This window comes from Pithys albifrons, chromosome 3 (assembly GCF_047495875.1).
Source record: "Pithys albifrons albifrons isolate INPA30051 chromosome 3, PitAlb_v1, whole genome shotgun sequence".
NCBI lineage: Eukaryota > Metazoa > Chordata > Aves > Passeriformes > Thamnophilidae > Pithys > Pithys albifrons.
This window is the reverse complement of record NC_092460.1, coordinates 22170242-22311460: the sequence shown is the minus strand read 5'-3', so window position 1 is coordinate 22311460 and position 141219 is coordinate 22170242. Positions and strand designations below refer to the sequence as shown.

Genomic DNA, 141219 nt, shown 5'->3' with positions numbered 1-141219 from the left:
TAGCTTACTCTTTTTCATAAGTGACCCAGCCAAATTTAGTAGAAAAAATCTTGGCTAGTTACCATTTTGCCCTATTCATATGTCTACTGCTGCCTGATTTATAGTTTCTAGTCCATGGTACAGCAAACTCAGTGAGAGGCCAAATCCAGCTAAAAAAAAACAGAGCATGCTTAGTGATAAAGGCTGAGCAAACAAGCCCCAGAATTTTGGGGGGTCTTTTGGAAATCAGGCCTTGCTCCTTCTCAAACAGTGTCACTGTGGGCTCTCCCCCTGGGTTTGAAAACAGATGGAGTTCATTGCAGGAGTAACAGACCCCAGAATTTCCAGGATGATGGGTATGGCTCTGCTGGGATGCCAGGGAAGGGCAGATCCAGGGAACAGCCCTTCATTGTCCCCATCTGCAAACAGGGGTTAGTGCCAGTCAGCACAAAGCAGGCACAGTGAAGAACCTGCTCTTGTTCAACAGCCCAGCTCTCAGTCCCACATTTAGGCATCAATTGCATAGGGAAAGTCAGAATATACACTCACTGAACAGCAGCAGACTGTCCATGTCAAACCACACATGGCCAGAAGAAGCTGCTTCCTAAGACCTTGCTCAGTGTAGGTTGGAAAATCATAGAATCATTGAATGGATTGGGTTGGAAAAGACCTCCGAGATCATCAAGTCCAACCCTTGGTCCAACTCCAGTCCCTTTACCAGATCATGGCACTCAGTGCCACGGCCAATCTCAGTTTAAAACCTCCAGGGATGGGGAATCCACTCCCTCTCTGGGCAGCCCATTCCAATGCCTGAGCACTCTCTTTAGAAAGAAGTTTTTTCTGATCTCCAATTTCCCCTGGCAGAGCTTGAGCCGGTGCCCCCTTGTCCTATTGCTGAGTGTCTGGGAGAAGAGACCAACCCCCACCTGGCCAGAACTTCCCTTCAGGCAGTTCTAGAGAGTGCTGAGGTCACCTCTGAGCCTCCTCTTCTCCAGGCTAAACACCCCCAGCTCCCTCAGCCTCTCCCCACAGCACTTGTGCTCCAGTCCCTTCTCCAGCCTCGTTGCTCTTCTCTGGCCCCACTCCAGCCCCTCAATCTCTTTCCTGAGCTGAGGGGCCCAGAACTGAACACAACACTCAAGGTGTGGCCTCACCAGCACAGAGTCCAGGGGAAGGGTCACTGCCCTGGGCCTGCTGGCAGTTGAAACATCTCCCCAGAGCCCCATTCCCTGGACCTAATTAAAAGTCTGCCCTTGGAATAAAGACAGGCCTGGAAGTTGTGCCATGGGGCAGGATCTTGCTAAGCCCTTCACCAAACAGCAGCGATACACCCTGCAATAACTCTGATCCTGTGTGGCCTTCCTGAGAACTGGAGCAAACTCTGGTCTGAAGGGACAGTGGGAGCTGATGTGCATGGCACTGAGTCTGTGCTACAAGAGCTTAAATTGCCATCATTCTGGTAAGTGTTTTTAAAGCAGTACCACCTCACACGAGCTGCTCTCTGTCATCACTGGTACAGGCACCTGCAACTGCTTCAGGCACTGGGACATGATGTGGTTCAAAAGTCATCTGACACAGAGCTGCACGAGTATATCCTTTCCTTCTGCTGCTAATGATGTGTTTGGCTTTTAACTGGAGATCTGGGAATGATCTGGCATTTCTGCTAGAAAATCAAATTTATGCAGCAGTTGTTTGGGTTTTTTTCACTGGACTAGACCCTTCATAGTCTGTCACTTCTCCAGCCAGCAGGAATTGTGGCCCTCACGTCTGAGACTAAGGTCCTTTCTATTCCCAGTGGGATGGAGGACCTGAAAACAAGCAGTATTTGTGTTAAATATCCCAGTTCTGGGCAGGGTCAGTGCAGTTTGGTGGGCCTTTGCTCATGGGGTGCTGTCCTTAATCCTGGTGGGACATAAACCCACAGCTGCCTTTTGTAATGACCCTCCAGATACATGTTTAGTGCACTCATGCCCTGTTTTGAGGAATTTACAGTCCAAAAGGCAGGCAGAGCACATGAAATCCTCCCTTTAGCTGTTATTCCCAGCCCAGTCACTGCAGGGATGGAAATGCACTCCCAGAGCCTCTCTCAGTCACTGAAGCAACACAGCACAAGACAGAGCAGCAAACAATCCTGCAATGAAAGATTGTGCTGATTACTTGGACTTACAACAATCAAGATCATTTCAAAGAACCATAAATAATGGTTTGGAGGGAGAAGGACACTCTGCTGATAAAACTCATTGCACTTTGCAGACTATATCGATTTTTTTCCCCTTTAGTTGTTTGAAGTATCTACAGGAACCAAACCCAAGGAATATCTACATTGACTACAAAGCCCTGCTACTGTCTTTTTTCTAGTCGCTCTCAGCTGAAACAGTCTCTTGACAAACACCAGTCAGTTCAATAGTTTTAGCTCAAATAACAAACCAAAAGCATGAGGCTTTGTTGTGGGACAGCTCTGCAGAACATCACTGCTGTCTCTGCTCTGACCCCAGAGGGACTCCTCCACATCTCCAAAGCCTTCCACACTCTGATGGGAACTTCAAAAAGTAGAATATGCCATGTCTGAAATGCTTCCATGAAATTCTGGTGTGTAGTGAAACAGCAGCATTTCCAGCCCAGTCTGGATAAAAGGGATTTTGGGTTTGATGCTTTTGGACTGTGAGGATTTGGAACTTTTATTTCACATATCTCTTGAAACATAATGTACCTAATTACTAAAGCCTGACAGTAAAGCAAAGGAACATACTCTGCTTTCATTTTTTACCATTTTCTGTATTAGAAACGAGCCCAGAATATATTATCCCTGAATTCTCAAATACAAATAACATACTACACAGGCCAAGTCCATCTGCTTCCTGATGTTTGGCTTTATGAAATGTAAAAGGTGGCAGTAAAAGTAAGGTCAAATTTCCTCTGAAGCACTTAGAAATTTAAGGGTTTCTACTCCAAAATTCTCATCCCAAATGCTGTGTCCCCATTTTCTAATGGGCCACCTTCCCCTACCTAAAATTCCATGGGCTAAGGAGCTTCCCAGTGTGGCCAGAAATCAACTGGAACGTTTTCCTGGTGTGACTATATTGCTTTTAAGGTGGAGAGTGTACAAATTCCCCTTTTCTTTTCAGTGCCTGTTGTAAAAGCTCCAACAACTCCATAACATTTGGAACTTCATGGGCATTGGAAGATGCATCACAAAGGATCAGTGCAAAATTTCTAGAAGGTTTTAATTAACAAACATTTCTACATGTCAAAGTTTTGTCAAATTTTATCCTGACCTGTCTTGCTTCTAAAGCTTAAATCTCAGCATTTGAAACTGAATTGCAGAGCAGCAAAAAGTCAGGGGAATATATTAATTGTTACATTTGGGGCAAGAGGAATGGATCTGGTAGCTTTAGAAAGTTTGGGATCTCATCCAAGACTTCAGGCAGATGGGAAGTTTTCCAAAAGAATTGCCCAGGGCAATAAAGTACAAATAGAAAATACTTTATTGTAGAAGTTTCAATATTAGTCACCTACTGTCAACTAAAATGAAAAGCTAGATATATTTTATAAATACCTGAGGTTTTTAACTCTGCTGGAGCCTTGTGATGTTAGATTTAATCATTGTTTTTACATTAAGATAATGCAACTGGTATCACCTCCTGCTTCAAACACCCACATTTATTATAAGTCTTCCTCCTAGTGCTGTGTTACAGAAAACTTTTGAGAACTGCTTCCTGTTTTTCATGCAGATTTCCCTCTTTTCCTGTGGAAATCCCTTGAGGAAACTCACTGAAAACAAGAGGAAGTATCTGTTTCTAAATACCTGAGGGCTGTCCAAAGGAGTCTCTTTGCCCATTGTGGGGCTCCCATGATGGGCTGTGTCCCACAGAGGGACCAGGAGCCCCAGAGCAGGTTCATCCCACTGTGAGGCTCCTGGGATGGGCTGTATCCCACAGAGGGGCTGCTGGGATGGACTATGTCCCACAGAGGGACTCCTGGGATGGGCTGTGCCCCACTGTGGGGCTCCTGGGATGGGCTGTGTCCCACTGTGGGTCTGCTGGGATGGGCTGTGTCCCACTGTGGGGCTCCTGCGATGGGCTGCACCCCACTGTGGGGCTCCTGGGATGGGCTGTGCCCCACTGTGGGGCTGCTGGGATGGGCTGTGCCCCACTGTGGGGCTCCTGCGATGGGCTGCACCCCACTGTGGGGCTCCTGGGATGGGCTGTGCCCCACTGTGGGGCTGCTGGGATGGGCTGTGCCCCACTGTGGGGCTGCTGGGATGGGCTGTGTCCCACTGTGGGGCTCCTGGGATGGGCTGCACCCCACTGTGGGGCTGCTGGGATGGGCTGTGCCCCACTGTGGGGCTCCTGGGATGGGCTGTGTCTCACTGAGGGGCTCCTGGGATGGGCTGCACCTCACTGTGGGGCTCCTGTGATGGGCTGTGTCCCACAGAGGGGCTCCCGGGATGGGCTGCGCCCCACAGAGGGACCAGGAGCCCCAGAGCAGGTTCATCCCACTGTGGGGCTCCTGGGATGGACTGCACCCCACTGTGGGACTGCTGGGATGGGCTGTGTCCCACTGAGGGGCTCCTGGGATGGGCTGTATCCCACAGAGGGGCTGCTGGGATGGACTATGTCCCACAGAGGGACTCCTGGGATGGGCTGTGCCCCACTGTGGGGCTCCTGGGATGGGCTGTGTCCCACTGTGGGTCTGCTGGGATGGGCTGTGTCCCACTGTGGGGCTCCTGCGATGGGCTGCACCCCACTGTGGCGTTCCTGGGATGGGCTGCACCCCACTGTGGGGCTGCTGGGATGGGCTGTGCCCCACTGTGGGGCTGCTGGGATGGGCTGTGTCTCACTGAGGGGCTCCTGGGATGGGCTGCACCCCACTGTGGGGCTCCTGGGATGGGCTGTGTCCCACAGAGGGGCTCCCGGGATGGGCTGCACCCCACAGAGGGACCAGGAGCCCCAGAGCAGGTTCATCCCACTGTGGGGCTCCTGGGATGGACTGCACCCCACTGTGGGGCTGCTGGGATGGGCTGTGTCCCACAGAGGGGCTCCTGGGATGGGCTGTGTCCCACCGTGGGACTGCTGGAATGTGCTGTGCCCCACTGTGGGGCTCCCGGGATGGACTGCGCCCCACTGTGGGGCTCCCGGGATGGACTGCGCCCCACTGTGGGGCTCCTGGGATGGGCTGTGTCCCACTGTGGGGCTCCTGGGATGGGCTGCGCCCCACTGTGGGGCTCCTGGGATGGGCTGTGTCCCACTGTGGGGCTCCGGGGATGGGCTGTGTCCCACTGTGGGGCTGCTGGGATGTGCTGTGTCCCACTGAGGGGCTGCTGGAATGGGCTGTGTCCCACTCTGGAGCTCCTGGGATGGGCTGTGTCCCACAGAGGGACCAGGAACCCCCAGAGCTGCTGCATCCCACTCCCACAACCAGGTGTGGGGAAGGAGCCCAACAAAGAGGGCAAAACTGCAGCTAAAAAAAACCCAAACAAACCAGAATGTGCAAAAAATCACAAAAGCCAAGAGTGAAAGCCTTTTGTTAGAATAATTTAGAGTGATGTTGATTGGGAAAATGTGAATCCTGGTTACCCAGTGATTCTGTGAGGGATTTTCCTGGTAACAATATCCATCTCTGTCCTTCTCCTCATTTATTAGCTCTCCTGCTTGAGAGGAACCACTGCAGCCTGTGATGGCCTCATGGCACAGGGAGTAAAACAGAGCACTGACCATGTGGGATTAAAGATCTTAGCTGCAAAGTGTTCTTTCTTACTAACCTAATGTTAGGATTTTCTGTTATGCAGCAGCTGCAACAATCACCCTCAGATCTGGGTGTTGCATCACTTAATTACCTTTAAGGTCACTCTGATTTGCTTTAGACATGGAAGTTTCTAGACTGTGGAGGTAGAAAATGCAAAGCAAAGGTAGAAAGCTCACTGAACACATTTCAGCATAATGAAGTGCCCAGTTCTGGTTTCTGAGAGCCTGCCAGGCTCCTTGGAATCTGGATATTCCCCCCTCAAATACTGCAGTTCTGCTGCATGGCTGAGCCCTACAAAGTGAAACTGAGCCCCAGGGATGTTCAGGGATGGAAGGTGGCTTGGTTTCAATTTTTCATACCCTTGTTAAATAATCTATGTGCAATTTCCAGGGCAGTAACTCCTTGCTCAGTCAGGAGTTTTGCTTGTTCAGTTAAAACATAGCTGAAAAAAAGCAGGGGGGAGTGTGGGCAGAGGGAGGAACAAGAGTTATTTAAAGTTATTAATAACATCTACCTGCTCCTTTGTCCTGCAAAAAGGAGTCCTATTATATCATAGTTCTTTCCAAGGACTCCTGTCAGGATCTCACTGTACCTCATGCTAATTATCACCTCACCTTTGGGTGGCTCTGAAAAGTCTCTGTAAAGCCATTTTAGAGCATTATCCCAGCTGAAACCCATCCATGCTGGATAAATTACAACACCACCAGGTCTTACTCTTCTAACAGAGACCATTATTGGCCTTGTTTTCACCCCTAACAGTTCTGCGCCAAACCTGCCCCCAGTGCTGCCACAACAGAAGTTTATGGTGTGACATCACTGATGTCCCACACCCACAGTCCTGCCTGTGAGCACAAAGTCACATGTTACAAACAGACATGCACGGAGAGGTGTCAAAACTGGCCTTAACTGTGCAACAACATTTCAAGAAATGAGAAACCATCAGCAAACCATTAACACAGGCTATGCTGTCCAGCTAATGTGACCACAATTGCACTCTTAGTCTCTGTCTTTGCTGGCCTGCTGTGTGCCCAAATTGCTCTTCTAATATATGACTATCCCCACAGTCTAGTTGTTAACCAATGTAGCTCATAGTGCCTTGAAATACAGTATTTGGTCTATTGGAAATCATCCATAACCCTGGAGGGTTTACATACATTCCTACAGCAACCTGTATTTATGGCACCTATTTTTTTCCTCCACTGAATGTCTGTATGAATTTATTTTGACCTTCTGCCTGTGTTCGGTGATGTTACATGTGGCCACCCTGCAGATTTCAGGGGATTTCAAGTGACAGAAGAGAGAGGAGTATAAAGATTGGCTGAGCCCCCTGTGAATCATGATTTTATGCTATTAAATCATCATGGAAAGGAATACATATAATCATACTATGGGAACTGAAAAATGGCCTATAAAGCAAAAGCTTGAAGAAAGCTGTAAATTACTGGATCAAGTCAACTATCTGAAAATGGCAATACAGGAATCTTTACTTAGGAGAATGTTTAAGGAGGTGTAACTATTTTGCAACCAATACAGAGAAAAACTAAACTGTAATTAAATTGGTTTTATGTCAGTGAGAGATTACATTTACCTAAAATTATGCACCTGCCTAAGTAGGAGGAACGATACTCTATAAAGTTTAAACTTAGATGAAGTTTAAGTCAACTTGGTAATAAATGCAGGACAAGCCTGCAATGGGACAAGAAAATAAAGAAATCAATAAAATAATAAAAATAAATAAGAGAAGTAGAGTCTTGTCACCCATAGAGACGGGAGATGAGATAAACATAGTGTTAGAAATGTGCTCTTGCATGCAGGGAGTAGCTATGTGTGGTTCCACTTCTGTAACTGGCTTTTTGACCTCCTAATAGTGTTTCCGATTTAACCGTATCACAAAAAAATGACAAAATAGAAGTTGCTATATTTGCTGTCAAAATATCCTAATAAATGCAGGATCACTAGGTGATATTTCTGGTCTCTATGGAGTAGCAAATAATTTATAAATACTTGCAAAGGAAAAGAATTCATTTGGGGTTACTCTAAAGGCAGAGTTCTTTTTCACCAAATAGAACAATCAAGGCTTCAAGGAGGCAAAGGACAGGCTGCATTCAGGAGACTCAGAAGTATTTCAGAGAGGCCTCAGAGCAGCAGGCACAGAGTTGAGATGGGAAGGGCCCTGCAGAGTTCCAGTGCTGACAGCCAAACAGCTCTCTGGAGCTCTGAGGATGTTTTTCCAAACAGCAAACACAACACTCTGAGGTAATTGTTGCTCTTGTTTCCTGGCACAGGATCTGGGGGCCCTGGAGGCTGTGGCTGCCCCAGGTTCACAGCCTGGCTCTGAGCTCCTACCAAGCTTCCCCTGCCCTGGGCTCAGCCTGGAGCACAGCCCAGCTCCCCTGGGAAGCCAACACCTGGGAAAAGGCACACAGCTGTCCTGAGAGGGCTTTGGAAACACCCAACTGGACTGCAAAACTGCTGGTTGCAGGCCCTCCCCTCCTACATTAATGCCAGATTTTCCCAATTGCTCAGTCAGAAACAACCTGCAGCCAGCTTAAGGCTCACTGCTGCTGGATCTTCCTTATCTGCCACTCCAAATCCATGAGGCTCTAAAGCTAGGAAGGTCTGGAATAAATCCTGAAGGAATTTACATGCCAGTCAAAAGGTCCTTTTGGAGTTTGCACCACTGGTACCTGTGGTTTTGCATACATCAAACAGCTGAGAAACAGCTTTGTCATATGCTTTCAGCTTCCAGAGTTGGATTCCATAGGATCTATCCCCTGACTCTGTGAGGAATAACAGTTTTATTTATCTGGGAGACATTCAAAGCCTCCCTGGACATTTGATCTTCACTGACACACACTCCAGCACTCAGGAGATAACAGGGAGATCCCTAGGGATTGAACATCCCACATCTACCTGAAGGAGCACAGGGGGGTGTTGGTTGTTACACAAGCAGTGGCAGAAGGAAATGATCTACAGGACCACAGCTCTGCTGCTCTTCTTTTTCTGCCTTGTGTGCCTTATGTCAAGTGTCCTGGTCAGAGCTATCAGTGGTTTAGAATGTCCTTTGGTTACAGGCTTTTGAGCATCTTTCTGTAAAGTACAAGTCAGGACACCAGGAGAGAGAGAAGTCTAAAGATCCAAGCTTAAAAAGCAGGAAGGACAAACAGCCTTAGACTATATATAGACAATTCTTGCATGGCGCTGTGTCTTTCTTTTCATGTGCCTCTGTTGCTGTTCCTTATGGGCTGGGCTAAAAGGAGATCCCAAAGCGTCCAGAGGGAGGTTTCCCAAATGGGACTGTCCACCTGACTAGAAGCAAAGGGGGCTGGAAATCACAGAACAGCAGGTTGGAAGGAACCCCAAGGATGACCTGGTCCAACCTTTCTTGGCAAAAGCAGAGTCTTGAGCGACAATTTCTTCTCCCACAAACTTGACCCTCACTCAGCCCCACAATTCCTGAGAGCCTGGAGGAGCAGGTGGCTGGCACAGGCTGCCTGAAGTGGACTTGGAAGGTCCTGCCTGCACAGAACCTTCAACAAACTCCAGGCAAAAGGACTGATGTCCTGCCCAGGGGTGGGGTTGGAGGATGCTGCCCTGAGGAAAGGCCCCCAGGAGATGTAAAGTGTCTGGCACAGCCCCCAGTGCCAACAGACTGGATCCAGGCTGGATCAGCCCTCCCAGGGCAAACAGCTGAAGTGGCTGTCATGGCACAGTATGGAGGCCAGCAGCAGAGGACTCTGGGACTCTCCTGCACATGGACAGGTGCTCCAAACACACATGATGATGAAAAACACTTTGAAATAAATAACTACTAAGAAGCTTTTATCTTTTTAGCAGCAAAGGTATTTATTGACGACACTGGAGGCAAAGCCAGTTCAAACTGGGAAAAAACGTGCCTGACTTGTTTGTGTAAAATGAGCCAGTTATAGTCTTAAGTTCATAGTTAACACCTTCTAATTTCCATATTAATGACTGGGTGAAATCTTGGGCAGAGCTTTCCTTTTGGCTTGAAATTTGGGTGGTGCTCTCCTGACTTCATCCCTCAGGTTGTCTTGAAGCCTCTTCATCACTGTTGGACTTTTGCCTTTCCTTTGTTCAATGCCATGACCTGTCAAACTTGTAAAATCTTGGTTTTAACTCTCCAGAATCTTGGATCTTTGCCATTTCATCCTCTTGAAGTGTCCAGCTTACCTTAATGTGTGGCTTCCAATCCATGGCACACTGGGCTCTGTAACTGCTGGACAGGCTGTACTGGAACAAAGTGACTCCAGCACTTCATGCTGCTCATGAGTTCAGCAGCCTTGCTGTGCAAGTGATATTTTGCAAAGCAGAATTAGAAATTTCATAAAACTGGGGGTTTCTTGGTCTTTTTTCTCTTTCAACACACATGGCCTGTTAGGGAGGTCCAGCTTCCCACAGGGGGTATCTGCTCTCTGGGCTGAGGGGCTTGAACCCCATTGGTGTGACAGGTATGTGTGGTTATTTAACCAGCAGTTAGTCAGGGGGTGGTACAGTATTGAATAAAGCCCTTCTGGTCCCTCATCTGTCCTTCAATATTGTCTTAACACACAGGCTGTGCTGCTCAGTGTTACTGGGGGGTCCTAAATCCACACAGAGTCTTGTGGGCTTCTAGAATAACTGACACTAGCACAAATTTCAGTTATATTCAATTAAAGTTACAGCTCCAATGTGAAAGGAAGGGAATCTCAGGAGCAGAGCTGTGGAACAGGTTAGAAGGAGCAATGAATCCACAAGTTCCAGTTCCAGGACTAGGAGGAGAATCGAGTCCAGGTTTTTAATTCAGACTTCAAAGCAATCTTGTGCACAATTTAGCAAATGGCTTTTGTGCTAATAATTCAGACTAGAACAGGTGATCCTTGGGTTTTTCCAGCTTTATTTAGGTCTGTGTTGTGTGCATCCAAACTTCCAGTGCCAATAACTGAATTTCTGACTAGCAGGGTGTGGCAAGAGTTCTCTGTTCCAGTGGAACAACAGCTGGGAAACATTTCCTTTGTTTTGTCAGAGAAGAATTCATTAAGGGACAGGAATATCTGAATGATATAATTCCAGAGTGATGCATGTTTCTCCTGGATAGTGCAGTGACTATTAACCACCAAACACCCCACTCAGCAAAGTGTGCTTCATCACAGATACACTCAAGCACTACTGCCATCAGTACAATCCCTTGCTAGGTGCAGGGTTTACAAAAGCACTATAATTACTTCATGTGTGTAGCCTAATTATCAAATATTTCTTCCATGGAGCAGCCCAAATGACTAATAGCTTATTAAGGGTGGTAAACTAAAGTTTCAAGGCTAAAAAAGGTTAAGGTAAACATGAAACAGTGAAACTCAGAGAGCCTGAGCTCCTTTTCAGAGCTGAAAGGTAGGTATTCTGTAAGTCACAGAAGGAAACCTGCCCATGCAGCTTTAATTCAGCTTCCCGAGTCATTTATTTCTAACAAATTTATGTATGCATGAGAGTGTGTCCATGCATAAGAGCTATTTATCACTTAGGTGGGCCTTGCTTAATGCACTGATATTTATCTTAACCGTGAGTGTGGCCTCAACTGATACATTGAAAAGGAATTACTAAATTTTTAGAGCACTCTTCATCCCAGTATAATACACCAGAGTAGAAAGTACATTCAAAACCAGACTGGGATTTACAAATAACTGTATTGCAGTGAATGTGCCTGAGGGGTTAAGGCAACATCCAGAAATCTTGGCATAAAAAAAACAAATACACTTAAAGCACAAGAATTTGCATCAGTTAGCATCATCTCATCTGTGTTCCCAACCAAAGAGGAACTGCAGTGGGGAAGGGAGCAGGAACTCACTCCTGCGTGGTTTGCCCAAGTGTTTACTCGCAGGATGTGCTGGTTTAAAGGTAAACTGGCAGGATAAACAAACCCAACAGAAGAGAGATTATAAATCAGAGTTACAATTTAATAACAATATTACAAGAAATGCAATGGCACAAAGGAAAATTGGGTTTAACCCCCAAAGCCCAGCAGTGTAACCCAGCCCCCTGGGGCACAAACACAGTGGGGTCTGGTGGCCCCTGTGCTCAGCCCCACGTGGTTCCCCGGAGTCCAAAGGAAAAGGAAGGGTAAAACCTGTTGGTGCAGATGATGGCACAGTCTGGTGGAGAGTGGTGGGCTCCTCCTGTCCAGGTTCTGCTTCTCCTCTGGATCCAATGAGTGGTCCCAGAGGTCCCCAAACCCCCAGATGCTCTCCCCTCAGGTGCAGGTGGGAGCCCCCAGTGCCTCCCCCAGGGCAGGGAGTTCCACACTGGGGGATCTGACTCTGGGATAAAGTCAGGGGGGATTTTGGAATCGTTGCTGGCCCATGAGCAGAGCTGAGCCCTCAGGTGGGTGTGGAGGTGCCAAGGACTCCCTGCAGGGCAGTTCTCCCAGCTTCTCTGCCAGGCTTCTTTCCCAGCCAGCTCCCAGCCTGAGGGTTCAGGTGTGCCCTGGGTAGCAGCTGCCAATGGTCCATTGGTACCAGTTGCTGGGCAATGGCCCAGAGGGTTTAGAATGCCCAGCTTTGGTCACACCCACACAGGGATAAACTGGTCCCACCTGCTGAACTGAGACACAGGAGAATAACAGCAACACCTTCAGAGCTTGGAGAGCATCTCAGGTTTTATCAAGGAGTGTGTTTGGCCCTCAAAGCACTTTTTTCTGAATATTTCATCTTCTGTCCTTTTAATCCTTTGTTGAGATCTGCTGTTGCTGCAATGCCCAGTCCCACTCCAACTGCTGTAATTACTGTACCTGTTTGGGGGTAACTCAATCCCCTGTTTCCATCAGCAGGAAAAGTTCATGGAATTCTCTGCCCTGTTCACTCCTGTCCCAGCCCTGCATTCCTGTCATCCCCCTAAGGATGCAGCTCTTGGGGCTGTGCTTTGACTCACTTCTCTCCACAACTAAGAGAGGAATGAGATTTTAAACACAGACTAAGGAACATTAAGGACCTTTAGAAATCCATTTACTTTTGTTATTTTTGCTTACCTGAAAACTAAAAGATCATCCTAAGGAACATTTGGATTGTGAGACATTCAATCCATATGGCAAGAAAAGCAATATGCATCTAAATCTTTAAGAATCAAAGGATTCTCAAAGATTCTCCTCAGGAACACCAGTGGAGCAGCCAGGAAATGCATTTTTCTAATCTGATCTCTGATTTTAAGCAGCAGAGTAACAAGAAGGCAGTTGACAAATTAAAAATAAAGACCTGTGCTAGGAGTGACTAATTTCTGAAAAACAATTTCCTCCAAACAGTCTGAGCTTCCAGCAGTTGCTTTTTGGAGCGGGACAGTGGGCACAATGAAAGGCACATGTCCAATCTGTGATTTAATGGTATCTGCACAAAGGTTTGTGCTGTCTCAAAAATGCTTGAAATCATCAGAGGAAGGACAGCAAGGCACAAATATGTGACAGCACAATTCCAGAGTTTGCCTGCCTAAATCCATGTGCAAAAGATGGAAAGATGCTGCAAGAAAACATGTGGCCCTCAGTGAACTGACTTTCTTTAAGAGGATGATGATTTTGCATGAAAATGAAAATCATCAGCCAATGACAGGAAACCTCCAAGAACTGTAACCATCCTATAACCAGAGTTGTAGTTATAACTATGCTTTATAACTACCCATGTAAACCCAGGATATTTACTCATCTTGACTATTGACACTAAAACATCATACACATAAAAATGCTATTCAAAACATGAGATTAAGCATCTGAATTGATCACAGAACATTCATTCATATGATTTCTGTTGGAGAGGAGTTCACAGCCCACAGCACCAACCAACCCCACAGACACTTATCTCCAGTGTGAAAACATACTGGATCTCAACAGTAAATGAAAAGTCATAAATAAATAAAAAATATGCACACCTTCTCAACTCTGTAATTCCCTGGAGGGGATAAGCCAGAATGGAACCATTCTGAGTTCCCTGGACACTGACAGTTTGAGTAGAATAGTATAAAAATGAAAATCACACCTAATTTTGGTTAAAAAACACAAGTCAGACACTTGGAATATAAAGTGTAGCTTAGTTTGTCTGACTGTACTCAGGGCAGTGTTAATACTCCCACAGCTGTTTGATCTGCTGCAAATAAAAGAGACAAGTTAAAGGTCTATGGATGCAAAGTTAATAATTCCTCAGAGTTGTTTTGAGTAGTCAGGAATTATTTCAGTTCAAGCTTTGCTTGGCACCAGGAGCAGGTGGGGTTTGCTGCAGTTGGAGTTTCCACAACAATACAGGAGAGCCAATTAAAAGCCAATTAGTCATGGGCATTACTTTAAGGTCCAGCACTCTGCAGACTCTCCCTGTTCAGAGCTCCTTGGCTGCCCATTGTGCTGGGCACAAAGGCTGGGGCAGGAGGGGGCTGTTTGCCCATCTCCATGGAAGCCTCAGCACTCAAACCCTGCCCGGGCACCCCCAGCCCTGCTCCCCCTCTGATCTTTGCCCTAACCAAATGTGCTGCTTATTCACTCTGCTCGTCGTTTATGAAGAGCCATTGGATGCTGTATGAATACTAATGAGGAAAGAATTAAACCTGTGTTGGAGTGAGGATTCCTCCCTTTAGCATTTCCCATGACAGCCAAAGCTTGGACTCTCTTGTTGTGCTCTTCTTTGAATCCAAAAACCTCTGCCACTTGGAAATTAAGAGTGCAGATTTGGAGCTAAAGAAAATAAAGTGCTCCCAGATAGCAAAAAAGTGACCTATATGATTACATCACATGATGAGAAATCAGGAAATTAGAAAATCACAGTGTTTCATTGCTCTGCTCCCAATGAGCATCACCACGCTCCCCCCAAGCCTCCATCACCTCCCCTGAGAATGAGGGTGAAATCCTGTGTACTCCAACAAAAGCAGCCCTAAGAAATTCAGCCTTCTGTTCTGTGTGGTTGCATCTGCTTTAAAGACCAAAACCCAGAGGAAATCCATGCAGAAATCCGAAATATCCTGCAAAGTGGATGTAGGGTCCTATGTCATGGCCAAACTAGAAGAAGGAAAGAGCCCCTTCCCATAGACACCAAAGATCCATTAATAGCCTTGATGCTCTTCTTGTTCTGTGTGATATTTCTGTAAAGAGTCTTCTTCAATCTAATTTTTAGTTTCTAGCTACAGTTTAAAGGACCGCCAAGTTTGGCCTCTGCACCTACATGAGCAGCATTAGCAGCCCCTTTGCCCCTCCCAACTTCTGTACCCCCAAAACCATCCCCAGCTCTGCCTCCTCATCTCTGGCACCAAACTGGGCAGATTAATGCTTTAAATTGAGTTTGGATGATGCAAATGAAACCCACCTGTGTTTATAGATTCCTCTTTGGAGCTCCCCTCCCATGCCCTGTGTCACCAGGCTGGTGGTGTTGTCATTCCCTACCCCCTTCCCTGGGCACTGCTGGGGATAAAGCAGCATCACATTGTCCTGGGCTCCTGGCAAGACACACCAAACCAACATATTCCCAGTTTTATTGTTTGCAGTGGGCCCTTGATCTGATCTAGCTGATCAAATATAAAATCTCTTGGGTTTTATAAGTTTCCATATCTACTCATGCTGCTCTTGCTGCTTTAACCTTCTTTTTTATCTGGCTCTGAAATTCCAGCTTGCCTGAACACATGTTCCTTCACACACAGTTAAAATCTGCCCCTTTTCCAAACACCTTGATGTCATTTCTATGCATGGAGCAAGGAAAGGAAGCTGGATCTTCATCAGCCTTTTTAGTCAGGTGTAAGGGACACTTTGTTGTATTTCTTCTGCTGAGGAAAATAAAGCACAACAGGATTCGATGCAAATGGTAGAGCCTGTGCCAGAAAACCAGGATTTAAACTCTGGAACACCTGGCTCTGAAAACCCTGGCTGAAAACTTCCATTTCTTTGTAACTTCCCAGATGAGCATCTCCAGAGAAGACAGACAGGGCTGTCTTTAATCCAACCAAACACACCATCTGTGTGGCTGCCTTAGTTTCTCCACATTAAGGGAGAGCTGATGAGTCCTCTACTATAGAGTAGTAAGAGCTTGAACTTTGTGTTTCATCAACTGATTATGGCTTCCCTTACAAGAACTACAGAGAAGTCCAAGTTAATATGTAGGGCTGTCTTGAATCTCAAGTAGAGGGAGTTTGCTATTCTAAGTCCTGAATTATATGGCAAGGGGTTTCTTTGGTCCCAAACTTGTTAATGTTCCTCAGACTGCACATGAATTGACACCAGGCTGCCAGATGGCAGCAGTTAATACACCAGCACATCTCCTGTTAAACGTCCCAGCCTTTACCCACACCTTCTAGAAAAGATTTTTGTGATACTTGATTATTCTCAGTGCTTTATAGGTTAAAATCTTAACCAACTCCACAACTCCAAAGATTATTCACTGCAATGTCATCTCTGTATTATGTGAAAGAACTCAGACTCTCTGAAAGCCAAACAGATCTAAATTATGCTGCAGCTCAAAACTGAGAGAACAATCTGCTCAAATACCAGCTTCAGTGCTCAAGAAATTAAGAAGGATTCTTGCTGAGTACCAGACCCACAAATACTTTTGTCTCCACAATGAGGAAAATTGGCACATTTCAGTGCAATAAAATGCAATATTCTTGTGAAAGGAATATCCCCCAGGAGCTGTCCAGAGCTCTGATGCTTCCCAGAGCCCCCAGTGTGAATGCCCAACCTTAACAGTGCATTTTATTTGTGCACTACTCCATAATTACTTTTTCCAGAACTGATGGAGCTGGAATGACTGTCCAGGCTCCATTCTGGGGATTGCTGTTTCCCTTGACTTTACAGAAAATCCAGTGGTTGCTAAGCTAAATAATGCCGTAAATTGCCAATGAAATAAGTCAGTTTTTTAATGCAGTCAGTTCTACTCAAGGGGGTAAAATAAGTGCTGGTTTCTAAGCCTGGCTTAGCTCAGCTCCTGTCCCTACTTGTCATGATGCCTGAACTCCACAGACACCGTTCTCAATTGAGCCTCTTAGGGGCTTTTCAGGGGCTTCAACCCCTATCGATAAATAAATCACTTGACTGCATCTAATTTTGTGTGGGTTTCTGGTAGTTTATTTCTTGGTCCTCTTCATCAAGAGTTACAGTAGTGGTGGAGAGAAGGGAAGAGGAGCAGAGAAGGAAAAAGGGGGAAAAGGGGAAAGGTGCAACTATGTTTGCATTAACAATATTTAAACTAAACTTGTGCAAGAATATTCAAGTTTCAGGAGGGACCATATTCACAGCTATTTTTTCACACAGTTACACACAATCTTAAAACCTGTACACACCATGCAAACTATCCAACATCACACAGCTATAGCTAATTATTAAGTAATAAATATCTAAACAGTCTTAATGCAACTTATTTTAACTTTATAAAAGAGCTCTTTTGATGTTACTCCATGGGGCTTCTGCTGACTTCATTTCTTGCTTCTGCACCAGCTCAAGGTCTCCAGACAAACTCCATTCTTATCTTAGCAGCATCTGCAAACTTGTCTTTGATTTGCTAGTGAAAATGTGTGAATCCTCTAACACCTACTGACTTGTGCTGTTAAATTCATGGTCTTATTTACTTCATGTACTTCCACAAGCAACAAAGGAACCTACCCTGGTGTGGCTGCTTAGGAGCAGCTGTGCTGCACTGAACAAAAGCTCTGCAATCCTGAGCTCGAACTCAGCACCAGTTGCTCTGTCCCTGCAGCTCCCTCCTTCTGCTGCAGTGAATCCACAAATTACAATGCTTAAAGGAAGGATTTAGAAGCCTTGTACAGAAAGGTCATGTTGTACAACTTGTTGCAGGAGTTCAAAGCTGCTTAGTGTTTGAGCTCTCACTTGCTGACTGTTTAATGTGTTAAGCAAAAGGAATATTCAATGTTTGCCAGGTGAAAACTAATCTTAGGAAGAATTTGGAGAAACCTAATTCACTGTAGAATTCATGAATTTGTTTGTTTTCTTCTGCAAGCAGATTCTTCCTGAACTACACAACAGCCCCTAATGGCAATGTGAGTGTCTTACTATGTTATAAAAGTCTAATTTCATAAATTCCCCATAGCTCTTAGTTCAGTAACTTTTTATGGAAATAAGTAGCTCATTATGTATATTATGTGAAAAAAGCCAAGACTCTTCAAATAAATTCAGTATTATTTGCTGCTTTTTAATTTCACAGACTTTATTTACTATTCTACATGTAAATAGGAGTCATAAAATTAATTTTCTTTCTCAACTGTATTGTGTATTTCCATTGCATTCCCTCTAAGATATCAATACTACTCTTCAGTACCTCTCTGGGTGGGGAAGCCAAACTGAACCAACCCAAATGTATTCTGATGAAAAGAGTGGTGGAGTCACTATGACTGTCACTTCACACCAAAATGAGTATTTTATTAAATTCTTAGGAACTTTCTGTGTTACTAGATTGGTTCATGCACAGTAAGAGTTTCCACTGTGCTGCACTCAGTGGTTTGTGCTGCCTTATGTGCTTAGGTCTTGTCTGGATTGGGGTAGAACATTTTCAACCCAACTGCACATAAATGTATGGTGAATTTTTTCTTTAACACATACTACTCTGAATTTCCTTGAAGACACTCCCCCAGTGCTATGTGGGCCACTGTAAACTCCTCAGTGAGATCAATCATTGTCCTTCATTCAGTTAAATCACTATCTTCAAAATACATTTTGTTGGCACGTTTAAGGACTCGTATTGATCAGTGACATTCTTTGATCTGCCATCTCTTGAAAGCCATTTCCTTTGAACCACACAGATGTAATACCCTCTCACTCCACTCAGCAAAAGGCAATTTCTACTGAGGGCCAGCAATGCCGAGGTGCTGCTCACCTGGAACTCCCTGGTTTCCAGATGTATCACTGGTTCTGGATCATTCTTTTTGACTTTTCAGTCTGACACTGATTCACCTCCAGTGCTCAGATGGCTCTGATCAAAACTGCCTGACCTTCGGGAGTCCAAGGGACTTTCTCCCCCATCCTCAGGGGTGCTGTGGTGCCCATGGTACCCATGGAGCACCCACTGCCACGTCACTGCCAGCAGAGCAGGAGGGTGAAGACCAGAGGGGACTGTTGCATATACAGTTTCTACATGTCCTTAAATAATGTAGGAAAGATCTGAAGCCATTAGAGAGTGTTCAAAGGACAGCAAAGAGATGGGGAAGGGCCTGGAGGGACAGCATGTGAGGGCACTCAGGGCACTTGATGTGTTCAGCTGGAGAGGAGGAGACTGAGGGGAAACCTCAGAGCAGGTCCAGCTTCCTCGGGAGGGGCAGAGGAGGGGCAGGCACGGAGCTCTGCTCTGTGGGGACCAGGGACAGCACCCAGGGAATGGCTGGAGCTGTGCCAGGGCAGGGACAGCACCCAGGGAATGGCTGGAGCTGTGCCAGGGCAGGGTTAGGGTGGACATTAGAAAAAGTTGTTCCCCCAGAGGGTGGTGGGCACTGACCAGGCTCCCCAGGGCAGTGGGCACAGCCCCAAGGCTGCCAGAGCTCCAGGAGTGTTTGGATGATGCTCTGGGGCACAGGGCGTGACTCTTGGGGATGGGCCTGTGCAGGACTGAGGGTTGGACTGGATGGTCCTTGTGGGTCCCTTCCAGCTCAGCACATTCTGGGATTCTGTAAATTAAGCTAAAAGTTTTAAGTACCACTTAGTTATTCTTAAAAGAACAGCTGAAATCCACCTTCCTTTGATTGTCTGGTTTTCCAAATCTCCTACAGCTCCACTTTCCTTTGCCCTCTTCTGCAGGTCAGGAATGGAGAGGTCGCAGGTGCGCTTGGAATGTGGTGCGGAGCGGCCGGAGCAGCCGGAGCAGCTGGAACAGCTGGAGCATCCGGAGCATCTGGAGCAGCTGGAACAGCTGGAGCATCCGGAGCATCTGGAGCAGCTGGAGCAGCTGGAGGGGCTGGAGCAGTCGGAGCAGCTGGAGCAGCCAGAGCAGTCACAGGATCTGGAGCAGCTGGAACAGCTGGAGAAGCCAGAGCAGTTGGAGCCGTTGGAACAGCTGGAGCAGCTGGAGCATCTAGAGCATCCGGAGCTATCAGAGCAGCCGGAGCAGCTGGAGCAGCTGGAGCATCCAGAGGAGCTGGAGCAGCCGGAGCGGGCAGAGCTGGGCATGGGGCAGCAGGGCCCACGATGCTCCCCTGGCACAACTGAGCATGGCACCAAACCCTCACTGATTGGTAAAAATCACCAGCACTAAAACTAACATGGAACCCCCAAGCCACAGCCCAGTCCTCCTGAATCTTGAAATCCGAGGCCTAGGTCAAAGGTTGCATCCCAGATCTCTGCTCCTCACTCCCACCTAATTTTGTATTTAATCAAGACTGACCTTTTCCCTTTGAGTTATGATTTAAAACTGCTTTTTTTCTATATGAGTCATCTCACCAAAACTTTTTTCCTGGCTTGAAAGTATAAAGTTTTCATTTCTTTGTAAATAACAACTCAACCTCAGCTAAAATAATTTCCAAGGAAACTATTTGCAGTTAATACTCTGTGCGGTCACACTCCTTGGAAACATCCTGGCTGCTCCAGTAACCCTGGAAAGGCCCAACCTGTTGAGCACTAACCACTGGCAGAGCACTGCACAGTTGGGCTTCCCTTCAGGCATTTATTTATTGGTTTGGACACATCCAGTTCCAGGACCACAAAAGCACTTACCCAACAATAACTCTAACTTAGAAGGCATCCTTATGGCAGACTGGGGAGCTGTTTGTAGTGCCAAAAAAATCAGATTTTAGGTGTGTGTTGAATGGAGCTGGCAAGCAGCTTCCTGGGAATGCTGAAAAATAGGGACATGTAAATACAATTAATGTTGCAGCACGTTCTTCACCTGGTTAGACTTAGAAAGTTAACCTGCTCTTATAAACACTTTTATCAAATCACACACTTTGCCAACTCAAGGACTATTTCCACATTAAACTACACTGCCCATATTTCAAGTGCAAACAGCTTTCTAGCAAAAAATTTTCATTAAAAAGATTGTGGGGTTATAGATTTAAAAACAGGTGGAAATGTTCCATCAAATAAAAAGGACTCATTAGCAGCAAAGAAAATTAACTCAGAGAGCTGAACAAAGAGAAGAAATTGTGTGGACATGCAGGATTAAAACTAGGCATGCTAAGTAAATAAATATATAAACTAATCTAGATGCAGAATGATTTGTGTTTTACATGTATCTGTACACACTCTTTAATAAACATTAATTGCTTAGAGCAGGAGAACACTTGCATCAATGAAATTGAGTACGATATTCTGCATTAGGTAGTTTATAAATGAATACCTAAATATCCCAATAACAAAGTGCTCTGTGATTTTATTTGCAGAATTTTTTTTTAAGTACCAGCTTGGTACAAGAATTTTCAAAAAATACTGGTTTTATGTTAAAGAGGTGCATGAGAAGTTTTGCATTTCCTCTCTGGTTTCCAGCCCTGCTAATTACAGCCTCCAAAGGGGATGTTTAAATACCTACCCTGAGTCTGCTGTGCCAGACACTGCAATTAATTTGCTGGGTGGAACACCCTGAAGCTGCTGAAGGAGCCCACAGTGGGGTGGGATCAGTTCCCACATTGCCACACTACTTGGGAGCTCTGATTGTTGTCCCTTGGAACTCCCATGGCAGGAAAAGAAATGGGGATGAAAAGAGTTCCCTGGTAAGGTATCACAGACTGCAAATAAAGTCTGGCTTTGGTGGGGCTGTGCCTCACAAAGTGCTGCTGAGCAGTGAGTTCAGAGAGTAAAGATTGCCATGAACAGATGTTCATTCTCTAATTAAAGAGCAACACTGCACCAACCAGGCTTTGTTCCTGCCCAGGCAATAAAGTATTGAACACCATCACCTGGAAATCAGGTACATTGAATGCCACTGGGATGAAAATTGCATGAACATGTGCCAAGAATTAAAAAATTAACCAGAATTAAAAAATAAGGGAAAACCAGGCAGGACCCCAGCATGGGATCCCACACAGGGGGAGCTCCACTGCCCTCCCAAGGGTTCACTGCAGACACACAATGGGGCCTCTGATGATATTCCAGGTGCTCCTGTCCTTGGAGTGAGACATAAAATCCTTCCCCTGAGAGTCTCTGCTAGGTCCCCCTACCCCTGGAGCCCTCCCTGACTGCTGAACAAGCTCAGTGTGCACAAAACTTGTGACACTGCCCAAGGTCAAATGTGTTTCAAAATTTGAAGAAATAACAGCATTTGACTTGATCACTGTTAGAATTCATTAGAAGTGTTTAATTAACTGACAGTGATTAAGGTAAATAATTATAAAATTCAAGATCACATTGACATTGGTCTAACCAGATGTCAGCTCCAAATACATGTTCAGAATAAAGATGTGACCAGTGCTTTTCATGTGCTGAGTGTGCTTAAAAATACCCAGTGAGTTACAGACATTATAGTAATCTTCTAATCCTCATAATAATCCCAGTAAATATCCTCTTGTGACAAGAATGAGTTAAATGTAATAGCTTTTATATGATACAGCTAAAAAAGCATTGAAATGTTACTGTAATAACAGGTATATTTAAATGCAGTGTAGACAGTCCATTTGTAATTTATTTGGCATATGAGGAGAATTTGGTTTAGGTAAAAAGGTGTAACTAAGTATTAGATAGCTATGGGTCTGATATTAATTTATATTTTAAAACTCCTGTCCCTGCAAAACACAGTGAGAGAATGAATTAGAGAACATTTACATCCAATTTCTGCTTTCTGTGCTCAGCTGGTGCAGTGTCTGTGCAAGAACAGTCTTACCCAGTAGGACCTCTTTCCTCTCCAAAAGGCTGTATTCAATTGTATATATGAGCAGTAATTCCCCCCCAACACCACACTAATCCTTCATATTTATCCTGCAATTAGAGTTACTTAGTGAAAGAAGAGAGTTAAATGAAATAGTTATGCAAGAGAGCACTGAAGTGTTCAAGACTCTTAAAAGAAGGATCTTTGCTGTAGCTGCTCTGCCACCCCTTCAAAGCTTCAGGGATGCTGAGGCTGCTCTGCCACCCTTCTGAAGCCTTCCCAGGGATGCTGAGGGCTCTGCCACCCCTCCAAAGCCTTCCCAGGGATGCTGAGGCTGCTCTGCCACCCCTCCAAAGCCTTCCCAGGAATGCTGAGGGCTCTGCCACCCCTCCAAAGCCCTTTCCAGGGATGCTGAGGGCTCTGCCACCCCTCCAAAGCCTTCCCAGGAATGCTGAGGGCTCTGCCACCCCTCCAAAGCCCTGTGGCTCAGGGGCTGTTGGTTTGTGGCTGAGGGCTGTTTGTTTGTGGATGACAGTTGTTGGTTTGTGGCTGAAGGTCTTGGTTTGTGAATGAGGGAGTGTTGGTTTGTGGCTGAGGATGCTGGTTTGTGGCTGAGGTTGTTGGTTTGTGAATAACGGCTGTTGGATTTTGGCTATGGGGTGTTGGTTTGTGGCTGAGGCTGCTGGTTTGTGGCTGAGGGTGTTGGTTTGTGGCTCAGGGGCTGTTGGGCTGTGGCTGAGGCTGTTGGTTTATGGCTCAGGGCTGCTGGGCTGTGGCTCAGGGGCTGCTGGGCTGTGGCTCAGGGCTGTTGTCTCCCAGCAGAGGGTCCCCTGTTTCGCTCTGTGGAAGGTCAGGCTGCCTCTGATGAGGAGGAGGAGCAGTGGACAGATGACCAGGCACCCCCCATGGGCCACATCAAGAAAATGCTGGCCAAGCTCCCTTGCTGTGGCAGTGGGTAAGTTGACTTGATTAATTAATGCTCTTTGAGCCCCTTGCAAAGATAATTCCATGACCTGGAGGTCTCATGGCTTCAGGCAGGAGCAACCAGCAGGGCCTTTGCCAATCCTTTATAGCTCAGGAGGAACAATGTGCTGGATATTCCCACCAAGCCCTGCCCAGGGTCAGCTTGGACACTCCTTTGGGATCTGTGCTGCCAAGAGTTCTGTGGGAAAACTGCCTTTTGCAAACATAGACCATCACCATGAGGTCTCACAGAATATGAGGGTTGGGAGGGACCCACAGGGATCATGGAGTCCAACACTCAGCTCTGCACAGGCCCATCCCCAAGAGTCACCCCCTGTGCCCCAGAGCATCATTCAAACACTCCTGGAGCTCTGGCAGCCTTGGGGCTGTGCCCACTGCCCTGGGGAGCCTGGTCAGTGCCCACCACCCTCTGGGGGAACAACCTTTTCTAATGTCCACCCTAACCCTGCCCTGGCGCAGCTCCAGCCATTCCCTGGGTGCTGTCCCTGCCCTGGCACAGCTCCAGCCATTCCCTGGGTGCTGTCCCTGGTCCCACAGAGCAGAGCTCCGTGCCTGCCCCTCCTCTGCCCCTCCCGAGGAAGCCGAACCTGCTCTGAGGTCTCCCCTCAGTTGCATCTTCTCCAGCTGAACACCCCAAGTGCCCTGAGTGCCCTCATACTCTGCCCCTCCAGGCCCTTCCCCATCCTCATGAATGTCACTAACCTTTTCATTTTACTGCCTATATAGATGTGATGAGAAGACATGGAAAAAACTGATGTCTTACTTGGGGACCAGCAGCACTGATGGATGTGGGACAGCCCCTGTGGATCTGCCAGAGAGGGTCCCACCACTGGAGCTCCCTGGGCATGGAGGGAGAAAACTGGAGACAAACATGGAAGAGGTAACAGGGGCCAAGCAGAGTGTGAGAGTTATCTGTGTGTCTTCAGCAGCTGCATTTATATACATTTGTATTTGATCATTCTGCTCTCTGGTGCTGGTGGTTCTCATTGTGCTGTTGGTTTGTCATCTCCAATATCTCATGCTTTCCTCTAACATCTGCAGTTGTAGTTTGGTTCCCACCTGGAACTGCCTGTGGAGGATGAGCTGTGCCCCTGGCACAGTCAGGCACCAGCTCTGCCTTTGGTTCCCATGGTTCAGTGTGGTCCCTGCTGCTGGGGACTGACACACTGCAGATAAAGGAGCTGCACACCCACCATGGGGTCCCTGCAGGCAGCTTCCAGGGATTCCTCAGCTGTGGGTAAAATTCCTCATTTCCTGAGGCATCCAGCTCCTCTGGGAGCACAGGGACTTCAATAAACCCCCCCAGCTGGCAGGGACTCAGGCTCACTGATCTGGAATCCTTTGGGGTAAATCAGCCAGTTTGCTCTGGCTGTTTTTCAGGCTTAGAGTGACATATTAATAAATATAAATAAAATTAGTTCTCAGGTCTAGCAGCACGTCCAGCTTTCCTACATCAGAGGTTGTAGCCATGTAGTTAAAAGTCTCAGTGCCACAGACCAGCAGTCCCATATGATGCTGCAAACTCCAGCCACTGCTGGGCACACAGCTCAGTGCCAGCAGTGTTTCTATGGAACAAAAACAGTGACATGCATTGCTTTGCTCTGCTTGCTCCTAAGCTGCAGTTAGTGCTTGGTCAGTGTTTTATACTCCATCCTTAAACAAACTGTAAAGATTTCAGTAGTTCTGAAAGAATTTTATGAATTAGTAAAATATTTAAAGTTAGAGTAAAATATTCAACTTCTTTACATGTCACCATCCATTGTGTTTTATCAGAATTTCACATCATTTTCTCCCTTGATTGAATTAAGTGAAAGAGTTTCCTTGTGAGGAAAAAAAATTAAAACCAAAATAAAATCCCACTTGTGTCTTCCCCAATTTGCAGTATTTAATGACAATTTATCCCTGCAATATTCTTTAGAGCAACAGAAAGCTTCCTTCCATGCTGCTTAACACCAAGCCACAGAAGGACCTCCCTGTAGGTAGTTCCACTTTTTTTCTGTTTTTCAGAGCCCTGTGCTGGTTTAAAGGTAAACTGGCAGGGGAAACGAACCCAACACAAGAGAGATTATAAATCAGAGTTACAATTTAATAACAATGTTACAATAAATGAATTGGCACAAAGAGAAATTGGGTTTAACCCACAAACCCAGCAGTGTAACCCAGCCCCCTGGGGCACAAACACAGTGGGGTCTGGTGGCCCCTGTGCTGAGCCCCACGTGGTTCCGCTGAGTCCAAAGGAAAAGGAGGTGAAAAACCTGTTGGTGCAGATGATGGCACAGTCTGGTGGAGAGTGGTGGGCTCCTCCTGTCCAGGGTCTGCTCCTCCTCTGGAGCCAATGAGTGGTCCCCCAGTCCCCAAAGCCCAAGATTGTCTCCCCTCAGGTGCAGGTGGGAGCCCCCAGTGCCTCCCCAAGGGCAGGGAGTTCCACACTGGGGGATCTGACTCTGGGATAAAGTCAGGGGGAATTTTGGAATCGTTGCTGGCCCATGAGCAGAGCTGAGCCCTCAGGTGGGTGTGGAGGTGCCAAGGACTCCCTGCAGGGGAGTTCTCCCAGCTCCTCTGCCAGGCTTCTTTCCCAGCCAGCTCCCAGCCTGAGGGTTCAGGTGTGCCCTGGGCAGCTGCTGCCAATGGTCCATTGGTACCAGTTGCTGGGCAATGTGACAGAGGGTTTAGAATGCCCAGCTTTGGTCACACCCACACAGGGATAAACTGGTCCCTACTGCTGAACTGGGACACAGGGCTGCAGAAATCATGGATTGGCAGATGGGTAGATGAGGTGATCCAAACTTCTGGAGCTGCTGTGTAGCTCCAAGGAACTCTTGTGCACCCAGGGCACAGAGGGCATGGAGAGCTAATGGAACAGGCTGCTTTCCATCTGATGAGGGCATAAGTGCCAACCAACACACGCTGTCAGCACTGTCAGAGACTGAAATGACCTTCTAGAAGGCTTGGTGTCAATCAGGGATTATTTTCTTTTTACTCTGATGACATTGGTGTTTTAGGGAAGTGAAGTTTCTTCTCATCTGTTAAAATTCATGAGGATACAAATTTCTATACACAAAAATCTGGTCTCTCCTTAGTTATTTCTAAAACTACAAGGAAGGTAAAAGGACAACAAAAGGGGATTGTCAGAGCCAGCATATTTGGCATTTACCCTACATGATTTTGTTTCTCAGTGTAATATGAATAAATATATGCAAAAAAGGTATGATTTTTGAATCAGGCATAAAAATTATTGGTAGGTTTACTTTTATTAATAAACCTGAAATCTCTCAGTGCTCTCAACAGTTCAAAATTAATGATTTATGTGCCATATTTTTTCAGATAATGTTTTTCAGGCTCTATTCAGCAACTTGAATCTGGACTTTTCGGTGTTACCTGTGAATTAACCCTTGACCAAGCACATGTTGCTGGTGTTTAGAGCCAGAATCTTTTTGTTTAAGACACTTTTTTTTCTTCTTTTACCAAAGTACTTAGAAGACATTAATTAGCACATTAATTACCTTCTCATTTCAGTGAATGTACAGGTGATGGCTGTGTAGGAGTTGCAAGACAACAGTATGATTACCTTGGTGAGGACGCACAAGGTGGTTGTGCTTTAGAGAGGACAAAGGGTATGAAAGATCAGAAATAGTATTTCCCATCTCTCAGTGATCTGCCTGCATCCAGTGTTGAAGGAACTGCATCATGCACAGGAACAAAGCACCCATTTCCCAGTAATACTGATTTATGTAGGACGTTAAAGACATGTACTTGTCTCCAAGAGAATCTTCTGGAGGGAACTGACATTTACCACACAGAGGGGGAAACTCAGCTTTGCAAGAAAGGAAAAACTCCAGTGCTTTTCATTCCCTGATTCCAGGTGAAAGGCCCTTTGCTGGGGGAGCTGCAGCAGAAGGTGGAGGAGACTGAGCTGCTGAAGATGGAGCTGCAGATGCTGGAGACTGAGAGAGTCAGGCTGTCGCTGGTGGAGGAGAAGCTCATGGATGTTTTACAGCTTCTTCAACAGCTCCGAGACTTGGTATGGCAGAAAAGCAGCCCTGAGACTTAAAACTGGTTTTTAGAGTGTCCTTAAAGCTGGGGTTTAGAGTGTTCTTCCCAAACTAAAATGTATGTTCATCCCTTGTATTAAGGACAAAACCCTTTACTCCAGGACATGTTTTCATATGTGTTTCCCCTGGGAACTGCCCTGGGCTTGCACAAAGCTGTGGCTTAGTTTCCCAAAGAAGTCCAGTGATCTTCTTGGAGCTAAATCTCCAAGCTTGTTATCCTCTAAACAAAAATTTAGGGGAAAGAAGGAAAACAAATAGTGAGTAATAAGAAAGATTCTGTAACATTTGTTTTTCCATCTAGAACAGGGTCTTTGTTACCTGCATCCTCATATAACATTGAGTCAGTGTTAAAGGGTTAAAACCCTTCCTATGTACAAACGAGCTATTCTTTTGGACAAAGTTTCTTACCCATTTAATAATCCAAACATGAACTTATCAAAACTGATGCAGTAACACCTCAGAAATACGTAGCCAATACAGCAGTTCAGACCTTTAAAGCAGAAGTTTAAATTTCCTGCTTGGGATAGATCATGGTAAAGGGTCACCAAAAGACAGGAGAAGTGGTGTGTTGGCTTAAAGGTAAACCAGCAGGAGAAATGAACCCAACACAAAAGAGATTATAATAAAACAATTTAATAACAAGATTACAATAAATGAAATGCCACAAAGAGAAATAGGGTTTAACCCACAAACCCAGCAGTATAACCCAGCCCCCTGGGGCACAAACACAGTGGGGTTTGGTGGCCCCTGTGCTGAGCCCCACGTGGTTCCCCCGAGTCCAAAGGAAAAGGAGGTGAAAAACCTGTTGGTGCAGATGATGGCACAGTCTGGTGGAGAGTGGTGGGCTCCTCCTGTCCAGGGTCTGCTCCTCCTCTGGATCTGCCAAGTGGTTCCCAAAGACCCCAAAACCCCCAATATTCTCTCCTCTCAGGTTTGGGTGGGAGCCCCCAGTCCCTCCCCCAGGGCAGGGAGTTCCACACTGGGGGATCTGACTCTGGGATAAAGTCAGGGGGGTTTTTGGAATCGTTGCTGGCCCATGAGCAGAGCTGAGCCCTCAGGTGGGTGTGGAGGTGCCAAGGACTCCCTGCAGGGGAGTTCTCCCAGCTCCTCTGCCAGGCTTCTTTCCCAGCCAGCTCCCAGCCTGAGGGTTCAGGTGTGCCCTGGGCAGCTGCTGTCAATGGGCCATTGGTACCAGTTGCTGGGCAATGGCCCAGAGGGTTTAGAATGCCCAGCTTTGGTCACACCCACACAGGGATAAACTGGTCCCACCTGCTGAACTGGGAAAAGTGGATAACCTGCAGGACATGCTGGGAACTGCACAGAACTGCCAGGAACTGATTTTGATCAGTGTTGAGCAGAGCTCTGCCCAGTCTGTGTGAGGTGGGAGTGGTTCCTCAGACCATCCCTTTGCTGTGTTTGAGGTACACCAACATTCCACTCATGGCTCCAGAGAACAAGTGCAATCCGTCAGAGTTTCATCACTTATTTTAGCACCTGACATGGAAATTCTGCTTTCATACCTCAAGTCTGACACGTATGTCAGTGGCAATGCAGTGAAGGACTGAACTAGTGAAGACTGTGGCTGAAAACAAGCATAGTAACCTTTTTTGTGCCAGGGCTTCAACATGTTGTTCACTGTTCAGCTGTATTATTACAAATCATCTCTGCTTAGGGGACAGTCCATCCCACAAGGTGCCCTATCTCAAGTGATGACAGCATTTGCTGCTAATCACTGCTGGAAAGGTGCCATGGGTGCTGCCAGCTCCCGCAGTGCCCACAGGCTGGTGCTGTCAGGCAGCAATCATTGACAGCATCCCCAGCAGGGTGAACAAGAATCCCTTAAATCCCTAATGGGATGACCTTCATAAATCCCGAATGGGATGACCTTCACACAAAAGAAAGCTCTTCCATCAGAAGCTGTGGGTTCAGGGGTCACTTCCCCACCACATTCACCTTCATGTTTTAAATACCCCAAGCACCTCATTGGCAACAGAAGGTACCACCAGGCACAGGCTGTCCAGGGGCACACACAGCCCTGGTGGGACTGTTGGAACCTCCCACTGTGCTGCAGAGGCCACATGTCGTTCCAGCCTGACACTGCTGCCCACTGTGCCCTGGCACAGGACCAGTGGCAGTGAGCAATGCCTGTGCTGCTGGTGCTTTCTCCCAGAATTGCTGCCATCCATTTTCACTTTCTGAAGTTTTAACAGGAACAACCTGTCCCTGCAGATACACAGGGGCTCAAAGTGCTAATTAAACTGATGGCAAGACCAACTCCACAAAGCACACATCAGTGTCTCCAGAGCAGATGAGGAGAGTTTGTTTTTCCAGGCATATTATATAATGTCCCAACAGATTTCTTATGTCAAACTACCCCTGAAAAACACCATCCAAATCCTAAGTGGTTTTCACAATTCTCTCTCTGTGGCTGATGTTTATGGTATCTCAAGATAAGCAGTGGCCCTGCCCCATGACACAAGGAACCTCTATTCCAAGGGTCCAAGAAGCCCTTTGTGACATTGCACACCCAGAGGTGTCTTTTCACCTTCCACCCTGCCCTGGCAGAGGGCTCAGCCAGCTCTTGCTGTGCATACCCTGCCTACACTCCTCACCTTCTGGATTTGTTTAGGCACAGGCTCTGGAAAATTCTGTGTTTTCCACTGAACAATTGTTACTTCTCTCTCTGCAGCCATATGAAGGAACTGCAGCCCTCCACAAACTGCTGTTATTTGAGCAGTGTCTAAGATAAAAATGCTTGAAAATAAAGCAAATATCAAGCCCTGTGTTAATCAGGACTCAATGTCATTTTGGTTTCCTTTGCAAATGCCCTGCACATAGGTTTTGTTGCATACATGTAAACAGTGGAGGACATAATTGTGCCATAACTTTTTTTTTTTTAAGAATATTTCTAAGCGAGCCTTGGGGAAGATCTTGCTGAGCACTTTGGAATCCTGCCGTGACCCCCAACCTGGTAAGCAAATATATCATGTATAAAGACCAAGAAACATGAAAAGTGTCCTTTTGGGCCAAACACTAGATAATACACAGATGGGTAGGAAGAAAGTATTTCAAATACTGGATGTGCTGGTTTAAAGGTAAACCAGCAGGAGAAACGAACCCAACACAAAAGAGATTATAAATCAGAGCTACAGTTTAATAAAAATGATATATACAATGACACAAACAGAAATAAGTTTTAACCACAAACCCCAGCAGTATAACCCAGCACCCTGGGGCACAAACACAAGGGGGTTTGGTGGCCCCTGTCCTGAGCCCCACGTGGTTCCCCTGAGTCCAAAGGAAAAGGAAGGGGAAAACCTGTTGGTGCAGATGATGGCACAGTCTGGTGGAGAGTGGTGGGCTCCTCCTGTCCAGGTTCTGCTCCTCCTCTGGAGCCAATGAGTGGTCCCAGAAGTCCCCAAGCCCCCAGATTCTCTCCCCTCAGGTGCAGGTGGGAGCCCCCAGTCCCTCCTCCAGGGCAGGGAGTTCCACACTGGGGGATCTGACTCTGGGAGTCAGGGAGGATTTTGGAATCGTTGCTGGCCCATGAGCAGAGCTGAGCCCTCAGGTGGGTGTGGAGGTGCCAAGGACTCCCTGCAGGGGCATTCTCCCAGTTCCTCTGCCAGGCTTCTTTCCCAGGCAGCTCCCAGCCTGAGGGTTCAGGTGTGCCCTGGGCAGCAGCTGCCAATGGTCCATTGATACCAGTTGCTGGGCAATGGCCCAGAGGGTTTAGAATGCACAGCCTTGGTCACACCCACACAGGGATAAACTGGTCCCTGCTGCTGAACTGGGACACAGGGGTATAGGCCAGGGAGAAGGAACTACTGTGCAAGAAGGTAACCTAAAGAAAGTCTTGCTTTCTAGTCTGTGTCACATTAGAAACCCATCCAGGGTACTTTTTTTTTTTATAGCCAAATTCTAATTAGAATTTGGCCATAGGGAAGCAATTCAGTATCTCTCTAATGGTTGTAGAGCTTCATTAATACATGAAACTAAAAAATATGACCAAGTATACAAGGCCGCTGTTTCTCAGGTTTGCTCCCCCACTGTGAGCTGAATTCCTCTGCTGCCACACAAACCAGATACACCATCAGAACAGTTCTGTGCAGGAACCAGATCAAACCTGCACTCCTCCAATAATAACCTTTCTTGTTGCTCTTATGAAAATTAAACTTGCAGACTCCTGTCCCTTGGCAGTGCCCTGTTGGGCCAGAGCTGCCTCTGCAGGAGCTGTACAGGGATCACAGCCCCGAGGTGGAGGTTTGATTACTTTGTTCCTATTAGCAGCACATTTGTACTTACCTTCAAGAAATGAATGTCCTGTACCAAGAACATTGCTTGGAGGTGCTTTTAATAGGCAGGCAATAGTCAAAGACAAGATTATAAAAGACCAGATGTGGCCTGGGGGTTTAGATTTAGAGAATATTATTTACAGGGATGTAGGGAAATTAGCAAACCCTTCTGGGTCTGGCAGTTTCAAAGGTAGGCTGTTACTCATGCCCAGAAATTGAGGGCAGCCCAGAGCCAGGAGGGGCTGTTCCAGCACAGAGGAAACAAAGAAAAGAAGGCAAAGAGAGACCTTTGGAGGCTCCAGGACACCAACACAGAGAGAATCCACACCTGGACCATAGGTCTGATGCTCTTCTGGTGGAAACAGAAGAGGAGAGTGTTTGGATCCACAGCACACAGTGTCCAGAAGGTCCTGCTGCTTATCCTGCACATGAATACAGACTCCAAAGTTCCTCCCTCTGCAATAGCAGCACAGCTCAGCCCCCTAAAACTGCAGGTGTGACTCTCTGTCCACTCTGCACCACCACTGCCATGAACAGCTCACCTGCTCTGCTTTCCATTGTCTGGCTCTGCACTTGATAGGACTTAAAAGCAGCTTTCCTAAGTCTTGGTAATCAAACATCTTTGACAAAACTAAGTGGATGGTTGGAATGGCAACTGTTAATTGGGAGATGAAATAGTCTTTGTTCATGTCAGTGAATGAGGCCTCAGTGGGCAGAGTATGAAGGAAGAGAACTAGTAGAGAAAACAGTCTTGCTCATAATTTTTTAAGGAATTCATTACTTGGTTGCCAAATTCAGACATTTTGTGATAATTATTTGAAATGGCACCTGTGAAGGAAAGAGCTTGTTGTGACTGTGAAACTCAACTTTCTGTCTTGGTTCAAATTATAATATTTACAATTTTCTCTTCAAAGGCAAAGCCCACCTGTTTGAAGTCCTGGACACTCTGCATCAGGAGCTGATGGGCTGTGAACTCCTGCACAAGGAGCCTGTGGAGCAGGGGCAGAGCCCCCAGGCCTTGGCCAATGCCCTGGTGATCTCGTGCTGAGCCGCAGTGCCAGCGACGCTGCCAGCCCCACCCAGGAGGGCACCCATCCCACAGGGCACCCACCCACCCAGGCACACACTCGCCCAGCAGCGCACTCACCCATCCCACAGGGCACCCACCCACCCAGGCACACACTCGCCCAGAGGGCACCCACCCACCCCACAGGGCACACACCCACCCAGCAGGGCACACACCCAGCAGGGCACCCACCTCACAGGGACAGGGACAGGGACACCTGTCCAGCTCAGCCACACCCACACTGTCCAGCAGTACCTGGCCAGTCCCACCCTGAAAGCCAAGCTGCGGTGCCATTGGGCAGGGTGGCACTGCTGTGCCAGCCCTGCCATGGTGAGGGCTCTGCAGGAGTGCCAGGGGAACCCTCCCCGTGCCTGGATGTGGATCTAGGACTGTCCTGGTGCACCAAATGAAACTGTTCCAGACACACTCGCTGACCCACTGAGACTCCCAGCCCTGCTTGGCAGCTGGGCACAGTTTGTGGCTTTGGTGGCAGCCTGTGCCATCCCTGGGGGGGGAAACAGCTTCCTTAGCAGCCAGGGCACAGAGGCACTGGGATGTGGACACACACAGGAATGTGTGCCAGCAGTGCAGCTTTTAAGGGCTCTCTGTTTCTGACTCAAATACCTTATTTAACTCTGAAGTTACATTTCTTATTGCTCTGCTGAACTTTTGTGCTGGTTTAAAAGTAAACCGGCAGGAGAAACGAACCCAACACAAAAGAGATTATAAGTCAGAGTTACAATTTAATAACAATATTACAATAAATGCAATGGCACAAACAGAAATTGGGTTTAACCCACAAACCCAGCAGTAGAACCCAGCCCCCTGGGGCACAAACACAGTGGGGTTTGGTGACCCCTGTGCTGAGCCCCACGTGGTTCCCTCGAGTCCAAAGGAAAAGGAGGTGTAAAACCTGTTGGTGCAGATGATGGCACAGTCTGGTGGAGAGTGGTGGGCTCCTCCTGTCCAGGTTCTGCTTCTCCTCTGGATCCAATGAGTGGTCCCCCAGTCCCCAAACCCCAAGATTGTCTCCCCTCAGGTGCAGGTGGGAGCCCCCAGTCCCTCCCCCAGGGCAGGGAGTTCCACACTGGGGGATCTGACTCTGGGAGTCAGGGGGATTTTGGAATCGTTGCTGGCCCATGAGCAGAGCTGAGTCCTCAGGTGGGTGTGAAGGTGCCAAGGACTCCCTGCAGGGCAGTACTCCCAGCTCCTCTGCCAGGCTTCTTTCCCAGCCAGCTCCCAGCCTGAGGGCTCAGGTGTGCCCTGGGCAGCTACTGCCAATGGTCCATTGGTACCAGTTGCTGGGCAATGGCCCAGAGGGTTTAGAATGCCCAGCTTTGGTCACACCCACACAGGGATAAACTGGTCCTACCTGCTGAACTAGGACAATTTTATATTTGCAATTACAGTGATGTCTTAGAAGTCTGCCAGTGTCTTTCCTGACAATAGGCAGACCTTACATAAAAAGTAAAATTTAAGTGCTTGGAAAATGTCCAAAGCAATCTTTTTCCCAGGCTCTCAGGGAAAAGAAGGGCTGGAAAATTCCCTTTGCAGCAGCTGCTGTTGTTGCTGTAGCAATGACATGTGCAGTGCACAGCTTAGTTCTCAAATTTGATTTCTCTCAGTGCAACTGCAGAGTCACAAAGGCAGACCCCACATGCAGGAAAACTACTGTGAGAAGCTGAGCCTAATCATGGTGCCACACAACATTTTAGCCAGCAACAAAGCTATTCCTGGTGACAGAAGTACAAAAATAGGTTCATTCCAAGACGCTTTTGCTGTTTCATTCATCTCTTGAACAGAAACTAAAGAAACAGAGTTCCTAAATGATGCAGCTGAATTTAGGTTATTAAAAGGATGCACTGTAGATCATTTAAGAATGTGAAATGATCTGCCTGAGGTAATGCCACCAATGAAGTAAGACCATTCAACTGTGCATGTATGACTTTTTTCCCTTGAAAATGGTTTTATACAGGAATAAGGTCCACAATGCCATCTGGGGAGTAAGAAGATTTCTATTCTTGATACTCAAAATACACTGTGTAGCTCACAGACAACTCCATTAAAAATCGTAACACATCAGAGCCATGTTGGTAACAAAAATTTGCATTATTTTCATTTTATAGGGGAAAAAAGGATGCTTTGCAAACAGTGGAACAAACTGTTCAGTGTTTTATCTGGTTGGGTGTTTGTGGTTTGGGGGTATTTTTGAGATTAACAAAGGAAGATTTTAAGAAGAGATTTATATTCTTAATGTACATTTTTCATAAAGATGAATTAGACAGGATATCTATACATAGAGCAATATTCTCCCTGTAAGAACGTGTCTACTAAACATATTACTAACAAAATACCATGATCAATTACTTAGTATATACTAAAGTATATGCTCATATTATGCACTACAAATACCATCCACTGAATGTGCAACAGATAAAAATTTAAATAAGCAGAAGAAGCAGCAAAATCCTACCTTGCTACGTTCGCCTCAAATACTGCAACATGATTATTTCTTTAAGAAATGCCTATGTCAGATTAATTTGTGATACAACAGCATAAGCCAATTCACTTTTTAATGATAAAAGCTGATTATTTTAACTCCAAAAAGTAATTAATATGGAGTAAGTCAGACTTGCAGTTCTTCAGGATGCATCAGGACACAGCCCTCAGCCAAATTCTTGCTGGAAATCAGAGGCAATGCAAGAGCATTGTGCTTTGAAAGAGCTTACAATTGATTTTTTTCTTAGATCTGTTTTATCCTGAGCCTGTCAGCAGCATTTCACAGGCTGCTGAATATTTCCTTCTACACTGTTTAAATACCAGATTTTAAACCAATGGGACTAAGAAATTTCTAGCTCTGCCTCAAAAGCAGCTGAGCTTCCACAGGGGGATTTACTCTGTGGAACATGTTCAAAAGAGTCTGCACAGTAATCGTGGGGAGCAACCCCAAATCTCTGGTTTCCTTAAAGAACCAGCTCCTTAAATCAAGCGATTACTGCAGATTCCAGCTGCCTTTTTTCCCCCCTTTGCTCTTCTGAGTAGTGGAATTGTTCCTAGATAAGCAGCAGCTGAAATACCTAATCAGTGTGGTGGATCTGCACAAAATTTAAACATGTGATGGTACTTCACATTGCAGGGAAGATCTACCCTCTTTGAACACACACAGCACACTCACAAACCTTCCATTTAAAAAGTCCAAGCACAAATCCGGTGTCTCAAATCTCCGCAAACACTTTGGTTTATTGTGTATTTACTGAATGGTAACAAATGGCCATTTTCTTGCATCTTGATTTCCAAGTGATGAAAAAATTATCACAGGGAAAGAGTGCATGTGCTACACCCACTGCCTTGCAGCTCCCAGCCTGGAAGGTTACTCAGGGCTTGCCTCTGGAAGGGTCCTGGGCTGCTTTTCCTGTTGAAAGCCAATGGGCATCCACAAAGGGGCAAAAACAACCTAATTATCGCTCTGAGACACTCTTGTTCAACTCTGGCCTTATAACATGGCTGAGATTTTATCCCTCCTGTGCTGGTTTAAAGGTAAACCTGCAGGAGAAATGAACCCAGCTCAGGAGAGATTATAAGGCAGAGTTACAATTTAATAACAAGATTACAATAAATGCAATTGCACAAAGAGAAATTGGGTTTAACCCACAAACCCAGCAGTCTAACCCAGCCCCCTGGGGCACAAACACAGTGGGGTTTGGTGACCCCTGTGCTGAGCCCCACGTGGTTCCCCCGAGTCCAAAGGAAAAGGAAGTGAAAAACCTGTTGGTGCAGATGATGGCACAGTCTGGTGGAGAGTGGTGGGCTCCTCCTGTCCAGGTTCTGCTCCTCCTCTGGATCCCTTGAGTGGTTCCCCAGTCCCCAAAGCCCAAGATTCTCTCCACTGAGGTGCAGGTGGGAGCCCCCAGTGCCTCCCCCAGGGCAGGGAGTTCCACACTGGGGGATCTGACTCTGGAAGTCAGGGAGGATTTTGGAATCATTGCTGGCCCATGAGCAGAGCTGAGCCCTCAGGTGGGTGTGAAGGTGCCAAGGACTCCCTGCAGGGGAGTTCTCCCAGCTCCTCTGCCAGGCTTCTTTCCCAGCCAGCTCCCAGCCTGAGGGCTCAGGTGTGCCCTGGGCAGCTGCTGCCAGTGGGCCATTGGTACCAGTTGCTGGGCAATGGCCCAGAGGGTTTAGAATGTCCAGCTTTGGTCACACCCACACAGGGATAAACTGGTCCCACCTGCTGAACTGGGACACAGAACCACCAATGCAACTCCCAAAATCTGAATAAGGAGCTACTGAACTGAGCAACAATATATTGAGCAGAGATAGAAACAAGATAGGAAGAATTTCAGATCCTGAAAGACAGAAATAATTCAGCACATAAGAGGTAAATAATCCCATGGGTGATTCTTTTCTGCTCAGGAAGCACCAAAGAGTCACTAATGCAGGAAGAAGCTGAATTTTTACAGCAATTGTTAGTGAACACCAACGATTTCTTATAGTGTCCCTGTACCTACTTATTTCAGGTATGGAATCAGGATATTTGGATCTGCAAAGAAAATGTCTTTAGCAAGATTCCATTTGGAAAGGGAAAAGAAAAAGATAGACAAACAAATTTTTCCTATTATATTGATAAATCTGGAAATTTTACTTTTGGGGTGATAATTTTCACCACAATGAGTTGCTCTCAAGGACTAAAGTCTGAATTTATACTGCAGGTGTTTCAGGTTCTGTGCAGGGCGTAGTCCATCCCAACAGCCCCAGAGACTCTAGAAAGGGTTCTTTAAAGCCATTATTTGGGTTCTTTTTTGTAACTGTACAGTGGGTTGTGCATTTTCCTCCCAGTCAAGAAGCAGAATGGTGTATCCAGCAACAACCATTTCATGAAAGGAAATTGTTGCAAGTCATGGTAGACTGACCTCAGCCTGTCCTGTTACTTCCAAGTCATTCCCAACCTCTTGGGAGCTGGATGTGATAAAGATCACAAACAATTGAAAAGTACAGGAAGAGAGGAAAAAATAGGTCTGAGACTCTGAAATAAATCATATTCAACAATTCTGAGCCTACAGAAAAGATTTTACTGACAAGAACTGTACAAGAAAAAGCTCTCAAGAATATGTAGGAGAAACCTGTCCCTGCATTACCAAGAATTCTACCTTTGACAAAACACCTTTTTAAGTTCACTTAAACTGTTCCACTTCAACTGAATCCCATTGTGTGGTGGAAAAAAAACCCAATGCCATGAGAGTCCTAACCTTTTTTATAATGTGGAAGCCTTTAAAACTTGAAGAATTGATATTCCTTTACTCTTTTGTTCATACAAGGAAACAGCAACTCCAATTTTACTAATCTGTTCATGCTTTTTAAGCAAAAAGGAGCTTAGAACTAAAAAGTAGGAAGACCTTTTAAAGCCATTTTAAATCTTACAAGACATTTGACATTGCCTTATAGGCAGAAACAGACTTAATAACAAAAATCAGCACATGGGTCCCTCAAGTCCTGCTACCAAAAATGGAAGAACCAATTCTAGCAATATGTATGAAATCTTTGGAAATTCCTTGTTACAGATTCACCTCATTCCTGTACAGATGAATAAACTCTGTAAATAGTTTTGTAGCTGCATCTGCTGTTGAATGATAACATTATGGAGACCTGGTCATAACTTCTGCTGAAAATAAACAGTTGCAGATCTTTGAGGGACAGTGGAATTCAAGTTTTGAGTGGCTCATAAATTGTCACACAAGTAAAAAGCAAAGATAAGTCACATTTTCCTTTCTTTCTTCCCTGTCCCTCCTTGTCCAGCCATTGCCACATAAAAATTTCCATACAAATTATAGCAGGTATGGACACAGGAATGCTGATAAATCACCTCATGGCCCCACTACAACACTGCAAAACCCTCAAAATGCCATTGGAAGCATTTTGCACAATTATGAGAAGAGAAATGACCCATAACAGCCAAGTCATTCAGACTCATGTTGAATTTTTCATAGTAATAAATGGATAAGAATGATTCAGAAAACACCCTTAGCAGTTGGTATCTTGTGTTTACACTCCCCCACCATTATTAACCAGGGGGTGATTTTGATGCTTCAGCAATCTGAGCATTGCATGTTCACATTTGTGCTGTCTAACCACTGGTGCCAGGGAATGGTGAATTCCACAGCTGCATCTGGTGCACTGAGTCACCCATTGACTCTGAAAGAGAAAAGAGACCAAAAAACCCCAGTTTTATGAAATTTCTAACTCTGCTTTGCAAAATGTTGTTTGCACAACAAGGCTGCTGAACTCATGAGCAGCATGAAGTGCTGGAGTTGCTTTGTTCCAGTACAGCCTGTCCAGCAGTTACAGAGCCCAGTGTGCCATGGATTGGAAGCCACACATTAAGGTAAGCTGGACACTTCAATAGGATGAAATGGTAAAGATCCAAGATTTTGGAGAGTTAAAGCCAAGAATTTACAAGTTTGACAGGTCATGGCATTGAACAAAGGAAAGACAAAAGTCCAACAGTGATGAAGAGGCTTCAAGACCACCTGAGGGATGAAGTCAGGAGAGCACCACCCAAATTTCAAGCCAAAAGGAAAGCTCTGCCCAAGATTTCACCCAGTCATTAATATGGAAATTAGAAAGTGTTAACTATGAACTTAAGACTATAACTGGCTCATTTTACACAAACAAGTCAGGCACATTTTTTCCCAGTATGAACTGGCTTTGTCTCCAGTGTTGTCAATAAATACCTTTGCTGCTAAAAAGACAAAAGGTTCCTAGCAGGTATTTATTTCGAAGTGTTTTCGCTATCAGACTCTCCCTTCCTCAGTTCCAGGGCCTCAGGATTTGCTGTTTCCCCTGAACTTCTCTCCTGCATTGGCAGAATAAATGGTTGTCTACCTGGAGAATGCAGGTGAGGGATATTTCCCAAGCAACAGTTTCTGCCTGTGCTGACAAGGGACCTGCCTGTGTCCGTGCTTTGCATTCCCTGCTCACTCTGTAACAACTCCCATTTGTCTCTGTGCTCTTCAGTGCATGTGGGGCTTAGTAAGAAACAGCACATAAAACTCCCCTCAACCTCAGAACAACTGACATGGGGAAACTGCTCCTCATTAGGGAACTCTCCCTAATTGTGTTTTACCAGTCCATATTCTCTTGTTTCTTTGTATTAAGTAAAAATTGGATATGCAAGAACAACAAAATATTTGTTTTCATAACATGTGCAGAAACTGTATTTGATAAGCAGAAGAACCAAGACACTTACTTTGAAAAGTCAATGCCAGGTGAAGAAAATGAGCCCATGCCTCTTCTTGGCACACCGGTAGCAATGGCACATCCCAAATTCCCAGAGCTCTGCCATCAAGTCAGTCCCATCACACCAAGTCTCCTGGAGTCTGGAGAATACTGGGAGAAGCACCAGGTGCAGTCATGCCTTGAAAAGCCTGTTGAAATGAAGAGTTATTCTTTTTGCTGCTCATTCACAGCATGTTTTTAGATCAAAACTTTCTGATTTGGCCCTTCCTGAGCACTGCTGGACACACTACAAGGTCCTGTCCATGTCACACTTGTGCCCAGTACTAGTTAAAAATCCCAGAGGAGTTCTTTAGGCCACAGCAATCCTCCAGAACTCCTTCTGGCTGAGGTGCTGCATGTTTATCTCTTCTAATATCTCAGAGGGAAATGGAAAAGAGCTCAAGGCTTACCAGTTCCCACTTGATACCCTTGGTGCAGAGGAGTTGGTCCCTACCAGCTTTGGAGACATCCCAGTCCAGGGACAGCAGAAAGTCAGGGCATCCCAAGAGTTGCCTCAGCTTGTGTGAAAAGGATATGATTTGTTTTCAGTTAAAAAAAAAAAAAGAAAAAAACACAAAAGTCTGGTATGAATAATAATAAGGAGGAGGAAAATATGATTTCTGTTCAGAAAATTAAAAAAGGAAAAAAGCAAAGTTACCAGACAACAGAGGAGAGAATGATGTCACCCTTTCAACAGACCTGACATCGCTGGTGAATTTGGTGATGTTATGACTCTGCCTTTCAGAGGGACAAGGACCCAGCAGGTGATGTCCCCACAGTGGCAGAGGGAAGAGGAGATGATGCATCAGTTCCTTCCACAGCTGGAGGAAGGACAAACTCAGCAAGCACAGCAGGAATTTTCCAGTGAAATGCTCTGGCCAGAAAAAGTGCACTTGGTTACGCTGAACTTTGCTGGCATTGGTTGTTCCAGAAGCTGGGCTGGGTAACAAACACCCCAGGGTATGGTGCCATCAGGAGAGGGAAGATGGAATGACAGAAGAGGGGCTTAACTCTAGCCCCACACAGGACCATGAACTCCCTGCCCATTTATCCTCGTTCAGCAGCTGGGACAAGTTTATCCCTGTGTGGGTGTGACCAAAGCTGGGCATTCTAAACCCTCTGGGCCATTGCCCAGCAACTGGTACCAATGGCCCATTGGCAGCAGCTGCCCAGGGCACACCTGAGCCCTCAGGCTGGGAGCTGCCTGGGAAAGAAGCCTGGCAGAGGAGCTGGGAGAACTCCCCTGCAGGGAGTCCTTGGCACCTCCACGCCCACCTGAGGGCTCAGCTCTGCTCATGGGCCAGCAACCATTCCAAAATCCCCCCTGACTTTATCCCAGTCAGATCCCCCAGTGTGGAACTCCCTGGCCTGGGGGAGGCACTGGGGGCTCCCACCTGCACCTGAGGGCAGAGAATCTTGGACTTTGGGGACTTCTGGGACCATTTCGTCGGACCCAGAGGAGGAGCAGAACCTGGACAGGAGGAGCCCACCACTGTGGCCCAGACTGTGCCATCATCTGCACCAACAGGTTTTTCACTTCCTTTTCCTTTGGACTCGGGGGAACCACGTGGGGCTCAGCACAGGGGTCACCAAACCCCACTGCGTTTGTGCCCCAGGGGGCTGGGTTACACTGCTGGGGTTTGTGGGTTAAACCCAATTTCTCTTTGTGCCATTGCATTTATTGTAATATTGTTATTAAACTGTAGCTCTGCCTTATAATCTCTCTTGTGTTGGGTTCATTTCTCCTGCTGATTTATCTTTAAACCAGCACATCAGGCTTTTGGAGAAAAACACTGACAGAAGCTGTTCCCCTTTGCTTTTCTCCCCAGTAAATAAGGATACTTTGCTCTGATTCCTATGATATCACTATTTCTACACATGTGTATCCTTCTGGTACAAGATGCCTTTTTCTTGCCCAGATTTGCTGAAAGTTTTTGGTTTAAAGTAAAGGAAACAAGACACTTATTGCAGGATGTATCCACACATGGAATATGTCAGGAGCAGCTGCTTCCAAGCAAATGACCTGTTCTACCTGTGCACTCTGGTTTCCTAAGGAAAAAGAAACTCTGGTTACTATCCATGTCTCTGCAATAAGCTTATGGCTCTAAAGGGAGCCTGAGTGATTTTGTGTTTTGGTTTTTTTGTTTTGGTTTGGGGTTTTTTTGAAAGACCAAGGTCTTTCCAAGCTCTGAAGAACGTGGTGTGTTGAGGAGGCCTCCTTTACACACTCCCCTGATTCCCTGGGTATGCAATGCCATTCCTGTTGTTTTAATACTGCACAAAGCAGCACCCAGACCTCACACTGGATTTAAGCATCCTGCCCCTTGGGCTATTTCATGCAAATGAAAAATGCTGTTAGGAACTTTGTACTCATGAAAATTCACCTCATACCAAGACCCCAGTAAGACCTTTTAAGTCTTTCAAAGCTGAATCTCAAGAGTATTTGTTCAGTCATGGGTATCCTCGCCCACTTCAAGATGCTACTTTATGTGCTGACTCTGAACAAAAAGACAGGTACTGAATTTCAGTTTACAGACCTTTTCAGAAGCAATAAAAGCCTAAAAATAAGGTGACATCTGCACTATTTGTTAGTTTCCAGCCTCCTGAAGGCTGAGAAAATCTCAGTCCTCACTGAATTGAGAATTAGTGTCTGTGCTTCTTTCCTCAGATATTCAATTTATGTTCTCCAGGAACTTTGCCCTGAGTAAAACTGCTGACTGCTCTGTGTGTTCTTTTATTCCACTATTAATCACCATCAAAATAAGAAGCTTCTTGAACAAATATTTCCAAACACAAGGGTTTGATGGCCCTGCTTAATACATCGGGGTAAAAAACAATTTTGGAACTCTGGAAATGGATGGATTGCCATTTTTCTCAGCCCTCAGGAAACACACCCTTTTTTCACCCATTCGCTGAAAATAATAAACCCATTCACTGACTGCATATATGTGGAGGTTGCTCAGTGAGGCAGACATGTACCTGGACATATATTCTGAAAAGGGGACCTCAATGCTCCAGATCTGGTCTTAATCATAGAGATTTATCAGAAATGCCACAGAGTTTGGAGAAGAAGAAAAGAAAAAATAATTGGGTTCACTACGACACAAGTGGAGACATCCCAAGAATGTGGATGATGAGTAAAGGCAAAAGTAAAGCATGGAAGCAAAATCTCAGACCAGAACACCTGGATCTCACTAAATCAGCCTAGAACACTTGGATCTCACTGAGTTACATCACAGTGAAAGGCTCCTTAAAGCAGCAAAGAGCAAAAAGTGCTACTGAAAGGAGCCAGTGAGAAAGACTTGGTGGAAAGGGTAACACCATGGACTTTTCTTTCCTGTGAAGACATAATATTTCAGGATACTCCCCAATGGGAAAAAAAAATAAAAAAGAAAATATTGCAGATTTCATGTAGTCCTAAAAGCTGAGCACTGTCCTTTGGCCTGTGTGGTGAAGGTGCTGCAGCCAGACCTGCAGAAAGCAGCCAAATGCTGAGTGGTTTCAGTCAAATCCTCAGGGTGAGCTGCTGGTTAAAGAGGACACAGAGTTCTCTTCTCACCACAGGCTCTGGTTTGCCCTGTGTGCTGGTTTAAAGGCAAACCAGCAGGAGAAACAAACCCAACACAAAAGAGATTATAAATCAGTTACAATTTAATAACAAGATTACAATAAATGCAATGGCACAAAGAGAAATTGGGTTTAACCCACAAACCCCAGCAGTGTAACCCAGCCTCCTGGGGCACAAACACAGTGGGGTTTGGTGGCCCCTGTGCTGAGCCCCACGTGGTTCCTCTGAGTCCAAAGGAAAAGGAAGGGAAAAACCTGTTGGTGCAGATGATGGCACAGTCTGGTGGAGAGTGGTGGGCTCCTCCTGTCCAGGGTCTGATCCTCCTCTGGATCCAGTGAGTGGTCCCCCAAGTCCCCAGACCCCCAAGATTCTCCCCCCTCAGGTGCAGGTGGGAGCCCCCAGTGCCTCCCCCAGGGCAGGGAGTTCCACACTGGGGGATCTGACTCTGAGGTAAAGTCAGGGGGGTTTTTGGAATCGTTGCTGGCCCATGAGCAGAGCTGAGCCCTCAGGTGGGTGTGGAGGTGCCAAGGACTCCCTGCAGGGGAGTTCTCCCAGCTCCTCTGCCAGACTTCTTTCCCAGCCAGCTCCCAGCCTGAGGGCTCAGGTGTGCCCTGGGCAGCTGCTGCCAATGGGCCATTGGTACCAGTTGCTGGGCAGTGGCCCAGAGGGTTTAGAATGCCCAGCTTTGGTCACACCCACACAGGGATAAACTGGGCCCTGCTTGCTGAACTAGAACACCCTCTTAGAGGCAGAGGCACTGCAGGTGTTCTGTGCCTGTAAGCTTGCAGAGAATGACACCTTGAGTGTCACTGCAGGACAACATCAAACCACCAGGATTTATCAAAACTGATGAGGAAATAAATTAGAAATAACCTCCCATTAGATCCAATAGCTGTAGGAAGTCTCATTGAACACAGTCATTAACTCTGGGCTTGAGAGACCAAATGAGGGCAAAGGGAGAATTAGATTGTGCGGGAAGAAACTTGCAGCATCTTTTAATGAAAGCACAGTCCTCCTCAGAGGAACTCTGCCTATTTATACGCTGGTATAAGTGACCATGTGATTAATTCAGCTGCCAGCTTGATAAAACTGACTCTCCAAAGTGTTTGTGTATCAGCATTCAGTGATAGGAAATAAGAGGATTAGCAGAGCAGCATTTTCAGCTCGTTTGATTTTATCACAGGGCATGCTATTTAAAGGATTTCCTTGGAACCCAACACTTGGAGGCACGTGATCAGCTTTCATTAGCAATACCCAGCCTAAGGACTATGAGCAGAACTTGGAAAATGGGAACTAAAATCGCTCAAAACACCAAGTCCACTAAAAATGTTTAAAAATTTAAATATAGTACATTGCTTTGAAATGCAGTTATCATGGTTTTGAGGGTGCAATGCAAAAACTGGAAAACTGGGATTGGCACTAACCTTATCTCCTATCCTACGGCACTGTGGACCAGCAGAGATGGAGAGCTTTGCTCAGGTCAGGCCTTCCAGCCCCATTAAAGTGCTGCAGTCGTGGCATTTCCACCAGGGCAGGGGGCAGCTGGGTGTGCATTCCTGACAATCCAGCTGCTCTGACCCAGGAATTCAGCAGAACCAGGTGAGGTCTGTCTGCAGGGACTTTGTGGGGCTTTCCATGTGTGACCAGAAGATTGGGCAGAGTCTTGTGCCGCTCACAAAGCCAGCTGGGCAGATCTGCAGATCTGGGCCCCAACTGTGTATGAACATCTGGCGAAGGTGAATTACCGCTGGATCCATACCTAGGGCTCAGGAGCTATTTCAAAGGCAGAGCTTTATAAAGGGCAGTATATAAACTAACCCTGTTATCACTCAGGAACAGAGAATTAAGTTCTCCCATGAGTTACCATTGTAAACTCACCACCTGGGCTTTTCCAGTGAAGTCCTGTCTGTCAGACACTAATTACATCTTAAATGTTGTTCCAGTTCAGCAGGTGGGACCAGTTTATCCCTGTGTGGGTGTGACCAAAGCTGGGCATTCTAAACCCTCTGGGCCATTGCCCAGCAACTGGTACCAATGGCCCATTGGCAGCAGCTGCCCAGGGCACACCTGAACCCTCAGGCTGGGAGCTGGCTGGGAAAGAAGCCTGGCAGAGGAGCTGGGAGAACTCCCCTGCAGGGAGTCCTTGGCACCTCCACACCCACCTGAGGGCTCAGCTCTGCTCATGGGCCAGCAACCATTCCAAAATCCCCCTGACTCCCAGAGTCAGATCCCCCAGTGTGGAACTCCCTGGCCTGGGGGAGGCACTGGGGGCTCCCACCTGCACCTGAGGGGGGAGAATCTGGGGGTTTGGGGACTGGGGCACCACTCACTGGATCCAGAGGAGGAGCAGAACCTGAACAGGAGGAGCCCACCACTCCCCACCAGACTGTGACATCATCTGCACCAACAGGTTTTTCATCTCCTTTTCCTTTGGACTCGAGGGAACCACGTGGGGCTCAGCACAGGGGCCACCAAACCCCACTGTGTTTGTGCCCCAGGGGGCTGGGTTATACTGCTGGGGTTTGTGGGTTAAACCCAATTTCTGTTTGTGCCATTGCATTTATTGTAATATTGTTATTAAATTGTAGCTCTGCCTTATAATCTCTTTCGAGTTGAGTTCGTTTCTCCTGCCAGGTTACCTTTAAACCAGCACAGTGATCTTCCAGGAACAACTGTTCAGTGTGGCCATAAAGTTCAATGTTTTGACTTCAACATTTCCAACTCTTCAAGCAGGAAATATCAGGACTCAGTGGGGCTGAAGGCTGATTTTTTTATCACCAAACTCTTTAACCAAGGACAACGCCACAACTCTCAGAGTGCTGAATAATCTCCTCATGCATTTTACAATCCTACTGCAGTTGTTATGCAATAACATGGTGAGGATGTTTAAATATGCTCAGCAGGCTTACTGCATAGTTAGCAGGGGTTGGAACAAGGTTAATTTACAGACTTCTTGGTCTGTCATATGGGCAGTGTCTGTGTCAGCAAACAGAATGACCCAAAAGCAGCATCAGAGCAGAGAAACAATCTGGAACTGAGGACACCACGTCCAACCATTTATTCCAGGAGAGGAGCAGCTCTTTGGGACAACCTTTGATCTGGTCCCAGGCACTGAACATCCATTACCACCTGGAACAAACCACAGGTATTTCCTGAGTGAATATTGCAATTTAATTTCATTTGAAAGGCACATATGGAAAATAGAGAGGATGGTGAGATTGGCTGTGAAAGTTCAATCCCACCAGGAAATAAATCTTTACCATAAATGCAGCGTTGTGCTGCTTGACTGGAACAGGGATTGGGTTTGGAATGACACACACTGCACAAGGAGCTAGAAAAGGAGCTAGAAAATCAACTGCTTTTCTTTAGAGTAAAACAAGCAAGGCACAGAGGGGCACAGTGCCTCCAGTTCACCCACCCGGAGGGGGCCTGTGAAGCCAAACTAGGAATATTTATTTCCATGAACAGGCTCAAACCCTACGAGTTCTATAAAACACCACCATGTGATGAGACACCTGATTCAGACACACCACTCAATATGCGCGTTTTGCACTTGGGATGTGTTTTTACCTGTGGAAAAGGTAATATCCTAAAAGAACACAATATTTCTTTCAGGCAATTCTTTGAATAGGTAAATCAAAGCTAAGAGGTTGATGCAGAGTGGATGCTCAGCATTTCAGAACCGAATAACTTGAATGACCCCTAGTGGAAAGATAAGCAATCGCTGGGGATGGCACAGAGAGTTCTGAGGAGGGAAAGCAGCAAGGAGGGAGGTCCTGCATCAGAATAGGTGGGACAAGAAAGTATAACTTAGAAGAAGAATTTCCAAAATTACAACTGTTCACCTGCCTTCTGAGGAAATGGGATGTTTGATCTGACACAGGTGAGATTACAGCAGGTCAAACCACAATAAATGTGCAGCAGGAAACAACACAATAAGCAGAATATGGACAGGAGGCAATTCTAAGTCCTTCTATGTATAAATACTCAAAAGACTTTACCAGACCAGGTCTCCAGCAGGTACAAGGAGTACTTTGGCCCTGAGGTGGCAAAAACTCCTGATTTGAGAGAAACCAGTTTTTCTCAATTCATTTCTGCAAGCAATAGTCCTTGATGGGTGAATAAATGTCATGATTGATCTTTTTTTTGCTTCCTTCTTCTTGCTTATTTGTATCATGCACTAATTACCAGTGAGTCACATCTAATTATAATCATATATTTTTGTTACTCTGTTCTCACCAACCTGTTTGAAATACCAAAGAACAGATTATACCAAGGTGATAGACTTTAAAAGAGAAGCACTTTTGCTGTCCAGTGACAATGTGATGTGGCCAGTTCTTTCAACACTGGAAATGGAAATAGGGCTTGAGAAAACTTCTGTGGTTTTAGGTCAAGGACTGGTCACTGACAGGAATAAAGGACTGAAACTCCGTAAAAGTGGCTGTAAAAGATAATCACATCCTCTGCCCGAGTTTCCTCTTAGCAGATCACATGTTTGAATTTCACATTTATCTCGAACTTGCAGCTTTTGTCCCTAACCACAAGGAGACCAGTAATGCCCGTCCAGCTCCTTCTCTCCCTGTCTAAGCAGGTGCAGCACCCACAGAACTCACTGGGAAAGGCAAGGCCTCCAAGGAAAGCTAATCCAGAGCAATGTGCTCCCAGGGGTGAGGTGGTGACAGAGGTGTTTGGGAAACAAGAGTGTTCAGAAATGCCTCTCCACTGAGAGCAGACAAAGCCTCTCTCATTCACAAAAACTTCAAAGGGATCCACTCTGTGGAAAAAATACTTTCGGACTATAACAAGATTATAGCAGATTATAACTATTTTTTTTCAAATTGGCTCTTAATAAATCCTCTTAAATGAAGAATCCCCATTTGGCCTACAAAAAGCTATAGCCCTAAAATCATAAATGCAAATGCCTTGTTCTTCTGCCAGACACTCCCTGCCCAGAGCTGAAGAACTGCCACATGGGCAGGGGGCACCTCTGGGGGCTCAGCAGGACCAGCCACTTCTGCCACCTCTGTCACACAGCAGCTGAGTCCACCAAACAACAGGAAAATTGTTATTCTGAGGGGCAGAATTCCTTGGCACACATGGCATGGATTGTGATATACATGAGGGCTGGCAGACATTTGACAGACATCCCATGGCCTAGGGATGTACTTTGCCAAAACAATGAAACAATCCCAACGGCAGAAGGATCTTACCATTACTACCAGTCCACTCAGAGTTCCAGCCACTGAACATCTGACAGGCAGATGAAAAAGTCTTTTCAGCAAGGAATCACTTTTCCTCATCTCATGGGAGAGATCAAAATTCAAACAGGGTTTAAAGTATTTCTGTCTTTTCCCTCAGGCACTGAGTTATCTTTTAAAATGCTGAAGAGCAGAGAAACATGTTAAGGCATTTTCTTAAGAGAGTTCCTGACAAATGCAGGATGCTGGTAAATTGATTAAACTTCATGAAGAGAAGCAGCTTAAATATAAGTATGAATGTCCCAGTTCAGCAGGTGGGACCAGTTTATCCCTGTGTGGGTGTGACCAAAGCTGGGCATTCTAAACCCTCTGGGCCATTGCCCAGCAACTGGTACCAATAGCCCATTGGCAGCAGCTGCCCAGGGCACACCTGAACCCTCAGGCTGGGAGCTGGCTGGGAAAGAAGCCTGGCAGAGGAGCTGGGAGAACTGCCCTGCAGGGAGTCCTTGGCACCTCCACACCCACCTGAGGGCTCAGCTCTGCTCATGGACCAGCAACAATTCCAAAAACCCCCCTGACTTTATCCCAGAGTCAGATCCCCCAGTGTGGAACTCCCTGGCCTGGGGGAGGCACTGGGGGCTCCCACCCAAACCTGAGGGGGGAGAATCTGGGGGTTTGGGGACTGGGGCACCACTCACTAGATCCAGAGGAGGAGCAGAACCTGAACAGGAGGAGCCCACCACTCCCCACCAGACTGTGACATCATCTGCACCAACAGGTTTTTCATCTCCTTTTCCTTTGGACTCGGGGGAACCACGTGGGGCTCAGCACAGGGGTCACCAAACCCCACTGTGTTTGTGCCCCAGGGGGCTGGGTTATACTGCTGGGGTTTGTGGGTTAAACCCAATTTCTGTTTGTGCCATTGCATTTATTGTAATCTTGTTATTAAATTGTAGCTCTGCCTTATAATCTCTTTTGTGTTGGGTTCATTTCTCCTGCGGATTTACCTTTAAACCAACACAGTGATCTCCACAGCTCCAAGCCTGTCTCCAAAACAACACAGCTCACAGAACTGGCCTGAATGAAACATCAGCTCCACAACCAGCTGAGTGTCCAAATGTCAGCTGCTACCTGAATTCTATCGTGTTTGTGCCTGGTAGCTAAAGTAGAGGAAAACTTATTTCAATTCTATGCCAAAGTTTGCATACTGAAAAAAAAAATTGAAAGGAAAATCCTATTTTTGTTTTCCTTTTGCAGAAACAGATGAACAGATACATGTATATTATAACTTGCATCCTCCTGAACTAGGGTCTTTCCAGCCAAATGCACACAGAGCATGTTGTGCTCTAAGATGCCACATGGCTGTTATTCAGCAGCTGATATCCTGCAGCAACCTGAGTGTGAAGAACCTGCAGGATCATAGTCCTCCTCTGATCCATGCCCACCTCCTGGGGTGAGGAGACAGGTGTGTGTGCCAGGCTGTGCCTGTGCCAGGCTGTCCCTGTGCCAGGCTGTGTGTGCCAGGCTGTTCCTGTGCCCAGGGCTCTGCTGACTGAGGGCAGCCCTGACCAGGAGCCTTTCCCAGAGCACCTTCTCTGCAGCCCAGGTCTAAACTCCAAACCAAGGTAGAACATGACAAAGAAATTAAATTCCACGAAACATCACATGAACCAAACCAGAGACTGACACATTGATACACACACAGACAGACACAGACAGACACAGACACACACACACAGACACACAGACACAGACACACACACACCCCCTTCCTGCTCACACCTGTGGTGTGTCAGGGACACCTCACCTGAAAGCTCCTGGTTCAGGGACTTCTGTACTGAAGGGACAGGTCACTCTCTGCCTCCTCACACAAAGTCAGTTCTCCAAGTCCCTGATCATCACAGAAACCTTCCTTTCACTGCTGGCTTAACCTTTTCTGAACATGGCTGACCAGAACTAAATACTGTATTTTGGGTGACTTCAATGCTATTTCAACTCTTTCAGTTCCAATCAATGGCATTAATATTTCTCTATCACTTAATGATCACATCTGACTAATATGAGTTGATCTGATCTCACTATCATAGTTATTTTGATGTTGTGGTGTGTTTTTACTAATGTTATTGAAGAAGTGGAAAGGCAGATTTCAACCACCCCTGACTGACTGAACCAGAAACTCCATTTCTGGGGCAAACTTCAGTGCCCTCATCCCTTGCGGGGGCTCATGTGTAGCAGAGCCAAAGCCCAGAGTAACTTCTGTACCTGTAGATTTTTACAGCTGAGTTAAAAAGCTCACTAGTTTTCAGAGGAGGTTTTCCAGATATTTTCAGATGCAATAGGCAAAATACATTATCAATAAAAGAGGAACTCAAAAGCATTTCCTCCTGTCTGCAGAAAACACAAGACTGTGCTGTGACACGAGCCAACCCCGCACACATCTCAGTGGGAGGGTTCCCTGGCACACACAGAAGCTCCTCTTCCTGTCCACACTCCCCAGGTCCCTCCCAGAAGAGCCAACCTGCTCTGCCACAGCTGCTCCAGCCCTTCCCCAGGCACAGGGAACGGATTCCAGAGGATCAACCCGGGTAAGTGCCACTCAGCCCTTCCCCAGCTCTTCCCTTCTGCGTTTTTGCCACAGTTCTTGTTTCCACTCGATTTGGATCTCTTGCTGTTTCTATATCAAATCAGAAGAGAACATCTTATCTATAAATATCACTTAACTAGTTTTAGTCAGATGGCACAGTCTGTCCTTTTAAGATGTTTCCTTGGAAAAAAACCCAGCTGATTTCTTGAAAAATCACAGATGAGTATCTGGATTCAAAGACACTCTGAATAACAACTTGCTGACAAAGACAGAGGAGCTGGTTAAGATCAGGATTTCAGCTTCTCTGTGGAGTTTATAATTTTTGCAGCATTAATCCAATTCAAAATATAGGAACACAGTATTTAGATGAGGATTCTAAACCTGTCTGATTTCATTTTGAAAACCTAGTTACATAATCCTTGAAAGTAAATAGAAGCAAAGTAATTTTAAACATAATCAATCTATTTTTCCATATAATTTCAGTCTTTATTAAATGAAACTTCCTGAAGAAAAAATTGTCTCAGCTTATTTTAAGTTTTAAGATGAATTTTTTTTTAGTTCTAAAATATCTGTATACTTGAAAACATTTTAAACACTTAGTTTTCCAATTTCATTCTTCATTAATGTCATTTTAGCTCCTTAGTATGTAAAGAAACCTCTTTCACTCTGTATTTGGTTTATTTGAAAGAAGGAAAAAGAAATAAATACATTTTAATTATAGGATACATTAAAATCATAAAGAAAGATAGTTTCAAGATTGGGAATTCCCAACCTACTCCAGGCAGTTTGTATTTCAAATTGCAATCCTGTGCCAAGATTTGCTATGGATATTTAAATGCAGAGAGGTAGGACATGCAGGAAGGGCATAGTTTAGAGGTTTCAAACTGCCCAACAGAAGGGACTAAGGTGGAAGACCAGTGGGATCCACTCCACAAAATGGGAATGACATAGCAAAAGGGATAATGACCTGGTAGCCTGTTTATTTAATCCCTAAAAGACAAGCAGTACTGGATATCTGAAATTTCCAATTCTCTATTCATTCATATCTGAAACTATCTATTATCAGGGCTGCATGAAGCTACAAGGTGGCAAAAAAGGACTTTTTCAACACAAAAATAGGTATTTCCTGCTTAGAATCTTCATACTGTCAGAAAAAAAAAAAAAAAGATTTTTAGAAATTTGTAATTATTCAGTCCCTAAAGCTTCATTTTGAAAACTGATTCCAACACACAATTTTAACCCAGACTGATGGAGAGATGGAAATGGAAAAAAACCCTACCCTGGTTTTTACCATGGTCTCCCAGTGCCAATCTGTTCCAGAACTTTACACAGTGATGTATTTTGTACAATTATGAAGGAAAAGCAATGAACCAGGGACCCAAAGGAAGCTCCGTGTTCCCTCCCAGTGCCTTCGTAATAATGTCAGGCAGGATGGTCCTGTGAAACCTGAACCTCAGGAGGAACCCTGGGAGAGAAAGAACTGTGCTGCAGCTCTGCCCTGTGCATCACAGTCAGGATGGCTCTTGTGCCTCCCCAGGGGTCACAGTCAGGATGGCCGTTGTTCCTCTACAAAGATCACAGTCAGGATGGCTCTTGTGCCTCCCCAGGGGTCACAGTCAGGATGCTCCTGACCGGCTGGCTGTTGTTCCTCTCTGGAGATCACGGTCATGATGCCCCTGACTGGGTGGCTGTCGTCCCTGACCGGGTACCTGTTGTTCCTGAGTGCGTGCCTGTTGCTCCTGACCGGGTGCCTGTTCTCCCTTCCCAGATGCCTGTTGCTCCTGACCGGGTGCCTGTTGTCCCAGACTGGGTGCCTGTTGCTCCTGACTGGGTGCCTGTTGTCCCTGACCAGGTGCCTGTTGTCCCTCCCCGGCTGGCTGTTGCTCCTGACCGGGTGCCTGCTGTCCCTCCCCGGCTGGCTGTTGCTCCTGACCGGGTGCTTGTTGTCCCTCCCCGCGTGCCTGTTGTTCCTGACCGGGTGCCTGTTGCCCCTGACCCAGCGCCTGTTGTCCCTGACCGGGTGCCTGTTGCCCCTGACCCAGTGCCTGTTCCCCCTCCCGACAGCCGCAGCATGCCCGAGCCGGAGCTTCAAGCCGTGCTGGCCATCGCGTCGTTGTTGGTGGCCGCGGCCCGCGGGGCAGCGTGTCCCTCCCCGTGCCGGTGTCAGGAGCTGCCGGCAGTGCGGGGGCTGCACGTGGACTGCAGCTCCCGAGAGCTGCGGGCAGTGCCCGCCCTGCCCCGGGACACCCGCAGCCTGGACCTCCGCAACAACAGCCTGCGATGGGTGCCCGCGGGGGTCCTGGACAGCCTGCCCGGGCTGCGCAGCGTGGACTTGGAGGGCAACCCCTGGCACTGCGACTGTCGCATCGTGCCCCTGAAGCTCTGGCTGCAAGACTTCTCCGCGCCCGCCCTTGCCAGCGCCAGGTGTGCCAGCCCCGCTCCCGTCAGGATGAAGCCCCTGGGAGAGCTCACTGGGAACGAGCTGGGCACGTGTAAGAGGCTTCTCCCCATCAAGTGTCTTGAGTTCTTCTGGCGAGACCTCGGTTTAATCGCTGGAGCGATTATTACACTTCTTTTAGCAGCATGGGCTCTGAAGTGCTCCAAGAAGCTGGTGTGCCAGCTGAACCTCAGCCAGTGGGGGGGCAGGGGCCCGTGGCTGAGGAGGCACACCCCCAAAAACCACAAGGTGCACTGAGCTGCTCACCACCACCTGCCCCAGCATGAACATCCAGCTCCTACACAGAAGGCAACACCAGTGGGACTGGTGAATGCCATGCACAGATCCCAGGGCTCACAGGTTTGGTCCTCAGCCAAGTCTGACTGTTCCTCGCAAAGTATTGCTAGGCAAGTTTCACTCCTCTGCCAACCACTCATATCTACATCCACAAGTTTCTGCCATCCACTCATATCAAGAGCAGTTTCTAAATTTTCAAATTATTCAACTCAGCATTTTCCACTGAATTCTCAGCTCTTATAGCAAAATTTACATCTCCAAATCCTACATTCTTAATATATGGAGATGAACAGCAATCGGACTATTTTAGCAATTCTTTCCTCATTCACAAGGTCTGTGAGTATGCAACTTGTCACCCTCTCTCAGCATCCCAGTGGGCTTGGTAGGACAGAAAAACTCAACCACCTCTTCCCAAGGTTCAGGAGTTTCCTCCCAGCAAAACCATCATGATTACACAGACCAGTCACTGAATGCATCCCTTATTCAATATGTTTAAAGATGGACTGGTAATGAGAATATAATCAGTAAAAACAATTTTCAATGTTATTGAATTCCCTGCAGAGTGAACAACAAAAAAGCATTTTATGTAAAATTAAAATAATATCTGCTTATTGAACATTCATATCCAAATCTCTCTTTCACAATTCTAAACATTTCTAATTAAAATTCTAAGAAATGTCCAGAACTTGTGGTTTTACTACAGTGCCCTGGGTTTTATGCAACAGCTCTGAAAGGATGTTTAGATAAGCTACAATAATTCAGCATCAATGTCTACTAATCAGGAAGAATCAGCTGCAGAAGAATCAGAAAAACAACAGCAATGCAAATAAAGGATCAGAAAATAGACCTTAAAAGGAGATTGATTTCTTTCAATAAAGAGAAATTTGAGAAATTACAAGATCACAGCTTGTATGAATCTACATAAAGAGAAATTTGTTAACAAAGGACTAGGAGCAGAAATTAGAACATCAAACTAAAAAGAGGGCTCAAAATCTAGCAGTGAAAATAATTATGTCCTGAAGCAGTTTGTGAAACATCACAGCAAATCCTACAGCTTAACCAACACTCGGCATTTTTGGCAGGCACTACCTGAAAGGAGATTTTAACAGAACTGTGTGAGACACCTCAAACATTCCAGCAGTTCCTACTGCTTTGCTCACCTGCAAAGTTTATGGTGGGACAGGCAAAGAAAAGAGAAACCCCAGAGAGACTCAGGAACAGGCTCAGTGAGTGCTGGCAACACCCCTGAGGGACTTGGGCTGTCCTGGCTGAGCCATCCACACGCTCCACAGCAGCAGCAAAGCTCCACTCCACCTTCTGCAGCTGCATCTTGCCCCACTGTGAGTCCTCAAAGTGTCACAAAGAATTTGCTTTTTCCCAAGTGTTGCACCTCTGCTCCTCCAGCACAGACCTGAGCAAAACTGTGTCCTCAGGGCTGAATTCATCTGGATCAGTGGAACACAAACATCCCTCACTTCTCCAGCTTTATTCTACATTAATTCTTTATTCATTATTCTCTCCCATGAGGAGTCTCCTTAATGATATTTCTTGTTTCCCCCAAATAAAATAAATCATTAACACTATATGTTTACCACTCTCTGTTGTGCCTATAAACTACATATGCATAAAATAGTAAACTGCTTGACTGTATGGCTTCAATGGGACAAATATGAAAAAAAAAACAATTAACAAACATTTCTGCTACACCAACCAACACATTAAATAAGATGCACAGAACACAGGAAAAAAATCATGGAGAGAACATGTTTTCTGTTATTGTAAGAGGAAAGAAGAGGGAATCCCTTCCATGGCAGTAATTCACATTCTACTAAAGAGCATTGTATTTGCAACTTTTCACCCATTTGTTTTTTATCTAATAAAGAAAAAGCCCTGCAAGGTGACAGCTGGAACTGCTGACTGAGCTGTCTGAAGCTCCCTGTTTATCTGGCAAGGCCACTGGGCCATGCCTAAGCCACATACCCATCAAACTGCATAAATAACACCACAGTTGCTAACCACGTGCAAAGACAGGAAAACACATCAACTGTCTAAGTGGAACATGCAGGAAGCATTCCCAAAGAAGTTTGGGAAGATCCCAGAAACTTCCTGTATCATACCTGCAAGAGGGCAAACTACTGCCCAGATCTGCATTCCCATTCTTTGGTAACAGAGGTGTAACTGCAGGGCTGAGGCACAGCTAAAGAGTCAGGAGGTTTGGTTCCACATTTGGCAAGACAAGTAATCAGACTCAGGTTTAGGGAGCAAAACCAGCTTGCTGCAGTCCACAGAGCAGGTTTGTGTGAACAGCAATTCTGTGTAAACTGCAATTCTGTGTAAACTGCAAATCAATTCAGTGAAAAACAGTTGCAGGTTTCATTTATTAAATAGTATGGTATGTAAATCACCTTTTTTTGCTTGAAATGCCAATATTCTCTTAACGCTCTAGCAAACAGCATTGCTCAAGCTGAACAATTTCTGTTTAGCTTCATGCTTGGTTTCTGCCTGGGATCTACAGTTAAGTTCATTCCAGATCTGCTGCCTGAGCTTGTGGATCAGGGAAGTTTGAGGGCCTGACACATTATGCAGTGCTGTTCTTCATTGTGCTGAAGGGCCACCATATTTTTATTGGAAGGTGATTCACTGATTTCTGCTCTGTGGGACCAGGGACAGCAGCCAGGGAATGGCTGGAGCTGTGCCAGGGCAGGGACAGCACCCAGGGAATGGCTGGAGCTGTGTCAGGGCAGGGTTAGGGTGGACATTAGAAAAAGTTTCTTCCCTCAGAGGGTGGTGGGCACTGACCAGGCTCCCCAGGGCAGTGGGCACAGCCCCAAGGCTGCCAGAGGTCCAGGAGGGTTTGGATGATGCTCTGGGGCACAGGGAGTGACTCTTGGGGTGTCCCGTGCAGGGCTGAGGGTTGGACTGGATGATCCTCATGGGTCCCCTCCAGCTCAGGATATTGTATGATTATGACCACTGTGCTCACAGTCAGATTTGGAGCTACAGAAAACATAAAGCAGCTCATTCCCTAAAATTCCCCTGTCTCAGCTCAGAGTTGGCTGAAAGGCAGAACTGCTCTGTCCCTCTGTGCCCTGTGGGCTCACACTGGCTCTGCACCAGTGATGTCACTCCTTGGAGTGCAGCCACTCTGGAGCTGACTCCTGAACTCAGCTACAAACACTGTTTTCTTTGCCACCAGCAGGCAAGTACTTAAGACTTGAAGCACTTTTGCTCATTTACAGGACTGCAGGCACCAAGTGGAAAAACTGAAAGAAAACCAGAGGAAAGAGCAGCACAGTTTGTCCTGGCAGCAGCAGCTGCTGAGGGCACTGGTGCCAAGGGTGGGGCTGAGCAGGACAGCAATCATCTTCGTGGAAGTAGCACCTTTATTTTTTTCACTACAATGAGGTGACACAAGGCATTATAAATATTAAAGTCTGACAGCTTTAGCAATGTTTTTTTCCTAAATAACATAACTTTCCTTAAGTGCTTTGCTCAGACTCTGAAAATATAATTAGCATGAGAGAATACACACAGTGATGTCTTATTTCCTCTTTAGCACCTTTTCTGCCCTGGCTGAGCAATATCCTGGGATTCAGTGGCCTGCTTAGTTCAGAGTTGCAGGAACAGAAAGCCTTTGCTCCAGCCTGCCAGAGTACTCAAATCTGCTCTTGCTGAAAGATTACCATAGATCACGAAAAAATATTTATTGAGACCTGAAAAGGGATAATGGTGAAGCCACCCAAAAATACAGAGCAATTCAAGCCAGGCTGGCCTGCTTGGCTATGCTGGCTCAGCGGTATCAGGTTGCTCTTCTGCACAGCTACCTATGGGACAATTTAACTCACTCTCTGTCATAAAACAGTTTAATTTCACACATTTATAATTCGAAACTATGAGGACGGAATTCAGCTGATCTTTGGTACAAAGAATAGAGTAACAAGACATGCTGTGTTAATGTATTTCACTAGTAAAGCTGACTTTTATTAGCACCGTGACTCACCACATAACCTGAAGGAGAGAACCTGTTAACGAGCACTCTGTTTTGTAGATAAGCTTGGCAGCAGTTACCATGCAAATCGTTTCGAACTGCTGGGATACACGTACGTCAACCCCCATCACCAGTTTGTGATGCAACACACACCCACACGTGCACAGGTGCCCATGTCAGACCCCAGCAGGGTGTTCAGATCTCTAAAGCCTCTCCCAGCGGCACCGTGCCCAGGCGGTGCCTGTCCCTGCTGGGGGCAGTCCCCGTCCCTGCTCGGGGCGGTCCCAGTCCCGGCTCGGGACGGTCTCTGCCCGGCTCGGGGCGGTCCCTGTCCCTGCTCGGTCCCTGACCCTTCTCGGGGCGGTTCCTGTCCCGGCTCGGGGCGGTCCCAGCTCGGGGCGGTTCCTGCTCGATCCCGGCTCGGTCCCTGCCCGGCTCGGGGCAGTCCTTGTCCCTGTCGGGGCGGTCCCTGCTCGGTCCCTGTCCCCTCTCGGGGCGGTCCCTGTCCCTGCTCGGGGCGGTCCCTGTCCCTGCTCTCGGGGCGGTCCCTGCTCGGTCCCTGCCCTGCTGGGGGTGGTGCCGGCCCCGGTACCTGCCCGGTCCCTGTCCTTTCTCGGTGCGGTCCCTGCCCGGTCTCTGTCCCCGCTCGGGGCGGTGCAGGTCCCGGTCCCTGCCCTATTCGGGGCGGTCCCTGTCCCTGCCCTGCTGGGGGCGGTCCCTGCCCGGTCCCTGCCCTGCTGGGGGCGGTGCAGGTCCCGGTCCCGCCCCGGGGCGGGCGCTGTGCAGGGCCGGGCGCTGCCTGGGCCGCGGCGGAGGCCGGAGTGCCCGCCATGCCCGGGCTGCCCGCGCCGAGCCCCGGCCCCGACCCCGAGGAGAGCTACGACTTCCTCTTCAAGCTGGTGCTGATCGGGGACGCGAGCGTGGGCAAGACCTGCCTCGTGCAGCGTTTCAAGACCGGGGCCTTCGCCGAGCGCCAGGGCAGCACCATCGGCGTGGACTTCACCATGAAGAGCCTGGAGATCCAGGGCAAGCGGGTGAAGGTGAGCGGGGCCGGGCGCGGCGGGGCGGGGGCACCGGGCCGGGGCTCGGAGCCGCCACAGCGCGGGGTGCCCCGGGCGGGGAACGCCCTGCCCGGCAGTGCCTTCCCGAGCGACACCCGCGGGCACCGAGCCCATCCCCGGGGGCACCGAGCGCATCCCGAGCCCATCCCCGCGGGCACCGAGCCCATCCCCAGGGGCACCGAGCGCATCCCGAGCCCATCCCCGGGGGCACTGAGCACATCCCGAGCCCATCCCCGCGGGCACCGAGCCCATCCCCGCGGGCACCGAGCGCATCCCGAGCCCATCCCCGGGGGCACTGAGCACATCCCGAGCCCATCCCCGGGTGCACCGAGCGCATCCCGAGCCCATCCCCGCGGGCACCGAGCGCATCCCGAGCGCATCCCCGCGGGCACCGAGCCCATCCCCAGGGGCACCGAGCGCATCCCGAGCCCATCCCCGGGGGCACTGAGCACATCCCGAGCCCATCCCCGGGGGCACCGAGCGCATCCCGAACCCATCCCCGCGGGCACCGAGCGCATCCCCGCGGGCACCGAGCGCAAGTCCCGGGGGCACCGAGCCACGGTCTATTTAGACTCCAGAGGGAAGCTCACCTGGACTCTGATGCTTCCAGAAAAGGATGTGGAACTGGCAGGTTGGGAAAAGCTCGGGGAGTGGTTCTTAAATTAGGCATATTTTAAAGTTATCTTAAGGGACTGCTTACGAAGTGTCCCAGGAAGTTCAGTTTTTATGGTTCCTCTGAAAGAACAAGTAAACCCTAAGTTTCATATTGGCTTTTCTCAGGGTTAGGGAGAGGGTGGGGCGTGAACCCAGTGGATCTATGCTCAGACTGTGTGTGGCACAGATTCCCAACAGCAGACTGGGCCTCAGTGCACAGGAGGGTGAACAAACACTGGGGAGAGGGGGTTTGAAGCCCCTGTGGTTTGTAGGGGGCTGCTGGGACAAACCCCTTCACCACCCCCTCCAGTGCAGTCACAACTGTCCATCTTCACCATCAAACAGCACTTCATGCAGTCACTGCCCAGAAAAGATCATGGAATTGTAAAGCTTTCAGTGGCACAGAAACACAGTCACTGTGCTTGAATTTTGGCCTGTAGGTGTCAAAGTCCTCTATTGTGTTTTTATTACAAATTAACTTTGGTGAGCAGAATATTAAGCAGAGGAAGTTGCAGAAAAGGGGAGAAAGGAGGACTCACATTTTTGAGGAAAATAGGGGGAATAGAAGTTCCACACCCAGCAAAGGTGTTTGTTTTCTTGGTAGTATTACACCTTTTCCTTTCATGTCTGGCTGGGGCTGAGGAGCTGAAAAGGAAACAGCTTTTCTGTTTGTGCTGTCACTGCCTTTCCTGCACTTTCCAGTGAGCTGGTGGGAGTGGGGCTCTCCTTTAAGGTTGAAACCTGGTGCCATTTAAATGCCAGGCTCATCGGAAGTGACAAATGTGTCTGTCCCTGGTGCCAGAGGTCTCAGCCAGAGATTTCAGGGGCACGGCAGGACCAGCCCAGGAAATCAGCCAAACTTCCTAAGTGTGCTTTTTCATATTGTCAATACTTACACCTGAATATTCCTGTATTAGAAGTCAGTCTGTAAAGAAATGTGTGGGTTATTTCCAAGTATTTTACAAAAAAAAAGTAAGAAAATGCAAGGTCTTGAGACTTTCCTTTTCTTTGGATTGTTCAGTACTTCCACTTAGGGAAAAATATAGGGATACACAGATTGAGGAGTATTTTAAGCATTACTTTAGGTGAATTATTCTAGCATTGTTGCTGATTTACCTTAAAGACATTTTTGTCAGCTGCTGAGTCAGGCACAGAACTGGAAAATGAAATCATTTGCTTGGAAGTGGTTTTTCTTGGTCTGTCAGGGTGTGGGGTGTGTGCGAAGTTGGACTTTCCCAGTTGGACTGAGATTTTAGAGCAGTCCATCTAATCTGGATGGGTTTGCTCAGCATGCTACTGGAAACAGAAAATAAGGAGGCATTTTATTGCACTTCTGTGGTCTCCCTTACAGAGCAGGTGTGTGAGCCTTGGAGGTTGTACAGATTTGGCTGTGATGCAGGTGACAGTGGCTGCAGGAGGAGCAGCTCAGCTCGCTCCCAGGTCATACCCAGCCCATTACTGAACAAGTCTGGACATGTGCCCAGTGAGAGATGCCCTGTGAGAGATGCCCTGTGCTCTCACTGCTACTGCCTCAGTCACCTGAGACACACTCATTCAAAAGGGTGTTACATCAACTGCTGAGTGGGATCCCTCAAACCAAGAGGTATTCAGGATGTGTTTGAAATACAGTCTGAAGTACAGAAGTGTGCAGGAGATTCTTGGCTGCTCCAGTATTGTTTGGAGTTCGTGCTCCTCTAGGCCGTATAGAATCATAGAATCATAGAGTCAGTTGGGTTGGAAGAGACCTCCAAGATCATCAAATCCAACCTTTAGTCCAACCCCACTTTGATTGCCAGATCATGGCACTCAGTGGCACATCCAGTCTCATCTTAAAAACCTCCAGGGGCAGAGAATCCACCCCCTCTCTGGGCAGCACATTCCAATGCCTGACCACTCTCTCTGTAAAGAATTTCTTTCTGATATCCAACCTAAACCTCCCCTGGCAGAGCTTAAACCTGTGCCCTCTTGTCCTACTGTTGGTTGCCTGAGAGAAGAGACCAACTTCCACAAGGGTACATCATCTTTTCAAGTAGTTGTAGACAGTGATAAGGTCTCCTCTGAGCCTCCTCTTCTCCAGACTAAACACCCTCAGCTCCCTCAGCCTCTCCCCACAGCACTTGTGCTCCAGTCCCTTCTCCAGCCTCGTTGCTCTTCTCTGGCCCCACTCCAGCCCCTCAATCTCTTTCCTGAACTGAGGGGTCCAGAACTGAACACAACACTCAAGGTGTGGCCTCACCAAGGCAGAGTCCAGGGGAAGGGTCACTGCCCTGGGCCTGCTGGCCATGCTAGTTTGGATCCAGGCCAGGATCCCATTGGCCTTCTTGGCCACCTGGGCACACTGTTGGCTCCTGTTGAGCTTCCTGTCCCTCAGTCCCCCCAGGTCCCTCTGCCTGGCTGCTCTCCAGCCACTCTGTGCCCAGCCTGGAGCGCTGCAGGGGGTTGGGGTGGCCAAAGGGCAGGACTTGCACTTGGCCTTGTTGAACTTCATCCCATTGGAATCAGCCCATCTCTCAAGTCTATCTAGGTCCCTCTGAAGAGCCCTCCTGCCTTCCAGCAGGTTGACACTCCCTCCCAACTTGGTGTCATCAGCAAATTTGCTAATGATGGACTCAATCCCCTCATCTAAATTATCAGTGAAGATGTTAAACAGGACTGGACCCAACACAGACCCCTGGGGAACACCACTGGTGACCAGCTGGACACAGCTTCGTTCACCAGCACTCTCTGGGCCCGACCCTCCAGCCAGCTCCTGACCCAGCAGAGGGTACACTTGTCCAAGCCATGGGCTACCAGCTTTCCCAGGAGTATATTATGGGAGACAGTGTCAAAGGCCTTGCTGAAGTCCAGATAGACACATCCACAGCCTTCCCCTCATCCACCAGGTGGGTCACCTGATCGTAGAAAGAGATCAGGTTGGTCAGACAGGACCTGCCCTTCCTAAACCCATGCTGGCTGGGTCTGAGCTCTTGCCCATCCTGTAGGTGCTGTGTGATCGCATAAGGGTTGCAAAGACTTGTTAAAAATAAAAAAAATCCCCATTTTCATGTTTGGTAAGCTCATCTTTAGAAGTTCCTTCAGAACAAGAGTGTCTGCAGAAAGAAGTCCCAAGGAGCTTTTGAACACCACTTGCCCCACACCCCAAGTGCCCTAGGTTCGGTTTTAGTCAGGCTGAGGATTTTGTTAGAACCCAACATCACTTACTTTGAGATCGAAACAAACATTTTAAGGTTAATTGTGTCAGTACTCCCTTCTGCTTTAAGCTTCAAATGTTCCCATTACAGTTACATAATGTTTCTGAAACATTTGGAGCCCAAGGATTTTAAGTCTCACTTCCTTTTGATTTTGTTGTCCAAGGGAAAAGATGCATATTGGGATATGGAAGGTTAAGAATCATAGAATCATATAATGGATTGGGTTGGAAAAGACCTCCAAGATCATCCAGTCCAACCCTTGGTCCAACTCCAGTCCCTTTACCAGATCATGGCACTCAGTTCAGTTTAAAAACCTTCAGGGATGGGGAATCCACCCCCTCTCTGGGCAGCCCATTCCAATGCCTGATTACTCTCTCTGGAAAGAATTTTTTTTATTATTTATGAAACTTGAGGCTTTCCTGGCACCTTAGAGCTGTGTTTCTTGGAGTGTCTCAGGTGGAGTTGGTGCCCTGCTGCTCCCTCAGCCATGGAGCTGTTGGAGCTGGGGGCTCCATGGCACAGAGCCAGGCAGGGATTGGGCAGGTGGGCACACTGGGCTCCAGTGGGACTTCCCACTCAGAGCTACCTGTGATGAGCACCTTGATTTTTATCACAAAGGCAAACTCTGACCAGCAGATATCCATCATTTCCCCATCTGCCTTAGGAAATGCCTGCAGTCTTTTAAAATATCCTCTAGTATATGCTGTTTAACTGCTGGAAATTGTGGCATGGTACTCTCTCTAAAACACATCCTTCTTAGCTGGCTAAACCCCAGAGTACAGACTGTGGTTCCTAAAAGTTGGTCTTGTTAATCACTTTAAAGTGTCTAAAAGTTGTGTTAATCCCTTAATGCATAGTGATTAAAGTCCTATAAAGTAATGGCTTGTTCTCTAAGTGATAGAAATAATCTGGCTAACAGAACAAATATGTTTTGTAACTGTTATGTCACTGTAAGAAAAGATATTTATAAAATGCTGGAATCAAGATTTTACATAATGATAGGCAAGGACATTCCTAAGTTCAAGTCCATAAATCATGGTTAGTAATGACAAGATTCCTTTACTTTTGATGAATTATTTCCTGCATACTGATTAATTATCTTCAATGGCTACTTCATGCTGTAATTTCATAGTCTTTTATATAAACTGAATACTTTTGTCCTCTGTGCCATAGTTTTTCTCTCTTGGTGTATCTTTCAGAAAGTAGCAGGAGAGAAGAAGAGTTGAAAACACATTATTTTGTAGCAAATATTTCTTTATGTATCATTGCAGTTCTTAATTTACAAGCTTGTCCAGCCCATATGTTATCAAGATTATTGGCTTTTATTCAGGTCTCATGGCTGTAAACTACATTCCTTTCAGAATGGGCCACAATGTGATATGTCATTATCTGGCCAAATTGCAAGTAATGTAAAGTTCTGACTCGTTAACTGTCTTGTCCCCTGACTGTTGATTTAATAACAACAATTTGTTTAATGTTGCTAAACAAATACAAGCAAAGCTCTTGGCTATTACATGGCAGCAAATATTCTTTGATATCCAGAGGAATTGCAGCTCTGTCAACACCTTTGGCACATCTAAGGCTGGAGCAAATGGGAATACTGCATTCCCAATAAACAGGGATTCCTCATTCTCTGAAAATTGTGCAGGGAAGCAGCTGAGTGGAGCAGTTCATCCTGGATGAATATCATTTTCAATTCGAATACACTGCCACAGAGGTGTTGCTTTTGGCAAAAACTGTGTAGATGAAGTTGCCAAACTTTCAGTCAGTGTTTTTAGGAGCAAGTGTTGTGATTTGCCAACCTACAGGAATGTGGATTATTGTTTGCCATTTGAGATGTCAGGATTCAGAGATGGCCAGTTGGTTAAGATTCTTTCAGCACAGTCTTTGTGTCCAGCATTTCCTACTGGGAAATTTTATGGAAGTTGGTGTATTGTCACAAAAGTGACACTTCTATTTCTGGAAAGGAAGGTGTCAGCTGGAGGATGTGCTTGCTTACTGTTTATGCTGCTCCACAAGCAAAGTAAACCTGAACTCCTGTGATGCATTAGAAGAATCAGGAGAGGACTTAATAAATGATGTAGGAAGTAAGGGAGGGAGAAATTATTTAATGTGTCTTGAGGCCATCTGTTAAGCATTAACCTTTGATAAATGATATTTTTATCAATGCAGGACAAATCTACACTGACCCATTTGATAATGCTCATTTACGATGCTCTTTGGTCAACCTGTCACTCACCATTTTCACCACTCCATTAGTTCAAATGTAGGCCTCTTCAGACATCCCAGAACCTTCCAGAGACCCTCCATGAATTTTATCACTTTTTGTTTTCCTCAGCACCTCCAGTTGAGTCATTCCTTGTTTCAGTTTTGATGTACTCCTGGGGATGATATGGAGTCATCAAGGATCTTGCAGGAGATGTTTGGCACTGTGCTGTTTGGTACCAGCCAGTGCTGAGGGCTCTGCTGGCCAAAAATTCCCAAGCTAAAAACACCCAAATAACCAGCTTTTGTAAGTAAATGGGAGCTCACTAGTGAAACAACCAGCACGAGAACGGTGGCTCCTTGTCCCCTTGGAGTGTCCTGTGCTATTCCTTCCGAGCAGTGGGTATTTATTCCCTGTTCTTTGTCCTGTCCTCAGTTGATCCAGTGGTCCCCCTGGAGGCCTCCCACCAATCTGGTATTTCATACATGTTTTTTCGTAATATCCTTGGATGAATCCAACACAGCTCTCCAGCAGTCCCAGTTTCTGGCTTTCTCACACCAAAATTGTTTCCAAAGCAATTACAAAGTCAGGAATTGCTTCAAAAGGCTGCTGAGTGACAGATGTGGCTCCATCACGTTATTTACAAAGCTGAAGCACTTAGATCAAGAAAATAAATAATTAAGGACTTTCATCATACACTGCATATGTCATATACTAATACAATACAAAGAAGACATGATCATATCTCTTTTGGTAACCTGTACAGTTCATTTGGTATTCGATTTTAACATTTAACTTGTTCTGAGGGATTTTTTAATGAGAAATACTATTTTTTTCAAATAAATTCGTAATTCTTATGTCTTGTCAAGAGATAAATGTTTGTAAATATAGTGTAACAGAAAGACTACATAAAATTGTTACTATGAAATGGCTGTTTAAATTAGAATTGTGATTGGTATTTACATGTCATTGTCACAACACCTGAATTCCACAGACACAATTCTCAATTGAGAATGTTTCTTTTTCAGTAGAATTCTTTGAAATGTATCTCTGTACATTTGCTGGAGGAAAGAGTATTTACTTAAGACCAGAACTGGTATTTTTCTGATGACCTATATTATATTTTTTAATCAGACTGATCAATACTATATGGAAATATTTTTCTTGGAGATTTCTATAGATACTATCAAGCAAACCAGCTGTATTTTGCGATTAGAAACACAACTTGATTTAAATTAAGTCATCTGGTTCATGGTACTTGCTGTGTCTGCATTGTGTGTATTAATGATTTAAAATGAGACAGTTATTCAAAGTTCAGACAGTGTGACAGGACAGGTTTTCAAGCTTCCAAATTTTGTGGGGTCCTTGCTGGCAGTGTGGCCTTGACTTGGCTCAAGACATCTTTAACCCATGCCTGGATCTGCCTGACTCTTCCTGGCACAGTGGCACTGCCCTGGCTCCCTGTGCCCACAGAGGTGATGGGACAGAGGCACAGAGTGTGCCAGGTGGGGTGTGTGTTGGCAAAGGAAGTGTCTGCTCAGGGCCTGACCCCTCCTGGAGCCTCAGCAATGGAAGCAAAGCCACCACTAACTGGAGATGATGTGAAAAAGCTGAATGGTTCAGAGTCCTTGCACAAGAAGAGCACAAAATTCAAGTGCCTGAGCTTAGCTGGAGGATGTGGGCTGGGAGGAAGGGTGACCTTGGGTGCCCTTGGGTGCTCTGGGGTGACCGTGGGTGCTGTCTGAGCTCCTGAGAAAGTCAGAACTGGGCTCTGTGCTGTTCCCAGTACAGTGAAGGCTTCAGCAACTTTGCACATTCAGTCCTGCCAACACAGACACAAATGCTTGAGTGAAACATGAGAGGGAGTGCTGTGAGGTCTTGCTGGTGACATTTTGAGGTTGTTCTATCACTACTGAAAGGCTGCAGAAATTGGTAAGGACCAGAAGAAGGCAAGTGTTGTACTCATCTTCAGAAAGGGCAAGAAATCCTGGGAACTACAGGCTGGTCAGACTCATTTTGGGCCCTGGAAAAGTCATGGAGCAGTTCTTTCTGGAAGAACTCAGTTTTGACTCCACTTAAAAGCAGATGGATTTGTCACCTCCCAAAATCTGTCCCAACCTCAATGATTCTTGGATTCTTACGGCATTTACTTATACAGAGCTTTTCAAAATTCACAATTCAGCATATGGCTTGCTGAGTCACTCTGCACTCTGTTGGCACCGTGTGACAATTGTAAGCTAAAACCATTTTATTTCTTAATTTAAAAAGTTTCTCATTTGTCTGTATGCACAGAATCTCTCAGACCTCTCCCAAGAGCTGAGTAATCATCACTAGCCTGTTTTGCACTTGACCTAATCAAGTATTGAGATTTAAAACTACATAACAGTCACAAGGGTCTAGTGGGAGACTTGAGTGCAGAGATCATACCTGAACCTGCCCTGAATTTCCTTGTCTCCAGTAGTTGCTGCTGACTGCTCTGAATCATTATCTGTTGCATTAATGGTCATTACTTTGTGGTTTTCTGAGTCCATTACAGTCCCTTCCTCTTCTCTGAGTAAATTCCTGCCGGAGCTGAGAAGTCCTTTTGCATTGGATTGGTGCCTTTTAAGCTGGACATCCATCATGTGGGCTCTAAAGGCTTGGTTAGCACAGGAAATAAGATCTCATCAGTACAGCCTTTTCCAGAGGGAAAGCTGCTGCTCAAAATGCAGCAGAGTCAGAAGATACAAACAAAATGCTGTTGTGCAAAAGAAATAAATAGAAGAATTATTCCATATTATTTGGTGTAAAACATCACTGGCATGTTGTATTAAGTTGGAGCTCTTTAAAATAAGGAGTTTCAGAGAGAGGGGAAACAATAAGTGAAAGGTCCATACTGTGGGAGGATTAAAAAAGCCAGAAGTGTTTGCTTGTGTCCTGCCTCCTAAGAAGAGATGCAGAGTATAAGGAACGGCACAAAAAGACAAGCAGTGGTCTCTCATTTGTCATCTGAGCATAGAGAAGTGAAAGTGCAACAGAGGGACAGAAAATACAAAATTTATAAAAGGAAATTTTTGGTTTCATTGCTACTTTATATTGAAGCCAAGAGCTTTGAAAGACTCAGAAAGGTTTAGAGATTTATATGGAGGATGAGAACATCCACAGTTACTTTAGATTAAAAGACCCTGGAATGTAAGTAGTCATGTCCCAAGACATTAGACAACCTATAAAACAACAGGATTTAGATAGAATTTTCCCCTATGATCAGGATATTGTGTTCGTCCACTCTGAGTTATTTGGCTTCTTCCTCTGGAACATCTGGTGCTGGGAACTCAAACCCTAATATAAACTCATAATTCTTATGCTGCTGAGTTTAGGCAAGAGTGTGTAAGCCAGGCATTTCTTCTTCCTGCCCTGATGTAGTGTCTGTTCTACCATCTGGAAGAGGACAGGTGACTGGACTGACTAGATCTTTGCCTGACCTTACTGAAACCTGGAATTGCTGACATTTTATTTTTATACTCTTCTCTATATTCTTTGAATTGTCTCACATTTCCTTCTAGAACAGCATCAGTGCTCTGAGGTGATGTGACCGCATCCTGCTCCAGTTGTTCCTGCCCCTGTAGCAGAACTGGCAAACCCACGTCAGTGCCTCAGACAACATTCTAGTGAAAAACCACTGTAGTTTCAGTGACACACCAGATGAATTGTTTGCGGTGGGCAAACATCTTCTGCTGGCTCTGCTGGAGAAGGTGTCAGAGGGGCAGGGCTTGGCACACAGAAGATAATATCCTAATCTGCCACAGAAGGAGCTCACTGCAGGAACACGGCGTATCCCGATTGAGACAGGGAGGGATTTAAGCAGCCAAGTTCTCAGCATATATTACATACTATATATGTTTATATTGAGGTTCTCAAGCATGTATTGTTATCAGCCTTGAATCATGAACACAAGTGCACTGGTTTAAAGGTAAACCAGCAGGAGAAACAAACCCAACACAAAAGAGATTATAAGTCAGAGTTAAAATTTAAGAAAAATGCTACAATAAATGCAATGATACAAAGAGAAATTGGGTTTAACCCACAAACCCAGCAGTAGAACCCAGCCCCCTGGGGCACAAACACAGTGGAGTTTGGTGGCCCCTGTGCTGAGCCCCACGTGATTCCTCCGAGTCCAAAGGAAAAGGAGGTGAAAAACCTGTTGGTGCAGATGATGGCACAGTCTGGTGGGGAGTGGTGGGCTCCTCCTGTCGAGGGTCTGCTCCTCCTCTGGATCCAAAGAGTGGTCCCCCAAATCCCCAAACCCCAAGATTCTCTCCCCTCAGGTTTGGGTGGGAGCCCCCAGTGCCTCCCCCAGGGCAGGGAGTTCCACACTGGAGGATCTGACTCTGGGATAAAGTCAGGGGGGATTTTGGAATCGTGCTGGCCCATGAGCAGAGCTGAGTCCTCAGGTGGGTGTGGAGGTGCCAAGGACTCCCTGCAGGGGAGTTCTCCCAGCTCCTCTGCCAGGCTTCTTTTCCAGCCATCTCCCAGCCTGAGGGCTCAGGTGTGCCCTGGGCAGCTGCTGCCAATGGGCCATTGGTACCAGTTGCTGGGCAATGGCCCAGAGGGTTTAGAATGCCCAGCTTTGGTCACACCCACACAGTGATAAACATCCTGGCTGCTGAACTGGGACAACAAAACTAGAAAAGCTGCTTCCAGAATGCACTGCTTGTCCTGTGGCTGGTCCTACTGTCTCCCTGTCCCCGCTGTCTCCCTGCCCCGGCTGTCTCCCTGTCCCCGCTGTCCCCCTGTCCCTGCTGACTCACTGTCCCCACTGTGTGCAGCTGCAGATCTGGGACACGGCCGGCCAGGAGCGGTTCCGCACCATAACACAGAGCTATTACCGCAGCGCCAACGGTGCCATCCTCACCTATGACATCAGCAAGAGGGGCTCCTTCCAGTCCATCCCGCGTTGGATCGACGACGTGGGCAAGTATGCAGGGCCCAACATCGTGCAACTGCTGATCGGTGAGCAGAGCCCGCGAGGGCAGCGTGGGGGGCTGCCTGGGCGCTGTCTGAGGGGGCAGAGGGTTTATTTGGGCTGGAGGTGAGACGTGTTGATAGTAAAAAACACTTCGAAATAAATACCTGCTAAGAAGCTTTTGTCTTTTTAGCAGCAAAGGTATTTATTGACAACGTTGGAGACAAAGTCAGTTCATACTGGGAAAAAATGTGCCTGACTTGTTTGTGTAAAATGAGCCAGTTATAGTGTTAAGTTCATAGTTAACACCTTCTAATTTCCATATTAATGACTGAGTGAAATCTTGGGCAGAGCTTTCCTTTTGGCTTGAAATTTGGGTGGTGCTCTCCTGACTTCATCCCTTGGATGGTCTTGAAGCATCTTCATCACTGTTGGACTTTTGCCTTTCCTTTGTTCAATGCCATGACCTGTCAAACTTGTAAATTCTTGGCTTTAACTCTCCAAAATCTTGGATCTTTACCATTTCATCCTATTGAAGTGTCCAGCTTACCTTAATGTGTGGCTTCCAATCCATGGCACACTGGGCTCTGTAACTGCTGGACAGTCTGTACCAGAACAAAGCGACTCCAGCACTTCATGCTGCTCATGAGTTCAGCAGCCTTGCTGTGCAAACAACATTTTGCAAAGCAGAGTTAGAAATTTCACAAAATGAGGGTTTTTTGGTCTCTTCTCTTTAATGTATCCAGTAGGTCTGATGGGAATTGTGACCAGTCTGGGTCATCAAAACAGCAGGTTTGCGTTTATTGGCTGCTCAGGAGGTGCCAGCTTTGAGTCCGTTGCATTCCCTGGTGGAGAGCTGGGTGCCTGTGGGAGTTTGGGCTTTAGTTCCAGCCAGGCCTCAATTCAGCAGGCCCAGAGGATGTGACATAGATTAGAAGGGACAAGCATCACCTGCCTTAAGCAACCAAAGAGATATTTCATGACATCATCAAGCGGTATAGAAAAGAGAGGGAGGTGGAGCTTCTGTCCCTTTTGGTCTTTGCCTCAGCCCCATGAGCACTCCCTGCCCTGCCCTACTCAGATCAGGCCTTGCCACCATCCCTGTTGTGTATCCAGGGAGGGGAACATTCTATGGTTAATTTTTCTCCTCTGGAAGAGTTTTTGAGAGGTTTTGTGGGGTTTGGGTGGTTGAAATCTGTATTATTTGGTTGAGTGACTTGGTAGCTATTGTTGTTAGTTTGGGCTTTTTTTCTCACATTTGTATATATATGTATTATATCATATTCTGGTTTTAATTGTCTTTCTTTTGTATAATATAAGAAGCTTTGGGTTTGGGGTTTTTTTTCCCCCCTTTCTCCTTTTCCCTTGGAAGGGGTGGACCCTTTCTCTCTGTGCTGGCCAGTTGGCATTTTGCCAGTTCAGCCCAACACAGTACCCAAGATTTCCAGCTCTGAGGCAGAGCTGCTGTGGAGCTGTTCTATCTTAAGAGTCTAAAAATCTCAGATACGAAGTTAAAAACTGGAATGGTTTATTGAACATGCAATTTAAAGGTATTGGGGCCAGGGTATGTTAGTAAGGAGGATGGATAATGGTAATGTGTGTTAACTAGGGGATTATACAAGTTTTGGCCAGGTTGCAAAATTAGTTATTATTTTTTATACCAGAGATTTTGCATGGGGGAAAGAAAACAAAGGGTTTCAACATGAGTTGATAACATTCATCTTAAAGTCCATCTTCATCTTGGAACTGCAGGCAGGTAATTCACATGGTTGGACATCAACAGGCCTTGTTGTCCTTAGTGCTGAGATTTGTCTCAGCCTCTGTTGACCAAAGCTTGCTGTTTAAACTTGTCCATTCTTCTTCTGCTTATTGCTGAATTTTGATTCCTACAATTCTCATGGTAAAGATCCCAAGGTTTCCAGGGCCCAGAGGTGCTCCATCATACCCAGCTGATGTGTTTTGGTGCCCTGGAACACCCACATGCTTCAGCAGATGAGGGATTTTGGAAGGTCTTTGGGGCAATTGGGGTTTTTCAGTGCTCTGCTGGAGGTTCTGCTCCCCAGCCCTGCTATTTCAGACTCAAGATGTGGCTCTCAGGGCCTGTACACCTGCTAATGCAACAGCAGAGCTGCTCTGGAGCTCTCCAGGGACCAGCTGACAGCTGCTGCTTTCACAAAGTGGTTTGAGCTTTCATTTCTAGCCCATTTTCATTTTGTTAAGGTCTACAGCCACCAATATCAGTTACTTTTTCTGTTCTCTGTGTGAGTCCTACAGACGTACAGGTTGGAAGGGGTTTGGGAGATTATCCAGCCCAGCCTCCTGCTCAGAGCAAGGCCAGCGTTGGGCTGGTCAGGGTCTTTTCAGGGCAATTTTGAAAACCCACCCCCAGGAATGAAGATTCTGCAGCTTCTCTGGGCAACCTGAGAACCTCCCCTGGCATAAACAGTCATTATGAATTACTCTGTTGTTTCCTCCTCTTGCAGGAAACAAGTCTGACCTAAGTGACCTTCGCGAGGTGCAGCTGGAGGAGGCGCAGGGTCTGGCTGAGCACTACGACAACATCATCTGTGCCATCGAGACCTCTGCCAAGGACTCCAGCAACGTGGAGGAGGCCTTTGTGAAGATGGCCACGGAGCTCATGCTGAGGCACGGGGGGCCCATGTTCAGTGAGAAGAACACTGACAGCATCAAGCTGGACAGCAAAGACGTTGTGGAAGGCTGGGGGTGTGGCTGCTGATAAGAGCCAGGTGATAGCCCAGAGTTTACTGGAGTTTAGATGGTGCTTCACCCCAGTGCTGAGTAGCATGGTAGCCATATTCTCCTCCTCCTCCTGTGAAACCAGCAATTTTGTAGAAGTTAGACACAATCCTGTTTGCTTTGGTGTCTTATTTTTTAAAAGGGACTTGGGAGAGGTAGTCCTGAAAGTCAGACCCTCTGAAAAACTTAATATTTGTCCTCACCCTTTTATTTTCTGTAACTTTCATACAGGTTACAAAAATGGAGGAAGCAGCTTTGAGCTGGTGGGGTGGGGTGGGAGGCAGCTGGCTGGGGAAGAGCCATGCAAACCCAAAGTTCTGAAGCATTTAGGATGGGACTGTTGGCAAAGAAGGTCACTTGTGGAAAAGGCAGTCTTGACAGTGCCTCTTGGAACCCTCAGAACTCCACTAGTGGCCAGAAAGTGATGGTGTCTTTGATAAAGGTATTTTAAGTGGCATAATCCCCAGTTCTGATCACAGGACCAAACAGCAGTCACCTGTCCCAGGGCACATGGATTGCTGGATACTGTTGGAACAGCCCAGGGGGGAAGCCTTCTCTCAGGGTTTGTTGTAATTTTGAGTTATCATTTCAAAATCAGCCCAAGCAATATCACATGACTTACTGTCAAGCAGGGTTGGACCAGGGTGGTTCCTCCAGCACAGCCTCGAGGAGAAGGTAGATGCATTTCATTTCTTATTGTTTGCACAGTGGTACCTCCTTTTTCCAAGTGGGTATCACTGAGGTTTTGCCCTCAGGTCTCAGCATTTCATTCCAGAATTCAAGACCTGCACCACTGGGAACAGGAACTGGAGAAACCTTGGACTGGCTGTAGCCACCATCTCCTGCCATGTGCCTGATGGTCTCACACAGGGTCAGTTCTGGGCAGACATTTGACATGTTACCAGAGTGTTCCTTGCTTAAGTCGCATAAGTGGATTTCATTTTTGCATTGGGTTTGTTTTTAAACCTTCTCTTTAAATACCAGATGGGCATATAATGGCACAGAAGACCTCAGAGCAGCTGCAAACTGCATATTGCAACCTCTTAGTTGCAACAAACCAGCATCTTTTTGGTGATTGCCTCCCCACTTTGAACCCAAATGTTTTCCTATCACAAGTTACCAGTTCCTTTTCATTTCTTGAAAACATCTATCAGGAAAAATCTTTGATTGTGGATCAAAGGTCTACACAGTTAAGTAGAATGGGTTTCATAATCCAGTTGTGCCAGATGTGACTCTGCAGCTGCAGCACTGAGGGCAGCACTCCTGGCTTTGCACTCTCAGGTTCCTCACAGAAGTGCATTTGCAAAGGGAGCAGGAGCAGGGATATTTTTAACTCTGCTGGTAAAGCAGAGGTGTTCAGGGATGGCAAATGATGTTTGCAATCCTGATAATTGGAAGGAGCTCATTTTCAGAAAGCACCCATTTCAAGTGAAGCCACTTGTCTCTTTGGAAAAATCTAGATCAAAAAGGACCTCAATTGTTTTGCTACACCAGTTTAGCCATTCAACATATCCAGTGTAGTGGAAACTGGGAAGATGAAGGAAAGGGCTAATGGATACTAATTTTAATACTATTCATCTTCCTGTAGAAAATACTAAACCTTTCTCTGGTCTTTCTGTGTTTTTTTAAACTATGAGGTAGATAATGGAGGAGTAGCATATGCTTTGCAGCCTGTTTGCTTTTAATCTAAGGGGTTCGTTTTCAGGTTTTATAGTTGTAAGAGTGAAAGGGCCTTAAATTCTTCAATTGCTATAGTTTTCCGAATTCTAATATTTTATATGGAAGGGCAGGCTGAGCTGCAGTTCTTGGTAATATTTTTGGATGGTTTTCCAGGACATTCTCAGCTCTTCTGCATCCAGAGATAGCAGACAGTAAATTGTCCAGCTAGATACTGAAAATGAGAATTGTCCAAGCTCTGGATTTCTCAGTGTATCTCTACTCTCAGGAGAAACTATGAAGACAATCCAAGCTAAACCTCAGTCCTGGTGAGTGCTTTTCCTCCTGCTTAGAAGGACACAGAACGCTCACAAGCATTTGACTTTGTGTCATGACACTTTACAGTTTACATGTGTGGGTCACAGTCCTGCAGTTCTGGGTGCCTGAACCCCCAGATAAGCTCAGCCTGTTTGCATGGTTAGTGCCAAAATATTTCATGCTGATAAGAATTCACACGCATTTAAGGACAGGGTTGCTCCTGCTCAGACTGAAATCCACAGTTCACTGAGTAACTCATCTTCAAACTGGAACAAGGTGCAAAATGAACACAAATCCTCCTTCCAGTGCAGTCGGTGAATGATTGTGTTTTTACAGCAGATGAAGAGATGAGGGGTTATTGATCCATTTTCTTAGTTCTGAGGTTTGTTTAGTAAATAAGTAGAACTAGCCCAGACACTATTCCTTACAATTTGCCTGTATATATCTCTTAAACCAGTCTTGAAGGATGAGACTCTCTCAGCAGGTTAGTCTAAGTCAGATAATATGCCACATAGCAGCAGTGATTTGTTTGCTCTGTGTTCAAATGGAGGCACCAATTCCAATTAGTTTTCATTTTGCTGTAGAAAACTCAGGCTTTGGCTTTAAATCAGCTTTGGCTTCTAACTCTTGGTGTTGTGAGAGGTGTAACACAAGTTTGCATGCTCTCCTAACTGAGCACAGGGGAACAAAGAAACACACTGAGGGGCTGGTTTAGTTTTTGGGTTAGGAGCAAATATGAATGACAGCGGCCAGTAGTTAAAGTTTATTTTGATGCCCAAACCCTTTCCTTGCCCATCAGCAGCAGCACTGGGGGCTTCTTGACCAGAAATGAACAGTAAGCGGGATTAGAACTTTTCACTGCCCTGCTGAAGACTTTCCTAAACCTGTAACTGACACCCAGCTGTGGGATTCAAGCATTAGGAAGACAGTGCTGTTGGTTTAGTTCCACTGTTGGAACCAAAAGGGTTCCTGGGAGAAGAGAGGGAGGAGCAATAATCCTGTGATTTACGGGTAAAAACCTGAGGTTCAAATGTCACGTTACCAAAGTGCACTGATGGACAGCAAGTGAATAATTCAGTAGTGCATGTTCAGGGTTCACAGCATAAACATTGCCAAGAAACCTGTTTACTGGCAGTTGAACATTAACAGGACCATGGTGCAGTAATTGCTTTTAAGCAGATCTCCTTGACTGAGTGTGTTTGCATTAGTATTTATCATTTATTTTTGGCAGTGCAAAAATATTACAAAAGCACAGAAGGGGGCATTGATCCCTGCCCTGTAGCACTTGGGAGTGGAATGCAGAGGCAAATGCTGAAATGAAATCATCAGCAGAATGTGGTTCCCAGGAGCGTGGGCTTTGTTACCCTTTGTATTGATTCTGTTCTAAGCTAATTTTATCTCCAGTTACTCATCCAGTCCCTCATCACAGATGGAACTTGTACAAATATTTAGAATTATGTAAATACAACCCCAAAGAAATGCCAGCCCAGAAACCTGCTAACATTGGCTTTGCAAAATGAAATTTGAAATTAAAAAAGCAAGTACTTAAGATCAGAGGAAAAGTCCTTTATCACTCTCACTGTCCTGGAAAGTAGGAGGGAAAACTGCAAAACTAAATGAGTCCCACTAATGGATTTCCAAGAACTTCAGCAGGAGAGCCCTTGCTCATTTTCTTTCTTGGAGCTTTGGCTCCTGTAGGGCAGTGCACCCTCAGGGTGTCCTTTGGGATCGCACACCAATCTGAGGGAATTGTGAGCTAAGGACATAATTAGTTCTTCTTTGTGGGATTGTTTTACTCAAAGATACAATGGAAGTCTCTTTAAATCAAGACGAAGTTGTATGTTCTTTCCTTAACAGAACTGGTTTGTCTTTTCCTGTCCTGCTGCCAAAACATTTCTATATTAACAGACCTCTGAAGTTTACCCTGTTATTTTGGGTAAACAGTGTGCTGGAGGAAAATGAAATGAGAACAATACATGCTTTGTGAACCTGAAAAATAAAGTTCCTCTCCCTCTGGCACCTTCCAGCCATGGAGAGGTCCCAGTTTAACCCCTATCAGGAATTCTCACAGGACATGTGTGATCCTTGGAATGGCAGGGAAATGAATCCCAGAGCTTGGGCTAATCACTCTAACCACTTAATTTTCCCTGCTCAAATTATATTAGGTTATGTTATCAACTAAAAGACATTCTGTATTTAAAAATGTGGCTGTAAAAGATGCCAGGTTGTTAATGTAGATTAATAGTTACATTTTATTGCAGTTGTATGAAGTTACTGCTGTCCCAGAGCAGAGTCCTTGATGATGGGGCTGCTTTCAGTTCTTTTCCAGGCTGTAAGAAAAGAGTCATAGATTTGGTAGATGATACCTCAGTTTTGATTCTGTAGCATTTGTAGCTTTATTTTTGTAGTGTCTGTAGCAGTGCTGATCATCCCAGTGCAATTCCAGGTGGAGGAGCAGCCTCGGGGGGATCTTGGTTTTACTGCCCAGGTACAGTTGGATGGTGAATTGGGTTACAGAGCCCTTGGAAGCAGCAAAAACCCTCAGATAGAAGCATTTCATTGTGTACTTTAGGAAATCCCAACTATTCCACAGCTACACATTCTGGTTTCCAGCACAGGTTTAGCCTTTTTTATCATTTCACTGTAGTTTCCTTGGAAAAGAGCAGGGTTACAAACTCCAACCTGTGTGTTTGCCCTCCAGGGAATGGTTGCCAGGGGTCAGTTAAAAATAACCACCACACTCCCCTCTCCTGGTCTCAGTATGGCAAATTGCATCACCTTTTAGGCTGACTGAAATATGGTAAAATGCACTTTAAAAAGAATCCTTTGAAGCATGAAAGGGTTGCAATTTGATTTTCACTGTGTCTTTTTTACCAAGGGTTGCCATTACTTGGTTGCTGGCAGAGGCATTGCCTGTGCTACAGAAGGGACCTTCCATTATGAGGTTAAAAAAAAGGCTGTTTCCCCCTCAGGACTCCAGTTGAAAACCTTCAGAAGATCCAAGATCTTACCTTGATAAAAATTTATCAAGGCTTTCTTTATCATTAAAAAGTCACTTTTTATGTTTCATTTGGGGACAGTTTTAGACTTGATTAAGTTATTTCCAATTTTATTATCCAGCTGAACTGCTGACACTCATTTTACTTCTTCTCAACCTCAGATTTAACAGAATTATGAGGATTAATCTTCCTATCATGAAGCATTTAAGCTTTGGTAAGAACATATGAAACACACTTTAACCACTGTGTAGAAGTTTAGAACTCAGTTTCCCCCCTGTGCTCACTCAGATCTCAGAGCAGTATTCAGATAACAACTGTTCAGGTAACAACTAGATAAAAAAGATCCCCATTTCTGTAAATGTCAGCAGAGAAAGTACCATAGCATAGGACCAACATTGTGGCAGTTTTAACTTCCAGTTGTTCAGTCAGTGAAAAAACATGGCACAAAGTTTATCTTCTTCAGATAAAAGCTGAGGAAAACATTGGGAGACTGTAATTCCTTAGAAACTCCTTTCTAAGGCCCTGAGCCACATAATTTATGTATTTCCAAAAGTCAGGCTCCTTCTGGAAACCCCCTTGCACTGCACTGTGATGTGGAGCATCACAGCTTTTTTCTGCAATAAATTCTGTGAGCAATACACATTCCCGTGAGGATGTGAGGGAGGGATTTTGGGGACCTGAACTGTCACCTGTGAACACAGGGGTGTGACAGACTGTCCTCTGAACACAACATGCAAACTTGTCTTGCCAACTTGAAGGCAGTTTCTGAGAGTGAGCCAAGAGCTGGATTTTCAGAGGTGTTAAGGCTGCACAGAGATGTCTGCCAGTGTCTTCAAAAGCATCTCAGCACCACTGCAAAAGGAGCACAAAGTGGTTTTGCACTAAAGGGAAGTGGTTATCAGAGAAAAAAAACATTAATGTGAAAGGCAGAGCATCCTGATTATTATTCTGCATTTTTCATGTTCATTCCCTATTTCCATGCTGTGCATAAGGAAGCATTTTTTCCTCCTTTATAAAAGATATTAAAAGAGATTATTCTAGGTGTGAAAAGCAGCTTGATACTTGACAAAAGAAAATGCTATATACATTTTCTTTGCCAGACATGCAGTAGAGACAGGCATAGACTGAGCAGAAGGGGAGTTTGGTTATTTGTGATGGTTTTTAAAGATTTATATTTCCCAAGGCTGCAGCAGAAGTGGTTCCTGGCAGCCAGATGTGCTCAGTGATCAGCTCTTGCCCCCTTGGTGCCTCCCTGGATGAGCTGATGAGCACAGACTGCAACACAGGGACCATCCCAGTGTGGCTCCCACACCTCCTGGGGAGAAGGGAAAATCTCTGATTCATATTGAATTCATTCCAGAATGATGGGAGGGGTTTGGATGATAACAGTGTTAAAATGATTCTGCATTTTCTAGCACAGATATGTTGCTTTTTTCCAAGGTTTTTCAAGAGTTGCAGGCTGGACCTTTCTAATCAGCAGTAACTGTTCTGCTTTGAAACTTTCTTAGCACAAACTGTCTAGATCATTTGGAATATGAGGAGACAAGGGAGCAAGCTTGCATACTATGGTAATTTTTTATACTTTACCTTCATCTATTTATGAATTTATTATGAAAAGTATTTTTAAACATATGAAACCTGCTTTTGTTGTGAATTGTAGCAAAGTAGTGGATACATTGTACTGTGTATCATTAAAAAGGTTTAATAAAAATAAACATTTGGCAATTAATATCTTTTGTTGTTATTTTATGCATGCACCTTGTTTTGATATATTATCAGAAACAAAATCAAGTTTTAAGAACTGATGTGTCCTGTTCTACAGTGATGTATGGGCTGCTTTGACACAAGACATGACCTGATATACCCTTTATTCAAGAAATGGTGCTTAACTCTGACCCTTGCCACTGTCCATCAGCCCGCAAGGGCATGCACTTCAAATTGCTTGAGGTAGTTCAGCTTTCCAGCACAACTGTCTGGAAGATTAAGAATTAAAACCCAAATTTTCAGTGTTAGACAAGTGCTAATAACTTTTTCAGTGCTTGCAATTAAGTGTGAACAATGTAGTTACAACTGTACCTTCTCAAGGGAACATTTAGATCCTGGATTTTATTGAATTGTTGCAAATTAAACAAAGAAACACCCCTTTCTTTTTGCTTGGTTCGTTAATTCTTATGTCAGCATAATTCTTATGTCAGGTGAGTGTTTTTGAGCCACAGGAGCCAAATTCTGAAGTATTTGGTTTGGTTTTCAGTCTGCTCCTTCAGTCACAGCCTCAGGGATGGAAACAGCCATGAGTAGTGTCAGTGCAAGGGCCACACTCTGAGGTTTAGGGAGTGTGGTGGAGCTGAATTTGGTAGTTAATTCTCTTGGAATGACACATTCTTTGCTACTGAAACATTCAAATCCGTGGCACTGGTGGGCACAGTGTGGGGCAGAACTGGTGTGAGAGAGAAAGGATGTAAGTGTGTTTTACCCAGAAATATTGCAAGTGTGTGTTTAACACAGAAAGGATGCAAGTGTTGTATGTAACACAGAAAGGATGCAAGTGTGTGCTTAACACAGAAAGGATGCAAGTGTTGTATGTAACACAGAAAGGATGCAAGTGTGTGCTTAACACAGAATGATGTGTGTGTTTAACACAGAAATAATGTGTGTGTGCTTAACAGAAATAATGCAAATGTGTGCTTAGCACAGAAATGATGCAAGTATGTGTTTAACACTGAAATACTGTGTGTTTAACACTGAAATACTGTGTGTTTAACACTGAAATACTGTGTGTTTAACACTCAAATAGTGCAAGTGTTGTGTTTAACACAGAAATGATTTGTCACAGACAAATGCAAGTGTCATGTTTAACACAGAAATACTGCAAGTGTCATGCTGAACATGCACCTACTCTTGGTAGGGATTGACCTTTAATTTCCCACGTGTTCTGCACATCTGTCCCAGAGTTTCTAAATCTGTGTGGGGAAAAAAACCCAACTTATTTCCTGTGTATTTTTTTGGTCCGTTGTGAATTCCAAAGCTGTGATAGGAGGAAAAATGGACCCGTTTAGGGCAAGCTGGGTTCCATTTCTGTGATGCCACCATTACTGTGGCCCAGTCCTGGCACAGAACATGTAGGGCAGTGTGAGCCCTCAAATGCCAGGCTGTGCTCACCTCGTGTGACCCAGTGGGGACACAGTGGTGGCACCAGAACCACCTGGTGCCATGGCTGGTTCCTGGGGCCTCCTCCACAGTTCTGACTGTGCAGGGAGTGCCATGGGGGCCACCAAGGTGTGCCCACATACCCCCAGGGCACCCCAAAAACAAACCACTCATGAAGGGTTATGTGGACAGAACCAGCCCCTGCTCTGATCTGTGCTGCCTCATCCCCTCTGTGTGTGGGGAGTGAAATCCATACCATGAACAGGTACCTTGAATTTCTTGTGGAAAACAATCCTGGCAGCTGCTTAGTGGCTCATTATAAGTGCATATGACAAACACTTTGAAGTGCCTTTAGTTGCATTTCTAGGAACTCTCCCTTGAATTCTCTAGCAATGTGGAATAGTTTGGATGCAGGAGGAGATCTACACACGCTACAACCATTTTTCATTTGCTGTTAGTGAGCTCAACTGGTCTTCATCATGTAGCTTGTACCTGCGAAACCCCCCCCAAATTTTTATAGCCAAAATTCACTGGATATTTTTTCTCCCCATCTGTGGTCAGGAATTTAGCTATTAAACTATCAGGAAGCACATTCCCAGGTACACTTCCATAAAACAAGACACCAGGCCCAAATCCTATTGAAAATCCACTTCTGGGATTCTTCCCACAGAACAGGGGCTGCTGCTGGTTCAGGAGGAGGTGAGGAGATTCTCCTGTGCAAACCTTGCTGGGTGTTAAACTGCAAGGCATGTCCTTGATTCCAGTACTGCATTCTGAGCTTGGCAGACAAGCTCAACACAGTGCAAGGGGAAGAACTTTTAATTGCACAAAGTAACCCCCCCTGTGCTGTTCTGCATTTGCACTGATTTATTTTATTCACTGAAATGACCATAAAAACACACTCTTTTCTGAAAATTAAATGTTCAGGCTGTTTCTGTCAACGTTGAAAACAGGATATATTTCATCACCCAAGAATTCATCCTTGTCTAGACGGAAGATTTTAGTACAGCCTGTGTAAGATATGCCGTGACACCACACAATGAAGACCATTTCTGTTCAAGTTCTAGAACATTCAGGCACACCACTGAGTTCCCAAGGAACTCCTGCAGGCTCAGCTTCTTCCCTCTGACACTGAAGGAGAGATTTCTACCTCTCTCAGCAACTGCCTTCTGTGTGTGTTCAGGTCACTGTTTCTTCCTTCCTTTAATCCCTGGAGAGACTGGATGGGGAACAAAACAGTTCCCTGGGATCCCAACATGGAATTCTTGCTTTTAACCAGCACTCAGTGGCTGGCAAAGTTCAGCTGCCACTGAAGCTCTGCCAACCCAGGGCTGGGACAGTGTGACCATGTCCCAGCTCTGCAGATCCAGCAGCCAGAGGGGACAAACCCTTTATGCTCCAGAGGTTTGCATTGCATGGCCTTCCCTCCTTTCACTCAAACCTGTGGCTCATCCATCCCGTTATTTTTGTGCTGAAAAAGCCTCCAAAAAGAAAATTTCATAGAGCACATAAATCCTGAAACACAGCTCTTACTAAACCCCCTGTGCTTCTGATTAATTTGAAACCATCTACAGCCAGTTTTGGGGGTAAATGTATCTAGGGAGGGGGTTCAGACTGGCACACTGAGCTCCCTCAGGCTCCAGGGGCACCATTTCAGTCTGTGCTGGTTTAAAGGTAACCTGGCAGGAGAAATGAACCCAACACAAGAGAGATTATAAATCAGAGTTACAATTTAATAACAATATTACAAGAAATGCAATGATACAAAGAGAAATTGGGTTTAACCCAAAAACCCCAGCAGTGTAACCCAGCCCCCTGGGGCACACAGTGGGGTTTGGTGGCCCCTGTGCTGAGCCCCACGTGGTTCCCTTGAGTCCAAAGCAAAAGGAGGTGAAAAACCTGTTGGTGCAGATGATGGCACAGTCTGGTGGAGAGTGGTGGGCTCCTTCTGTCCAGGGTCTGCTCCGCCTCTGGATCCCATGAGTGGTCCCCAGTCCCCAAAGCCCAAGATTGTCTCCCCTCAGGTGCAGGTGGGAGCCCCCAGTGCCTCCCCCAGGGCAGGGAGTTCCACACTGGGGGATCTGACTCTGGGATAAAGTCAGGGGGGATTTTGGAATGGTTGCTGGCCCATGAGCAGAGCTGAGCCCTCAGGTGGGTGTGGAGGTGCCAAGGACTCCCTGCAGGGGAGTTCTCCCAGCTCCTCTGCCAGGCTTCTTTCCCAGTCAGCTCCCAGCCTGAGGGGTCAGGTGTGCCCTGGGCAGCTGCTGCCAATGGGCCATTGGTACCAGTTGCTGGGCAATGGCCCAGAGGGTTTAGAATGCCCAGCTTTGGTCACACCCACACAGGGATAAACTGGTCCCACCTGCTGAACTGGGGCACAGTCCCTGGCAGGAAAAACTCCCCAAGGGCTTTGCACTTGTTTTGAAGGGGTGCCAATGAGGAGATGCCACAATGGGGAATGAACACTCTGCACCTGCTTTGTAAAGTTGTGGCTCTTTGAGGGCCTGCCAAGCTCACGGTGCCACTGCCCAAGCTGGAATTCAGCCCATGGAGCCAGAGAACCTGGAACACCCTGAGCCTTGGAGAGCTGCCTGGGGCAGTGGCTTCACATTTTACTACTGATAGGATGGAGAAAAAGAAGAAAAAAATAAAGAGAAAATGGGGGGGAAAGGTGTGCTGGTTTAAAGGTGAACCAGCAGGGGAAATGAACTCACCACAAGAGAGATTATAAGTCAGAGCTAAAATTTAATAATAATATTACAATAACAACACTGACACACAAGGGAAGTTGCTTTCAACTCACAAAACCCCAGCAGTATAACCCAGTGTCCTGGGGCACAGACCCAAGGGGGTTTGTTTGCCCTTGTGCTGAGACCCCTGTAGTTCCCCCAAGTCCAGAGCAAAAGGAAAAGAAAAACCTGTTGGTGCAGGCGAAGGCTGTGGTCTGGGCGAGAGCGGGGATCTCCTGTCAAGGTCCTGCTGCTGCTCTGGATCCAACGAGAAGTTCCCAAGATCTTCTTACCCACCACTTATGTACCCTCAGGGAGCACCCAGTCCCTCCCCCTGGGCGGGGACTCACACAATGGGTGATTAACTCTGGGAGCCAGGGGGTGTTGAGCTGTTGATGGCCCATTAGCAGCTCCGCCCCCCTCAGGCTGGGTGTGAAGGTGATAATGGCTCTCTGGGCAGCTGCTGCTAATGGCCCATTGACCTTGGGGAATGAATAGAGGGGGTAGAATACACAGCTTTGATCACCCCCACACAGGGTTAGCTGGTCCCTCCTGCTGAACTAGGACAAAAGGGAAGAAGGGGGGGAAGGGAGAAGAAGAGGGGAAAGGGGGTAAAAGGGAAAATAGTGGGGGTAAAGAAGGGAGAAGAAGGGAAAAAGGGGAGGAAAGGAGGGGAAGGGAAGGAGAAAAAGGGAAAGGGAGGGGGAAGGGGGAAAAGTGAAAAAAGAAAAAGGGAAAAAGGGCGGGGGGGGAAGATGAGAAAAGGAAAAGAAAGGAGGCAGGAGAGGGTCATGATGCTCCCACCTTTTCCCTGCCCTGCCTCTGCAGGGCAAGATTATTCCATAACACATCAATAGGTGCAGCACAAAGGTTTTATAAATGTAGAATATGTAGGAATTCCTTGAATTGCATTTCAGAGTATTCCATTTTGACATGATTCATTTGCAATGCAACTTATGAGGTTTTATGTGCAAGAGGAGATCTCTGAAAATTTGTTTTCCATAAAATCTCTCACACATTCTCTAACTGAAAAAGGTTTCTAAAGAAAAATACATGTCAATGTCAGTGAAGACAATACATGCCTGTAGTTTAAAATCCTCTACGTGTTGTATTAGCAAAAATACTTACGGGATGTATTTTTGAAGGTTTGAGATGTTTTTTGGTTTGAATCCAACAAAAGGTATCAAAAATAAAAACAGCATTCACAAAGTACAAGTTCTGCTCAAAAGAATCTTCCCCAAGATGCTCAGAAGTATTTTTAAGTGTGATTTCAGGGACCACCTTCTGCACATCCTGGTCACTCAGGTGTTTCAACAGGACATCTGAACTTAGAAGAACTATTGTAACATCCAGTAGCTCCCTCTGTGTTGTGACCGACCCTGAGCAGAACACATGGAAACACCAAGCATTGCAAAGAGGCAAATGTCAAAGCTGAAACAGTGAAAATCCAAGTAAGAGGACAGTCAAGGAAAGGAGAGAAAATGTTAACATAGCCTTCTCCTTACCTAATATATTAATTCATCTCACTCTTAGCTGAGTAATTGGAAAGAACATTATACTAAACTCAGCTTTACTTCAGAACTGCAAAAAAATCTGCCTTTTCAATACTACAGATTGAGATTTCTTCCAAGGATTTCCACATCTTAGCTTGTTACTAAAAAAGAATCAGTACATTTCATTTTAAAGTGCCATAGCAGGAAATGTTGGGAATTACAGTGCAGTTTTATGATACTTCTTTTCAATGGTAATTCCCTAGACCTCAAATCCTTCCTTAAAAAATTCTTTTTCAGGATATGTCACCAAAATCTTTGCCTCCTGGTATAACACAAGTGTCTACTGCACCAACAGTGTCCTTTCTATACACACCTTAAAGTTTCCATAAGGGATGAAATTTAAAAACTAGATATACAGTTCCTTCCCAAACCATTTTAAGTGTTCAAGTGTGTTCTAAATTTTAAAGGAGAAACAAACTGAACATCTGCTGTTCTTCCAACATTTTTATTCCTTGTTTCACTGAATCTCATAGTTGAAGTACATACTTTAGTCCTGAAATAATGTGCCTTCAAATCATCCTGACATGGTACAAAATTACAATCATCACTCAGAAAGACTTGGCATACTTTGCAAATATTTGGTGTATTACAGAAAGTGCTAGAGGAATAGGTAGATTCTGTTTATTGTACCAATCAAAAGGCAAGAATGTGCTGCTGTAAATACTTTCCCTGTGAAGAAACAGGAAATGTTTAGAGCAGTGATATGTTGAAAACCACTTACAAAACATTCTGAGGGATAAATCAACAATCCTGACAGCGGAGTGGGGGGGTTACAGTGGTTTGCAAACAGGGAAAACACACCAAAATGTGCCTTCACAGCAGTGTTCTCTTCATGGTGTGGGTTGTCATGTTTTTGGGATGATGAGCAGTGAAGAAGTTGGCCAGGAAGGCATTTCCCCCTGTGCCACCACCTGTCTGGCAGTGCTGATTAGCACAGAAGTGTTTGCAGACACATCTCCTGGATGAAAACCTTTAGAAATATTTTACAAAAAAAAATCAAATAAATTACTTTTTGGTTTGTTTTTTTTTAAATGAACAACTATAAAATCCATGAACCAGACAACATATAACATGGACACAAGATGAACTATGTTACACTAAAGGCCAGGTAATTACCACAGTGGCTTCAAGTAAATCATGAGGCACTTTTTGGCCAAGCAGTAGTCACTCATCCAGTGGCAAAGTCCTACCCCCAGAAACACCTGAAACAAAACTGCTAAAGCTTTCTAAGACTCAATTCCTCAAAAAAAAAAAAAAAGTGCAGATAGAAAGGCAAAGACAGAAAGGTCAATTTTGTGCCCAGTCGTGGCTGCTTTGCTTGCAGGACTGTGCTCAGAGCAGCCTCAGTGCCCACACAGGGGAACAACTTTGCCCATCCTCCCTGGGCAGTGCTGGGGAGGATTTACACACCAGAACTGTGCTCAGAGCAGCCTCAGTGCCCCACACAGGGTACCAGCTCAGCCTTGCCCATCCTCCCTGGGCAGTGCTGGGGAGGATTTACACACCAAGACTGTGCTCGGAGCAGCCTCAGTGCCCACACAGGGTACCAGCTCAGCTTTGCCCATCCTCCTTGGGCAGTGCTGGGAAGGCTTCACACACCAGGGCACAGGGAAGCAGCAGCAGACCCAGAGCCCAGGGCAGGCAAACAGGAGGAAAGGCAGCAGCAGGTTCTTGGGAGCAGGTCCCAGGTAGGACAGACTAGAACTCCTCTCTGATTTGGGAGAGCTCTCCTCACCTGCAGAATACCCACCATGTTGTGTCCTGTACCAGCCCTTCTGAAACTGTCTGACCCCAGCACCACACTCTGAGATCCTCAAGGTCCCAAATGCCTACAGGGTAAATCTTCCAGCAAACAAAAGAAGATACTGCCATGGGGGAATTTAAGGACCAGTAACATGAATAGGCTACTATGAAATATTGCTATTAAAATACAAAACATAATGAAGAAGACAACAAAAGGGCAACTAAAGCCAGAAATTACATATTTTGAAGTACTAGAAGAAGTATTATTGATATTTAATATACTTAAACATTCTAATATACCTGTATCTACTACTAATAAACACACCTAATGCACTAATTTAGAAGTTAAAAAATTTCAGAAGGCAGCAGGTTGTGGTGCTGTTGTAAAGCACAGTTTGTATTTTGGGAAGCAAAGCAGAGCACTGAGTGGTCCTCAAGAAATCCCATCATCTCAACTAGGTGCAAAGTTCTCCAGCTGGAAGACCAGGTCTACAGCAGCATCAACATCTGGCACGATGTGGTCTGGCTGCACCAGCCCCGGGTCGAAGCTGAAGTCCCTGTGGCCGTGGAACACAGAGTGGGCGCGGCCGCCCTGGGCACCGCCGGGCACCGCGGCGTGGGGATCATACACCCCTGTGCACACCAGCACAGACCTGCAGTGGGCAGCCCCTGCAGCTGCCAGCTGGCTCTCCAGGCTGGGGTCCCTGTCATCCTCCTGGGCCAGGGCAGCAGAGCCTCTGCCAGCAGAAACCTTGGCCTGGACACGGGGCTTGGAGCCCCTCCCGGAGCTCTGCTCAAGGAACCGGTTGTAGAGGTTGGCACCGTACACATCAGTCATGAGGTTGTCCCTGCAAACAGAAGGAAGCTCAGTCAGCAGGGCAGCTCCAGCTGCCACATGTCCATGTGTGAAGGACTCACAAAATCACAGAATCAGCTGGGTTGGAAGAGGCCTCTGAGATCATCAAGTCCAACCCTTGATCCAACCCACTTGTAGAGTTTCAGTTTACAGTTTGGTTTATACTTTAACAACTTCATGTGGAGTTCTGCAGCCAGGGAGAACTCCAGCCCCACAGCTCTTCTGTTACACCATTGCCATGGAGTGTGACAGGATGAAAATGAGTCACTCTCCAGACTGACACTACACATTGTGGGAGGGAAAATCAAGGATAGGTATGAGCAGTCCATGAATGAGCTTATTATATTTCTAAACATCCTGGAGCTTCTGGAACAGTGTTTAATACAATGCTGCTCTATCTCTTTGTATGAATAGGATTCTGTGATGTGACAGCACACACAGTAGCATATGACCAAACTTAATGACCTCACAGACAAATTCAAGCTCTACATTCCCTAACAACTGTCATTTACTCAAAGCCAGTTGATGTTATACCAGTAAACTTAAAAACACAAGCACCCAGGTGAATGCTTTTTGTTAGATTTACACAACTCACCACAGAAATTAATAAATAAATAATCTGAAGAAATCTTATTCCACAGAAACCACTTTTTGTGCTTCTATAGAAACTGCACATAACAAGAGCAAAGTGTTATTAATTCTAAAGATTAGAAACAAAAAACACACCACAGCACCGAGACTGTTGGGTGGTCACAATGGTGTGGGAGAACAAGCCGGGGGGAGTTGTGCGTTTTCCCTGTTAATTAAGTGCCTGCTGTGCTCCTTGGGCTCAGCACAGCTTACCTGTCAAAGGTTCAAACACAGAAAGGGGTGTGTGGAGAGGGGTCCTTCAGGGAATTTTTCTCACCCTACCAACACAAAGGTTTTGGGTGTTGAAGTGCCAGGACTGAGAACAAAGGAGTGGTTGGTATCTCCATATTCCAACTTAATGGAGGGGTGGAGGTGAGAAACAGACCCCCAGCACCTGGGAGGGGGAGAGGCTTTTCCTGGGTGCTGCTTCACTTCATTTTGGGCAGCTGCTGGGGGAGAGCCACTGTTTGCTGAGCTGGTGAGAGCTCCTTCTGGTTCTGCTCTTTGCCTTCCTCCCTCCATCTCTGGGCACCCTGAGCTCCAGAGAGAGAGGAGGGTCACAGCTGCTTTGGGACACACTGCAGATCTTTTCCTGGGGACCAACTTGGACTGCAAGGAGATTTCTGGGAATTCCCACCACTCCTCAATTCCCAGCATTTCCTTCCTTTGAACAGAGGACAAGGAGAGAGAGTTTGCTCTTCCCCCATGGGAAAGGCTCCATCCTGCCCCACATGAGTCACACACCCCTTGTCTCTGCCTCGCTGGGAACAGACCGAGGATTCACCTCGTGGCTGAGGTGTGACACTGCCACTGTCCATAAATATAACTGCACCAGCAGGAACCTGCAGCTTTTGGGGGTTGGTTTTTTTTTGTGCTGGGGGAATAGTTTGCTCTGGTCTGTTTATAGTTGTATCTGTATCTATATATAGTAGTTAAGAACAGTTATCCTTCTTATATACATTTTCTAATTAAAGGGGTTTTTAATGTAATAAGGGGTGATGTAGTTATTGAGGAGGAATCCTCTCCTCTGGTCTTGGTGAACATTTGGGTTTCCCTCAAACTAAGGCCTTACCCTACGGCATAGAGGGTGTGGATGGGCTGGTGCCAGTGCCTGTGCCCAGCCTGGGCTCGCAGCAGCTGCTCTGCATACTGGTAGGTGACCCTGCTGGGTTTGCCTACCAGCGCCTCGTACTTCAGCTCCCGGCCAGTGATCTTCTTGTAAATGTTCTCCAGACAAACCATGAATGTCCCGTGCCCAAACCTACACAGAGATAAAAACAAATCAAATCACATTAAGCAAAGATAAAGAAACCCAAACAAGGCTTTTTCAGTTCAGGATTTCTTTAGGAATAAATCATACAGCATGGAACAGTTCTGCAGTTATTTCACTGGAAACAAAGGGCTGATTTGCTCAACAACAAACACCACAATAAAACCACATTATTGGGACAGCACAACTCATTTCTGTAATTTTAAATTTGCTCCCTGTAGATGTCCTGCCTTACTCTAGTGTGAAACCATCACATGAAACCATAACCTCATTAGAGTGAGCCTTTGCTTCCAGGGAGGGGCATCTGAGAAACCTCTGACCCAGGGCTGAGGCAGCAATCAAGTCACAACAACAAGTTTCTATTCCAGCATATGTTCAAATTATAGACTGAGGGGAAGGGAGGGGAAACAAAACTATTGAACTACCTTCCACTGAAAGCAAAATCGAACAAAACCACTCTGAGAGGTGGTGCCACCTGGTTCTGTGTGTTCTACTCGTTCCTCTGATGTTCCTTAAGGAGCTCCCTGCATTGTCCTCAGCTCAAAACCACTCTCTGCTTTCAACCAGCAGGGTCAGCTCTTAACCCGATCAGGAATGAGGGGTGGAAAAGAGAAATACCAAAGGAGGACCTAATGAAATCAAACAATGGCCTTGATAATTTTTTTCATTTTTGCCTTTGAACTGAGACTCTGAGGCCCTCAGGCAAAAACCTCTTCCCCCTCACTCTTCTGGGAGTGAGGAAACAAAAGGGCTTAGAGCTTAAAAGCAGTTTTTCTCTTGAGTAACTGGTTTCCTGGATGCAATAATGCAGAGAGCAATAAGGCAGCATCAGCTGAAAGTGCACTGCTCAGAGACACTGCAGTCAGAGCCAAGAGCTGCTGTGAGGCTGCACCAAACACTTGGGGTTCCAGCATTACTGAATTTTACTGGAGAGATAAGGAAATGCCAAGCAGATCCCAATCCACACAGGTTATAAAGCACTTACCTTGGGGACTGTGCCTCTGCCACCCACATCAGGTCCATGTTACAGGCAAGCACAGGGATGTGGGGGTAGTTCTCATGGTGATAGGGATTTCCAGGATAGCCACTGGTCAGCAGAACATCTATGATCAGCTGCAGGCTAGTTTCCCACCTGACTGGCTCTCCAAACAACACCACAGCTGTGAGAACCAGAGTTACAGAGCAGAGTCAGGGAACTGCTAACAGGGCACCCAAGCTCTGACACTTGGTCTAAAGAGACTGAACAGGTAATTTAATATAACCATGAACTGATCATACACTCACATTGACTTTAATTTAGGTATTAATGTTTAATGTATAACATACCCATCCATTCACAGAAAATCTCAGTAGTAACAAGACCCCACTGCAAAATGTACAGGTTTAGGAACCAATTTTTTTTATTAACTGTTTCTCCAGAGCTCCCCAAAATATTAACTTTTAAATTGTATTTCTAAGTCTTCCACACCTTTGTAAATTCTATGTTTATATACAGTATTTAAGTCATCCATCAGAGATGTTATTTTGTTCATCTTAGAACAAAACTGGAATGTTGTTTTTAAACATTTTTCTGGCCTCCAGCAATAATCTGACAGGGATTTTTTTTAATCCTAAAGTCCAGTTTCTGCTTTCCTGTAGTTCAGCTGAGACTGAATGCAATTTGCTGAAACAAGATGCTTCTCACACTTCAGCTCTGCATTGACCATCCTGACTACTTGTAAGGACTGGGCCAATTATTTCTGAACACGTCAATTCATTCCTCATTTTAGAAAGGAAGGCACCAAGACCCTGTTAAAGGCAGAGGAAAAGGAAAGGAGACTTTTGAAACTTCAAAAACACATGACTGAAAACTGCCCTCATTAAAAACCAGCTTTACCACACGTGGTGCATTCCAAATGAATGGTAGATGTCATTAACAAACACATTTTAGAATTGTCTCAGGCAAATTTCCAAAGTGCCCAACAATCTAAAAGTAATTTCTGATTATAAAGCACAATAAAGATATGTCACCTATTAATGGATAGTTGCAAGTTCAATAAAGACAACTGACCCTCAATCTTGGGAAGCTCCACAGCAGAGGGGGACTGCAATAAGAAAAAAGTGAAAGTTTTCCACAAGATTAAACATCTACTACTATTTGGAACAGAATAAACTCAAGTAGAGCTGGCAGAGCTGCCTCCAGCAGCAGTGACAGGAGGGCTCTCTGCTTTGCTCTGTGCCAGTCTGCAGGGACAGCTTTGCCCAGGTACAACTCTATGTCACTCTGCCCAAGGACAGCCCTGCCCAGGGACAGCTCTGTGCCAGTCTGCAGGGACAGCTCTGCACAGGGACAGCTCTGCCCAGGGACAGTTCTGCCCAGGGACAGCTCTGCACAGGGACACCCCTGCCCAGGGACAGCTCTGTGTCACTCTGCAGAGACAGTTCTGCAGGGACAGCTCTGCCCAGGGACAGCTCTGTGCCAGTCTGCAGGGACAGCTCTGCACAGGGACAGCTCTGCAGGAACACCCCTGCCCAGGGACAGCTCTGCACAGGGACAGCTCTGCCCAGGGACAGCTCTGTGCCAGTCTGCAGGGACAGCTCTGCACAGGGACAGCTCTGCAGGAACACCCCTGCCCAGGGACAGCTCTGCCCAGGGACAGCTCTGCACAGGGACACCCCTGCCCAGGGACAGCTCTGCCCAGGGACAGCTCTGCACAGGGACAGCTCTGCACAGGGACAGCTCTGTGCCAGTCTGCAGGGACAGCTCTGCACAGGGACAGCTCTGCAGGAACACCCCTGCCCAGGGACAGCTCTGCACAGGGACAGCTCTGCACAGGGACACCCCTGCCCAGGGACAGCTCTGCCCAGGGACAGCTCTGCACAGGGACAGCCCTGCCCAGGGACAGCTCTGTGTCACTCTGCAGAGACAGTTCTGCAGGGACAGCTCTGCACAGGGACAGCTCTGCAGGGACACCCCTGCCCAGGGACAGCTCTGCCCAGGGACAGCAGGCAGGGCACTGTGCTGGGCATGCATGAGCCTCCTGCTGCAGCTGAGCTGCCTCTGAACCACCTGCAAACTCCACTGGGTTAACTCACTTGTGTGTCAAAGTGGGGATGTTTAATTTTCCACAGCAGCAAGAGGCCTCTGGTATTATCAGGTTATTTGAAAAATAGGTTTTGAGGTGTATTTCTTTAACACTGCTAACACAGAAAAACACATTTGCTAAACAATTCAGAGTTTGCACATCATTATTTACTCTCTGCAGTGCCAAAGACATTAGCAGGTTCCTGACCTTCCCTACACACAGGGTGGAGAAGCTCAGCAGAAGGCGATGCAGCTGAGCCCTGGACTCTGCGAGCCACTGGGAATGTCTGAGCAACACCCACCCCACAGACTGCCCTGGGCATGCACAGTCCACATAGGGGTTTACTGGGCATGGAGTCACTTCTCCTTGAAATTCTGCACAGTGCAGTTGAAACCAAACTGTACACACTGTTAACATTCAAATATGTTTAAATAATGGTATAAACAACACAGGGAATCCCTTGGAGTGAAATTAATTATCTGCAAAGTATTGATTTACAATCACAGCCTATAACCAATACCAACACAATCCCATACTGAAGGAAAATCTATGTTATCTTCCACACATCTGAAGAAGCTTATCAGCTTTCCAAGACAGATTTTGAATTAGGTGTATGTATTAGATTATAAATTTTCCCACTACAGTAAGTTACAAAATCAAAGACTGGGTTAAAGAATTATCCCTGAGAGAAAAATACAGAGTTGTTCTTGAAAATGTTGTAATAAAACAAATAAGGAAGCAGAGAAAAGCAAAGTCAAAACACAATGTAAGCCCGGCAGCATTGACCTGGCAGTTAAATATTGACCCCAGCTATAGAATGCCATGCAATGAGCACACCAACAGCTTTAAAAGCAGAAGATACACTCACCAGCACGCTGGGTGTCCTGTCATGGTCCACGGCATCGAGCAGCGGGTGCTGCTCCCGCAGCGCCTCGACGGTGACGGGCTGGCAGAAACCAAGGCTGGGCACAGTTAAGGACAAAGAACTGCTCACAGGGAAGGATTGGCAAAACTGGCAATTCCATTTGAACAATCTGAACAGAGGCAGCTGATGTGGTAAAGCAAATTAGTCAGAATGAAAGCACCATCAAAGACTGACCTTTCTCCTGTGAGAGAGAAAGGTGATCACCCCACAGAGGGAAACAGGAGACCAAGGTTGGGCTGTTTGTGTTCAGGCTTGGAATGGACTCTTAGCCAAGCGTACCAAATTCTGACAGTTACCTGCAAAGTTCCTTTGGTACCTTTTCCTCATCTTTGTATTTGAAATAGAGCTCATACTTAAAGGTTGCATACGTATTTTTTACAACTTAAAATTTGCACCAACTTAAATGAAAAACTCAAAAAAAATGCAGAAGAGAATTACTGGAATATGAGCAAAGATTATGCAAAAGCTCAGGTTATTAACTTACAGTTGAAACTTTGACACCACCATTACATCAACATAATTCAAGTTCTTTTGGGCAGTTAGTTTAGAAGTGCCAAAATATTCAAGTGTAGTTTTATTCTAGATGGTGGTTACAATGACATGTTTACAAATAAATCTTGAGCCACTGAGATAAAAGTAAATGTGAAAAATAACAGACAGAATGCCAGGGGCTCATCCTCAAGGGAGCACAAACCCTGTGGGCTAAAATGTCATTTGCATGTGAGTCAAAAAATAAAATTCTCTTTTTCCTCACTCAAAACAGACACAACAAAGTGAAGCAAATAGCAGCACACCAACCACATTCAAAACATAAATGTAACATCATAGTAAGAACTGCCATTTACTACTTATTCCTGCATTTGTAGGGTTGAAATATTTGGTCTTCCCTTGATCCACAGGATCTCCTGAACTTGATTAAGGCCAGCATTTTGACAGAAAGTCATTGGGTTTTCATTTTTTTTTAAAGATACTCTTGGGCAATATCAAGCAGGGGCCCTTGTCCAGACACCAGGACACATTTCTCATGGTAATGCTTGAACATCCTCAGGGGACTGTGTGACATCATCACCTGATCTTGGGAAATCTGTTGGGGATTTAAAAACAAAAGGAGTCGATTGTTTTTCAGAGAAGTTATTAATACACAGATTCAATTAACAAATGGGACAAGTTCTAAGGAACAAAACAATCATATTGATGCACCTAAACCCCTATCACAGCATTTTATCCCAAGTTTCACAAATGGCTTATTGATAATATGCCAGAAAAAGGTACATTTCAAAAAAATACATTCCTGCATTGTCATGCACAGACCCCTTTCAGCTTCCAGAATTATTCTTTTCAACATGAGCACAAAGTTTTCTCTCTGGGTTTTACAGAATCACCGAATTCATTTGGAAAACAAATAGGGAAAAGGAATCAGAACTGCCCCAGTTCCAGTTGTGGGCCCTTTCCTAGACTGCAGCACTGATTTAATTGTGCCAGAAAATCACCTTTTACTTTACATATCCCCACTCCTTCAATAGGATAGGTATAAACCAGCAAGATTATTATCCTGGAATGATGCCCTTATGAATCACTACTTATCTATCACCTTTGCAGAGAAATACAATCAGCTTTATCCCTGGGAAAATCAGTACCTTTACTAAAGGAAATGCCATTAGCTTTGGACAGTATTTTTTACGCCTTAATACCTCCAGCAAAGCATTTCAAGGGGCTTAAGGGAAAACCAGAACTGACTAAATGGAAGATGATACATTTGACACATTCAACGTAATAAATAAACAGGATTTCAGCTACTCACTGGAACTCCCAGTAGATCAGACAACTGGTCAGCTTTCCTCTGGCGAAGGCAATTCCCTGCATTGGTGACAAACACCACAGGCACCAAGAACTGTCCCTGAGAGTTCACGAGCTTCTGAAAGGCTGTTCTGGCAGCAGGGATTGGAGTCTTCCCTCGCACCAGCACACCATCGATGTCAAAGAGGAACCCAAAGGAGGGCAGTGCACTGAGCTGTCAGGAGTTGAAAAGAAAGAAGACATCAGTGCCCCAGTTCAGCAGGTGGGACCAGTTTATCACTGTTTGGGTGTGACCAAAGCTGGGTATTCTAAACCCTCTGTTGTCAGGGACAAAAAATATCGATTCCAACAGCAAGAAAAATAATGACTTAGGCAGGGAACCTTAGTCAACAAAAGCTGAGAGAAATTTCATTGCCAAAGACAGAGAATGTCTGTTTTGGCTCTGCTTGTGTATATAAGTTGTCTCTTGCCTTAAGAAAGAACTCTGAAACGTATGTTATCAGACAATGCTTTAATCCCTTGCTCTCTTCCCTCCATAAATCCCAGAGATTACAATCAGTGACTGTTTCTGTAACTTAGCAAGAATTGTGTAATTCCCAAATTAAAATAAACCCTCTCTGGATTACCATAACCCTTCCTCCCTATAAGCAGGTGTTTCCGTGAAACCTTAAATTGTGATCAAGTGTTCAATAAAGCATTCCAGTTTCGTCCCCATAACTGGGATCAGTAGTTTTTACTTGACCTTCACACTCTGGGCCATTGCCCAGCAACTGTTACCAATGGCCCATTGGCAGCAGCTGCCCAGGACACACCTGAGCCCTCAGGCTGGGAGCTGGCTGGGAAAGAAGCCTGGCAGAGGAGCTGGGAGAACTTCCCTGCAGGGAGTCCTTGGCACCTCCACACCCACCTGAGGGCTCAGTTCTGCTCATGGGCCAGCAACCATTCCAAAATCCCCCCTGACTTTATCCCAGAGTCAGATCCCCCAGTGTGGAACTCCCTGCCCTGGGGGAGGCACTGGGGGCTCCCACCTGCACCTGAGGGCAGACAATCTTGGGGTCTTTGGGACTTCTCGGACCATTTCGTCGGATCCAGAGGAGGAGCAGAACCTGGACAGGAGGAGCCCACCACTCTCCACTAGACTGTGCCATCATCTGCACCAACATGTTTTTCACCTCCTTTTGCTTTGGACTTGAAGGAACCACGTGGGGCTCAGCACAGGGGCCACCAAACCCCACTGTGTTTGTGCCCCAGGGGGCTGGGTTATACTGCTGGGGTTTGTGGGTTAAACCCAATTTCTCTTTGTATCATTGCATTTATTGTAATCTTGTTATTAAATTATACCTCTGACTTATAATCTCTCTTGTGTTGGTTTCCTTCCTCCTGCTGGTTTGCCTTTAAACCAGCACAATTAGTCACACCTGTACTCACACGTGTTTGACAGAGCTTAGAGCAGGCACAGCCCAGTGAGAACAGGCACCTCCACATAGGGCAAGGGATCTTCACTCTGCACATCTTAACATGCCTTACAGACACATTCATGTGCTGAAATGCCTGCTGTGACACAAGGAGCACAACTCCCTTTGCCTTATGCATAGAGCCTCACGATGCCTTTCAAATAGTTCTAGAATGTTTCAGATCAGAAGTCAAGTTAAACTGGACAAAAGAGGTATAAAATACCTGCTGTGTGCCAGAGAGTCACACTTTTGATTGATTTGACCTCAGCAGAATGCTAACAAAATATACAACAGTAAATATTTCAGCATTAGGTAAATCTGGAACTTGGCTCCTCCCTTACAAAGTTCAGATATTAAAACTCTCCCTGCTGCCACCTGCACTTCTCTGTCCACAGCAGGTTTGATTCCAGCCAGGTACCTGCTGTGCTCCTTCCACATGGCTCCAGCTGATTCCCAGCTTTACATGCAGCAGACTAATGCCTGTTGGTAAAGTTAACACCTCCCTAAACAGAGATGCTGCTTCAGTGACTAAAATGTGTCCCCTTGCCTGACTTTGAGGAAGTAAGAGCTGGACTTCATCAGTTCAGGGAAGAAGAATGAGGCCAAGGAGCAGCAAGAAAGATGAGCTGCTGATAAGCCCAGGGAGTAGAGACAGAGAGAGGACTGTTGAGCAATTAAACTGTTAATGAATCAGGTTGGACAGAACAAAAATTACCTATAATCTAAAGTTCATTTCTCTTCTAAGTCCAAAATGGGATCCAAGACTTTTGGGCTTTACAATCCCCCCTCTGTCACTGTTTGATGAAGAGGGAAAGAGCAATTAAGTGCTGAGGGAGAGAACATGATGAGGGCAGGCCCAGGGACACTCCAGCCCCAGCAGCGGCACAGCCTTTGCTGTTGGAGCTCAGGGCACACACCCACAGACACCCAGCCCTCTGCCTTTCCTCTGCAGGGAGAAAGAAGGACCTTTTGCCTATTTAAGCAGCACTTTGTTTCCCATCAATTATTCACCTGCTACATTTTCCCTGCAGCTGGGCACAGCCCTGGGACAGTGCCACTGTCACCGCTGGCACAGCCACCATGGCGCTGCTGCCCCTTCCAAACCCAGGGCACTCCAACAGCTGCAAACCCCGAGGTTGAGCACACTCCCCTGCAGACCCTGATGTAATGAAGTCAATGCCGTAAATATATCACATTATAATTCATTTAAATTAGTCTGGGTGTGCTGTTCAGTTTTACATGCAAGAACTCCCCCTGAAGCCCTCTCCTTTCTCTTCTACAGAATGGTCAGCCTCTCCTTTAGAACAAACCCCCTGCAGTCCTTGTCTCCACACTGTATAACGGATGCATGGTACGTTACAAGCCAGAACTTTACAGTGAACAACACTAGCAAAAAAAAATTATTTTGCTAATCATGCAGAAAAAAGCACTAAGGAAGGAACTGAGCCTATATCCAGCAGGGAAGTAATGAAGTCCAAAGCTTTTTTTTCCCTTTTGACCCTAAAGAAACACGCTGTTGGCGACAGGAGAGCTCGGATGGAGCCCGCGCTGGTGGAAGCGACTGTCCCCTGTTCCCCCGTAACACCGCGGGGGGACGCGGCGCTGGGACGGGAGTTCTGCCGGCACTGCCCGGGAGAGCCCTCGAGGCGTCCCGGGAGAGCGAGATCGCCGCGGGCATCCCCGGCCCGATCCCCATCCCCATCCCGATCCCCGGCCGAGCCTCGGCCCCGTCCCCATCCCGCCCGCGCTCCCGCACCGCTTTCGCTTTCGGTCCGTTTCGCTGAAGCAGCGGGTCCCGCCCGGTCCCCCCGCTCCTCCCGTTGTCCCCCCGCTCCTTTCGCTCTCCCTGCTCTGTCCCTCCGCTGTCCCCACTCCCCTCGCTGTCCCCGCTCCCCACACTCTCCCCGCTGTCCCTCCGTGCCGCTCCCCTCGCTGTCCTTGCTGTCCCCGCTTCCCTCGCTGTCCCCGCCCCTCTCCCCCCGCTGTCCCCTCGCTGCCCCCGCTGTCTCCCCGTGCCGTTCACCGCGCTGTCCCCGCTCCCCTCGCTGTCCCCCCCGCGCTGTCTCCCTCCCCTCGCTGTCCCCCACCCCGCTCACCGCGCTGTCGCCCCCGCAGAGCGCCCGTGCGAGCCCGCGCAGGGCACGGAGCGGTGGCAGCGCCCGGCGCATGGCGGGCGGTGTGCGGGACCCGCCGGGCCGGTGTGACGTCACGGCAGCGTGACGTCAGATACACGTCACGGTGCAGCCCCAGCAGGGCGAGCCGCACCGCGCCCTGCGAGCCCCGGGACCGGCGGGGGCACCGCGGAGGCGGCACAGCGCTCCTACCAAGGAAATAACTATTTTTTCAATTCAATAACAAGCCAGAATAAACATTCTCTGGTCCTGCCTGTCCAGCCAACAAAGGTGCCGAAGGGGCCAGAGCAGCTCTTTTCCAAGGCAAGGCTGCGGGAGCTCGGCCTCTTCAGTCTCAAGAGACAATTGAGAGAGGACCTTACCCACATCTAAAGGGGGTATCGATATCTAAAGGGGGGAGTTGTGCTGAGAAGATGGACCAGGCTCTGCTCGGTGGTTCTAAACCACCAGGACAAGAAGCAACCGACAGAAACTGCTGCCCAGGAAGATCCCGTGAACACGAGGAAGAGTTTGTTTCCTGTGCAGTGACCGAGCACTGCCCAGATTGTCCTAGGAGGGCAGGGAGTCTCCCTCCCTGGAGATGGTCCAGAACCATCTGGACACAGTCCTGTGCCATGTGCTCCGGGATGATGCAGCTTGAGCAGGGAGGTGGGGCCAGATGAACCACGATGGTCCTTTCCAACCTGAATGATTCTATAATTCTTCAGGAATTGGTGTTTTTTGGGAAAAAGCCTATAGACGTTATACCACAGTTACCTCAGCTCTGCACCTCAAAGGCATTCCCCAGCAGCTGGACAACAAGCCCAGGGTGTCATTAGTTAATGGGTACTCCCCAAAGCCATCTCTGTTTATCTTGCTCATCTGCTAATGCAGATTAGGTAAATCCACTTACTTCCTAGAGCTGCCAAGAAATACTCCTCACCACCACTCTGACTCCGGGTACAGAATAAGGAGGGTGGCCTTCAGCCTGCACCACTCAGGAGGCTGGCACTAAATGAAACAAATGCATCTCTAAAAGACAAAAGCAAGCCAAGATCGATGCAGCAGCCAGAACCCCATCAGGGAGGTTATCTATCCCCTCAGGGCTCCAGCCGGGATCTCGCACAGCGCAGAGCTCTGAAGGTACAAGCATGTGTGAAGTATTTGGTTCCAGCCTGGGTGTGTTTAGGGCTGAGGCATTGCAGAGACGATGTGGCTACAAACTGACAGCACACATTCCTCCAAGTACAGCTGATGCAGAGCCAACACACCGCTCTATTCTGCAGGACAAACAGGCTGTTTCCTGGCTGTGGCCACAGCAGCTTCCCTGCCCTGGATCCCCCATCAATCCCACGCGGCGGGCAGGGCACTGGCATTCTGCTACAGGCAGCTGTGGCAAAGAATTCCTCTGCAATTGGTTGGCTCAGATGCAGCCAAAGCGAGCATTCAGCTTAAAACCCCTTGGCAGTGCGTTACAGAGAGACCATTTAGTACAGCAGGGTCAGTTTGCCTTGCACGGTTCCACACTGCATTTTTGTGCCTTTATTCTGTGTTGGTTGGCAGAGATCAGCCCTGTCCTAAAAGCTTTCCTCTTAACATCATGGTGTTCGTCATGCTCAGGGCTGGAAGCTGATCCTTTGAACAGGAATACAATTACAATCGTATTGGTCTTCTCTCATTCTTTAAATCTATTCCTTTTTTATGCCTCTTTTCATCATCACTCTGTCCCTGATCTGCCTTTACCCTTCTGTTTTCTGTCTTCCATCTTACAGATTCATATGGTGACAGAAGGGATCTACCACTGGTATTATCCATACAAACTAGTTGGGTTTTTTCTCCCTTAAATCTACATTTTTTATCTTCAGCTTATAGTTTAGCAAATGTACAGCAAGATTCGTTCCTTTCTCTTTCAAGTATTGTTCCCCTGGAAGAAAATCTGCTGTTGTACAAATCAATCAATCAATAAATCAATCAATAAATGAATGAATGAATGAATGAATGCTGTGTAGCACAACCACAGTTGGCAAGGGGCTGTTCCCAACAGAGTTCCAGCTCTATTTTGGCAAGCCCACTGGGCTGCTCCAGTTTTTCTGTGGGTGTCCTGTCCCTTTGCCCCTGTCACACCAGGGTTTGTGACCAATGCCAGTTCATACAGCTCCAGGGACTCAGTCAGGGGCTCAGCACCAGCCCTCAAAGCCTTTACCCTGCACAGACTGTGACTTTCCACAGGCAAAGGACAACTCACCTGATCCAGTAAAAGGAAAGGAGGAAAGGAGCCTGTTTTTCCATTCTTGATGGCCAGGGTTTTGGGGAAGGAACTCTGGGAAGCAGCACTGTCTTTTACAGCAATACAGAGCACATGTAAAAAGCACATCACTTCCTGAAACTCAAGAACAGAAAACACTCCAAAGGCAGCACCAAAAACCACTTTGGAGATGCCTGCAACCCAGAGCACACAAATTACTGTGAGTTATAAGCACTCATTCTCTGCTTTATTACAAAGCAGAGAGAGCTGCACTGCTAACAGGAAGAGAGGAGAATGTTTGTGATGTTAGTTGTTTGCTTCTACTAATAATTGAGCTTTTGATTTATTCTAAGTTTTTAATTGGCGGCTACACTTTCCATTTTTTCTAGACTTTTTTGTGATCTCTTACATGAAGTGAGACAAAGCTTGTCTCGGTGATTTAGCAATTTGACTGCTCTGGAGTGGACTATTCACTACAGAGAGTGATAGATTAATACTAATGTACAATCTACAAGTTTATAAAAATCTTAAGGCATCACTAAGAGCATTTAGAAATATGCCAAACAGTCCCAGACATGGTTACTTGGCTGTTAAATACTCCATTCCTTAGGCAGAAACACTCCATGGCTGCAGATGTCCAATTTAAAATGTCATTCATTCATTCAGATCCCAGGATACACCAGCCAAGAGCAGTAGGGGATGGAGAGCTTCAAATCCCTACATGGATGTCTGTTTATGATCCCATTCTTTGCCTACAATTAGGGAATCACCACAATTCCTTGAGCTAGAATGAAACAAGACATCAGGTTTGTAAAGAAATTTTACTAAAAATATTTGAACAAGGTATTGCAAAATTTTTTACAATAGCTGCTGAAATATCCAGCATTTAAGCAATTTATTCAGGCACAAACCACAAAAAGGGTAAAAGATTTTATAAACTGTGTGTTATAGAAAGAACTGAATCTACTGCAAAGTCACTGATAAGATCTGCCACTGAGGTACCTCTGAACAGGTTCCAGGCTGTTCTGGTAAACTAAGCAGGTGTAACAGACTAAGTTAATTCTGGACTCAGCCCAACAAAACCCAGCATGAGAAGGATGTACACTTACAGTGAGGATGAAGCAGCCAGAATGGCAGGAACACCATCACCTTTCCTCTGGGATTTAAGAGCTCAGTGGGCGTGTGGTTCTACCTGTAAGAGGCACCACTGCACAGACCCTTTTACAAACTGAAAGGACTGAAGACAGTTGTAGATGTAGAGACAAGGTTTGATCTTTCTCACCACTGGAGTGTCGGTCATCCTACTGGATTAATAAAAAATGATTGTTTTCCTTCTCCAGAACACACTGTAATTCTATCAATTCACTCTTAACCTCCAAAGGGACTTCCAGAGCTAAAAGCCACTGCCACCAGAACACAGGAGCCTGTTGCCTGTGGATGGCTCACACACAGACCAGAAGTTACAGTCCCATAAGTGTCTTTGCTTCCTCACTCTGTGCCATGAGGGTTTCACTGGCGTATTTCTGAAGCAGCTCCATCTTCTTCCTCCGGACAAGAGCTTCCTCAATCTGCAAATATAAACACAGAATGGCACTCAGCTCAGTTGAGGTGCTGACACCCAGGATGCTCAGCTACAGCCAGGGGGAAGGAAAACACAGCGAACAGCCTGTGGAAACTGGAGCTGTGCACTAGTGTAAAAGTCATGGAACTAAGATGAGTCAGGAGTATCTTTTTAATGCTCAGGTGAGGCTCCTGGAAGCCAAAAGAAGCAGTAAAAGAGATGCCTTCCTTTCTGATCTATGCTCCCAGCCCTGTCAATCAGGGTGTTGGTGCCATTGCATTTTGATCTCAGTTCAGTAACTTGAACTGTGTTCCAAACAATTCTCTCAGATCCAGCCTTAGGGAACACAGAACACATGGATCTATGGCACACGAGTCCACACCTCTGGAATAACATCTGGTGAGTGTGCCCTTCACATCAGCCACACATGAACCTCTGCCCTGCACCTTGCCTGGAAGTGCCAGTGATACATCATTCTTTAAGGCCACACACTTGAAAGATCTACTAATAACCTGCAAGACTTGTTTCAGTCTCAGAAATGATTTTATATTTGTCCAAATTGCACACAGGATCTCTCAAAAGAAGCGTTCTGAACCTGAGTTTTAAGTAATTCGGAATCTAGAAGGCATAATCCTGTAGGCATTGGGTGTAGAGTGATTTGCCCCTAAGAAAGAGAAACAGCCACAGAAATCCAGAACCTTTTTGCCTGGGCTGTACTTCAAACAACCTGTCACTGTTAATATATACCCTAGAGCAGCTCCAAAATGTAACAGTCAATTCAAGGTCATGCCACAAAATAACTTCAGAAAAGTTAGGAGAACAAATCCTGCAATTCAGAAATCATCCATTAAATTAAAAACCCCAGTCAGACCATCAGCAGAAAGGCACAGCACAGACACAGCAGGCAATCCTGGGTATCGATCATGGCACCACAACACTTTCCAATTTATGGAATATTTATGAAGGCTTTGACAATTCTCACGTGAAAAGGGTTATAGCAATGGTACCACAAAACAAGCAGTTCCACAGCAGTTGCAAGAGAATTAAACAGCTGCAGAGTCAAGTCACAGAAATAACAAATTTAGGGCACTTTTACTGATGATGTGAAGACCTGCCTTGCAAAAGCCAGTGTGCATCTCTGCACCTGAATTTTCTTATGTCTTACCTCCTGTTGAGTTGGCACTGGAACATGTGCAATAAATTTCTGCTGGCCTTCTTCACCTTCTCTTTCCTTGCCACCTTCCTCATCAGACTAAAAAGTGAAAAAATTAAGCCACATCAAGTTTATTTTCTATAGAGGACATAAAACCCCCCTCTTCTTTACTTGCTTTGCTAGATGGAATCAGGCAGAGCATGATCAACCTACAAACACAGAAGTAGGTGAAGAGGACTGAACACCACAGGAATACAACAAGAATCCCATTCAGATCCTTCTCCCTGACATTTTCAGAATTACTGCTTCCATTTTTCATATGGCCTTTGCTCTGCTGTGGCATGGGCAGGATGTAAAGCTCTGTTTCCTCCTCTCCCATATCCCTGGCTGCCACAGCAAAGCTATAAACAGAAGAGGAGCCAACTAACCATGAAAGCAAGTGCTTTAAAGTGTAGGTACCACTTCCCTGTACAGGTTCGGTCTCAGACCTGAGAGCTGGGTGTGAATCAGGAAATAATACAAATAAAACTGGGGACTGAAGGAGCCACCAGATTGCCACTATGAACCATCTCCTTTTTATTCTTGTGTCAGACCCACTTAGGTACAAACTGAGAAATGAGAAGTAGTTTCCAGTATCCCTTTTACAGATCTTGCTGGGAGCAGGGAGAGCAAAGAAACAAGAGCCATGTCCCAGCACTGGCAGCAGCAAAGCTTTGTGTGATTCCAGTGTCAACAAGGTCTTGCAGCCTCTGGTTTTGCTGAGCAGTGGCAGTGTGACATTATGCGGTTTCCAGAGCTACTTGTGCTGTTGCTGATGCAGGTTGTACTCACAACCCGACTGACCAGTGTTACCAACAGTGCTACCAACACACCACCTTACAAACAGAGAATTCCAGGCAGTGTCAGTTAAATCACAGCAGGGTCCCAGCAGTTGGTTCTCACTCAGGTGAAAAGGTCTTCCCCAGCTGCCAGCCTTCAGTGCCCTCTGAACTTGGGCCAAGTGTACTCACTACTACTGGTTCTTACTAACCAGGGCCAGAGGTGTAGTTAGCCAGGTGGAGAAGGGCAGGGCAGCAGCACACAGGTTCTTGCCACAGTAACACCATCTCCAAGAAGGCAGCACAGAAGACACAGGAAATGTCACATCCCCATAGCCACCACCTACCTCATCATCATTGACAGCATAGATATTTTCTTCCTCCTCTTCCTCGCCTCTTGCAAGTCGTGCTTCCCTCTCCATTTTCCATTTTTCCACTGCTTCTGCTATAACTGGTTAGCAAAGGAAAATGGCAAGTGTATCTGAGAGCCAGTAAAGCAGCATGGTCTTATTTCCAAAGCTTTTCAAGAGGACTTACACTTCTTGCCTAAACCCTCTACATCAATAACACACATTTACTGTGGCACCTCGATGCACCACCTACTGAAAACATCAGTGCAGTCTGAGCAAAACGCACACTGGCATTGACAAAGTGTGGCACTTGCTAATGCCTTCATCTGGGTACACTTTGGACTCTAAATGTCGTGGATAAATACCAACCTACTTTCTCAACTAACAGGGTGACATGACCAGGCTAAGTGGCTCTTACAGCTCTGAATCCTGTCAGCAGCTATAGGGATGCTGATCACAATGTCATTAATTAAACATGATTATGCTCCTTAGAGTGACACCCACACCTTTTTATCTTGGAGTCTGTGTCTCTTCTTTTGTAGCACTATCCCAGTTCTGTACCTTGCTGCTGTGTGGCTGCTGCACCCCTGTTACAGCAGAGTGCTGGGGAGAGCCAAACCCAAGTGTTAATAAGCTTAATCAGTGACATGGTCAGTGCATCAAACCCCAGAGAAGTGCCAGATTAATGCAGCGAGGCAGTGGGAATGCTCAGAAGTCAGCAGACATTCCCCAGGCTCTCACAGATCATACATTAAAATGCTCTCCATCAGAGAGCAAGATCTAGCCAGGGATTGTGTTTGTGTGTGGTTCCAGAACTGAAAAGCCACCTCAAACAAAGAGGTATTTTCAATACTTTGTTTCACAAAAACTTCACAAGGTAAAAACCACAAGAGCCCAGACAAGCATTGGCCCTGAGAGAATCCCAGCTGTTGTGCACTAACTGTACATTCACTGTCAGCACCTGCAGCCTCGTTAGTCCAGTGGCACAATCACCTATGGTGACAACTTCCTTTAATTACCCCATGCCCCCAGCCCAGTGGCTGCCCTGCCTGCAGCCAGCAGGGTGTGCAGGCTCAGCCCTGATGGAGGTGTTGGAAGCCCTGCACCCACAGCCTCCATTCCCACACCATCCCTGCCTGCATTCCCCTGGATTAGGGCTCCAGGCCACACTCAGGACACTGCTCAGTGGAACATTTCCTTCAGCCCCCTCTTCCAACAGTAGGACAAGAGGGCACAGGTTTAAGCTCTGCCAGGGGAGGTTTAGGTTGGATATCAGGAAGAAATTCTTTACAGAGAGAGTGGTCAGGCATTGGAATGGGCTGCCAAGCGAGGGGGTGGATTCTCCATCCCTGGAGGTTTTTAAGATGAGACTGGACATGGCACTGAGTGCCATGATCTGGTGATCACAATGGGGCTGGATTAAGGGTTGGACTTGATGACCTCAGAGGTCTCTTCCAACCCAACTGGTTCTATGATTTTATGATTCCTCCCTGCCCTGTAACCCAAAAGACCAGGCATGATCTTGAACACACAACACTGCAAGTGTCTCACACATGGAGAAGGGATACCTGTAAGGATCAGGCAGTGCTCACCAGCAGCACTAAGAACTGTTTAGGAAACAGCTGAGCTCTTAAAGGTGGGGTGGCCTCTTGCTCAAGCTACACAAATACCAGAAAATCGCACACAGTGCTGAACTTTGAGGAGTTTGAGGCACTAAGACTCATAATCCTGATGTCTTTAGCAGGGAGGTCAGTAGAAACAATCCTAGAAAACTATGTCAGCAGGCACATGGATAAATACTATCCTATTGAGAAAAATACGTTTCAAAGGAAGAAATATTCAAATGTGTGGAAGTTCAGAGATAGATGACATGGATAAATTAACACAGGCCACCCAGACTTCAGGGTTTCCAGAAGGCCTCTCTAATCTTCCAGAAAACTAAAGAGCTCTATTTATGGATAAATCAAAAATGAGGTGAGACAGGCAACAGATAGCAAGGGCAGTTTTCACAAGGGAGGGAGACAATGGCTTGAGATCCACAGATCTCATTGCTGCAACCTACTCTTTTATATTCTTAAACACGAAAAGGGGGTGGGGGGAAAAAGAAATTTTGCTTCAATAGTGAATGATTTGCTGACAATCTTAAATAGAGAATGACTTTCTGACAATATTAAATCATTACCAGTAGTAAAGAGGGGAAAGTCAACTCTAAAGCACACCTCTCCAACCTGAAATGCCTTACACAGTGATTTGGACACCTGTGTGACAAATTACATCAGCCTGTGGACACCTCTGTGACAGACAGCCAAGGACAAGACAACACCCACATTTCATTTCAGAGTTCACCATCACCCTTCCTGGACTGAAGAGTCTCCCCTACCCTTCTTCTCATGCTCCTGCTCCAGAGGCTCCAAGATGCCATCGTCCTCGTCCCTGTAGCCATAGTACTCGGCATCGATGTCCTTCATGAGCTCGGCCCGAGTTTTCCGTGGCGGTGGCAGCGCTGGAGGGACACACAGTCACTGCCCAGTTCCATCCCACCACTGCTCTGGATTCCCAGCACACTCACAGCACCAGGGCTGCTGCTCCAGCCCATAACCCAGGGGTGATCCAGCTGCTGCCAGCTTTGGAAGCACTGGTGTTGCACTCTGGTGCACACAAACCAGTTCCAGTACAGGACCCAACACTTCCCCCAGACCATGGAGTGCTTCCCATTATTCCTCTTTGTAGATGGCAAGTAACAAGGAGCTGGTTCAGTATTGGCCTCACTTTCAGGCCCAAGCAATTCCCACTCATCCTCTGACAAATCAATACATAATGTTTTATCCCTTACATCTAGTTTTTCCTATCATGAAAGCTGATTCCTGCTGCTCAAACTGTGTCCAACCCAGCTTCCCCTTTTTCTTCTTATTTTTTTAACCTCAGAGCTCCAAGTACTATTTAGAACTTCTCAAAGAAGTTAGCCTGTTATGCTGGAAAGCTTCCATAGGACATCAGTTCTTACCATTTGGATCTCCCAGTAGAAACCAGTTTACTCTTTTTTAGATTCCTTTAATTGCAAACAGCCAAAGGTATTCCATTTAGTTAATTACTTGTGCTCAGAGTTTCATTTCTCTGACCTAAGACACAGCCTAGAAATGTTACCAGCACCCCCTACAAACCACAATAACATTTTACACAAGATACACTCCTGTTTAGATCCATGTCTGGGAAGAGTCACTCTTTACTTACGTTCCTTTTCAAAAAGCTCTCTAACTCCCGGTAAATCTTTTGCAGCTCCAAAATATTTGTAGCCTCTGTTCCCTGGAACTTCTTTCCCTTCATGGTCTAACATTTTCGGTCCAATCCGCTGAAAAACAAACAGACTTTATAGTTTAAAGTTTCCTCCTAACACAACCAAACATTTTTAGAGCTGAATGAAAACCCTCTCTAACAAACACTGGCCAAGGCACACACGGTTAACTAAATGTTGCACAGATTTTTCTCAGTAGCCACTTCACTTGTAAGCAGAACAACTATGAATACAACATCCTGTACACTCACAGCATAATCCGGCCCTCCCAGCTCCTTTATTCTGTATTCCCAGTGTCCTTTCTCCCTCAGGAGTTTGTTGATTTCATCGTTCAGGTCCCGGATTCGGAATTCGCCCAATCCAGCTGGTAGAGAGAAAAAAGCCAATAAATGAGGCAGCTCACCAGAAGCACCAGAGGAAATCAGGATTTATGCAATGGAAACAATACAGTTCACATGCAGTGTGATTTCTACTCAAAGTGCTTAGGACTGGAGATCCAGAAAAATAAAAAGCTTACCATTTTGAATCTGTGCCACTTTCTTGGAGATCTCTCCAATGATCTGGTCAAATAAGAACACAGAAATTAATTGCTGAAGAAAACCTGCCCTCAGCAGAGGGTACACAGAACACAGAAACAGACTGTTTAAGAAGTGCATGACAATAGGACAAGTAGCAACAAAACACAAGTTGAAATTGGAGAAATTCTGATTAAATTCAAGGGGGAGAACTAATTAAGAAGGTAATCAAACAGTGGAACAGTGGTCTCAAAAAGCTGTGGAACCAAAATCCCTGAAGAAATTGCAAACTCAGCAGGACATGGCCCTGGGGCAAATTGACATTGTAGGACCTGCTTTGGACAGGGAACTGTATGATCTTCCAGTGTGAATTATTCTGTGACTGTCAGCCTACTGAGTGGGTATGAGAACACTTGCAAGCAGGCTGTCTAAACAGAAGTGCCAAAGCTGTACCTCCTATAGAACCAGAAAAATGTATAGGCTGCCATCACCTGTCGCCTCCACTTCTCAGCTTTGGGCAGTTCATTGCACTCCGAGGCAAGGAAAGGTCTCCGTTCCTGTTGGACACAAAAACACACCACCAAGTTTAATGAAGAACTAACATATCCACAGCATCTCACACAAACTTAGCCCAAATTGTGCTAACAGGCTCCTGTGCCTTCTGCTCCCACTGATTCTTACTGAGTGGAAACCAGCGATGATTTACAGAACTGTCAAATCAAACTATCACAGATATAAAAACTCACTTAAATCCACTTTATCAAAAATAACATCTGTCACCTGTTTTTTCAAAGCACCCCACAGCCCTCTCCAATACAAAGAACATTCCATTTTAGACACTATTTTCAGTAAGTTTCACCATTTTCAGCACACTACCCCCTAAATAAAATCCAGTCTTCCAAGCAGAGTTTAACTTTAAGCCTATCTTTCTCAATTGCTACTACCTAAATAATCTAATTGTTTTCCAGGATGGTTTTGGTTCGCATTCCAATAATTCATCTTGACTGTGTGTGCAGTTACTTTGTCCCTTTCCCCAGAGCACTTCTTTTCACCTCTTAAAAAGCCTTCCTCTCCATAATATACCAGAAACTCTATTCCATCTTCCTCTGTTGCTCACAGAATCTTTTTCACTGCAGTTTCTCCAAACTGTTATTTGCTACTTTTCTGTCCAAAAAGGTTACTGAGAACACTCTGATCCCCACATAAATATTCTTGCACTTTGACTTTTGATTCAGTGACAAATGCCCAGGGAAATCCAGGGATAGCTGGGAATCAGCCCCTAGGATTCTGTGTGGTGCTATTGCTTTTGTTACAGTGGTGGGGGGTTCTTAAATTACAAAGTCCATTTTTTGGCAGTCTTGCAGCAATCAAGAAAAACCCCACATGGCAGTGAAGACCATCATGAACAGGCCCCCAGCTGTTCATGTGCTGGGTGAACATGCCAACAGTTGTGTCTCACGGGGGTCTGCAGTGCAGTGACCCTCAAAGCCTTCTTTGTCAGAACATCCCCAATAAATGAGATTATGAGAAGGATTTCTCTGCTTCTGGGAAGAAATCCAAACAAACCTTGTGACTACCATTAGTGTTTCTGCATCAATTTGCCTAAGCAGCTGCAGGAGGAGACTTCAGTCTCAGTAATAATGCTCATTTTTTGCCCAGCATGCTGCCTCTGTTTACAGCATTACAGTAGTTTGGTTTTTTTCCCCCAAACTATGACATATTCTACCTATATTACATAAAAAAATCTAAGTGATGTTCAGTTTGCACTTTCTTCTTGGCAGCCAAGCCAGCAGACCTCTGAAACAAAGATACCCATGTCAATTTTAAGTTACTCCCTTAAGAAAATTCCGGTGACCGTTTGTGTGACTGTGAACACAGACAGCTGAAACCCTGCCTGAGTCAGGCCCCACAGGACACAGCTCAGCACACAGCACAGCACACTCACATCTCACAGATCACAGCTCAGCACGAGGCCTGCTCTGCTCCCCAACCAGAGCCAACAACCATTCTGGGGTTCCCATCCTACCTTGACCTTCCCTTCCTCGAGCTGCGCTTGCCGAAATCTCGCCAAGGCCGTCCTGGAGGAAACAGAGGGAGCAGATTTACCTTTACAAATCCACATTATCCATCTTCTAATGGGAACAAGTTTTGCTCTGGATGTTTATTATGGACTTAATTACAGTCCACAGAAAACAAAGGCTTGAACACGTCATTGACCACCTCTAGCTCTTTCAGCTGGTGACCTCTCAAGTCATCAGTGGTTCACTTCTTATATAGATATAAATCCTGGTAAACAGCTAATTATTCTTTCTGTTTAATATATGTCATGATATTAGATATTGGCAGCAAAAGAACATCAGCAAGTTAGAGGCAGAAACATTAAGATCTTAGCAGGGGATACATCAAAAAACAAGTAAAAATCTCCTGAGGAAAAAAGCTCCTTTAAGGAAAGAAGCATTAATAATCAAGTCTATAAATATAACCAAAATATTCCCAACCTCTCACAACTGAGCAGAGCCTACACATGCTACATTTTCCAATAGTTTTATTTATTAGACATTTAATAGTTTTGTTAAAAAGCACAGAACTGACCGCATTCAAAACCTTTAACAGCACACCTACACCCTGCACCTAAGCCAACCACCCAGGCTCTATCTGCTGCTAAGAGCTGTTTCCAGAAAGAAAAGTCTGGAAATTTTTCATTTCAGTGCAATCCAGAATCCCAGAGGCACTGGGTGGCATCACTGTACCAGCATCTCATGAGGTGAAATCTAAAAAAGAGTAAAGTGGTTTCTACTGGGAGTTCCAAATGGTAAGGACTGATGTCCTATAGAAACTCTCCAGGTATCAGAGAGCTGTGGGCTCTTCACCCTCTGCCTCAGTTACTGTTACAAGCTCAGAAAGTATTTTAGGAAAAGCAGCAGAGATGGGACACTTCATAAGTGCTCAAGAAAGCCAATCAAAAAATAAATTTGTCAAAACCCCGTGGGTCAGCCCAGGCAAGAACTACCTTATAGCAATGCTGACACTTTCCCACCTGGCCTGGCCCCTCTGTTCCCACAGCAAGAACTCCCTGACCCCCAAGGGAACACATTTCAGAGCCCATCCCTCGCTGCAGTGTCTGTGCTGCACAGCCCCAGCTGGCACAGCACCGGGTCCGTGCGTGCCCTGCCCTGTGCTGGAGGCACTGCCCGTGCCTCTGGAACGGCACACGGGCACCCAAACCCAGCCCTGAGCTCCAGGTGCAATGAACAGGCCGAGCAGAGAGCAATGAATGGGCCAGTGCGGCCCTGAGAGCCACGGCCGGGATGGGCAGAGCCGGCTGGGACAGGCAGAGCCACGGCAGGGACAGGCAGAGCCGGCTGGGACGGGCAGAGCCACGGCCGGGATGGGCAGAGCCGGCTGGGACAGGTAGAGCCACGGCAGGGACAGGCAGAGCCGGCTGGGACGGGCAGAGCCACGGCCAGGATGGGCAGAGCCACGGCCAGGATGGGCAGAGCCACGGCAGGGATGGGCAGAGCCACGGCAAGGATGGGCAGAGCCACGGCAAGGATGGGCAGAGCCGGCTGGGACAGGCAGAGTCACGGCCGGGATGGGCAGAGCCGGCTGGGACAGGCAGAGTCACAGCAGGGACAGGCAGAGCCGGCTGGGACGGGCAGAGCCATGGCCGGGATGGGCAGAGCCGGCTGGGACAGGCAGAGCCGACTGGGACGGGCAGAGCCGGCTGGGATGGGCAGAGCCACGGCCGGGATGGGCAGAGCCACGGCAGGGATGGGCAGAGCCACGGCAGGGATGGGCAGAGCCGGCTGGGACAGGCAGAGTCACGGCCGGGATGGGCAGAGCCGGCTGGGACAGGCAGAGCCACGGCAGGGACAGGCAGAGCCACGGCAGGGACAGGCAGAGCCGACTGGGACGGGCAGAGCCGACTGGGACGGGCAGAGCCGGCTGGGACGGGCAGAGCCACGGCCGGGATGGGCAGAGCCGGCTGGGACAGGCAGAGCCACAGCAGGGACAGGCAGAGCCGGCTGGGACGGGCAGAGCCACGGCCGGGATGGGCAGAGCCGGCTGGGACGGGCAGAGCCACGGCAGGGACAGGCAGAGCCGGCTGGGACGGGCAGAGTCACGGCCGGGATGGGCAGAGCCAGCTGGGACAGGCAGAGCCGACTGGGACGGGCAGAGCCGGCTGGGACGGGCAGAGCCACGGCCGGGATGGGCAGAGCCGGGTGGGACAGGCAGAGTCACGGCCGGGATGGGCAGAGCCGGCTGGGACAGGCAGAGTCACGGCAGGGACAGGCAGAGCCGGCTGGGACGGGCAGAGCCACGGCCGGGATGGGCAGAGCCGGATGGGATGGGCAGAGCCGACTGGGACGGGCAGAGCCGGCTGGGACGGGCAGAGCCACGGCCGGGATGGGCAGAGCCACGGCAGGGATGGGCAGAGCCGGCTGGGACAGGCAGAGTCACGGCCGGGATGGGCAGAGCCGGCTGGGACAGGCAGAGCCACGGCAGGGACAGGCAGAGCCACGGCAGGGACAGGCAGAGCCGGCTGGGACGGGCAGAGCCGACTGGGACGGGCAGAGCCGGCTGGGACAGGCAGAGCCGGCTGGGACGGGCAGAGCCACGGCCGGGATGGGCAGAGCCGGCTGGGACAGGCAGAGCCACGGCAGGGACAGGCAGAGCCGGCTGGGACGGGCAGAGCCACGGCCGGGATGGGCAGAGCCGGCTGGGACAGGCAGAGTCACGGCCGGGATGGGCAGAGCCGGCTGGGACGGGCAGAGCCACGGCCAGGGACGGGCAGAGCCACGGCAGGGAGCAGGTGCTGGGAAGCACGCACAGCTGCAGCCTCGGAGGGGAACACGGGCACCGAACCGAGCCGAGCCGAGCCGAGCCGAGCCGAGCTGCAGCCTCGGAGGGGAACACGGGCACCGAACCGAACCGAGCCGAGCCGCCGCACTCACATGGCCTTCTCCGCGTTCCGCGCCTGCAAAACACAAGAGAGCCCCATCAGGCAGCGCCCGGCGCCGGAGGGACCCCCTGCTCGCTCTGTCCGTCTGTCCCGCACTGTCCGTCGTCCCGCACTCACCATGGCCCCGCTCTGTCCTTCAGCCCCGCTGTGTCCCTCAGCCCCGTTCTGTCCATCTGTCCCTCAGCCCCGGTCTGTCGGTCTGTCCTGCTCTGTTCCTCAGCCCTGCACTCACCATGGTCCCGCTCTGTCCGTCTGTCCGTCAGTCCTGCACTGTCCGTGTGTCCCGCAGTTCCTCAGTGCCGATCCCGCCGTGAGGAGGAAGCACCGCCCTGACCCGGAACTGAACCCGCTTCGAGCGGGCGGCGCAGGGCGCGCGCCACGCTCCGCGCATGCGCAGAGTCCGCGCTGGGAAACTGCGGGAGCGCCGAGGGAGAGACACGGACACGGACACGGACACGGACTCCGGCACCGGCACCGCCAGCCCTGCGGGCTCTGCCCCTCCCGCTGCCCCAGGATATGCCGGGCCGGGCCGGGCCCCGCGCCTGCTCCGCAGCCCGTGCCGGGGCCGCCCACCCTCACAGCCAGGAATTCTCCCGAGCCGTCCCCGGGAGCCGTCCCCGCTGGCCGGATCCCCGCAGCCGTGGGTGGTGTGTCCCTGTCCCCGCAGCCCCGTCCCTGTCCCCACACACCTTCCCCCGGGGTGCCCCCGGCCCCACCACTGCCGGCCCTGCCCTCGGTGCAGCCCCAGCTGTGCCCGGTATCCCCACAGCAGAGGGGCAGCTCCATCCCCTCTCGCACCGCTGCCCACGGGCCTTTCCGAGCGCTCACTGCCGGCTCCGGGGTGTCCTCACAACTACAGTTTACAAACTACAGTTCACAAATTACACCAGACCTCATCAACTGTCCCAAACAAACTGCAATGATTCGTTTTCAGTGACAAGTTATTTAGTGGCTCCCTGTAATTTGAGTAAAATTCCCCTACCCAGAAAAGGCAACCCTTCAGAGTTCTGTTTCTAGAAAACAATCTGTTACAGATTTGTCTCTTTGCCTTCACAATCCACCAGACTCAGAAAAAAACACTACCCTGGAATCTGCCATAACAAATGAGAGGCCTCAGTGTTAGTGAAAAAGATCAACATGGAACAAATGAAGAATTAGGTTTGATTTTTCCAGTCCCCATTTATGGAATGGCCATTTGCTCATCCATCATTTATTCACTCAGGAACTTACCCTGGAACAGCAGCATGAACATTCTCACACAGAGATGAGCAGGAAGAAATACCTCCATTGGAATAATTTCCTGCTTTTTGAACTTTACATCTTGATTTGCATTTCTCAGCTTTCAATTCCTGTTTCCTTTGTTAAAAAGAAAAAATCTGACAGGAAAACACACATTTTAGCTACAAGTCATCCCAGACTTTCAGGTCTTTGTCATCGCATTAAATAAAGCTTCAAGCTTTATTACTGTTTAAGTAAGTTAATTGTAAAGATTCAGTTAATTTATATTAACCCAGCAGGCTGAACATCCACATGCTGGGCCATCTACACTACCCAAGAAACCCCACGTTTGAAGTGTAGGTTTGACAGGAGGTTTTGCAGCCTTGTTTGGGACTTGAGGACACGTCGATGCTCCACCAGCAGGTACCAGAACACAAGCAAAGTCCTCCTACACCTGCGTGTCACACTGACCAGGCAGGAGCAAGCACTGGGATTTCTCCTCGGCCAAGCAGTACAACACTCCCTCTTCAAGTGCTTCAAGTAGACAGTTCTGCCAAGCCTGTTTTCTGCTCTGCAGGAGCTCCAATTCCTCCCCGAGCTGCTCAGGGTCCTGTGCCAGCTGCTCTGGGCTCCAGCCACCCCAGACCTCACCTTCTCAGCAACACTCTTCCCTCTGAATTACGGCCCAATGTGCTTCACAGGTTTTGAAGATCAAACCCAGGCTGAAACTAAGTTCATAAATCTGTCATTTAAACATTAAGGAACTCTAAATTGCCAGAGGAACCCTTTGCAAAACACCCACAAACCTGACCAAGTCACCTGATGTGACACAGCAGCGTGACCATCAGTTTTCTGACACACATTTAGGCATCAGATTTCCTGGAAACACGTGAAGATTATCAGGTAATATGCCTGTTACACGTTCCAACATTCCCAGCTAGATTCACTGGGATCTTCTCGTTCAGGAATTGAGTTTTACTGCCCTTCTGCAAAGCCTCAGTCAGTGCTGGTGTGCTGAAAGCTCCAAGCTCAAGCTGTTCCTGGAAGATCAGAACCTTCAGGAACAGGAACACCATTGTATGGCTGCAACACCCTCAAGAGCCCGACTTCCAAAATGAACCAGAACGTTAACCTGACACTAAGTGGGTAATTGTACCACAGATGTAAGACAAGTGACAATGGCAGGTCAGTTCTGCTCCAGCAGAGCTGCACAGTCAGTGTGGCACTTCACAGTATCACAGACTATTCTGAGCTGGAAGGGACCCACAAGGATCATCGAGTCCAACTCGTAAGTCAGTGACCCACACAGGGGATTGAACCTGTGACCTTGGCATTGTTACAACCAAGGTTTAACCAACTGAGCTAATCTCAGGATGACTTCTCTCTAGTCAAACATCAGTCCCTTTTTTCCCCACTGATCCAAACTGCAGATTCCAGAGGATCTGCTGGCTTGAGGACACAGTGGCTCAGAGGCACTTCACAGCCAGATCTTCACAGCAGGTGTTACCCCCTCCTCCTGCAGCCTTGCCTCTTGATGAAGCACTGACAGCCAACAATCCCACACATTCAGGCTTCATCCACTTACTGAGGGGATGTGGAGTGTGGCAACTCCCCCTTCACCTGTGTGCTGCTCACTACCCCTCAGTTAACATGGACATGGAGAGCAGATGCCTTCAGTGCCAGTTCTTGGTGCAGCAAGACCAGTGAAGGCTCAGGTGCTGCCACCAGAACTGAACTGCTCCAGGCCTGGAACCCGCTGGGCCTGCAGGAGCTTCTGCCCCTTCTTTAACGATCTGTCCAGCACCAGCACAGCTGAAACCAGCCCCTATCTATCTCCCAGAGCTCATTCCCAAGGCATCTGCAGACAGGGCTGCACACAACGCATTTCCACATGGATGGGAACTGAACATTAAGACAGTACGAAAGAAAAGTCCAAACTGAACCTCCACATACCCCTTTTTAATGTTATTTTGCACTGTGTACAGGAAAACCAAAAATAAACAAAAGGAACTTTAGCCAAACTCCCCTTCCTCCTCCAGCTTTATTGATAGTTTAAAATTACATTTTCTATGTTCTAGGACTTCAATTGCTCTTACCATCTTAACTTTAAAAACCGATTACAAGCAAATGAAACTCAGTTGTCTAAGTGATATAGTATACAAAAATAACATCTTGACTTCTGTGAAAATGCATTCTCATTTGCAACTCCTGAATAGCTCCAAATTGTATATGCTATGAGCACTGATGTCTGGGTTTCAGATTGACTTTGAGATATTTATTCAAAAGCTTCCCATTACGTTCTGTATCTCCAACATGACATTCACTGACTGAATTACTGTAACTTTTAGATTGTTTTCAGATTTCTCTCTCTCTCTCTCTCATGGCCATTAACAGGCATGTGCATCTTGTTTGTTTACTCCCACTCAGCTATATGCTCTAGGTAGGGCCTGATGCAGAATATCACTTGGTGTTAACAGCTACTGAGGTCAGACAATCCAAGGCCATTGTAATAAAAGAAAAGTTATGAGGAAGTTTAGACACTTCCAGAATTTCTTTCCTCCTGCATAGGCTCACTTCCATGTAACCCAGAGAGGGTTTTTGCTGGTCTGACTCAACTCTTCCCACTCATCAATCCCTATTCACCAGTGGCACGGAAAGGGGGTTCTTTAACAAAGCATTATACATAACACCTCTACCAAACTAAACATAAACATTTTTGTAGTTAAATGCAGAAAGTTGATTTTTCCACCCCTTTCCTCCTTTTACACGGCAAGTAAAGCTCACTGGCCTGGGAGTAGCCTCTATCTGCCAACCTTTGGCCAGTGAAGAGGATTCAGAGAAAAATAATACAACCATCAATCAGAAAAAGGAGGGGCGACAAAGGAAAATAATTAGGCTGTAGCTTCAATTGTGCATTCCCGTGCAAGGTGCCCTGACTCGCCGCAGCGGTAGCAGTTGACTTCGCTGGTCTTGCTGCAGTTGATGGCTACGTGGCCAGTTTCACCACACCTGCAAGAGAACAGTTCATCAGATCCAGCCACAACAGCCACTGCCAGAGGCAATCCCACCCTGTCAGGCACATCATCTACTTCAGGTTCATGCAACACTAGCTCTGCACTCAACACTTCTGTTCCTGTGTTCCAGAATTCTCTGATGTGAGGGATTTCAGTCTCCACCACAGCCAGGAGCGGTTCCCAAATGATCAACTCGCATTAATCACTGGATATGCCAAAATCACTGCACATCAAATACAGGCGGCTTTGGGTGGTTTGGATTCCCCACCCCCCCTTGTTTCTTTAACTGTGTGCTGGGTTTTGCCTGCTCCCAATGCTCCTGCCAGCAGTTCAGCCCTGTTTGAGAGTAACACACCATGTTCTCTCTCCTTCCTCCACAGAAGGGAATGTTGGTGGGGGTGAAAAACACTGTGCTGAGCAACACGCTGTTTGTGGTGTACGCCTGCATTCAAACCCAGGCAGCACTCTGAGGATGGCATTTCAAACCGATTTCACAACACCCACTTCTATCCATGGCTCTGTAACCAAGACATCTCGGTGTGCTTCTGCTGGGGCTGGCTGTGCCAGTCAGCTGATCTGTGCAGGGGGGGTTTGCCAGCTCGGGGTAACACACAGGGTACCCAACCCAACGAGTCTGTGCTATGGGCAAATATCCCATCACCTTTTGCAAAAGGACATGGCCCTTCCTCCTGTACAGCTCAAGAGACTCAACACTTCCATTGTGTGGCCATCTAGAGATGTGCATCATGGACTCTCAACCCCGCTTTGCTAACACGTGTTAAAGTCTTAGCTCTGAACAACAGATAACTGTTCTGAGAAACTGGCTACTTGGTCACAGCTTAGGCTGCATTTCCTACCCCCAGTCAGACACACCAAAATGCATTTCCCACTCAAGGCACATCCTCTTACCTATAGCATTTCACTTTGGTGCAGTCTTTTTGGATGTGCCCGAACTCTCCACAAGAATAGCACTTCTGCTCGTCTGCATGGTCGCAGTCACGGGCCAGGTGGCCGGGCTTGCCACAGTTGTAGCAGCACTGCTCTCTCTCCCTCTTGGGCTCCTTGCAGTCCTTCGCAATGTGGCCACTTCTACCGCAGTTATAGCAGGCTTCCACAATAAGAAAAACATACCAAACAAGACTATAAAACCTTGGTAGCGGGAGGGGCAGCACGCCTTGAACGGGGGACACCCACAGCTCCTCCCAGGACACCCTTGCAGCCTTCTCTTCAGCCACACAGTTCTGCCCGTGGGACTGAGGAGATCCAATATTTAGTGATACTTACCATCCTCCTGAAGGTCACAGTCCTTGGCAAGGTGGCCAGACTCACCACAGCGGTAACAGATATCCGGCAGAGAAGAAGACATGAACTGGAAGCCTGTTTGAAATGGGTACAAGGAAGGAAAAAAGGACAAAAGTATTACATTCAGAATATTCTTAAGACTCAGCCATGAACACTGCAGCTGAACTGACAAGTCAGCTTCACTCTCAGAGCCTCTGGCAAAACTCTTACGCAGAGGTAAATTGCCCTGGCTCTCACGACCAGTTTGTGTCCCAGCACCTTCCCTTCAGTCTCAGAGCCAACTGCACGCACCACGCACAGCACCCACCTCTGCCACGGCTCCTCATGCCGCGGCCACGGCCGATCCCAGACGGGCACTCGCGGGCCCAGTGCCCGGTGCGGCCACACTTGAAGCACTCGTTGCTGCTCATGGCTGCAGATCACCTGTCTGGGCAAGATACACGTATCAGAACATTCTCCTCCCCCAGCATAAGGTTACATTAAAAGGAGTTTCCTGCCCTCCCAGCAAAGGCAACGCAAACCAAACAGGACTTCGGGCTAACTCAATACTTTTGTACAGTATCTGACCATGACCATTAAAAGCACTGCAGAGGGTAAAAGTTTGCCTTGTTTTCCTTCAAGTGAGGCAGCCTTTAAACAGACAAAGGAACAGTGTGCTACGTAATTTTTCCTCTCATTAGTTTTTGTAGCCAACCTTCACTTCAAGAACTTACAAAATACTCAGGAGAGGGAAAAAGTAAACCCCTTTAACTACTATATTACCAACCTTAAATTGTTCTCTTTCAGTAAAGCACTTTCTTCCCCATCCCTGAGTTAAAAGCCAGCTATTTATCTCCCTCCACAAGTTATTTTCTCCTGGTAGTTGTTACACTTCCTCTTGCAGTCTCCCTAGCAGCTACTACCTTTATTAACTAATCAAGCTTCCCTGTAGAAGCCAAGTGTAAGAACAGGCACCATTAAACCTAAAGCACTGAAGAACACCAGCCCAACTTCTTACAACCTGAACGGCAGCTGAGCTCTGAAAAACAGGAACTACAATTTGTAATTAACCCACAGCTTAGGATGCACATTCCACTCCCAGGTTTACACAAAAGAAAATGTTTTAAGACATGAGGCCCCCCAAAGAATAGCAGACACTTGCCAGCTGTCCAGAGAGCTAACCTGGTAAACACCCTTGCAATGCTCTGGAAGTATCAGACATGCAGGCCTGTGTGACAGCACAGCCCCAACAGGGAGGGGAGGGGAGTACCTGGGGAGCAGAGCCAACCTGCACAGCCCCTCAGGCAGGGGCAGGGTAAACACCTGCCACAGCTCCCTTGAACAGCGCCACGGTCAAACAGCACTTCTGCAGCCCCCCCAGGCAGGGGCAGGGTAAACACCTGCCACAACTCCCCTGAACAGCACCACGGTCATACAGCACTTCTGCAGCCAGAGGGAAAAGGACAAGGAAGTTACACGTTTAAATTGGAGGGTTTTTAAAGCGTGCTTGAAGACAAGTTTAAAGGAACTACCCTAAAAATACATGTCAAACACTGTTTTGATAAGTCTCCTGAAGTTTAAATCCCTTCCATGCCACCTCCCAGTTCACTACTCTTAACCCAACAGAAATACAACCATTATCTGGTATGTTTGGCAGTTTACCCGATCCCCCACGATAATCCCCTGTAACCCTGCAGTTTGTTCCCATCACAGGATGCTGCCCCTCCTCCCAGACCAGCCAGCAGATCCCAGATTACAGCAAGTCAAGAGCTGAGCCTTGAAAAAAGTCACTACAGGAGCAGTACAACAACACATGACCTCAAGAAGGAACCAGAATTAGCATCCTGACATTTAGCTACTAAACAGAGAGCATATATCTACACATGAATTCTTACTCAGTTATTTCTAAAGTACCCCAATGTTTAACAAATTTACTCTGGCTTTTGTTTTATTCACTCCTCCTTCAAATCAGATCCTCTCTCTGATGGTCTTCAGCACACAAGTGATTCTTCCACAAACACAGCAGACGGCTGAGAATTTAGAATACAAGAGATACAAACTTTAGTGTATTACCTCTGTAATCCCACATGTAACTTCCAGCTGGAGCAGAGAATGGTATTTGCCCTTAAAATGAAGTTATGCAATGAAAGGCTGCAAGATCTCCAACAGGTCTAAAGGTCCAAGACCTTACGAGATACCCTTGCTTCTACACATAACTCAGCCCTCTCTGCTCCATCTCAGTGTCCAGGATGTGCAATCACCTCCCGAGGATAGGGCAGACAGCAGTGCCCGCTGTGGTGGCAGCAGCTGGCACTGTGTGCCTTGTTTATGGCTGTGCTCACAGCAACCATGGTGACACTGCAGCACAGCAAACATGGCCAGGCCAACTGCAGGGGCTGGGCAGGCACAGTGGCTGGTGCTGCTGCTGATTTTCAAGAGGGCCAGGGTGGAGTCTCTGAATTACAGACATTCTTCACTCAACTAGCAATTCTTCTATCAGCAAAGTCTTCACATTAAAACATTATCGAATGGCAAGACAAGGCCTGTTAGAAAGAGCACAGTGGCGTGGCAGCAGCTGCAGCACTGACAGACAGGAGCAACCACCAGAGTGCACTCCCAGGAACCACAGCCTGACAGGACTGGGTCCTGCTGGCAGCACTACAGAACCAGCCAGGCCAACACATAGTCTGTCCAACAGGTGAGCCAGACCTGCTTTAGATGCACAGGGGAGGAGCTTTCACACCAACATTAATGGCAGCCTCCACAGTCTGTCCAGCTGCCAATCCGGGGCAGGACCCACAGAAGGGACAAAGGCTCCCACTCCCTGTCCTGAAGGAATCTCAAAGGAGAAGTTTTACATCTGCTTCCCAGTTTTGGCTTTTTAACTGCCCCTTTAAAAGGAAAACCTAAAGTTTCCTTTCCACTGGTATACAGCAAAATGACAAAGACTATACAAACTGAGTAAGAAATCTGAAGTCAAGGAACAGTCTCTCCAATTCTTCCTACTGGAGGTTAATTTACAAACCTGTATCTCCAGAGGCCCTTTTTCTCCCTAAACTCTGAGATATGGAAGGTTACAGCAGCCATGCAAGGATGATTACAAAGCACACTGCTCCATCTTCAGGTGCCTTCATCATACCCAAGCACCAAACAGTCTGCCTGGAGTTTCTCTCCCCTGCCATTTCCATGTTTTAACTTCTGCATTCCTTCTGCAAAGGATCTGAAAGGAACACTCGCTCAGCAGCCAGAGGGGGCTGCAGCTGACACGGGGTTTTTTTGCCTCACCTTCTAAAAGTCTCGCACAGGACAGAATTCCCCAGCAGCCTCAAGTGTGAGGATTCAGCTTTCAGAGGAAGCCACAGCCACCTTTAAGGAGCAATCTCCAGAAAAGGCTGGTTCAGAAGGCAAGTCCTTAAATGGACAGCCTCCAAGTGCTTTGGACACCATCACAGTTTCACTTCCAAGAGAAAAAAACGAGTACAGTAAAAACCACCCCCAAGTTCAAATGCTCCTCTATTAGTCAATATTCCTCCATTTTGTCATCACAGGCAAGTTTCCAGCAGTTCCTTTTATCTATCAAGGCCACCTTAGGCAAGCCCTCTGCAAGAAAAGCTCTCAGGGCTGCTTAGAAAGTTTTCAGCCACAGCTCTCCCTGTTTTCTGCAGCTCAGAAGTGTTACACAAAGCAGCCTGTCCTGTCTGTCCATGTGTCATCGGCCCCTCCCCCGACATACCAGAACTACGGTTTTACCTCACCAGGGCAGGAAAAGGAGGAATGGAAAACAAATTACAGCTGTGGCCTCACTTCGCGTTTCTGAGACAGGTCAAACTCTGCAGGTCAGAGCAGGGCCCTGCCTCACAAATTAAGATTTGAAAAACTTAAGATCTGAAAACTTGTCAAGAAACACAAGTCCAGTAGGATTTTCTTACCTTTCCAGGAAAGAGAGATGGTAGTAATTTACCTAAACTCCTATAACTGCAGTTTGAAGCTTAAACATTATTAAGAATGAATTTTAGACCTTGTTCTGTCTGATGGCCCTACAGCTCAAAGATCCCTGTGCCCCCACAGGGCTTTCCTAGATCGGACCTGAAGCTTTTGGGGGCAATTCAAGCACCAAACGTTAAAAAGTTTTCTTGTGATTCCTCTGTGATGCAAGAAAACTTCAGTAAAAGAAGTTCCCTGTATCAAGCTCTGAAGGGAAGACTGTCTTTCTGTCGCTTTACATACCCAAACCTCTTAGAACAGGAAAGGTGCTGCCGCTCTGCGACTCTCACACACAGGATGCAGCAACAGAGTCTGTTTTAGCAGCCTGCCTGGGGCTGACGATGGAAAGAACTGCCACGAAGCTCCACTGCAATGATCCTTATTTTATGGCTTTTAGCCCACACGCCCTCCGAGGAAAAAATTGTTTTAATAAACAAAAATAAAACTGACTTGGGCTCCTTCTGGTAAAAAGGAAACTGAACTCCAGCCCTGGGATTATTTCTGATACCAGCAGTGCCTTAGCACTCAACAGCCCAATAGAACAGGGCAACTCCTCACTGTTTACCACTGAGCTGGACCTACAAACACCACTTGGAGTCAGTATCGGCAGGACTTCACCCCTCCAATCAAAGGACAGAGCAGATAAAGGCCCTGCCAGACCCGGCACACCTTTAGCACGTCAGCTCGATCAGAGGTTGAGAAATCGGCAGTTCCTCTCCAAGCTGGTGGTGACCAACCTACAGCCCCACAGCTGAGCAGGATAAGCCAGCTCAGAGAGCCCAGCACGGCAAAGCCCCCGGGACACGGAGCACAGCTCGGCTTTGCTGTAACATACAGCACTGGAAAGGCAGGAAGGCCGGCTAACCTCAGTGCCAGCTGCAGTTTCAAAAGAGAAGTGCAAGTATTACTCATTGGAAAGGAAGTATCATCAGTGAGGAGTTTTTATTTCCCAAGCAACATGTTGTAAGAATTTTTGAAGGCAACTGTCAACTAAAGCTCATTATTCAGAAGCTGAATTTCCACATCCTACAAACCTGCCACAGCAGAGTCGGTGATGCTCCTGTCTCCCACTTCTGTCTGCACCACAATGAGATGCCAAATTAAGCATTCTGACCACCAGACAACATTACCCCACTTCCAAAGGAAACTAGTTTGAAACGTCAAAAAAACCTGCAAAAATGGAGAGCCAAACCCTACACTCCATTTGGGACCCATCAATGCATTTCACAGCCGAACTGACCCAGGAATGCTGAACATTAACTAAGGACTGAGGGGCCAGAAGCCGGGACAAAAGGACATCCTGACTCCGATTAGACGAGTAATTCTTGGATAGCTCTGTTAACAGAAACCAGAAAGTTCATCAAATAGTGACTCTGTAGCACTTTCTGTCTCTCCATACTAGCTAACATGGAGTGTGAAACACCGTATCTAGCAAATATGCACATTTTAGCCATAAAAAGGGGGAAGACAGGATCTATATGAAGTTTTAAACTTTAAGAAAAGAACACGAGCAACTTATGAGACTTTTAACACAAAATTCAGTCCTGACGTCAGATTAAATGGCAGGTTAAACCTGTAACTCGCAGGGCTGGTGCACAGCCTCAGTGAACTCATTTAACCTCTTCCATCCGAGGACAGATGCGGGATTGCCTCTCTAGGCAAATCTGCACTGAGGAAGAAAAATACAGACCAGGCAACCCTAGCGCTGGGAACAAGATCACATTAAGTGCTTAAAGGAAAATAAACCCCACTATTAAACGTGACAATGCTGGATCCTAAATGAGTAACAGAGGTTACTTGAGAACTACGCCCGACAGGAACTTAAATAAAAGAGCGCCCCAGAGCCCGCGATGTGCAGATGGCACAGGCTGTTTTTCCTATCCATTTATAGGTCACACTTGGATTTGGAGCAGCCACCACCGGTGCCTGTGGTCGGAGCAAACAGTTGCGACACCACCTCGCCCCTCTGTCTCGGGCAGGGCCTCACACGTGGGGAGCCACGTGGTGCGCGGGCCCCGCTTGGCCCCGCCGACGGGAGTTTAGCGGGGACTCACACCGGGACGAAAAAAAGGAAAAGAAGAACAAACAATTTAATTCCAGCATGTTCCCCACTGCCCCCGGGCTCACAGGACCTTTTCCGCTCCGAACTCGCTGTCCCAAGGCCGGGCCGGACCGCGCTCCCCCTCTCCGCTCCCGGGCGGCCACGTGCGGCCCTGGCCCTTCCCCCGCCCGCCGAGCCCGAGCCCAAGCCCGAGCCGACCCCCCCCGCCCCGCGGCCCGGCCTTCCTCCCCCGGGCGGCGCAGGCTCCCTGGGCGCTCCCGGAACACCGACCTGACTCACCCACCACCGCCCTCGCCAGGCCCGCGGCCACAGCGGCCTCCCCTGCGCCCCGGCCCGTTCCCCACGCGGCCCAGTCTGGCCGGGGAATGGCGCCCGCCCGCCCGCAATTTCCCGCGCGCTAGGCCGGAGTGCGCCAGCGCCATCCCCGCTCCGCGCGGCACCCTCGCTGCCCTGCCAGCCCCCCGCGGCTCCCCAGGCTCTCCCCGTGCGCTGCCCCGCGGCCCCCGGTGGTACCTGCGATCCGGTCCCCCCTTGGCCGCGGCCCCCGCTCGACTCAGCCCCGCTCGCTGCTCAGCCCCGCCGGCCCCGCTGCCTGCGCCACACGCGGTGTGCACACGGCCCCTCGGCGCGCCCCGCCCCGCCGCTCTGCGCACGGCTCGAAGGAGAGCGGCCAGCCAATGGGCGCACAGCGCTACCCCGGCCGGCCAATGGCAGCCGCGGGGTGGGCGGGGCGCGGCTCCCGCGCGCGGGCCGGGGGCGGCCATGGCGGCGGACCCGGCTCGGGCCTGACTCACTCACCGCGGGCACGGCCTGGCCTGGCCTGGCCCGGGCCTGACTCACCCACCGCGGGCACGGCACGGCCTGGCCCGGCCCGGGCCTGACTCACTCACCGCGGGCACGGCCCGGCCCAGCCCAGGCCTGACTCACTCACCGCGGGCACGGCACGGCCCGGGCCTGACTCACTCACTGCTAGCCGCGGGCACGGCACGGCCTGGGCCTCACTACCCGCCGCGGGCACGGCCCCGGGGACAGCGCGGCCCCGCGCACGTCTGAGCGGCAGCTGCCGGAGCCTCTGCCCGGCTCCCCCCGCCTGGTTCCCCTCGCCTGCCGCTCGGCCCCGCTCCCCGCGCCGGGCTGAGCAGCCCGCAGGGCCCGCACGGGACTCGGCGCCGCCCCGGCCCCAGCAGCCTCCGCCCGCCGGGGCTCCTCGAGGCTCTGGCCGGCTCCCAGCGCCGCCCGGCCCGCACAGCGCCAGGCGTGGGTGCTGCGCTCGCTGGAGCCCTCGGGGCTCGGAGGGCCCTGCGGGGCCGGGCCGAGCCGGGGCAGAGGGGAACGAGCAGGGACAGAGGGGAGTGAGCTGAGCAGGGCCGGAGCGGGCAGGGCAGGGCCGGGGCTGAGGGCACCGGGCAGGGCAGGGGCTGAGGGAAGCGGGAGGGCTGAGGGGGCCGGGCAGGTCCGTGAGGCGCCGCCGCCATCTTGGCCGCGCGGGCCCCGCGCTCAGCAAATGGAGGCCGCGGTCCCTGCCGGGCGCCCCCGGCGCGGCCCAGGGAGCGGAGCGCGGTGGGAGCTGCTGCACAAACTAGGCTCGGTCCCCGTGCCGGACACAGCAGCGCTCGGGAGCAGCGTCACTGCTCACTGTACTGTGTGTTTGCATAAACCCTCTACCTGTGCCGGGGAACTTGGCAGTGAGTTGGTGACCCGTTCCTGTCCCGAGCCCTCCGCCCGGCTGGGCCGGCGGTCCCACACACCGGCAGCACCCAGAGTCGGTCGGCAGCCTTTTGTTCAAATCAGGCCGTTTGTATTTAACTGCCTTTCCCTTCCCGAGCAGCAGTTACCGGAAGGGCCCGCCCGGGGCTCGGGAGTGCAATGTGAGGCTGAGCCTGGAGATGCTTTGCACTGACCTTTCCTCAAGCTATAAATCCAGTATCACAGCACTATAGTTAAGTTTCTTTTATTAGCCTGTGAGTAACCACGCATGTCTTTCTCCGTGTTAAGGGCAGCTCGTTGGGCATTTACTGATGTTTTGTGCTCTGTTTGCTTGCCTGACGTGTCCTCATGAGCTGCTTTTGCACAGAACAAACCCCGTGAGCAGCACTGAGGTGTGGGCAGGGACGAGCCTCTCAGGCCCATCTCTGCATATGCTCCTTAATGTCTGACCAAAACTTTTGCCAACTCTCCTGGTATTGGTTCTACACCACGGTAAACGCATCACCATCGCCGTGAACTTGTAACACTATTTTCCCCATTAATTACCTTTGTCATGCTTCATGTCATGGTTCAGCATAATTGTCACAGCCTTTGGTTGCCTCAGACACGTTGCAATCCTTTTCACAAGTAATTGCACGTTTCCTTTTCGCGGCTGCTCTTTTCAGGTGATACAGGGAAGAAAATGTGTGTGGCTGAGAAAGTGCTCAGAGCTTCTCAATCATGAGTGTGTCTGCACTGCATTAAAAACAACCAAACAACAGAGCAATGCCCCTCAGGCTGAGATAAAATCAGATATCCACAGTTTTTTCATCAAATCTTCCCTTTCTAGAATGTATTAGAACCCGACCTCCATATAAATCTTTGTAACAGGACTCAGGAATTGCAGACCAACAAGCCAATACAACTTTTCTACCTTTTCATGTGTTTTTCTGGTTATACTTTCGGAATTATTCATGGGACCAGGAAACTCTAAACTTAACCCCGGTAGCAACTATAGACTTACTGTCATCAAAAGTTTTTGTGACTGATACAGATGGTAAATTGCCCTGAACAAATCAAAACTTTATTGAAAGGCATTTCAAATCATCCCCTGGGCTCTCCCTTAGGTGAGATGGAAACAGTGCAACTGTGAGTGAAAATGCTTTACTTGAGAAGTGTCAGTGCTGGTGACACCTCAATTAATCACTCTCTCTAAGTACTGCTGCAAATACTGCTGCAGTGTTCCTACAATACAGGATTTTTAGATGTGTTTCATTATAATGAAGAAAATTCTCCCCAGCAGATAGTAAGAGAGTCTTCTAACAGTGTTTACTTCGTGTGCTTGCCTCAGGAATTAATTTGGCTTGTTGTATCTTAATAAAGCTGGCAATTCTTGTTTTTCAGGTTCCTCTGATACTCAGGCAAAGGATAGTCCTGCAGCTGAGAACAAAAGGGAGGCAGGACATCTCCTGGCTCAGTCACTTCCTGGAGAAAACAAAGGAGACAGAACGAGGTAGAAGGACAAAGTCTTTTCATTTCATATGCTCAAGGAAAGTACAATTTGATGTCAGTTCCAGTCTCTGCCCCCAAAATCCTAAGCCTCAAGAACAATTTATGAGTAACAGTGCTCAGAGGAGCTCAAGGCCAGTGATAGCTGAAGGCAATCTGTTGTCTCAGCAATATATCTTCCCTAATGCAGACAGTTCTTAGAAGTGTTGGATGAAGACCCAAATCATTTTAAGACCAAATAAACCAACAAATCAGATTTTGGAACCCATGTTCTTGCATTGTTTTCCTCTGAGTGGTTGAGCCTGTGGGTAGAGCAGTTTCAGTTGCTGGGCAATTGTCATTCCTCAGCCACATATTTCCATTGTTAAAACAAACCTCACTTTATTTTGTATGTGGGATTATTCAAAACCAAGGAGACCTAAAATAATCTCTCTGGGTTGTAAGTATTGAAAGAGAAGCTGCTTGTGCAGCGTGGCTGAGTTTGGAGCAGTCTGGCAGCAGCAGTGGCAGAACAAGTGGGGGCTGTTTCCCGGCCCTCCCCCTGCCCCAGCCATGCCTTTTCCCTCCAGGAGGCCCCAGCAGGGCAGGAACCCCCCAGCTGCCCCAGCTCTGCCCCTGGATGCCGAGCCCTGCCCTCTGCAGCACATGGAGTTCCAGTGCCCTGAGAGTGCTGCCAGCTCGGGGCAGGTATTGCTTTAGAACAGTCCCAGCCAGCTGCTGTCGGGCAGGGGCTGGGTGGCACCCAGTGAGATCAGCTGCTGGGCTGGCAGAGCAGAGGCTGGTTAAAGCTTGTCCTCACAAGTGACAGTTCAGGGAGCACCAGTGGTGATCCTGAGAGACCTCTGAAACGTGGAAGGTGTGTGTTAAAACTGGGTTGTGATAATACCACATGGGTTCAACCCTGGCCATTCACTTTAGCTGGACTCGATGAACCTTGTGGGTCCCTTCCAGCTCAGAAGTCTGTGATTCACACCACACAGGTGAAATGCAGTATTCCAAAACACATAGCAGGAAGGATCTGCCTGCCTCTTTAATAAAATATTCATGTTTGTATTCAGGTTTCATGACTGAACTACTTCATAGGCTTATATATCTTTCATTTTTTATTATTTTAAGAGTATGTCCTTGCTAAATTAGGTACACACAGTCCTTTAGGGTGAAATTAGTCTGGTTGAAGAGAAGCAATCATACTGACTGATTCCAGATCCTTAGTTCAGTTTGATTTATTAGAATTAGCCAATGATATTTCAAATAATTACTTGCTTAATGTGTATAATAATACAGGAGTGATGAGTTAGCTCATGACTGTGGCACAGATACCCACATTTAGAGTCAGGCAAAAAGAACTTCCTCTGCCAACACCTGTGTCTGAGGATAAAACCTGCATATGAAGGCACCATGAGGCCACACCTTAACCAATGTCCAGTACACCAGGCTGAGGTACAGTGAGAAAATGTCTCATTAAAGTATCCTCTAAAGCATATTCTTTGACATGAAATAAACTCACAGACCTCTTTGTGCTCTGCTTCTCTTATTTTTAAAACAACCTGTGGAATAACCTGTTGGGTGCCAGCTGCCCAGGGTACTCTAATGTCCATCTTCAAGCTGTCATTTCCTTTTGTCACACCAGTGGTTGCACCACTGAGCCCATTTTTGTGTCTGTTAGGCTGACTACAGTGATAAAAATTTTAAAATGACACCAATATTTGATGGGGTGTGTGGCACTTGAAAGGCCCCGTGGTGCATGATGGAGCAGTGCTTGGTGCAGGTGGCCGTGGGCCCACACACGGGGCACAGGGGAGGGACAGCCTGTACAGCCTGGAGTGTGAGAGGCACTAAATCATGGCAGCAATACAGATGTTTCCATGTACATGGTGTTGGTGGAGTTTCTGTGTCCCTCTAAAATGAGTTAGTCAGCTGAAGGGGCAGATTTTGTGGTGCTGGTTCTGCCCCTGAGCAGTGCCCCGAGGTGACAGTGTGAGGCCTGGGCTGTGCCCTGGGGCACTGGGGACTGTTCTCATCTGCCACAGTCAGGCTGCACCCTGTGCTGCTCCCCAGCTCTCAAATCCTTCTGCCCCTTCTCCTGAGGATTCCAGGGGATTCCAAAACTGGAGGTTTACTAATAGGGAATCAGTAACTGAAAATATCTAGGTAGTGTTTATTGCAAATATAACTAAAAATACTAACATGATTAGACAGATGAGCCCGTTAAGTTAAGCAGCTGAATGCTGAATTCTGTTCCCCTGGGCGAGCTGTGTCCTGCTCGGTGGATCCAGAGCAGTATCAGGTCCCACAGCTGAATCCTCTCTTTGCTGGACATCACACTGAGCTGTGCAGAGGGTTTGACAGCTCCATTTGAGATTCTGAATCAGGCCATGTTGTATCACATGTTTGACATGGAGGAACAGGAGCAGGACACCAAAGTTTCTCCCTTGTTGGGAGGGCATCCCTCATGTCTGTCCAGTTAACTCTGGGAAACGAGGACATTCTTAGGGAAGAACAGCATGTCAGGAGCACAGTCTCGGCCCAGAGACACCCAGATGGCAGAACAGCCCTTTGAGTTTTCCAGAGGTGCTGTGAGCAGAGAAAAGGGACAGTTCTAAGCTGGCTGAGGAGAGCCAAGGCCTGGAGGAGCAGGGCAAAAGCAAAGCTGCTCTGCCCTCACACTCTGCTCCCAGGGCAGGTTCCTAATCCAGTCTGGACACAGCAACACTCAGCTTGGATCCAGAGCTGTGCTTGACTGGGCTCCAAGGGATTTCAGTAAGAGAAGGCTGAGTTAGGACTTGGCTATAGGTGAACCAGAGACTTTGCAGTGTTTATTTATTAAATATATCCCATCTGGTGTCCTGTTTGCAGCCTGCCAAAGCAAAAAGGGATTAAAACCTTTCCCCCCACAACATCTCAATATTGAAATAATGAGTAGGTCTTTTTTCCCCCTATACATTATTCCTGGAAGAAGCTGTCAAGCAAGCAGTTGAGTTGTTGCTTGCACCTTACCACAACCTGTGCCAAGAAAGATTTAGCAGCACAATAATTTAATGGAAAATATTATAGCCACCTTCCTTTCACACACAAATTCTGTGTAGAAAAATAGACATCTAATGGGGAAAAAAAAGTTGATGTTAATATTTATCTGCTTTATTGTTTCTATCAAGTGTGCTGGTTTACACAAAATAGTGCAGAGGATTTGAGAGTGAGGTAAGTGAAGTTATCCCACCTTGGACTGAAATGTGGATATAAAACTGACAGCATCATTTCAGCTGCATTAAATAGTACATAGAAGTGCAAAAATAATTATCAGAAATACTCCTTTGGTAGCCAAAAGATAATTAAAAGAGATGTTCACTTAAAGCTGTGCAAAGCCAGGTTAGGGGTGTGCCTGTCAGGAAGGAGCAGTGGGAATAACCCACAGGAAAGGAGAACTTATCTAAGAAATGTAAACATTGCCAACAACAAGAAGATAACTGAATTCCATGGTAATTTCCACCAAGTAACAAATGAAAACAATCAGGGCCTACCAACAGGGGTGACAAACAGTTCTGTAGTTCCCAGAATATTTGTGTGTGCTAAAAATAAGCACAGCTCACTTTAATTGCATGAGAAACTACAGGCTGAGGATGAGTGAAAGGTCATGAAAAGGTGCTGGCTTGGAGGTAGCAAAAAGCACCAGAGCAGGCCCATCAGAACTCAAAGCTGTGATAGAGATGTGTGTGTGAGATCGTGCAGGGCTGAGCTGATGGGGTTGTTTTCATTTGTTATAAGCTCAAAGGTAGATAAATAATACAGCTGAGGCAGTTTTAAAGCTTAAAAAGAGCCAAGATGTGTGGGGTTCCCCAGCAGTGCAAACTTACTGTGTTTGGTTTGTAAAGGTGAAAATTTACAGGTAAAAACTCCTACAAGTTGCCCAGACTTCCACTCTTTTCATATCAATTCCATATGAATTAGATAGAAATAATTCTTCTCCTCATAATTGCATATTAATATAACCTTTCATCTGTTTGTAACAACAAAGCTAAATTTACAGATTTAATTGATTCAGCCAAATAGAAAAAATCCTCAACTTCAATGAAATCTCTCAGCAAGTGACATCACCCTGCACACAGGAAGCAGCTTTTCCTCCCCACTGCACACAGCCAGGTCCTGCTCTTCTCCTGCTGGGATGTTCTCCAGTTGGTTTGAGGATTTTAGTCTTGGAAATGCAAATGCACATTGCAAACCCACACACAGGTCCTGGGGTTTGCTGGAGTTTCACTGGTTTGAGCAAGACTGTTACTTAGGAAAGGACTGTCTTCATTTCCTGGGCTTGTGTAACATGTAACTCAGCACTTATGACCTGCTGTATAAAGTCATAGTTCATCATTCATAAGGGGTGGGATCTTCTCTGTATAAATAAATAATTTTCTCCTGTTTTCTAGCTTTTTGAATTATTATTCATTAAATCCTGTGGTACGTTAGTCTTAGGGAATGTAGGAATAGCTCCCTCTGGAATATACAGTTCACCTTAAAGCTTTCACATGGACTCAGCTCTTCTCTCAGAGCAGAAGGGACTTCCATTCAACATTTGGCCTTTCAGAAACATTTGCCAGTGCACTGTCTTGTTCCAGGTCCTAAATACAGTCAGTGGTGCAGCTCAGCCTGGCAGGTGTTTGGAGCCCCAGGGAGGCCCTGGGGTGTGCAGGGACAGGGGGTGCAGTGCAGCAGTTACAGCAAGAAGAGCCTGGAGAGGAGCCATGTGTCACTGCCTGTGCTGCTCCTGCAGGCTTGGGAGGAGCAGGGTCCTGTGGGGTGAGAGAAACCCTGATAACACGGGGAAGAACTTCCCTCCTGTCCTGGGGCACACCCAGGCTGCCATCACTCTGCCTTTCCCCAGCCTCAGGTGTGTGTTTGGACACCTCTCAAGTGGTGCCTGTCTGTGGGAGGGCTCAGAGACTCCCTGTGCAGCCACACCAGGGCTGTGCCAGTGTGGCACATGGACAGGGACAGGCTGGGTTGTCAGGTTTGTCTCATCACCCCCAGTATGTGCCCACCCACCACTGGCATTCCCTAAGCCTGTACTCAGGGGGAATTGAGGCAGGTTGCCAAGCAACAGCCTTCAGAGAAGTGGTTATTTTCATTTTGTGGTGGTGTATGCAATGAGATTTTGTTTCCTGGGTTTTTTCTTCCCAGGTGGTCTCTTTGGAGTGGCTGGAAAACCCACTTACATGTTTTATGTGACTTCAGAATTACACAGAGGGCAAAAAACTCTTGTCCCAAGTGTTGCACGTGGGTTGTGAGCTGTAATTAAATTCCTACCTTGCTTTTGCCAATGCCACAACAGGACATTGTGTCACTCACTGGTCCTTTGGGAAAATACTACTGTTAAAATTACAGGCTTGAGCACTGTTACAGCCCAAACTGGCAGAAACAAACAGTGGGAAGGAAAGATGCTCCTGCCTGTGTGTTTTGTAGCTTGACCAGCTGTATTTGAAGGAGCTGAAGTGGAGAGTTACCATCCAGTCTGAGCTCCAGCACAGCCAGGGGAAGAAAATGTGCCCAATAAAAAAGGATACCCACTTGGAAGAGAGCAGGAACAGGCCTGGCTTAAATATTGATGACTTTTTAATACAAAATAGTAAGTTATTTTTGAAGATCTTAAAGACTGATGGGGACGAGTAAGAATAAACCCAAGTCTATTGGCACATATGGAAATGCTGTTTGAATTTCTTACCCCACTACATGAGCAATGAGACCTCACACTTCTAAGGCATGTTTTCCCCGGTGTTTCCTGATGGTTTTGAGCAACTTTACAACATCTTGGATATGAAATCACAGATTTATAGAATTGTTAGGTTGGAAAAGACCTTCAAGATCATCAAGTCCAGCAGCTCCCCCAGCACTGCCAAGGCCACCACTGACCCATGTTCCCAAGTGCCACATCTACAGGAGATAAACAAGGTCACTGTTGAGTTGTTTCTTGAGTAGAAACAAAGATCTGCCTAAAATGTGCCAGGGTTTCCACTGTGGCCAGTGTTTTAATTCTAGTTTTTTCAGGAAGAGTTTACAAGAATACTGCAAAGCAGGAGTACAGCACCTACAGTGCAATTTTCAAGAGACCTGTCAGCAAAGTTTCTTTTTCAATGTCAGCTACAGATGGGGACAGAAAAATGTTTATAAATGTTTATAAACAAAATGTGTACAGGGGGGATTCCCAGTGCACTACATGAGGGATTTAAGCATCACAATTATATTTGGCACAGAATATCAGATTTGTGTATGGACTTCACAACTGCAGACACCTGGTTTTCCAGCATCTCTAATTCCAAATTGATGGTGCAACATATACTATTTATATAAACACTATAAATTTAGGGAGAGTCACCTAAGAGAAGAATGGTATTTGTCATTCAATAAAATGGAGGGAAAAGCCTGTCATTGCTCATAAGTATGGTTTGCTTTTCCTCACTGACGTCCTCTTTGCTCATAACATGTTAATTAAATATGCAGTAACTCAGATTATTAGTATTATCACCAGTTTAATAAGCACACTTCATATTAAAGTCTTCTTGAAGAAATTCTTCCTTTAAGGTTCAGGCAGCTGAAAGTCTAGTCATAATTATAACATAAACATCCATCTCCAAGGCTGGTCACTATAATAAAAGGAGTCATCTAGAGGGATGTTTTATCCTTGTGAGCCTGAAAGTGGCACAGTACTGGTAGCCAGCAAAAGATAGGGAAAGGAGGGTGTATGGGAATTAGGAGAAAATCAGATGCTCCTGAAAACTGAAGAATAAATAGAATGAATTGGGCTTTGGTCTTTGCAGAAGGAAGACATTATTTTTCAGAAATTATCACATGTTTTTGTCTTCAGTGTATACGAGGAGAAAACACATCATCTGCCATGGCCATGGTTATTGTCCTGGAAGCAGCTCTCAGTCAGCTTCAAACTGGGAAAGGTGATAAGAGCAACAACAAATAGAAAGGACCTCAAGAATGTATTTTCATATTCTGAGTTGGGAATGACCTTGGGTGTTGCCTGATCCTTCTGTTGTTACATTCATATGGTGACTAACATTGACACTGGAACACTCAGAAACAAATACATTAATTAGCCAACCTGAGGAACAGGTTTGTGGTCACAAAACTGCTGCCATCCTGCAGCAGTAATTACCATCTCCCTGTGCTTGGTTTGGAACAGAGACCTGGAGTGCAGGGCTCGGGTTGTACTGACTGTGACTTACTCCTTTAGCTCTGCAGGTGCTGGTGTGGCTGGTGCTGGTGGCACAGGGTGGTGTGGCTGGTGCTGGTGGGATGAGGTGATGTGGCTGGTGCTGGTGGTGTGGCTGGTCCTGGTGGCACAGAGTGGTGTGGCTGGTCCTGGTGGTGTGGCTGGTCCTGGTGGCACAGGGTGGTGTGGCTGGTGCTGGTGGCACAGATCCCTCAGGAGCACCTTGCCCAGGCTGTGTCTGCAGGAGCTGAGGGTCTGAGCTCCCCCAGGGCAGCAAAGCTGCCAGTGAGCCTGGACAGCTTTGCCATGTGGAGGAAGAACAGGGAGGTTTGTCAGTCAAACAGCTTCTCATTCCTCACGTGGTGACCACAGAGATCCCTTCCCCTTGTACATGTGTAAGGGGAGGGTCTGAGCCCACCCCCATCAAATTTTCATTTAATGAAATAAAACCTCCCTCTACAAAATGACCAGACCATTTGTATTGGTGAATATAACTTAATTCTTGAGGCTCTCCCATCTGAGCACTGAGGCTGCTGCAAGGAGGAACTGCAGAGTGTTGGTGATTCCTGGACAAAATTCACCCAGAAATACACTGGAATACAGAGCAGGCACTCCAAAACTGGAACATGCTAGGGTTAAGTTTGTTTGTACATCCTTCATTTAGGAATCTTGTGGACGGAATTGCAATAGCCTTCAGTGAAGTAATTCAGTGCTCGTTTTTCCCATCCTCCTTGGAGGTGTGTGCTAATGGAATATTTACCTTGTTGGGAAAGCTGGGAGATGCACAGGGACAGGAGACTGCAGGAAAGAGAAAGGACAATTTCATGGCTCAGAGAACTGAACTTTGTCCTGGGTAACTGAATTCTACCCATGTTTGTGTCACAGCTCTCCTGTGTGATACCACACAGGTCACATAGCCCAAGGTTTTCCCAGGTGGTGACAACGTGGATGTGCTCACTCAGAAGTGAGGAATGACCATAACTGTAGGCAGGTCCTGACCCTGGAGCATGGGAGCACTGGAGTTGTCAGAAGAGAGGTCACAGGGACTTCTTCTGAGCCAAGGGTCACCCTTGGACATTGTCGAATCAGTTTTTTAAAGTTGTCTCAATGTTAACTGAGTATGTGTTTCATCTCGCAAAATGTATGAAAATTATTAAAATTTGGTAGATTCACAAGAAACCCACCACAGAGTCTTCCAGAGGAAAACACTGGAAAATAATCTGTGGCACTCCCACTCTTTGGACTGCCCCTGCATAGAGAGGGGAGCAGTGGGAGAGCTGGGAAAGGGAGGAAGATGGGGAAACTCCTGCCTTTCCTGTTTTAAAGAGTGTGACATTGATCCAGCACAGACTCACCAACTAGGCTTTAGACAGTACCAAACTGCTCACACCAGTGTCTCTGTGCTGGTCATTCCTTGCAGCTTCAGGCCACGTCCAGCTTTGTGCCAGCTTCCCATGCTCCCCATCCCGCTTAGATCCACATCCCCTGACTCTCTGCAGCCTCCCCAGCCCAGAACTGGGGGGCAGTTGTGCTCCAGGCTGTGAGCTCGGCCCTGGGTGTGCTCCCTGGTAGTGCCCCATGCACTCCTTGGTGTTATTTTTGCTCCTCCCCAGCTCCACCTCTCTAAATTAAACTCGTGTCTCAGGGCAGACTCAGCTGACAGCAGCAGCTCCTTCCAGCTGCACTGGGGAGGTGTTCCAGGGCAGGAGACTCCCCTGAGCTGGGCAGTGTCTGCAGGCAGGAGACAGCCCTGCAATTTTCCACCCTCGAGGGGCACTGCCCAGGGTTCGAAGGCAGCCTGAGACCCTCAAAACCTTTGCTTTGTCTCACTTTCTTTTTGGAGAACAACTGGAGAGAAAAAGGACTCCCAGGTAATTATTGTAGAGTACTTGGAGACTGATCAAATGCATTGCAAGTCAGCGATTTGCTGTCTGTTTATTGCAGCACAAGCAGACACACAGACTCCTTGGAAATACTGAACTTGTCAAAACCAAATCTGAAACCCCTGGTTTGTTCTTCTGTTTGACACTTCTCTGGGTGAAAACTGATAAAAGGTGTTGAACAGAGCCAGGGAATCCCTCTGTACAAACCAGCCTTCCTCCCATTATGTCTCTGAGAACAGGACCACGTGTCATACCCTCACTTTTGTGTTGCCCCTGAAAATAAGCAATTTATTTCTAAACAACTATAACAGAGGATACTGAGATGAAAGCTGTCTGTAGCTGGTCACCAGCTTCCCCAAACAAACTAAAATCACATCTAGTTAAAGAAGTACCTTTAAAGTGTTCTAAAACACAATCCAGCTTATTTTTACTATTACGTCCTAGAAAGCCACTGGATTAACCAGGTCACCATTTTGCGTTTGCATTTGGGCGTGTGAGTGGATGAGGGCAGTAACTGTGTGTTTGGGGGTGAGGAGGCAGAGCAGTCTGGGCTGGGACAGTGGCCCTGACACCAGAGAGGGAAGGGCCCCCTCAGCCTGTTCCTCCCCTGGAGGGAGGGATGTGTGAATTCCAGCAGATCGGATTTCAAGTTAACTCCGTATTTATACTCCTGCTGCTCATCTGTTCCACCAAGAAAAGATCATCTGAAAAATGTGATCCCTGCTCAGAGCAGCGAAAAGGCTCATTGAGCTCATCAAGCAGAGCGGGCAGGGAGCTGCTGGCAGGAGCAACAGCTGTATGCCTGACCTTTCCCCACTCCCCTTTTCCCTCTCCCAGCTCAGCACCAGGCTCAGGCATTCCTGGGAGCCATGCAGTTGGAAAGAGAGGGTTATTTTTGGTCACCCTGTGGTTTCTCAGCATAGTGGGTCTTTAGGAATATTTCCTTTCATGTCAATGCCTTTAAGCATTTTACAAAGCAGAGCCTGTCCTGGGAAGTCAGTAAATTTGAGTTCATGTTTTGAAGCTTTGTCAGGACTAAGAATTTAACGTGCAGGAGCCAGCAGGGCTGATGAATAAAGCAAATGCAGGCTGGGTGTCCTGCTAAAGCTATTACCAGGGTATTTTACATTTTCCATGCACCCAAATGAAACCCTTTATACAAGCAAAGTAATCTAAAACCATCTGGCACTAGAATTTGGGATTTCATAATGCTTTTTAATGCAAACCATGTGAGCAAAATGTCTGTGTCAGTGGGTTGAATCAGTACATGTAAAGAAGATGAACTTTGCAATAGTTTGGTTCAGTTTTCCCATGCCCAGCCAATGAATTCCTTGTCCCACTGCTGTTCAGCAGGGTTAAATTCTGCACTGTCACCTGTCCTTGCCTGACACTGGTCACTGCACTGTTCCTGTTCACAGAGGGAAGGCCAGGATCAGAGAGCAGCCCGAGCTACGGAGCCAGATGAGCAACGCCAGCATAAAGCTGAACAGCTACATGAGCTTTTTCCATCTTGTTGCTGAGTGGCAGTCAGAATTTTGTTACTTTGGGTCAACAAAGACCTATTTGGCCTTCAGTATGGAAGAGATGTTTCATCCTTTGCCCAGCTGTTCTTTTGAAATGCTTTTCCACCCTACACTGCAGTTTAATAAGCAATGGGAATAACTGTGACAAAGGGAACTCAGATCACTTGGATTTCAGGGTCCCTCTGTCCTCCTCTCAGGGCTGAGCCCTACAGGGAGTGACCAGTGGGTGCTCAGGCAAGCCCTGGTCCTGTGCCACAGAGCACCCAGCGTTTGCAGGACATCAGGTTGTACCCAGACTGGCTGTTTATGTCTTTAACAAGCCTAAACTCTGTCCCTCCTGCCTGTGCCACTCCAGAGTGTTCTGGGAGAGGTTTGCTCTGTACAGACTCCCTGAGGTCCCAGCCAGCTTTCCTCCCTGTGAGGACTCTTTGCTCTTCTCTGTGGGTGTTGGCAGGAGTGCTCCATGCCCTGCAGGGCTCTCAGGGTGTGGGGACACCACTGGCTGTGCTGGGCTCCTCCACTGTGGTCCCTGCACGTGGGTCCAGAACTCCTGAGCCCAGCCCTGCCCCTCCAGTGCTGACCAGGCCCTGCTGCAGGAGGGCTGTGCCTGCCCATGAGTCCCAATCTCTGGATTCACCTCCACCTTGATCCTGGATCTGTCTGTTGGCTGTGGACCTGCCCAGTGACTGCTGTGCTCCCACCTGGGGGCTGACCTGCTGGCCTTGCCTCATCTCTGGCACTTTGAGGCATGCTCTGGACTCCTGGTTAACCCCAGGTACTGTCCTTGGGTCTGGTTGGGCTCCATGGCTGGACCTGGCTGTGTCACTGGGCTTGGATTCTGCCTCCCTGCCCCTGACAATGGGCACAGCCTTGTGGGACTAAAGTTGTTTACAGATCCCCCCAAAGGTCAAAAATCCCAAATTTGCTGACAACAGAACAGAAAATAAACTTGGAAGAAATGTTCAGTAGTAATGATTACAGAGCTCTGATTATTCCAGCAACTCTGCTACACACCATAAACACTTTATCCTGTGTTGATGATTGTGTTAGTCACATCCTCTCATCCTTGAGAGCTGCTTCCTGTGCCACCACCTTTGTCTTTTCCCCAAATACCTTTGTCTGGGTGACCTAAGATGCAAAGGGGCACGGGAGCACTTCCTCCCCACTGTACAAGTGCTATGTGGTGCTTTTCCTCTCCCTTCCCATGTCCTGAACCTCTCTGCCTCTGGAGAAACTTCATTCCATTCCTCAGCCATTCCTCAGTCTCAGAGCACCATGTTCTCCTGGAAAAGGGGATCCTAACAGGGCAGGATTGGTGCCTCTCTACTGAGAAGGGATTGAGAGGTGCTGGATCCCATGGAATGGGCACATCACAGAATCACAGACTGCTCTGGGTTGGGAGGGACCTTAAAGCCCACCCAGTCCCACCCCTGCCATGGGCAGGGACACTTTCCACCAGTCCAGGCTGCTCCAAACCCTGTCCCACCCAGCCTTGGACACTCCCAGGGATGGAGCAGCCACAGCTTCTCTGGGCACTCTGTGCCAAGGTCTGCCCACTCTCCCAGCCAGGAATTTCTTCCCAATATTGAATCTAAACCCAGTGTCAGTGGGAAGCCCTTCCCCTTGTCCTGTCCCTCCAGGCCCTTGTAAACAGTCTCTTCCATCTTCCCTGCAGTCTCCCTTCAGGTACTGGAAG

The 141219-nt window shown here is 47.2% G+C and overlaps 7 protein-coding genes across 11 annotated transcripts in view; 4 read left to right on the top strand and 3 right to left on the bottom strand.

The window, feature by feature from the left end:
• EFCC1 (EF-hand and coiled-coil domain containing 1) overlaps positions 1-34939 on the top strand; it is a 54778-nt gene extending 19839 nt beyond the window's left edge. Inside the window, exons 3-8 of one of the 2 annotated variants that reach the window (XM_071550971.1) lie at positions 19469-19902; positions 23286-23418; positions 24174-24327; positions 27310-27468; positions 30401-30470; positions 32706-34939. In XM_071550971.1, coding sequence (XP_071407072.1) covers positions 19469-19902; positions 23286-23418; positions 24174-24327; positions 27310-27468; positions 30401-30470; positions 32706-32839 — 1084 coding nt within the window. In that variant the 3' untranslated portion in view covers positions 32840-34939. Of the gene's footprint in view, positions 1-19468; positions 19903-23282; positions 23419-24173; positions 24328-27309; positions 27469-30400; positions 30471-32705 lie in introns of both variants that reach the window. The other variant, XM_071550969.1, reaches the window with a different exon arrangement.
• A 16403-nt stretch (positions 34940-51342) lies between these two features.
• GP9 (glycoprotein IX platelet) lies at positions 51343-55822 on the top strand. The gene is made up of 2 exons (XM_071549748.1): positions 51343-51477; positions 53541-55822. The coding sequence occupies exon 2, from the start codon at positions 53548-53550 to the stop codon at positions 54169-54171; it is 624 nt and encodes a 207-aa protein (XP_071405849.1). The 5' UTR covers positions 51343-51477; positions 53541-53547; the 3' UTR covers positions 54172-55822.
• A 3143-nt stretch (positions 55823-58965) lies between these two features.
• Positions 58966-79711, top strand: RAB43 (RAB43, member RAS oncogene family). The gene is made up of 3 exons (XM_071550968.1): positions 58966-59238; positions 70116-70299; positions 72736-79711. Exons 1-3 carry the CDS (start codon positions 59029-59031, stop codon positions 72987-72989), a joined length of 648 nt encoding a protein of 215 aa, XP_071407069.1. The 5' UTR covers positions 58966-59028; the 3' UTR covers positions 72990-79711.
• A 6129-nt stretch (positions 79712-85840) lies between these two features.
• On the bottom strand, positions 85841-99338 carry LOC139669965 (haloacid dehalogenase-like hydrolase domain-containing 5). Its single transcript, XM_071550967.1, has 8 exons — positions 99248-99338; positions 95702-95911; positions 94872-94984; positions 93844-93937; positions 91961-91994; positions 90896-91070; positions 89713-89901; positions 85841-88002 (listed from the first exon to the last, which is right to left on the bottom strand). Exons 1-8 carry the CDS (start codon positions 99317-99319, stop codon positions 87606-87608), a joined length of 1284 nt encoding a protein of 427 aa, XP_071407068.1. The 5' UTR covers positions 99320-99338; the 3' UTR covers positions 85841-87605.
• A 2976-nt stretch (positions 99339-102314) lies between these two features.
• Positions 102315-114490, bottom strand: ISY1 (ISY1 splicing factor homolog). Of its 2 annotated transcripts, none has more exons than XM_071550965.1 (11): positions 114392-114490; positions 114152-114174; positions 111223-111274; positions 109688-109753; positions 109199-109241; positions 108933-109045; positions 108621-108738; positions 107770-107892; positions 105387-105490; positions 104234-104320; positions 102315-103075 (listed from the first exon to the last, which is right to left on the bottom strand). In XM_071550965.1, exons 1-11 carry the CDS (start codon positions 114392-114394, stop codon positions 102968-102970), a joined length of 840 nt encoding a protein of 279 aa, XP_071407066.1. In that variant the 5' UTR covers positions 114395-114490; the 3' UTR covers positions 102315-102967. The 2 variants fall into 2 exon arrangements, with proteins under 2 accessions (XP_071407066.1, XP_071407067.1); XM_071550966.1 differs by lacking the exon at positions 114392-114490 and adding an exon at positions 114277-114325.
• A 2825-nt stretch (positions 114491-117315) lies between these two features.
• CNBP (CCHC-type zinc finger nucleic acid binding protein) lies at positions 117316-126355 on the bottom strand. 3 transcript variants are annotated; one of them, XM_071550963.1, is made up of 5 exons: positions 126232-126355; positions 120001-120116; positions 119677-119768; positions 119301-119503; positions 117316-118386 (listed from the first exon to the last, which is right to left on the bottom strand). In XM_071550963.1, the coding sequence occupies exons 2-5, from the start codon at positions 120101-120103 to the stop codon at positions 118269-118271; spliced, it is 516 nt and encodes a 171-aa protein (XP_071407064.1). In that variant the 5' UTR covers positions 120104-120116; positions 126232-126355; the 3' UTR covers positions 117316-118268. The 3 variants fall into 3 exon arrangements, with proteins under 3 accessions (XP_071407064.1, XP_071407063.1, XP_071407065.1); XM_071550962.1 differs by having other exon boundaries at positions 120001-120120; positions 126232-126354; XM_071550964.1 differs by having other exon boundaries at positions 119301-119499; positions 119676-119768; positions 120001-120120; positions 126232-126353.
• LOC139669544 (uncharacterized) lies at positions 125758-126507 on the top strand. The gene has a single exon (XM_071550045.1). It carries the CDS (start codon positions 125758-125760, stop codon positions 126505-126507), a length of 750 nt encoding a protein of 249 aa, XP_071406146.1.
• Positions 126508-141219: the final 14712 nt, after the last annotated feature.

What these genes read in the sequence shown, in the direction of transcription:
- CNBP (XM_071550963.1), bottom strand. Translation starts at nt 120,103, where the DNA reads ATGAGCAGCAACGAGTGCTTCAAGTGTGGCCGCACCGGGCACTGGGCC. An exon ending in ACTGTGACCTTCAGGAGGAT is followed by an intron (nt 119,504 to 119,676) that starts GGTAAGTATCAC and finishes TTTCTTATTGTG; the next exon opens with GAAGCCTGCTATAACTGCGG. An exon ending in ACCAAAGTGAAATGCTATAG is followed by an intron (nt 118,387 to 119,300) that starts GTAAGAGGATGT and finishes GTTCTCTTGCAG; the next exon opens with GTGTGGTGAAACTGGCCACG.
- ISY1 (XM_071550965.1), bottom strand. An exon ending in AGTGGCACAGATTCAAAATG is followed by an intron (nt 109,046 to 109,198) that starts GTAAGCTTTTTA and finishes TCTCTCTACCAG; the next exon opens with CTGGATTGGGCGAATTCCGA. An exon ending in TGGGAGGGCCGGATTATGCT is followed by an intron (nt 108,739 to 108,932) that starts GTGAGTGTACAG and finishes TTTGTTTTTCAG; the next exon opens with CGGATTGGACCGAAAATGTT.
- LOC139669965 (XM_071550967.1), bottom strand. Translation starts at nt 99,319, where the DNA reads ATGCGCCGGGCGCTGCCACCGCTCCGTGCCCTGCGCGGGCTCGCACGG. An exon ending in TCTGCGGGGGCGACAGCGCG is followed by an intron (nt 95,912 to 99,247) that starts GTGAGCGGGGTG and finishes AACTCCTGACAG; the next exon opens with CTCAGTGCACTGCCCTCCTT. An exon ending in GGAGCTTCCCAAGATTGAGG is followed by an intron (nt 91,071 to 91,960) that starts GTCAGTTGTCTT and finishes TGGTTCTCACAG; the next exon opens with CTGTGGTGTTGTTTGGAGAG.
- LOC139669544 (XM_071550045.1), top strand. Translation starts at nt 125,758, where the DNA reads ATGTTCCCCACTGCCCCCGGGCTCACAGGACCTTTTCCGCTCCGAACT.
- GP9 (XM_071549748.1), top strand. Translation starts at nt 53,548, where the DNA reads ATGCCCGAGCCGGAGCTTCAAGCCGTGCTGGCCATCGCGTCGTTGTTG.
- RAB43 (XM_071550968.1), top strand. Translation starts at nt 59,029, where the DNA reads ATGCCCGGGCTGCCCGCGCCGAGCCCCGGCCCCGACCCCGAGGAGAGC. An exon ending in TCCAGGGCAAGCGGGTGAAG is followed by an intron (nt 59,239 to 70,115) that starts GTGAGCGGGGCC and finishes CACTGTGTGCAG; the next exon opens with CTGCAGATCTGGGACACGGC. An exon ending in CATCGTGCAACTGCTGATCG is followed by an intron (nt 70,300 to 72,735) that starts GTGAGCAGAGCC and finishes CTCCTCTTGCAG; the next exon opens with GAAACAAGTCTGACCTAAGT.